The sequence below is a fragment of the Cucumis sativus genome, chromosome 1 (assembly GCF_000004075.3).
Source record: "Cucumis sativus cultivar 9930 chromosome 1, Cucumber_9930_V3, whole genome shotgun sequence".
In the NCBI taxonomy this organism is placed as follows: Eukaryota; Viridiplantae; Streptophyta; class Magnoliopsida; order Cucurbitales; family Cucurbitaceae; genus Cucumis; species Cucumis sativus.
This window is the reverse complement of record NC_026655.2, coordinates 20,154,440-20,282,315: the sequence shown is the minus strand read 5'-3', so window position 1 is coordinate 20,282,315 and position 127,876 is coordinate 20,154,440. Positions and strand designations below refer to the sequence as shown.

Sequence of the window (127,876 nt, the reverse complement as noted above, 5' to 3'; positions counted from 1 at the left end):
TGATAACTTATACCTAACCTGATGTCATGGCAGCCCAAAGCCACCCTACTTTTTTTCATGCTTCTTTTCCATTCAACGTCCTCTCTTGTCACAATTTCAACCTTTCACCTTCAAGACGAGTGATTGTGCGGTACTTATTTGATCCAGTTAACAAGTCAGTTGATCAAAATTCAAAAACTGTAGATAAACTCACGGTACGATTCAACCTCCTGTCATATTTTTGAAGAAAATGTTTTAGAAAACGTGAGAGAAATAAATTCATTGAAATCGTTGTTAAAACAAGCATTAAAGACGGTCAATTACAACAAAAAGATTAGATTGCAAAAAGTGTGACAAGGCTTGGGCGGAGATTCAACTACTATGCATCCCTTATAGTACATTTTGAATTTTTTCAGCTCTCGTAAGCTTGCATATGAAAAAGCTAAAACGTCACACGCTATATTTATTACATAAAAAACAAATCAATTAGCAAAACTAAATATAAGACATAAAGATAAGATAAATTGGAGTATTTGGACATACGATCCCCTGGACAGGTATGCCCGTCAGTTAGGAAGCCCAACCCAACCCAATGCTTTTTCCAAAGCCTTGTCCCCAATTTTAAAATAGAAGTGATGCAACCAATAAATTAAATTAAGATAGTTATTCAATTCAACTGCAACGGAAGCGTTTCACGCTCTTTTTATATATTTAACATCTTCTTACTTGGAAGGGAGGTCCATTCAATTTATTAGGGTGTAAGAATGATACGAAAAACTTGACAATCTCTATTACTCAGTTCAATATGGATTGGGTTGAGTTAGTTTTAAATGTGGGTTGAATCAAGTCGAAAATTTTGGCTTTTTTGAGTTAGGTACGTTGGAGGTTGAAAAATTCAATTCAACCCAATCCAAATTATATATATATTGTTTAATAAAAGTAAATTTAGTAGTTTTGGTATATTATGTATAAATAATCATATAAGAAGTAAATGATCTTGAAGCATGAAGGTAGAAAGCTAAACAATTGTGTACAAAGGTAAAAAATCATATAGAAAGAAACAATCGTGTACAAAGTTAAACAATCATATAGAAAGCTAAATGATCGTTTAGGGGGTAATAGGGTAAATGATTGTATGGAAGGTTGGCTGATTGTGTAAGAAGTAAACAACCGTTTGAAGGTAAAAAGTTAAATGATCAAGTAAGAGGGTAAATGGTTTTAAACGATCATGTAATAGGTTGAAAGATCATATAGAAAACTAAATGATCATGTAACTAGAAGGTTGTAGAGTAACCAATCATGATAGTATATAAAGCTAAAAGATTGTATGGTGCAAAAACTTGATAATATAACAACATCTTCGTTAGAAAAGAGTTAATTATAACTCGTTGTGATCAAACTTAGCATGACAAGAAGATGAATGTTTTTTTATTGTATGCTTTACATGGTATTTTTTTCTGTTCTTTTAATTATTGAACTTGTGGATGTTTACAGTACACTTTATACTGTATTTTTTCTTTTTCAAAATTAGTTTGAATTTATGGATTTTTGAAACTTTAAATGAACATTAAACCTAACAATTTTAAACTTTACAAACATTATGAATGAAAAAAATAATACAACCCGATAACTCAATCTAATACAGATTAGATTGGGTTAAAAAATTTGGATAATTCAGGTTGCCAACCCAACCAATCGAAAAATATGGATTGAACCAACCCATTTATACCCCTACAGTTTACAAATTGAATAGCTTAAATAGAGTGGGGAAATGGGTCTGCTAGTTTATTTGGGCTTGATTAAGGCCTAAAACTTGTTGGGCTTGATGAACAATAAGGCCTAAATAGTCCCGGCCCATTTCTCTCTAGATTTAGATGATAAAGGATTAACCACTTGAAGAGTAGTAGTAGAAATTCTCACCCCTAATTTACATTATAAATCAAATATGAAATAATAAAAGTAAAAAAGTAAAATGGAGACCAAATTTTTCTAGAGTTAAAACAACTAAACAAGTACAAATTTTAAGTTTTTAGTATTTAGAAACATTGAAAATGGGAAGAGTGTCTATTCAATTTCTACACGAATGGATGGATGAAACTGAATCCCATTAATCAATTCAAACCAGTTTTGGATGCTTTCTTACATTACAAAATAAACATAACACCAAGAAGAAGAAAACTCCTTTGCTATGGAGACAAGAGCAAAAGTTTTAGAATTGCACACATAAAGATGTTAAAGAATGATAAAAATGGAAGAAAAAGAAAACAAATAATTAAAAGAGAAATTTTGAGTTGGGTTTATTATTATTATTATCATTATTTTGGGTTTAATTGAATTGGAATTTTAATTTGGAAGTATATGGGGAGAAAGTGATTCTAATTAGGGATAGAAAGAAAATGGCAAAATAAAGAAGCCAAATAAGTCACGTGAGAGAGCAGGTGGAAAATTGACCACTTTTTTGAAAAGTTTGATAATTAGAAGAATAAGTTGTTTTGCCAACTTCCAAATCCATTGGAATTTGCCAGTGGGTCACCAAAACGAACCGTTTTTGTTGCCTTTGCATTAAAGTGGATAGAAATTTAGTAAATTAATTTGGTAATTTGTTTGGCTCCATGTGACCCTTCTAATGAAGTTGTTCAATATTAGATTATACCAAAATTGCTTTGTGTTTGGACCATATGGATCAAATCTTATTCTTTTTCTTTTTATCTTAATGTATTAGCTTGCCTTTGTGAGCTTCAATTCAATTCAAATTCAAATTCAACCCTATTTTCTTTGTATGATATCAAATATTTATTTACTAAACAGTGGTGTTTAAAATGTCTATAACATAGAGCAGAAGCTAACATTCAACTGCACGCTCTAAATCAATAACACTAGACACCAAAGGAAGGAGTTGTGCTTAAGAGAAGATTTGAAAAAAAAAATTATGCAACAATGACATGACACATATAGATCTATTACGTGATGTACGAGTTGAAAAGACAGCGTATATGTGTTGAAATACATTTTAGCTAATAGAGTGAACAATCATGCTAAAATTAACGCCAACTAATTGGTTAGAATTAACAGTGTTATGTTAGAGTGTAACAAGCACTCATTCATTAGCATTAGCATAAGTGTTTAATTGTATGTTACACAATAAAACAAGATGTTACATATGTTTCCGTTAATCGGTTGATATTCCACCTTTACAATAAAATCTAGATCTATATCTATAACACGATATCTTTGTTTCTTAGGTGACTCATAATTTAGTTAGCGGGATTGAGTGACGTTAATGATTACCATTATATATGCTAATTATTGTTGAATAGGTGATTGTGTTTTTTCAGTACAATTAGAAGTCATCTCTTTTAAATGTTAAGTGTGAGCTAAATTAAAGATAGGAAGGTACATCATTACACATATAATATTATTGTTAGTGGTGGGTGGATGCAAATCTTTTTAATAGCTGAACTATAATTACACGTACTTATGCTTCTTTTAATTTTTTTAATCAAGATTAAAATCGAAACTATATCAAGAGAAGGAGTGTAAGAAAAAGCAAAGTACGTCATGGAAATCTAATCAACAAGAGAATAAATGTATGATTATTTAACACAATTAAATATTCAAAGTTTCGGAAAGAATGTGAAGTGTCTATTTAGAGTCACCTTATTATATTATTAAATGCTGGAAATCAAGTGAGAGAGCCAAAGTAAGGATGAAATTAAAGAAAGAAAGAAACCAAAAGAAAGGAACACTGTGCTAAAGAGAATGAGAAACACATCAACAATATTCTTCCTTATAATACTATTTTATTATAAATTATCGTATCTTTAAATTCGACTAAAGTCCTACATCGATTAGATAAGAGGATGATCTTGAGTCGTATTTTAGTTATTGAAAACAAATAATGAAGTATATGAAAGGGAGAAAATGAGAAGATGTTGTTAGTAGGTGGAAGGAAAGGTTTAATTTTTATGTTGTTTGATTGTGAAAAGATTAAGTATAGATATGAATGTGAAAAGAATTGGTAATGATGGAGAATACGCGGAGTCCTTTTAGCCTCCACACATAACGTCCCTTCACCTCTCAATTATTATTATGCCTTTTTCTTTTGGTCTTTTTTTCTTTTATAAATTAAAATTATTTCCATGCAACATTCTTAATTTCTATTAATTTGGACCCACATGTCTATTAAGTATTAAATGCCATGACTTCGTCAACCTAAAATACCAAAATCAAATTATCACTTCAAACTTATTTCAACACGATATTTAATTAATGTTACTAGTCAAAAAGAAAAAAAAGTTAAATTACGAATTAGTCATAAAAAAGTCTCTACAACGAATGGTAGTATATTTCTTTAATTTTAGTGACGTTTATAATTTGGGAAGGAATCTGATATTTTTTTCTTTTTTTAAAAAAAGGCTTTTGAAAATAGTTTTCGTTATTTGAAATATACACGCAAACTTTAGTGGTAAAAGTATTTAGTCTTAAATGTTTGATCTATGGAATTTACAAAATTATAACTTTTACTACTGGACCAAATAGTTTTGTGTACTGTGATCAAATGTATGTATTGTGTTGTATTTGGTAAACTAATTTGGATTTGGATTTTAAATGATGGTAATTTCAACTTTTAAAAAAATTAAGCATGCCAAGTCAGACATAAATACCTTTACCCATTGGAAAACGTGGGAACATATTATTTTCTCAAAACAAAATCTATATAAGGTATCTAACATATGCCTTTTTAAAAAGGGTTTATTTTCATAAATATACAAAATATTTACTATCTACTGTTGTCGTAATAAAACAAAAAAGATGTAGTTTTTCTTTTATTTTTTTTAAACTATTATTTGATGATCATGTATCAAATATAAAATATTTAAATATAATTAAATAATCAAATCTAAATTATTAGTAAAATAGAAAAATCTAAACGGTTACTAAAGTAGCCCAATGTACACAAAAAAATCTTTAAAAATTCGTTTAATTTGGATAGTCAAATTTAAACAATCATTTACAATAAATCTTAAAAAAAAAAAAATAGTTTCGTCAAAATTTTCAAATCTAAACTATTATTTTTTTAAATATAACTAATTAATATATATTACAGTAAAAACCTACATTTTTAGTTTAATGTCTAGTCAGTTCATAGGTTATTATCAACACTAAATTATACATTTTAGACTTGAAACACACACATTAAAATCTAAAAATCTAAATGAATACTTGTAAAATTTAAATAGTTAAAAATAAAAATACATTCAAAATATTAGTATATATAACAATATTACAAGAAAATTTATTACTAATAGATTCTAATCAGGTTGATATTCTAAACATATAAATTTGAATACATACTTGGATAAATAAGTTAAAATAGAAAAGAATGGATTAAATTTGAATGAATGGAGTGATGAGTTTATTTGAGTAAACTGAAATGAAAAAAAAAAAAGTATGAAATATATAATTGGGGAAATGTAATGTAGAAGGTTAAAAAGTTTGGGTAACATAAGATGCAAGTAAGAGGTTTGTTGGTGGTAGTGATATTGTTTTTGGATTTATGTGGTTGAAATTATCCAATGCAATACAATGCAAATTTTCAAATTCTAAAAAAAAAAAAAGAAGAATTATACATATTGGAGAGTGGAATTTGGATGTAAATTAAAATGATGATGGCATCTCTGTCCCGTGCTCTGCGCAGCTGCCCCGATACTCACCATTACCTCTGACTTCCCTCTTTCACTCTTCTCCCCATCATTACCATTTCTCATTTTATATCTACATAAACTCTTTTTTAAATTTCACTCCATTCCAATTATAATTCTTTTTTTAAAACATATTTGCCTTACTTTTTTAATTTCTATGATCTTTTATAAAATCCGCACTCAAGTTTTTAATAAAAATGGTTCACATTACCAAATTTTTATTTTAATTGTTTGTATATCTCTTTTTTTTTTTTCAAAAAGAAACCGTTCTTTCTACCTTCTCCCACTAATCAAAAGTCTAATACAACTACTATTTCTAGATTAAACTATATTTTAGTTGTGTACTTTGCATTTTGAGTGCTAACCAAAACACTTCAAATTTATTAGTATTATTGTATAGGTAAAATACTAAATTATAGTAGGTTCATGAATTTTAAGTTTCCTACTATTTAATTCATTTTAGATTTTATACTTTGTTTTGAATATTGAATTTAGGTGTTTTGAATATTGAATTTAGTTTTATCATAAATATTTGACTTTTCTTTCGCTCTCTTATTTATATAATATAAGCTTTTTAAAATGTACATGAAAGCAGAGAGAAACTAGTTTTCACATGTGATGTGACTTATCTAAAGGGTTATTAATGAGAAGCGAGCTGGTTCCATATCCATTAAAGAAGAAACCCTAATTCTTAATACTGTACTAATTATTTTTTTATTTCTTATTTTTCAACAATATCAATTTTAAAAAACCCACCAATTCCAACACTAGACATTATGTTATATTCTATTATATATTTATACTATATACTTTATTTATTATCATATTGCTCTCCATTTACATATAAACAAATACTATATTTCTTCTTCCTACTTCCCTCCCACTCTAACTCTCACTTCACTTCCTTCCATAAAATGCAGCTTTCTACTTCTTCCTCTAATTTCTCCATCTCCACTCTGCATGTGAGAGCTTGAATAGAGAAAACTAAGAAGAAAAAAACATGGCCACTTTTTGTTTTTGCAGGATTCTGATTCTCATGGCGCTGCTCATCTCTTCTTCTTTTGTAGACTCTGCTTGCAACACTTCAGATACCCAATTCGTTTCCAGGGCTTTCCACTCTGTTTCCTCCTTCAATCTCTCATGGATTGTTCATAGTTCTGTTAATTCCACCAACTGTTCTGTTCAACACATTATTCTCCCCTCCAAGAATCTCACCGGAATTGTTTCTTGGAGATTCTTAAGAAATTTGACCCACTTACGCTCTATTGATCTCTCCAGAAACTCACTGGAAGGCTTTGTTCCCAATTGGTTGTGGGGAATCCCCACTTTGGTTCATCTTGATCTTTCGCATAATCGATTTGGAGGAACTGTTGGTTTTAAGTTATCTAATTCTAGTCGCGGGTTTCCTTCTTCTTCCATTCGGGTTCTTAATCTTTCCGACAATAGATTCTCTAATACTGTTCGACTTTCTGGTTTTTCGCGGTTGGAAATTTTGGATCTCTCGCGGAATAATCTGCGGAATCTTCCATTTGGGTTGGAGAACCTTTCTAATTTGACGCACTTGGATGTTTCGAGGTGTAATATTTCTGGGAATTTGAAGCCTATCTCTGTTCTTCATTCGCTTGAGTATTTAGATGTATCGGATAACTCCATGACTGGTAATTTTCCGTCGGATTTTCCTCGGCTTAATGGATTGAAGTTCTTGAATGTTTCATTAAACAAGTTTAAGGGAGTGATTAACTCCGAAAGCTACAAGAAATTTGGGAAATCAGCATTTGTTCAAACTGGGATTACTCTACTTCAAATAAAAACAAATTCCGGTAACAGAGGTATCCCAAATCCTCCACAATCATCAAAACGCCCTCATCACAACAATACCATTCAATCTCACATGCCCAATAAAGAACCGGCGAGAAAAGCCAAACCCAAATCGAAAACGAAGGCTCTGATTTTTGCCCTGTCGTTTGGGGTAGCAGGTTTGTTTTTAGTATCGGTTGTTTTAGCGATATGGAGACGAAAAAGAATGATGAAGCGGAAAACCAAATGGGCAATCTCCACGCCAATCCAAGTCCAATTCAAGATGGAGAAATCTGGACCGTTCGCCTTCGAGACTGAGTCAGGGTCCTCATGGATCGCAGACATTAGAGAACCATCTTCAGCTTCAGTGGTGATGTTCGAGAAGCCGTTGATTAACCTCACCTTCAAGGATCTGATTGCTGCCACGTCGCATTTCGGTAAAGAGTCCCTTCTTGCAGAGGGAAGGTGCGGGCCCGTTTACAGAGCTGTTCTTCCCGGAGATATCCACGTGGCGATCAAGGTCCTTGAATCCGCTAGAACCGTTGCTCGTGATGAAGCTGTAGCCATGTTCGAGGACCTTTCCGCACTGAAGCATTCCAATTTGTTACCGCTTTTTGGTTACTGTATTGCAGGTAAAAAATTTTGTTGTCTGTATCTCTTTTTGGATTGTTTGTTTGCCTATTTGACTTCTCTGTTCATCCAATTAATTCCGCTCTGTTCTCTTGAAAATTTAAATGTCTCTGTTTTTGAATGACTGATTTATTTCCACGTACAATGTAAAAACAAACTTCATTTCTGCATTTTCTTCCATTTCAGGTAAAGAAAAATTAGTATTGTACGAATTCATGTCCAACGGTGATCTCCACCGGTGGCTTCACGAGCTTCCGACCGGCCAACCCAACGTTGAGGATTGGAGCACCGACACGTGGGAAATCAACAACAATTACGTTAATGGGACCCATTTGTCGTTACCGGAGAAGTTAGGATGGGCAACGCGCCACCGCATCGCAGTGGGGATAGCGCGTGGATTGGCGTATCTTCACCACGCCGGATCGAAACCGATTGTTCATGGGCATTTGGTGACGTCAAACATTTTACTGGCGGATGATTTCGAGGCTCGAATCGGGGGATTTGGGTTACGACATGTGGAGGGGAAGAAGGGCGAAGATGGGGTGGAGAAAGATGTGTATTGTTTTGGGGTGGTGTTGATGGAGCTTCTGACGGGGATGCCCGGCAGTGCTAACACGGTGGTGGGAGTGAGAAAAATGGTTAGGGATGGAAAAGCTTTAGAGGCGATTGACCCGAGATTGCGAGTCGGGGGTGGGGAATCGGAGATGGTGGAGAGCCTCCGTGTGGCGTATCTATGTACGGCGGAGACGGCGGTGAAAAGACCGACAATGCAACAAGTCCTAGGGCTGCTCAAGGACATTCATCCCACACGCACCCAGACCGAACCCGTGTGAAGTGACTCTTTCACCCCTCGTGACCGTAAAGACGATAATGCCATTGACCAAAAGTACGTTTCGGAATTGGCGATCATATTCCTCACTTTTCTTTTTGGCAAATCCCAAAAACTATACCTCTAAACTTTTCATTGTAAAATTCAGCACTCCTAAGTTTAACAAATTAGACTTCCATCATCAAATTCAAACCAAAACTACTTAGCCCATCTTCCCCATCACCTTTCCCCCCTTCCTTCATCTTAAAATTTGTTGTTATTTTCTTTATCAAATATTTTAACTATTCATTTGATATATTAGTGATGAGGAGGAAATTAAAGCACATAGATAGATAGATAGATGAATGCATCCTAAAATTCACTACTCAATTTAAACCTTCAAATTTCCAGAACAAAATTGTATAACCACTCGCCTTTTCGCCTTTGAGTCGATGCATATCATTTTTTTATGTCATTAAGAAAAATGCTAATCTGTACTAATAAAAGAAAAAGTGGAAAGATGAGGTGGATGGGTATGGAAGTTTGTTATATAAATATATAATACATATGTTGTATTGGATTGGGTGGGGGAAGAAGAAAGACGAAGGGCAGAAGAATCCCACTTATTGATTGTCTCTTCTTTCACACTCTCCCATCATCCAGTTGCTTTTTTTTTTTTGTTATTTTAACCCTCTTCTTCATTTCTTTTAATTTTTTTTTTACTTTTTTGCTTTATTCTTTACTCAGAAAAGAGGAGAGATTTGCTTTATTCTTTTGCATGGGTTCCCTTACTTACGTTTATAATAATGATTAATGAATGCCCTCTTTTAATCATCCTTTGTAATTGATTGCTTAATAAATTAACGTTGGTTAATTGGATCATTAATAATGAATCATGGGCTGCTGCTATCTGCCTGTTTTTATATCAACAATAAAGTATGGTCCTTCTTTATTATAACAAATTAATGTGTGTTTACATTTGTTTAATTATGATTAATGAACTTTTTGAAACAAAACTACTACATCTCTCATCATCATTTTTTAATTGCATTTCAAAATATTTCTTTACTATAATTTCCATGACTGTTAGGTTTAATTCTTTTTGTTTAATGTTGAATAAGATTATTTAAATACATGTGAATTAAACATTACAATCTTCTTCACTTCTTTTTCTAGTGGTTGTGCATCTTCCTCTATAATAGAACTAATTTGCTTAAATGAATTATTATTTGAAAAACAACACACAAGTATGGGTTGTTGAAATGAATAATAACAACTCAACTATCCAGTAATTTAATCTTTTTTTCTTTGTCTACTATTTAGGTTTATTAAAAAACTTAATTTTACAAATGCATATTTACTAAATACAATGTATTAACTCTAGTCAAAGAGCCAAACGACCCTAAAATAGTATGGAGAAGTAGTAAAGAAAATTCAATTCAACTTCTGTTCCATTCAACCTTTCCATCTATTACTTTGTCTAATTCCTTTACCTATTGGCGCTATGTTTTGGAAAGTCAATACATCTATTAGCTCAGTTTGCCTATATTAAGTAATGATGTTGAACGTCAGTAACTCACTCAAATGAAATCCAGGTTAGGTTAAAGATGTGAAAACCTTTTTTTAAATAAATTGGAAATATATTGATTTGAACTGTTAATTACGTTCTTGTTGGATTAATATCGTGTGTGACTTATGATTTTATCTATTAGAGACCTATTAACTTTTACAAGTGAATCAATTTAGACTTTCAATTTTTATATTGAAAATTTGTGTATGCATTGATTCTAATTGCTATACCTTAACGTGACGTTTAAAAAAGTTCAAATAACGATTAAATGGAATTGATGGTTTTCAAATAAAATCTTATCAAGTAGTTTAAATTTATCCACTTATAACAATTTAGATGTTTAACTAAAACAATTATATGTTTTACATGGTATATTATAAAAAAGAATTGTCAAGTAGAGTTAGAGTTGTTGGAGATGTTTTCTTTAATATAATTTATAAAAAATGATGTGACATAATAAATCAATTTTAATTATTAAAGAATTAAATTGGTCAAAGTAAATTTAGTTTAGTGCATGACTTCGATTAAAGGTTAAAGATTCAATCACACGGCTCGTAATTTTGTTGTACCCAAAACTAATAAATAAGGTCCATTAGCATCATTTTTTTTTCATTTTGAAAATTAAATTTATACAACACTATTTCAATCTTCAATTTAACTTTCTTATTTTGTTATCTACATTTTTATCATTAGTTTAAAAAATCAAAATCAAAATTTTAAAACTAAAAAAGTGGCTTTGGAAAGTTAGCTTTTGTTTTTGTCCAAGTTCAACAATTGTATTTAAGACAAATGCAAATCATCCTAAACATGAAGAGAAAATAGACATAATTTTTAAAAGCAAAAATAAAAGAAAAAATAAATTTAATCTTTTTAATCTAAATAAATATTCAACAACAAAAAAGCATTAAATTATAATATTAAAAAAACTAAAAAAAACTATCTCCCTTCAATATGAAACATTTTTCTACTAGGTGGCTGATGATCATAAGTTATTGCATTAACATGTTTGCAATCCTTAGTTTCCTTGTTAGGACTACTTTGGGTATATACCCCCGTGACTTTACTTTTGGTATCATCTTAAAATGTCACATACCAATGTAGATAGTTGTCCTTACTTATATACCCAAGAACATCTCTTATTTAACCAATGTGCGACTTTGGTCAGACGATTCACAATCCTCCCATCGAACAAGTCCCACAATACAATCCTCCTCCTCTTGAACAAATTACCACCTTCCCTCAAATAGTCATCTCCATCTGCCAAGCTCTATTTGAGCTATTTCTTAGTTTTGGAGCACCATGCCCATCCGATCGCAAGCAACCACAGATCTCATCATGACCTACTTTTGAGGCTCTACTATATCTTTGTTTGACACTTGAGGATCATACTAGCATGGTTGGTTAAGTTAGAGGCCTGAATCTCATACCACTTGTTAGGACAACAACCCCTTCAAACATCTCCACAATGGTATGATATTATCCACTTTGCCTATTGACGATGCTCAATACCATAACATGAGTGCAATTTGCCAACTCTTCAAACATGTGAGGCTTTATTTCCTGCAAAATGTAGAAGTTTCGATGCATACATTTAGTGCACATCTCTATAGCAGACAGTTCGGTGAGTCGATTATTGCAGTCAAGACTTAGAGGTCTTTATTGGTTGATGTACTTGATGACTGACTTTCCTTTTTGTTGTTTTGTTTTTGTAATCTTCATCATGCTTACGCTACTTCAGGCATCAGGTCTTTGTACCACTCGAAAGTATTTCCTTTCAAGCTTTGAACGAACTGCCTAACTAGCTGGTCTTCTCTTGACCTTGCATTTTCACGTGTTTCGATAAAGTGGGGCATGTGCTCCTTCAGGTTGTCATTTCCATCAAACTGCTGAAATTTTGGAGGTTGGTACTTAAGCGACATTCTCAAGTTGTCGATTCTTTTTATGTATGGCTTAGAGTACATGAAAGAAGTCTGGGATGAGCCTCTATACTGAGCTCTAATAGAGTTTGTAATCATATCCTATAGCTGGTGAGCTGAGAAGGCGAAGCAACACAAAAGCTTAATGTTGTTGTAGTTGGTCTTCTTGCACCGCACATTTTTCCCTTTGCCAGCAGCCTTGGAGAACAAAAGTTTGACTCGACTCAAGGGTTACACGAGTCTGCATTTTCTATCTCAAAGATGTGATTTCATGGTCTTAACCCTCAACAACTTTCAGATTAATTTTCCTCTCCATCTTTACCATGGAAGTCTAGTCCCGTTACATCAACTATCATGATAGACATCACATTAGGGTATGTTTCCCTCTTTGACTTGCTAGAAGCAGAATCAGAGTTATCATACAAGGGATTTTTCTTGATGATGATCCTAGTGTTAGAAGACTTCATCAATTGTATGAGGATGCTCTGCACGATGACAAACCCTTGATCCTGTTTCTGGATAATCCACTTTGAACGATTGTGGGTTATAGGTCCCATGTAAGCGCTACTTGCAACAGAAGATTTGGATGCAACTTTCTTTGGTGCCATTGATTTGCTTGTAAATTTGGATGATGAGATAGAGATAAGAGGTAGAGAGGTCTTACTAGACGTGCCAATTTGTTTGCCCTAGATTTTCAAAGAAACGTGTTTCGTGGAGGTGAACTTATATCCATGTTGTGTTTGTGTTTATTTGATACGATGTGACAATATCTCTAGTACTTGATTCTTTGATTATCTCTTAGTTAAATGCATACCTGTGATGTATGAAAGTGAAGCACTTGATATTCTTAAAGTTTGAGTCTTTAAAGAATATTTGTATCTTCAAAGAACTTGATCAACTTTAAGGAGTGATTCAGTCTTTAAAAGCTACTGAGTCTTCTTGTTATGTTGTGATAAGTTTTTCTAGACTCTCTGAAGTAATAATTTCTACACATCCTACAAATGAAGAGAGCTCGTCTATTTATGGAGTCATCTAGTGGGTTTTATGAGCTTGAGTTTGGTTGGTTTATGAACTAGACTCATGAACTTAACCATATGGATTTGTGTGTTATTATTTAGGCTAAATTAAGAAATTTGAGTTTTAATGGCACTTGCACTACAAGAAACTTCATTTTTAGTGACGTACTAAAAATGTCGGTAAAAGTATTAATGATGCAAAGTCTTCTGTCGCTGAATCAACATAACTAAAAGTTTTAGCGACGCACCATTACGGACCACAAAAAATACACGTTTAGTGACGTTTTTGCATTACTAAAAACTTACTTTTAGTAACATATGTTATGTCACTATTTGTTTTTTTAGTAACGTATTATGCTTGCCACTAAAGGTGACATTTTAGTGACAAATAATATTGTTGCTAAAGGTTAATTTGGGACCATTACAAATATTTTTTGCGACGTATTGAAGTGTGCCAGTAAAAGTTCATGCACATATAGTTTAGTTCTCTCTCAATTCAAATCAACCAGATCAAACCGAGTTTCACGGAAAGAGTACGTGGTTTGATGACAATGACGGTGATAATAAATACAGAGATACGTAATGAGTTGATGTAATTGGGAAGTGAATTGTGTTTTGGTATTATTTAGTGAAAGAGAAAGTATGTGAAAGGGAATAAAATAAAGGAAGAAGATGAAATTTTGAAAATGCATGCATATGTGCATGTGTGGGTTTGGTTTAAAGTTACGTGCTTCGACCGCTTTTTTCAAAACCCTTACTTTTGGATTTTTCCTATTTTGACCATTTCTTTTCTTTTGGTTTCTATCGATTCTTTTCCTCGCACTTTCATTCCTACTTCCTTCTCTAAATTCTACATATTTCAAAAAATAAAAAATAAAAAATCTACCTTAAATTAAACTATTTATACTTTTGATTAATGTTACAGTATGGTGCAAGAATGATTCAATCTTAATCATGACTTATAGCTAGTCAACATTTTCGTATGTACAAGAATTAATAAATAATTTAAATTATTCAATATACTCTAAATCACACACACTAATAAATTATATATTCCAAAACACGGTAGATTTCATGTCTACTTGTATGGTCTAAATTAGAAGTATGAACTCTAAAAAATACAATTGTTATTTGGTGGAAAGCCTATTATTTAAGTCCAAACGCATATTCAATTTACCAAGAAAATGGGTTTCATATTGATAGATACTAATTCCCATGTTATGTAATTGTTTTTCCAACTAAAGAAACTGAGAAAAAATATCAAGTAACTCCAAATGAGTGGGTCAATGACAAAAATCATTTGACTACGTTCATGCAGCAACAATAATCAATATTTTATGTATAGATAAAGAAAACAGTTTACTTATTATTATTGTGTTTTTGTTCTTTTTTTTGTATGGGTACAAATGATTGACAATTAGAAGTGGTAGGGTGGCGAATTGAAGGTGATGGCAAGTGTGTCCACGATGGGTTTGGGAAGTTTCTTATGGATGTAGCACAATCATAGTGAATATATATCCATGAAACCTAATTATTATAAAGTTCTATTTATTATTCTTTATGAGTCAAATAGTGTAATTAAAGATGAAAGGTGACAGTTATTGAAGATTAGATTTCACGACAAAGCAAAAGTTGAAAAGTCGAAGTGGATTATTGTGATTGTGAGAGAGAGAGAGAGAGAGAGAAAGAGAGTCACTACACTACTCATTATTTGGTGAAAAAGAAACCAACGTGATCTCTTCCTATGTTCACCACTATATATCTTTTTCATCTTTAACTAATAATGTCCATTGCCCACTTATGATGGATCTTCGTTTTAACAAATCTTTCAATGTTAGTCTCAAATGTTTGTACTTTGTAAAACCATCTTTAAAATCACTTTTTGTCCGTTTCAAAATATGATTTATACTCATTCAAAACAACATCAATCTTTGATTATATTTCACATCATTCAATGTAATTTTTTTATAAATTAAATTGATTTTAAATTATTAAAACCATGCTCAAACTGTGATTTTGAAAATTATAAAAGTATACTTTTACCGTTCATAACCACCATCAAATATGTTATAGATCTTTTGTTTTTTATTATATATAATATCATTATTGGAACATTTTAAATATAGCATAATGAACCAAACTATTTATAAAAACAATAAAATTTTACAGTCTATCCAGTTAGATAACTTATAAAATCGGATAGAATATGAAATTATATGGTTACAAAAGATTTTTCACAACCAAAATTGAAATTACACAAAGAAGACAATTTGATTTTAATTTCGTTGCATTTATGGCAATCAATTGAATACTTTTATACACATAAAATCTCAATTTTGAGATAATAAACAATTGAAGAATGAAATTAATAATTCACACAATTCCAGTGCTATGTACTCGTGGTAACATCTCATAGGTTGATAGGTAACAAATTCTCAACAGACCCATTCTTTACAAATAATTCAATACTGTCTTATTACTCGGTGTTGTGGCTCCAACTTGTTTAATAATTGCTTACTGGTGTACTGTGTCAGTATAGTTTTCTCTAACATCCTCCCTCAAACGAGTGGGACGATAGATTTACCATCATGAGTTTGGATTGTAAGTTTTGAAACTGAAAATGTGAAAGAGATTTGGTGAGACAATCAATTAATTGATCTACCAACATTTAAAACTCTCTTGAGGACTTGATCCTGATGAGTAATCGGTCCAATTTCAACTGAGACTTTTTGTAAAAGCCCAACACGATATTTGGGCTTTCGGCCCGTTTACACCTAAACGAAACAGTTCAAACAGTTGAAAGCCTCATTTCAATATCATTGGACAGTGGAGCTTCATCGGGGCGGTTGAGTTTTCTTCAATCTTCGTCAATTTTCTTCTTTTTAATTCAATTGGAAACAGAGAACCCTTCTTCCCACTTCCCAGTATCGCCATTGATTCAAAATCCCAATCCTTCTGCATTCAATTGGCATCCAATTTTCGATATCTGAAGTATCGTTTCTTTCTTTCGGGTGCTGAGGATCCAAGCTCTCATGGCATCCAAGAAGAAACAATCTGAAGGAATAGCTTTACTCTCGATGTACAATGATGAGGATGATGAAATGGAAGACGTTGAAGACCTAGAAGAAGAAGAAGATGGTGAACTCCATCCGCAACAGATGGAAGAAGAGGGAGGAGAGGAAGATTATGCTGGAGTTAGGGTTGCAGAAGAAGAGTTGGTTGCAAACAGTGATAGAATGATTATCAGTGATTCTGCTAATGATTCGACGCCGCCGGTTGCTGGTGAAAATTTGACTCCGGATAAGCTCAAATTCGGGTCATCCACACCGCAGCCACCCCAGGTTGTGGTTTCATCGTCGCCAATGGTATTACAAATTGGGCAATTAGATAATTCTGGTAGGAGAAGGGGAACACTTGCGATAGTTGATTACGGTCATGATGAAGCCGCAATGTCTCCCGAGGCTGAGGTACTTACAACATCTTTACTTCGTTGGTGAGGAACGGATGACTCTACTTTTAATTTTAAAATTTTAGATTCCTCTTATTGTTGAACAAAGGTTGAAGCGTTTGATTGCTAAGGTTATAGTAGAGTGTGAAGTCTACATTTTAAACAACGGGGCATCAAATTAATTAATTAATTAAACCAAGTGTTGAACAAAGATTGACGGAACCACTTTGAGTTGTTGGGTAATATTTTTGTTAAGTTTAGCTAGGGAAATTAAGCCAGCCTATCTGAGAGAAAATTGTTTATTGAAATGTGTGTTGTAACCTTCATCTTATTCGTACTGACTGTTGAAAAGTTGTGTCTAATATTTCGTTCCTATTGTTTGCATTCAGGATGGAGAAATTGAGGAATCTGGTCGTGTCACATTTGGTGATGAGCTTTTAGGCACTAATGGTTTGTATGATTCTTTTAATTGCGGAGTGTTAGTTTGCTTCTTCTAATTTTTAAAATCTATAAATGCTGCAAGCTCACAGTTAATACACATCTGTTCTATAAAACTTTTTACTCCTATCATCCTTACTTGCTTAGCTACTAATAACGTTTTTAATAGCTAAATGGTTTGTTTTACGACATGTTAGTTGTTTTCTTGAAGCACTAGTGGCCAGGGCTGGGGTTTAGGTTTGGCAATTTGAGGATATGATAATATAACTCGTGATGTAGAAAGTAGAACTGGTTTTTATTATTTATTTATTTTATTTTATTGTAAAATCCCTATGCTGCAGGCTGAAAAATTACTATTTCTTGGAAAGACTAGCAAGGTGTAGGTTTTTATTTATCCTTTCATTGTTTCACATTATCATAATAATATATGTGCGGCAAACTTATTTATTGGCACTGGTGCTTTGTTGTGTTAAATCTTTTAGGATTCAAGATTGACTATCTCGTGATGATTTCCTTTTAGTTGTTGGATGAACTTGAAGGGTTAAATTTGAAATACTATCTTCAGCAGGAAATTTGTTGTGATGCTTATAGTCACTTTTCCTAATTCATCCTCTGTGTGATTAATTTCATTTATTTTTATGGTGCAGGTGATTTTGATAGATCATCTCCAGGAACTGTAATGATCTCAACATCAAACAATCTATCCACTCCTCAAATTTCTGAATCACCACATTCTGGTTCAATGAACAATGTGATGCCAGAATCTGAAACTGAAAAAGTTGAGGAAACTGTTGAAGAAGAGAAAAAAGATATTGATCCCTTGGACAAGTTTCTTCCTCCTCCACCAAAAGAAAAATGCTCAGAGGATCTACAGGTAAGTTTCCTTTCCGGTATAATGACTACTTATGTTCTGAGAAAATATTATGTGACTGTTAATCTAGATTTAGTTAAGACAATGAAACAGTTATATATGGACTATGGGATATGTTTATTTCTTTTTGGTTTCTCAAATGAGTAATCCTTCTCGTAAAAATTGAATAGCCTGAGTTGGTTACTAATGCGACTGAGCAGGATATGAGTTTGGGATACGTTTAAATGTTGGTGGGCCTGATGAATTATATGTGGGCGAGGAGTGTTAATTGGTTTCTGACCTTGATGGGGATTGGTTTTTATGGCCCTTTTTGATAGCCATAAATTTTAGAATGTGAATGCACAGGAGATTATGTAAGTTGAAGATTTTAGTTCGATGAAATTATTTCAGTTCAGCTGGATGTATTGGTTTCTTAATTCTTAGCAACTTGGGTGGGACTTACCTTATGGACCAGTTAAAAGGAGGCAAACCCCTGTGGATTGCTAAATAAGAAAACAGTACCTTTTAGTCATTGATAACTACATCCATTTTACCTTCAGAAACCAGATCCATTTAGTTTATCAAATAATCCAACGCTCAACTATTTTTATTCTCCTGACATTCTTGTTCCTTTCCTAATTTTATTTGCAGAGGAAAATCAATAAGTTTCTCGAGTATAAGAAAGCTGGAAAAAGCTTCAATGCAGAAGTACGGAATAGGAAGGATTACCGGAATCCAGATTTCTTGTTACATGCTGTGAGGTATCAAGATATTGACCAGATTGGGTCTTGCTTCAGTAAGGAAGTGTTTGACCCTCATGGATATGATAAAAGTGACTACTATACGGAAATAGGTCATTGACAATTCCTTTTGTAAATCTCTCGTGTTATTTCTCAACTCTCCTTATCATTAATAAAAAGTCACATGCTCTTGGTCCATGTACAACATTACGTTAAGTATTACCTTATATTAAATAAGTTTTGTTGGTGGTTTTTTTTTTAACGAATAAATTTCAGTCATTTGTCTTGACAATTTGAAAAGTTCACTCAAGATTTTATTATAGAAATACTGGCTGTCGTGTGGTGATGTTTTGCTGTTGTGAACGCACTGATTAGGATCTTTTGACTTCTAGAGGTTATCAAAGAACTAAAATTTGCACAAGTGACAGAATTTCTGTCTTTCTCCTCTCAAGGGTAAACGAGCATTTAGGTAGGTTGGTCTATGTTCTCTGCACATTTTACATTAACCCATTAGCTAGATGCAAATTTAGTATGTGGTGAAGAATGGATAACATGTTACAAAGTACAAATGATTGCATTATTTACATGCGCTTATTATTAATTTCAAACATTATTTTTGAAGTTTCATTTGTTGTAATAGAGGCTGACATGAAACGTGAGATGGAGAGGAAGGAGCTGGAAAGGAAGAAAAGTCCGAAGATGGAGTTTGTTACAGGAGGAACACAACCTGGTGGTACAGTTGTGACTGCTCCTAAAATAAATATACCCTTTTCAGGTTTGTACCAGATATGCTCTAGTCTCTTTCTGATTATGAAATTTTTCTTCTTATAGCGTTTTTCTTCCAATTCCTTTTACAGGTGTTTCAGCTATCACAACTAGTGGACTACATTCAGCAGCTCCTGCATCTGATGCCATTCCTAGGGATGGAAGACAAAACAAAAAATCAAAATGGGATAAGGTGATGATTTGCTAACGTGTAATGTACATATCAAGCGATCTCTACTGTTTGCTAAGTATTTGTTGAATGCATTTCAGGTAGATGGAGATAGAAGGAATCCAGTAATTTCTGGTGGGTCAGATGCAGCTAGTGCCCATGCAGCTTTACTATCTGCTGCTAATGTTGGCTCTGGATACATGGCTTTTGCGTAAGTTCATTTATCCTTCCCAAAAATGACATTGTTTTTTGTTTTTTAATTAGCATAAGTATCGTAATGCCTTGGAGACATCTTAGAAACAACAAGAGTGCTGAGCGCTATCTTTTAATGATATCTGAAAGTTTAATGTTGACTTGCCTCGTTCCTGTTGACAGGCAACAAAGACGGCGAGAGGCTGAAGAAAAAAGATCCGGTGAGAGGAAATTGGATAGAAGATCGTAAAAGCAAAAAAATCTGTTCCGTAGTTTTAAGTATTGAATGATTTTGAAAAGCAAGGGAAATGGCTTGTAGCTTCATAGCTTTGACTAACCATGTATACGGTCAGAACAAAAATGTAATACTTCAGTATTAGTTCCCTCTTGCAAATTTATTATTTATTTGCTAATTAACTCATTTTTTCCATTAAATTTCTTGACTTGTAAAGATGATCAGGGGGAAAAGTGGAAACGAAATTGCACCAGAGCGAAGGAGGAGGCTCCTTTTTCTGTAAGTTTCATTAGAGTAAGAAAACTGACTACACACCGTGTTAGTGGAAACTTTGCTTTCTCTACCGGATAGAAAATATTAATGAGATCTATAGTGATTTTCACTGTCAGAAACTTAGTCAGGTCAAGGTTTTAAATACCTATCAAGAATTTGCTTGCTACTTCCCTAGGCTTTGAAGGTTAAGGAATATTTGTTCACCATATTAAGCTTTGATCTATCTTTATTCTGTTATCTCTTTTGGCCTTGTAATTTGTCTTTACAGTATAGTGGATTCTCTCCTATGAGTAAAAAGGGTAAATCTGAACCTCTAAAGGAGATACGTAGATGTACAAAATCCATGTCTTATAACCATCAAGTCAGTGTAAAAATTGACAAATGATCCTCTCTATATAGGTTGGCCATATTGAGACAGTGACGTTTTTGCCTTACAGCTTCATGCCCTGTCCCTGTCCTTTTCCCCACGCCTCTGGATCTTCTTCAACCCTACAAACAGCCAAAACTCCAAGCAATTATGAACCCCACAATCAAATCAAGCTGCTTGATTTTAGGCTGTCTTCACTTCATCTTTGTTTTCTAGTTTTCCCTCACACACACATTACCAAACCAAACATCACCGAATGCTTTAAAGTCAATACCATCAAGGCCTTTAATTCTTCCCTCGATGCATGTTTTGCCGAAAGTTACTTCTTTCCCTAAATAATCGCAAAAGAGTAAAACAAGGGACCCCACACCTTGGCCTACCTCATTCATTATCTCATACCTTTGTTTGCCTTTTTGTTCTAAATTAATCCATTACATTTATGTTTCAACTTGGGATATAGGAAAACCTGAGTTCGATTTGAAGCAGAATTATGACGTAGATTTGGAAAAAGGAATCTTGTGTTTTACATCGAAACAAAGAGGATTCGAAGGCAGTAATAAGAAAGATGGGTTGGTTTACAATTATAATGTTGTTGAGTCCGATCAATCCCTCCTTTTCTTCTTGCAGGTGGTGGTTGCATATTTTCAACACAAGTACGTGTGGGTCAGCTTGAAAAGGTAAGCCATCGGCACCCGAGAAATGGTTTGAAGTTCCTTTTCTCTTTTCCCTCTAATCGAGAGAATATGCAATGGGATTCTTTGGAATTGGAAGGCCAAAGACTGTTTATTCTCCTCTCATTTTCTAACCAACAATACTTTGGTGTATCTAGTGATGAACTCATGTTCGGACATTCTACTTTAATAAAAGAAAAGAGGTATTTTATAAGAAAAGTAAGAAGAGTTGTCATGGGATAACTATGAATAATTGGTAGATACAAAAATATGAGTGCAACTTAGGATGCACTAAAAACTTAATTTTCCTGTGGGTAGACCAATATATGAGTAAATAAAAGAAGTTTGATATAGATTAATTTAATATTTTCAACCTAACAAATTATCATCTATTAATCTCAATATGAATATGAATATACAACATCAAGTAGGATGTTAAATCTTTGGATGCTCTACGATGTTTTTGTTTTGAGTGTGTAGTAAAAGACCAAAATATACACATTCTTTGTAGGTAGTGGAAATGGATTTATATGTTTTTGCACCCTTTAACTTGCTTTTCGGTTAGAACTGCTTTTGTGGGTAGTTGCTTTTGGAATAGAACACAAGTTTTCTTCTTTTGAGAGAAAGAAAGGAAGAGACGCATGTGAAGGGAAGGTAAAAGAGTTGTCCCATTGCCATGGTTACATTTGCATGGATAAATTAATGCACGCTTTCACCTTAGTTGAGACCAGGGAAAAGGGTGACGGAGTTTCCGGTGCTTCTTATTATTTCTATGCATCACCTTTCACCTTTGTGTAGTTATACATCATCTGTCATCCTTTAATATTGGCCACATAAAAATAGTCCCCTTAAAGTTTCATCTTTTATGGTCAGTATCCTTCTTTACAATTTGTTATAATAGTCTTTCTTGATCCTTCTCGATCGATTTTCATCGTGAGTATTGATTTAGTACAAACATATAATATTTGTTATAATACAAACATACAATATTTTTCCACATTCTCCTACAGTCCCTTTTCAAATGGATATACCTCAGGATGAAAATGGATATTTAGCAATGAGGTTAAAATTGTGATTTAGTAAAAGTATAAGTAAAGGAATCAAATTAGTATCCTAAACTTTTTGCTCCTGCTAAATGAGTGGCAAATGGACCTACAAATTTAGCCAAATATTGGTAATACAAAGCAGATGTAGCAAAACTTTTCATCTTTTGGTAGAACCTTAGGCTTAGGTTAGTACTTTCCTTTGCAACATTACAAGAAAACCATAGAAAAGAAATCCTTTGACATTTGGTAGTCAATGGGATAATTTACTTCACAATAATTAAACGAACTAAGTTTTGAAATCACAGGAACCTAATTGAAATTAAAACTAAAATAACAAAAGAATGATATAACTGAACAAGAAAAAAGTGAATGCTTTTTCGAAATAATTAACATTTAGAAAAATAATAGTGAAAATGATTTGTAATAATTAAAGAGAAGTGAAAAGAATCTTGATAAAGCTTGTAATGGCCATTAGTGAAGTAAACAACATCTTTATTAGTAGATTATTGAGATAAATACAAAGAAGATCACGAGAATCATTAAAAAAATCAGTTTTTCTAGAGAGAGAGAGAGAGAGAGAGAGAGAAAGCAGAGATTTCGAAGCAGCAGTAAGAGACGTTGGTGAATTAGCGATTGGTGAAAGGCGGTTTGGTTCCCTACAAACACACGTTGGAGTCTACTCATACTTCTGAATCCCACTGCTTTTTTTATTTTTTTTATTTCTTATTTCTTTATGAAAATAATACTACCAATAGTTATAAAAATTAATAAAATTTATATATATAATAAAAACCTTAAGGTTCATTTAGTTTTCACATATTTTTTTACTGTTAAATTAAATTTGTCATATTTGATGTGGTTTATCTAATAAAGTTGACAATGATACTATGAGACTTATGTGTGATCTTATAATTCTTAATAAGCTTTCACTAAAAGATATATAAAGGCAACCGAATGTTACAAAATCAAATTTGATTGCTTTTGTAGAGTTTTTGATAGGCACTTTAAATATATATATATTGTAAAGTCTTTTATAATTTGTTTTGTATGGCACAAAAAGATCAAAACTTAACTAACAAGTCTAGTTAGTGGACTAAAGAAAAACTAATTGAAGACATATAGTTCATAGTAGAGAGAGTTTGTAGTGTTGTTTTGCATATACTATAAATCCAATTTTCATCATTAAAGGTCTTCACTTTTGTCCCAATCATCCTAATCACACCCACAACAAAAGGAAAAAAGAAGCTAAGAGAGCTAAAGATGAAAACAACTAAAAAGATAGATGTTGACCACTTGATTTCCACTTCATCCCCAACTATGCGTCTATTTCTTACCCATAATTCATGTTATATTCTTACATATAGAATCTTTGTCACCATTTTTCTTTTTACAATAACTAGGAAATTTAAAGTGAAATAAACACGTTCGTGAAGTGTAACAATCAAAATCTTATTAAATAAGTAATTCGGGATAGAATATACAAATCCATATTTAAAAAATGAAAAAATTGTGTTCTATTTGTTACCTAATCTTTACAAGTGGTTTGTTTGTTATTTAATTTGTGTGAAAAAATGTCAAATAAATACTTAGGTTTGTGTAGGGTTATGTTAGACTTAGACATACAATTCAAATTTATATCTAACCGATCAATAAATCTTAATTGTTTTAATATCCATGACAATAATATATTAAATACAAAAATAAAAGTTTAGGGACAATATATTTAATTTACAAAGTGTAAGAGTATATTAAACATAAAATTGAAAGTTCAATTACCCATTAGATAACTTTAGAAAATTTAAAGTTCAATAGACATCAATCTCAAAGTTCATATATTAAATTTGTAATATGCCCTTGTTGAGGGTTGTTCCAAACAAGATTCAAAGTTCACACACAGATCTAAGCCAAAAGAAAAATAAAAAATCAACATAGAGAAAGACTCTTTCTAAAAGAAAAAAAAGTTAGAGCCTTGAGTTTTAGGCCAACAAACTAGACGGATGATTATATATCAATAAAAACTAACCAAGTCGCACTTAGTCTAACACATTGCAGCCTCGAGCATTGTAAACAACCCTAACATTGTCAAAGTTACACATAACTACACGAAACTGTTAGAGGAAGAACCTTTTCTTTAACAACTTTAAGAAAAACAAAAAGATAAGTAATCTCCAAATGAAGATCATGACTTTATTTTTGTTTTTAATTGAACTATACACTCTCTAATCTCTATACTAACTTAAAAATTAAAGTGCGATAGGTTTGACAATACAAATGTACAAGGATCTTTTATATGACTGCTAGAAAAGTAAGATCAAACCTAGGTAAAACGAACTAGAGGTGAAACCCACGAGGAATGGTGGAGAGTGAGAAATGGCAACAAGATTAGATATATCATCGAAAGTTATACCCACGTATAAAATATGATTATTAGTTCATTTACTTAAAAGTTGGGAAGATGATAGAAGTGGCTACAAGAAGAAGAAGAGAAGACCAAAATTGGTTTTTAGTTGTGCTTTAAGATTGACCAAATAATGATAAGAAAGTTGTGTTGGAAGGGAAATTAAAATATCCGACAAGGAATTAAATAAGAAATAGTGAAACATTTAATTAGTTGGGTGATGTTTTTGTTCCTTTTTCAGTACACTCTTTATAACAAAAACATTTATAAGGAAGGCGAAGAGGAAGAGACGAAGAGACGAAGAGACGAAGAGAGGAAAAGAGGAAAAGAGGAAGAGAGGCAACGGTAATATATCTGAGTTTGGCTGTTTTTGTGAGGGTGTTTTCGGTAATCTACAAAAAGTTTAACGGACCTTTTGGTAAGTCCCAAAAAATAAATAAATAAATAAATAAAAATGGTGAAGGCCAAAACTAAAGCTAAAAAGAAGCCGCTTAGTAATGGGCGGCAACTCCTCTCTCTGCATTCAACCCTCCTCTTCAACTTTGCTCATTCTCTCTCCCTCTCTCTAGTATCTTTGAACTTTTTAATTTCATTCAGACCCACTTTTGCTTTTTTCCATTTCTTCTTTTCTCATTGTAGTTGTAATCTCTTCTCTCTTCCATTTCCTTAGAGGGAGAGAGAGGCATAGAGATTGGGTTGCTTTGCTTTGTTTGTTTGTTTCTCTGTTCTTTCGACATTTTGGTTATTTTTACCGGATTCCCATTTGGGATTTTTACACATTGGAAGTTTGAGAACTGGGGTTTGTGAGTAATGGAAGCTCCAAAACCAGAGGAGATTACCCATCCACCAATGGATCAACTTCAGGGCTTGGAGTACTGTATTGATTCTAACCCGTCTTGGGGTAATGCTTTATTTTCTGTAATCCAGAGAGTTAAACTAGTTCATTGATGTTTTTCTCTTCTGAGTTCGTAAATTGTTGTTGTTTGTTGATGTTTCGAAAACAGGGGAAGCAATTGCTTTGGGTTTTCAGCACTACATTCTGGCTTTGGGTACTGCTGTGATGATTCCTTCTTTCCTTGTTCCTTTGATGGGAGGCGATGATGTGAGAAAAAATGTTCCTTACTCTCTTCCTATTTCTTCATTTTCAAGTTTGTTTTTGCTATTTTTATTTTTCCGTTCCTACGTGAAGACTTTGGAATATTCTGAGTTTTAATATCATCAGTGACAGATTCTCCGGCTGCTACATAGAGACAAAAGAAAATAAGCTCAAACCTTTTCATCTCAAGATGCTTTTCTGCTTGTTTTTTTAATGAGGTTTGAAACTATGATACAGGGTGATAAAGTGAGGGTTGTACAGACTCTACTTTTTGTTGAAGGGATCAATACGCTTCTACAAACTCTGTTTGGTACAAGATTGCCTACTGTTATCGGAGGTTCTTATGCTTTTATGGTTCCGATTATTTCAATCATTCACGACTCATCTTTATCAAGAATCGAGGACCCCCATTTGGTCAGTAACCCGATACAATGTTTATGTTTTTTCAACTTTTCCATTTGTCTCCAAAACGCGTGGCCAAATTAATTGTCTTTACTGATGCATAATGGAGTGTGAGATTTTGTCCATACATCCAACTCAATCAATGTCCAAAGAGTCAACATTGTTGTCTTTTTCCTTTCCTTTTTCCTCATGAATTAAACATAAGATCAGAGATTCAGGTATTTTCCTACATAAAGTAAAATTAACATGTTACTTCTATAGAGATTTCTGAACACAATGAGAGCAGTTCAAGGAGCTCTAATTGTATCATCAAGCATACAGATTATCCTGGGATACAGTCAGTTGTGGGCTATTTGTTCGAGGTAGAACTTCCTTAAGAATTATTACATGACAAAATCTGTTTCGCTCTGCATATATGATATATATTAATGAAGGAAAGTTCATCATTCATTTCAGGTTCTTCAGTCCTCTTGGAATGGTCCCTGTGATTGCACTAGTAGGCTTTGGTCTGTTTGACAGAGGCTTCCCAGTGGTATACTTCAATTTGCCATTTTAAGGGATCCCAGTTTGGTGTGTGTGTTTAAATTTTTTTGGTTTTTCATTTTAGCTCACCATTGGAATTTAACCAGGTTGGAAGATGTGTGGAAATTGGCGTTCCAATGCTTATACTGTTCATAGCCTTCTCACAGGTGATGTCTAATTATCTTTCTACTAAAAATCAATACCAATTAAAGAGTGAGAAGAGTGATGTAGGTCAGGCGCCCTTTTAAAAATCTATACAATTTGCTTCTCTTGCAGTATCTCAAAGGTTTTCATACCAGGCAACTGCCTATACTCGAACGGTTTGCTCTTCTTATAACAGTCACTGTGATATGGGCATATGCACACCTATTGACAGCCAGTGGTGCTTACAAACATAGACCGGAATTAACTCAAATGAATTGTCGAACTGACAGGGCCAACCTCATATCATCTGCTCCATGGTTCTTATCTAAACCCGATCTCACTTTTACTTTCTTTTGATATGGGAAGAAAAAAAAAATAACTTCACCCTTCTTCTCTAATGTTGCCTCCTCCATCATTCAGGATTAAGATTCCATACCCTCTTCAGTGGGGTGCTCCAACTTTCAATGCTGGTCACGCTTTTGGGATGATGGCTGCAGTTCTGGTATCTTTGGTTGAGGTACTATATTGGTCTACTCTAGCAATATATTATAATTCTGGATCTGTACTTGAAAGAGTAATATGGAAAACTCATAATTATTTAACAGTCAACCGGAGCGTTTAAGGCAGCTTCACGTTTAGCAAGTGCAACCCCTCCTCCAGCTCATGTTCTAAGCCGAGGCATTGGTTGGCAGGGGATTGGTATTCTTCTGAGTGGTCTATTTGGGACACTCTCTGGATCAACTGTGTCAATGTAAGATTTCTTTATTGGCTTCTCGTTGCATTGTGCACTGAGATCATATATAGCTATGCAATTTTCTGACTTAAAATGTAAATACAGAGAAAACGTAGGGCTGCTCGGTAGCACCCGTGTTGGTAGCCGCAGGGTTATCCAGATTTCAGCTGGATTTATGATATTCTTCTCAATTCTAGGTGAGCAGAGTTCAAGTAATTACTTTGTAACATTACATTTAATCTTGCTTAAGTGTTTATCATGTCGGGACTCTGCTGCTTCCTGCAGGGAAATTTGGAGCATTGTTTGCTTCAATACCCTTCACCATATTTGCAGCTGTATATTGTGTCTTATTTGGTCTTGTTGGTGAGTAGATTTTGCATATTGTTCATATTTTGTGTATTCTCTCTCTGTAAATGGAGTGTTAACTTTTCAAGCTCTTTTTTTCAGCCTCCGTAGGGTTGTCATTTTTGCAATTTACCAACATGAATTCAATGAGGAATCTCTTCATTACTGGGGTAGCATTGTACTTAGGTTTGTCTGTGCCTGATTATTTTAGGGAGTACACTGCAAAGGCTTTTCATGGTCCTGCTCACACAAACGCTGGATGGGTGAGTTTGTGTTTTCACCTAATTTTCTCTACGGACATGAGCTAACCAATGAGTTTGTGTTTTCACACGTTTTCTCGTTCTAATGTGCAGTTCAATGACTTCCTCAACACTATCTTCTTCTCGCCACCAACAGTAGCCCTCATTGTCGCTGTTTTCTTGGATAACACACTAGACTATAAAGACAGTGCTAGAGACAGGGGAATGCCATGGTGGGTTAAGTTCAGGACGTTTAAGGGAGACAGCAGGAATGAGGAGTTCTACACTCTTCCATTTAACCTAAATCGTTTCTTCCCTCCATCTTGAATTGAAGGATGAAACTGAAGAGAGAACAAAGTTCGCTTCCCACCAACAGAGAGATCGCAAACAATTTGTGGAAAGCATCATTTCCTGGTTGAGAAAAGATTCTTTGAATGTTGAGGAAGGGTGAAGTACTAAAAGGCGAGACTAGACTCCATCAATGGCAGGGCATCCCTTAGCCTCCCAGTTTTGAATGATAACCTTGCTCGGAATATATTCGAGTTGAAAAAAAATAAAGCCAACCTGTATTGTATTGAAAGGAGAGACCTCGTAGTCTATTTATTTTTTTTTTTCAATCAATGATAATTTTGTACCTCAAAGAAAATTCAATCAACTCCTTATGCGAGCAAGCATTGTGAATGTGATAAATTTAATAGAAGCTCCTCTCTTCAAAAGAACTACAATACAAGCAAAATGGGGCAATTGCGCATATAGACAGAATAAGAATGAAAAAATGAATTTGAATATTACCGGAGGCGAAGGTAAAAGATACATGTCAATTTCCATCCAAGGCAACTAAGAATTATTTATACTCTTTACACTACTGGGATCTTTTACACATGCATTCTGGGCACCTTGGTTGACGATAGATGCTTCGACCAAAGCCTCTGGTCTGGACTCGTTGACCTTCCTCAATCATCTTTCTAACTCTTTCTTCAAAAGTATTCCAGCCTATGGTCTTATTCTCGGACAAGATTGCTGCTAACCTTTTCTTGTTTGGTCTTAAAGTAGGAGCTTTGCCACCTCCAAAGTAAGTGCGAAATCCTGATACCAGAGACGATAGTTGGCTTCCAGAATCGGTCATGGCAAAGACATCAGCACTTGCGCAGGCAATAAAATCCAACGCTGCAAGCTAAACAAGCATTTTAGTCTAATAAGTCCCGAGTATAGCCATATTTGCCCAAATGCTTGGTTCCACAGTAAAGCTACTGCTGAAAGAAGCATCTAAAGTTGTAAAGAGAGAGACACTCATAGTAAATAGTCAATAAAAAATAAAATCGTTCGGAAAAAACAGATGACAGTAATCAATGAGGTAACACTGACTCTTTATCAAAAACGTAGCATAAAAATTACCATGATATAATCTTTCAAGAGATGAAAATAATTGTTTCGTTTTTCAATGTGTTATACCTGAGAAGAGAAGTTTTGAAATGGTTCAAGTTCACTGGGTGTAAGAAGTGTTTCCTTTGTGACTAAATTAGGATAGAGGTCGGTAAAGGTCCGCATTCGGGAATTTCCACCATATATTTGAGATCCAGCCAAATAAATATAAGTTCTATGTTTGAATCCGAGGCCGGCTAGAACAAGTCCTGCTTCTTCTGGTGTCAGCGGGCATCTCCCTGATATTCTCAACTCTGTGGAAGAAATTGCCCTGCAAACCAATTTGCAATTCCAAAATGATCAGAAGATACTAACATAAGTTGATATAATCTGAAAATTGGGATAAATTGTGACAAAAAATCCAGTGAGTGAAGTACTTTGACTTCTTCAAACGCTCAATCAGTAGAGGAAAATGGATCTCTCTGTATACTTGAAGCTCCTTCTTCTCATCTTCTCCACCTCCAAAGTCACAGAGGGAGTATGCAACCATATCCACTTCAAATCTCAAATGTAAAGCAAGATACTTCGTTGGACCCACAAAAACTTTGTCTTCTTTGGACGGCACATAGTCTATGAAGTTTCCAAGCAATTGTTTATCCAGCATACTTTTGGCAGCATCATATTTTCGTACTCTTTTGACCAATATAGAACCAACTTGTTGAATTTTATGTACAAACTTCAGAGCATGGAAGTTGCATTTACATCTTAATTTCTGCAATTGTAAAAAAAATTGAAGCAAATTATTAAGAGATACCTACACTACACACTCACTATGAGGTTCAGACAATCCTCTAGTCACTTGGGAAGATGGCAGAGAATAAGCTTTCATACAATGACAAAATTAATAAAACTTCTTTGAAAATATTGAATTTACTTCTTTTCCAAACAACTTAAAAACTGGCAAACACAGACAAACGGTTTGGTTTAACTAAGTGATGTTTTTCTTCCAAGCATATAGTTCACTCGTGACAATGCCACTGATATAGAAAGTCATGCTTGAGTACAGGAAGACTAGTCAACCAATCTTGGGATAAAGGCTTAAGGCTCTAAGTCTATGTTCATTTTCTGCTCTAAATTTCTAAATAGAAAAAAACTCAAAATCTTGACTACTGCTAATTTTTATTTATCTAGGTTGTTTTTTTTCACTCAGATAAATAAAGGTAAAAAAATGACTTGATCTCTCTAGAGAGTGAAAGAAAACATCTGAAATTTCTTTTCGAAGAGAAAATTGTAACATCTGAATGATCAGAAATGAAACATTAGATGCAAAAATTCATTTGCGATAGTGAGCTAAATACACTAGCAATAATGTATTTCCTGTTATATTTGATTTAAAACCTGAAGGTTAAAAGGTATGGGATCAAAGCCAAGTCGATTTCCAAAGCCAAGGAAGTGAACAACTCCATTCTGCAAAAGGAGAGGGAGAACGGTTCTAATATAATCAGTGGGCTTTGCCTCTTTTGCAATGTCTTCATCAGTGATCTGAAAAAATACCAGGAGTTACTGAGTTGTTTCCAAGAGTGAAAATTGTTATATGAAGTATTTGAATTTATTTATAACATACTTGACTACCAATTGCCTCTAGATCAACAGACTTTAAGTAAGAAGGGAGTTCCTTGACAATATGTACATCATCTTTAAGAGTATTTATGAAGTAGTCTTCTTGGTATATGTCACCAAACTGGCTGCATTCTCATTAAAGAAGCACAGTATGAGACTCTGCCAGTCACTGAGCATAGAATGTAAACAATTGGACGGCCACTAAACCAACAATTGCAAATGCTAGTCATGGGCAAAAGTTGTAGATTAATTTCAAAATGTATATTAGAAACACTATTCAATTTTGAAAATTCTTTTATCAGCTACAGTTTGATGTGAATGGTATTTAATATGGTTGAATGACTATAAATTCCATCTGTTTGAAACTTTGACATGCAATTTTCTCGACTACCAATGCACAAATGAAAGCAAAGGTTAATCATTCTTACATAACTACATCAGCAATTAAATGGTTTAAGTGACAGAGTTAGACTAGTAAAATTTTTTTAATAGAAACATATGGATTCAGAAAGATCTCATACCTTGGATCCTTCCATACATTGCTGTAAAGAAATCTTGGAATTACTAGACTTGCATTAAGAAGAGAGGTCAGTGCAACAGCATTGCAGATCTGCAAGTGTTAAGCCCACGTGAAGACCAAGCGAAGTAGAGAAGTCAAAAGATGGTACATTTGCAAAGAAGAATGAAGCAAGATCTATCGAAGAAAATATCATCAAATATGCTTGCGAGTTGTAGTTAAGAATATTGCAAGTAAACGTTATGACCCTTATACGGAATACATATTTTCTCTAAACATAGCCAATATGAAGATAAGCTAGAAAATTATATGAACAACCTATTTCATTAACGTTCCTTTCAATTGTCTATTTTCCCTAAATAATGAACCCCAGTTATAAAACGATCAAAATAGCATGTAAAATGACGTTCTCTTAGCTATTTTCATATTCTCATTAGCAGTTATGATAGCAAAAATTTCATCATGTATAAGCGTTTGAACATGTCAATGTGCTGGCAGAACATAAATAAGGATAATAGTGGCATGGAAGATACAAACACTTACAGCAACTCGTTGTTGATTTAGACCACCATTTGCACTGACTACTATGTAGCCGTTAGTCTTACCAAACTTCCCTGCTCCAAGGTTACAACTCAGTCAGTCACGTGATAAAGTTTTCGTGCACTAAATTGTCTATGGACACACATTGTGTGTGCAGCAGCAACTAACAATTATCCGAGCAAAAATTAAAAGGGATATATGAACATCAAATAGTTTAAGGTTTGATCGGGCACCTAAATCTGATCCAACCTTTCCATCTGCACAGGGTACCCATGCAGAGGCCTGAAGATATGGCTCCTTCCACAAGCTTGATTTCTCTGGTTTAAACTCAATCTGAATGCAGATGAACAGTCTCATATTTTAAGATTTCATCAGAAAAATGACGGATAAAGCTGATTCAAACATTTATCGTATGAGAAGAGTTAAGTAGCAAACCTCCGCAAGATAATTAGAGGCCAAATGCACAAGGCGATCATACATCTGGATTGGTGATTTTTCTTTGTGAACATTGGGACCAATATCAACCTTGAGTCACCAAAAATGAATATATCATTACTAGAGCATTGGTGTTAGAACTTAGAACATTGTAATAGCAACTGACAATCTCTATCCATAGCATTTGGGAATCCTACAAAGTCAGTACTAATGGATCTTAACAAGATTGTTGCTCAAATAAAGGAAAGAGAGTATGAAGGACCCAAGCATATAAGGATATCTATCAGCACCATACCTAAGAAGCTATTACCAGCCCATTAAACTTCCAAATACTAATTAAATCTAGAAACATTCCTCCATTATATTAAGAATACTTATGTGCAGAGAGCACAAAACATATCTGTCTAAACAATTAGCAAATTTTACCTTGATACTACTTGATTTTCTGGGAGGTGGACTGTTCCCGCGAATAATCAAATTGACTAGAGATACTGTTAAAGAATCAACCAAAAAAACAAAAGCAATCACCCCAATCATAAACAAAATCGATCTCACATGCTTTTGAAGCCAAAAATTCCGTTTGCCCCCATAGGATCCCTTAGAAGCACTCAATTTGGAAAAATCATGTTTCAATCCATGAAATGATACATTTTTCAAACTTGAGTTCACATCTTCTCCTGAAAGCCTCCTACCAATAGAAGGATTATTCCCACAAAAGTTTTCTGAACATCTAATCTGATAATCTTTCGTTCCTAATGGCATCCCCTCATTCTGTGACTCGGGGCGCTGATTCCTGGAGGTCCCTTGCTTTCCCATTGTTATCTCTCAAACAGCCTCAACCATCTATCATTTCTTACACTATCAAGAAACTTAAGTGTTTTAAGGAACCGAGTAACAGAAAAACATGTAACCATAAACTATGAAACCCTGCATTCACAATTTCCTCTTTCTCACAGACTCTCTCTATCTGTCTTTCTCAGAAAACAACCCACCAACACAAAGACAGAAGTAATCTAACAAAAATTCAAGTTTGGTAACAAAAAAAAAAATTGTTAAAGAAGAAGATATGCATACACGTCAAGCATAAAAGGGAAAGGAGAAAGCTGCCAAGGCCGTTGAGAATAGATGAGTGAAATAAAAGCAAAAATTTAAAGACCAAGTAACACTTTCAGACTAACCTTGAACAACAAGAAATAGTTGGGAACAATTACAGGTTACCAACCAGGGCAAAACGTCCGTTTCAGAGCTACTCTCTTTCTGGGTTCCCACGTTATTGAACAATAGAGCCTGAACTGAAGTTTGAAGGAAGAAGAAGAAGAGGATGAATGGTTTGAATAGACGGGTCCAGTGAATCTTATGAGCCAACAATTTGACAGAACTGTTGGAACAAACTAACTTTGACATTTTTGGAAGATTTGTCCTCCTCTTTGTGACCGTTTCGCGGATCATACTTAAAGACTAAAATGGGGTGTGATAAAATTTCCCAAAATGAATAAGAGATCCACGCTTGTGGCGGGTGTAGATTGTAGAACAGGGGAAAGCAAATTCATGAACTTGTCATTTTGAATTAGTAAATAAACATTCCATAGCTTTTAGAAAATGTAACGTGTTTGATGTTTTATTATTTATATTGTTTACATTAGTAATCTTCAATATTTCTTCGATAAATTCATAGAATTATTGATTTATTTTTCATGTGGATATCAATCAAATCGAAGAAAAATAAAAATATAGATGAAAACGTCATATATTGATGACACTTTAATACTGTGATTTTTTTTACAAATCTACACAATTCAATTTTGTTTTAATTGATTGCACATTTTACCAAAAAAAAAAAAAAAGAAAAGAAATGTAAGCAATTTTTTATATCCATTCCCATCTCAACTAACCTTCCTTTCCAGATAATTTACTAACTCTACAACATTTAAATATCAATAAAATTTGTATAAGATTTAGTAAAAATTTACTTGTTAAAGGATGAAATTTGACCCAGCACAAGTTAAAAGAATAGGCTCTACAAATAAAATTTAACCACTCTTTCTGAACAAACCTTTCAAAACCCTTTTTCTGGTGTCACCTAACTTTTTTATAGATTTTTTTTTTTCTTTTATAGCTCATGTTTGTTTGGATTCTCTCTTCCTCCCTCCCTCCGCATTTAATTTGTTCTACATTTGAAAACAACTTATTTGTTATGGTCGAAAGTGAAAATGTGAGTTCTATAAAAATCATAGGAGGAGGAAGGAAGTTTGGGAGAAAAGAAACAAGGTAAGGGATGAGAGAGAGGTAGAAAAAGAAATATTAAAAAAAGGTTACCAACCTTATTTTAAAATATCAAATCAAATAACATTTTAGTTCAATTTTGAAAGGCAATTTATCATATCACTATCTTAATTCACAGACAAACTTTTCAATTCACTAGTTAGACGGAATGTTGGACATAACACAACAACCAATTATAAAGCAAAAGACTCGAAGTGGAAGCACTCCCAACTACACCCACAACTTAAAAGTCATAGAGAAGCCACTTTTAGGAGCTATAAGCCAAAGTGGTCACCATGGTCAGTGTTGGCCTAGTCGTGGGTGAGATAACTTTGTTGGCACTTCGATGAAAGTATATCATTGATAAACTCCAACTCAAGGGTTAACGTACTTTAGTGGTTAAAATAATTTAGATGAAAATTACTATTTAACAAAGAAACAACTAAACAACTAGTTTTTTTTTTAGGAAAAAAAAACCCATCTCATTCACTTCAAAGTAGGACTTCCTACCTAACTTAATTTATTTAATTATGTTTTATTCATGAAAAATAGTTTGAACTTCTTTTTAAAAATCAAATAAATAGAGCAAAATCCAAACATGTGACTAAAGCACTTTATAAACAAAAACAATCCAAATCCAAACTATCCCTTATTCCCATAGGTTGAAGATTATTGAAAATAGGGATCAATATCCAACCCTAGGATCTTTCATATTTCATAAAAGCTGTCTTGATGTTGTTGAGTGAGTCAAGAACATGTTTGGCACTTGGTCTCTTCTCTGGCGATTCCACTGTGCAAGACAAGGCCAATGATATAATAGATGTCAGACATTCAATTTCAGTCCTATGCTTCAAAGTTTCATCATTCTTTGTAAGCAAAGCAGAATCTTCAAAAACATCAGTTATTGAGTGAGGATATGATTTGGCCACCCATTCTCTTAAGCTCATTTCTCCCCCACAAAACATTTGGTCTGTAGGCTTCTTTCTTGTGAATGTTTCCATAAGCAAAACACCATAGCTATAGATATCACCTCTTCTTGAGACAATCCCATCCAATCCTAACTCTGCTTGCAATAGCCAATGCAAAAAACAGAACCGTTGCTTTAAATTTGTTATGACATAGACAAAATCGAATGCAAAGAGCAAAGGACAAGAAAAAAGCGATACAAAGATTTGCATGATTTACTAACAGTGTGTTTGTTATGTTCACAGATAGATAGAATAACTTTCAAAATTACAAATATAGCAAATTTAAATATGTCCTATCAATTATAAGAGTCTATCATTGGTAGATTTTTCTATTGGTAGTAATAAATGATATACTTTTATCAATATTTATATCAAGTATTAAAGGTTTTATCGTTGATAACTCCATCATGAGTAAACTTTGCCAGTGAAATGAGATGCCACCGATAGACACTATCAATGATTAGAGCTTATATTATTTGAAATTTATCATCGATACAAAAAAAAAAAAAAAACTCATCCAAAGTGCCAAATATATAACAAATTCAAAAAAATTCCAACAAAACTAAACTAATCATGTTATACATTTGCAAATATAATTTGATCGAATTCAAGTTTAGTAAAGAGGTAGTTACAAATATAACAATTAGATTAAAAATATTAGCATATACAACAACATTTTTTAAAAATTGCAAATATAACAAAATACGTCAAAGTCTATCACCGATAGACCATGTTACAAATATTAGTCTATCATTAATAGACTTGGCTATATTTACAATTTTTTGAAATGTTGTTATAGGCTTAATTATTTATTTTTAAAACTGCTGTTATAACTATGTTTTAGTAAAAGAGAACTAATATCCTTTAGTGAAAGAGAACAGACTCACCTGGGGCCATGTATCCCACAGTTGCAAGGGTCATAGTTTGGGTTATAGAGTCTCCTCCACCCAAGAGTTTCGAAATCCCAAAATCTGTCACGTATGCAACCATATCTTCATCCAACAGTATATTGCTAGGCTTCAGATCACAATGAACTATAGGTTCTCCAAATCCATAATGAAGATACTCAAGAGCTAAAGCTACATCTATCATGACATTCAATCTCTCAACCGTATTCAAGTTGCAATGATACTCATAATGATTTAACCATATCTCAAGACTACCCTTTGGCATGAATTCTAATACCAATGCTTTGAAATCCATATTGCTGCAGCTTGTTATAACTTTTACAAGGTTTCTATGACGAACATTGCACAATATCTCACACTCTATTTCAAAGCTCTTATGTGCATTTTCACTCAGCAAATTGAATACCTTCACAGCAGCAATTGTTCCATCTGAGAGTGTTGCCTTGTAAACTGACCCAAAGTTCCCTTGACCTATTAGGTTCTTTTCACTAAATCCTTCTGTTGCTTGTGAAAGTTCTTGGTATGTGATTCTTCGCAAAGTGGGTTGATGAGGTAATGGGACATCCTTCAGTACTTGTTCTTTCTTTCTCTTCCCTCTGAATGCCAAGAAAAGTAGTACAAGTACAATTAAGAATGTGCCTAACAAGGTAGGTACAAGGATAATTACCAGTTTATTTGATTTCTTCTTTGAGTCTTGAGATAAGTTTCTTGTGCAAGGTTGAACTTGAAATTTAGAAGAATCAGCACAAAGTCCAGGATTTGACATGAATGACTGAGCTGAGAGGTTAGAAAAAGGACCCCCATCTGGAATTTCTCCTACTAATTGATTAAATGAGACATTAAAATGCTCAAGAAGAGAAAGCTTCTCCAAAGACTTTGGAATTACTCCTGTTAAGTTATTGTTGGACAAGTCCAAAACTCTCAAACTAACCAAATTCCCAAATGAATTAGGAATAGATCCTTCGAGCTCATTCCTTGATAATGAGAGACCAATCAAATTTGTAAGGTCTCCAATGCTACTTGGGATTTGACCAGAAAGTTGATTCTTTGAGACATCCAAATCTAACATAAGCTTTACATTCCCAATATCAATTGGGAGAGATCCAGTAAGAAGATTTGATGAAAGGTTCAAGCTCAAGATATTAGAAAGTTTGAACAAAGAAGAAGGCACTGTAGAATTGAAGTTATTAAAGCCTAAAGATAAAGTTTTTAAATATGAGAGATTCTCAAAGCAAGCAGGTAATGCTCCAGAAAGGCTATTATTATCCAAAAACAACTCAAACAAATTATCTAGCTGACATAACTCAATGGGAATGTTTCCTTCTAAGTAATTGTTACGAAGATATAAACCCTGAAGTTGTTTTAGTTTTCCGATGGAAGGTGGAACAGTTCCATTAATTCCATTGTCATCTAATATAAGAACTGTCAGTGTTCTTAAGTTACCAATATCTGCAGGAATATGACCCATGATTCCAACATCTGCCATTGAAAGATATTCTACAGAAGCAGAGAAGTTCCCAATGGAATTTGGGAAGAAGATTTCTAGAGGATTATATGACAACTCTAGCCTTACCAATGTGGTTAAATTGGCTAGAAAGTTGAAGATGCTTGTTCTAGAAGAAGATTCTTCAGTGGAAAAGTTGTTGTTCATCAAATTGAGCCATTGGAGGCTTGGACAGTTGCCAAGAGCAGGGGAAATGGGTCCAGAAAAGAGGTTTTGTGAAAGATCAAATTTTGAAAGCATGGAAGCATTGGAGATGGATTCAGGAATGGATCCTGTGAGTTCGTTTTCACCAAGAAAGAGCATGACAAGATTTGGAAGGTTAGTGCCAAGATTTGGTGGGAGAGTTCCAGAAAGTTGGTTTCGAAATAGTGACATAATTCTTAGTTTTGTAAGGTTGAAGATTGTTGATGGTATTGTGCCATTCAAAAGATTCTCTTGCAGCACCAATGTCTCTAGGTTTGGAAGATTACCAAACTCCTTAGGAATTTCACCTGTTGCATGCATTCAAACAAATATTATTTGCTTGTTTCATTACACTATTATATTGTAGCATTTGTTACATAAAAACATATGTCAATTATAGAGACAACCTTGAATCTTGTACGTTAGAATAAATACATATCAATTATTCTTTATCTTTTTGCTACTATATTATATTTATAATCTTAGAATGACTTGTTCTAGTCATAGTTTGAAATAAAAAAGTTATGTCTCAAATGTGAACTTCAAATTCTTATAACCTCATACACAATGGAATCAAACCAAACGTCTTATTATTATTAATTAACCTGTTTAGGTTTAAATACTTTATATACATCTACATGTTCACTTTGGTATTTGTAGGCTGATTTTAGTTCATTTCTACAGATTACTATACTTAACAAAAGAATTTGTTTTAAAGACACTTGGCATGACTTTTGCTTCCAGAAAATCTCATAAGGTGTCAGTTGATCCAAATTAGTAGATAATGATCTGTATATATTTTTCTTAAACTAAATTAGACCCTTTAGCATTATTTTATAAGCTTGAGGGACTGGAATGTCTCATTTGAAATTTTAGAAACTAGATATATATAAATTTCAAAGTTTAAATACCAAAAGCACGTTTTCTCTAAGAAGCTAACTAAATTTTTTAACTAAGACTAATATATGTAATGATTAAATTAAAATTACTTGCGAAAACAAGTAATTGACATGATCTTTTATCTTAGAACTGGAAAGTTCGATCCTCATCTCCACGAATGTTATACTAAAAAAATACTTAAAAATTAATTTTGTTATTATTGAGATAAATTCACTTTAGCTTTTGGTTACTATTTTATACTTGTCACAAATACTCCAAAAGTAATTTTTTTTCTTTTGCAATAATTTACTTATTTTTTTATATTTAAAAGAAGTTATGATATTATTTTAAATTAGTAAAAAATTTAAGTTGAATTGATTTGAGTTATTTAGATAAACTCAGGAACAAACTCTCAAACCATCAAATAGGTGGATAACCAAATCCTTGTTTTTGGGTGATCAATTATTTTTTGAACGCCCCTTCCTTCCTTAATCATAATTTGTGTTGTGGTGGTGGGGGTTTGAAATGAGGGTAATAACAAATGTGAAATAACATTTTTGAAAAATTTAGCCAAAAGTCTAGCGATAGACTATCATAGGCTCTTAGATGGTCCATCACATGCAAAATTGAGGTATTTGCAATTTTAAAAATATTTAGTACATGAAATATTGTTATATATGCGTTGAATGTAATCCATATACTTGCAAGCTTTGATTGGAATGGTACCTGACAAATAGTTACCCCAGAGTACGATCTGCTTCGCCCAAGTCAAGTTCCCAAAATTTGTGGGTATACTTCCTGTAAACTCATTGTCTGCCATTCCTACATCCACAATGTTTTCACACCGCCACAGCGTCGACGGAAGTCTGCCGGAGAGGTGGTTAACGGACAAATACAAGCCTTTCAACGCCGGAAGATTTTCACAAATGTCGTCCGGTAACCCCCCGGTGAAGTTATTTCTTGTTAGATCCAATGCGATGAGAGACGAAAGGTTGAAGATCCCCCCTGGAACTGGGCCTGAGATTAAATTACTCTCCAAGTTCAATCTCTTCAATCTTCCAAGTTTTCCGATCTCCGATGGGATTTCTGACGATCCAAAAATCCAAATTAACTATTCATTTAGATTATTTAATAATGCGTGATTAATTAATTGTTTTCCACATGAGTTGATCCTCTCCTAAACTAATCTAAGATAATACCTGTGAGCTGATTCCCATCAAGAAATAAATCTTCAAGTATAGTCATGTTTCCAACTTCTCTTGGTATTCCTCCTGTTAAATAAAAATGTTAATCATTTTGAACTCTTCTAACACGTTATACGTAGGGTTGTTTAAATATACTAAAGATTTAACATAGTTGTTTGCAAGAAAATTGTCCAAAATTACCATTTTTTGTTTTCAACTTTTGAAAATAACACACTTTTTAGAGAACTCGTGGAACCGAGAAGAACTTGGGAACTTACCCGAAAGCTGATTATTTTGAAGGCTAAGGGTGAGTAGAGAAGTCAAGTTGAAAATGGATACAGGAATGGAATCATAGAAACGATTACCATAAAGCAACAATCTTTCTATTCTAGGCAGTTTCCCCAACCACGCCGGAATTTCTCCACTAAACTCATTATTTCCAATATCAAACACTTTCAAGCGAGGCAAATTGAGTATCTCAATAGGCAATGGACCATGAAAGCTATTGTTTTTTATGGTAATGTAAGTGAGGAAAGACAGAGCTCCCAGTTCAGGAGGAAATGAAGCAGTAAGACCCATAAAAGAAAAATTCAAAATTGTCACTCTATTGTGTTTTCTACCACATTCTATGCCAACCCAATTGCAAACTGAGGTTGTTGTTGACCAATTGTTTGTTGTAATGCCAAATGGGTCATTTGTGATGTGGGATTTTAGAGCAACAAGGGCTGATTGGTCTGTATTGATGTTTGGATAATTAGCATAAGCTTTGGATGTAATTATTACTAGGCAGCTGCCTATTGCAAAGATTTGGATCAATGATATTGGGAATGAAAATGATGAAGGAGAAATGAATTTGGCTTTGATCTCCATATGATTTAGTTTGTTTGATTTGATGAGTTATCGTAGATTTAGAGTTTGAATGGGAGGTATATAACTTAAAGTGGTTTAGCCTCAAATTAATAAGTAAATAATTTGAAGTGGTTGTATAAGATATATGAAGGGCCATGTTTTGAAATTTGATATTATGTTCATATTACTATTTCTAAGTTTTTCATTTTTTTAAAAGAAAAAGTCAAAAACATGAGATGTCATGTGATTAATATTTTATTGGAAAAAAGAGAGGCAGAGATAAAAATAGTGCATTCCTTTTCCGAGCTCTCCATTATTTTTACTTTTTAAAAAATAATTGAAAAAAATCCAAAAATAAGTTAATTAACACACCACAAGAAAGTGGACGTATTTCGACTGTCGAAAAAATATAAATTCATCGGAGGTTTAGGAAAAACATTTGAGGAGTATATATTTTTTATAAAGAATAATAAAAACCTTATTTGATCGAAGGTGTTAGAAAAAATTCCCAATAACATATACCTTTTATCGAAAGATAAAAATAATCTTGGAAAGAAATATACATTTATGAGAGGTTTATGAACATTAACAAAATTTGAAAAAGAAAAAAATAACTTCGTTAATAATATTTGAATGTGTAAATTTTAGGAAAATTTTCGTTTCTGAACAAATTTTTTTTTTTTTGAAATTGATCTTTGGCTTTGCTATATTTTTTAAAAGACCTATAATTTTTGTCATGAAGGTTTTAAAAAAATCTTCAATATTTTTTAAAAAAAGTTTAATAAAACATTAAAAAAAAAATCATGCATTTTCCAAACGTTAAATAAAACTCTAAACAAAGATCTAACCTTTTTATCAAACGTAAAATAAAACTCTAGAAACAAATCTTTTTTCAAATGATAAAATAAAGCCGTTGAAAACAATTTTAAATTTTCAAAAGTTAAAATAAAACTCTGAAAAAGAATCTTACTTAGTTTAAAATAAAACCTACCAAAATATTCTAAAAAATAAGGTTAAATATGTACTTTTTCTCTTTTTTAAAAAAATCTATTTCCTCCTTTCTTTTTTTTCCCCCAAATTATCTTTTTCTCTCCATACCCACGATACCCCCTCTTCTTCTCCTTCCCCAATCTATTTCCTTTCTTCTTCATAATTTATGAATAAAATTCAGTCATTATGATTTTAATAAAACACTTATAATTAAAGATTATTATAAAACAAAATTCAAACTTTTGAAATTAAATAAACTAAATTTAAGGGGTTTTATTAGAATAGAAATGTTGAAGTCAAAGACAATCAATTATAGGAACTGACCATCCAACTTTTGATAATTTAATGAACAAAAAGTTCCAAAATGTGTGTAATGTTGACCATGCCCAATTATTATTATATGCACACGAAACTCCTATAATATCAGTTTCTTCTCCAAATTAAACTACAACTATAATGGATTGATTTATCTTATTGGAATTTCTTTTTAAAAAATTGAAAGGGATTATTTAATGATTTGGCCTAAAATATTAGCAAAATGTTATTTGATTTGTTCTTTTCACATAAGCTAAGGTTTTATAACATTTTTTAAACTTTTTATTTAACATTTTATTTTCTTTCTCTCTCTCAACTCCTTGTAGAAAAAAATGCAAGGATGAACGTTTATATATTTCGTAGGAGAGATTTAAATAAGCTATGAAAATTTTTGGGTTTTTGAAAACCTTTTTAATTTAGTTAAATATAAAATCACCAAAGTTATTATAAATTAAAAAGAAACGTCATTATTAACCATTAAATATATAAAGGAACTAATTTGTATAATTTTAGTTTTTATTATTCATACAATAAATATGTACTTTTTTTTTTTAATATTTGAATTAATTTTACGTTAATTATTTTTAAAGTTTGATTGAATTAAAATCAATTCGAACCCAATAGCAAAAACATTAAATAATAATAAATTTAAAAATATTATTAAAAAAGTTTAACGCACCAAAGGCGTCGGGAATGGGCGCCTATACCGATGCCCCATCGGGCCAATCTCCTCTGGCTCCTCGTTGAGTGTGGCCTATTGTCGATATCAGCAATACCCTATTGCTGACGCATTTACCGAATGTCGGACATGACTTTTTTTCGACTTATTATATCAATCGACGAAGCCTGCGTCAAACAAAAGGTATTGTCGACGTCATCCTGTTTGTGTGTCGATTTTTGCCTCTTTCAACACAGTATTGCCATCACTCTCCCCAACGTGGCTTTCTACATCGGGATAGACATTTTCGACACGTTTTGTGATTTTAGCAGACACATGTATGAGTCAAGATAATACTTTTTGTAGTTGGATAATAAATTTGTTTTCATGTAATCAGAGTTCACAAATACTCTGTAATTAGAATGCACAATTCTTAAAAGTTACTAATTATAACAAACATTGTCAATCATATAGTACTATACCATTTTCATCGGGTTTTCTTCTTTTTTCTTCACCTCATCATATATAACTTTTTCGTCTATTGACCTTATCCAGTATGTTGATTTCTTTTTCAACATCCATTATGCCTTATTATAATTCCTTAAATGACCTTTTTGCCCTCTCCATTCATTAAACATTATATGCTGTAAGTTAATCACTGACCATAACTCAATTTTAACAAATCACCAATCTTAAAAAGATATAAATTGAAAATTGTTAAAATATAAAAGATTTAATTAAATTAAAAATTGTTAAAATATAAAAGATTTAATTAAAAGTACTTCTTAAACATTAGAGACTAACACTTTTTTAAGCATTTTTCTTTTACAATTAACTTATTATGGATGATTAAATATTGAAGAATGACTATGAATATATTTAGAAATATAGTAAATTTCCATGAGTTAGATTCCAATACCCTAACCATGCATTTTACTATAAGTAATCGAAACGAAGTATGAGTATTATAGGAACTTATGCATTTTGAAAACAACGTGATTAGAAAGTTTCAAATCATCGATCTCCTAGTTACTAATATACATTCATATATTAATTAAGTTTTTTTTTTTTTGTCGAAAACTCACACTTTACTAATGTATTGACTAAATTTACATTTTATCACATATAAGTTAAAAAGTAATTTTAACAATCGAAAAAAATCATAACTATCAACCTTGAGGCTCGAAAAACTTTCAATAGTATCTCAAAGATTCCAAAACTTTGGATTTTATATTTTAGCCGCTCTCTCAATTTTTAGTTTAATTTTTAATAAATTGTTTATAAATTTAATGTTTTTGAAAAAAATTCATTGATCTATTGATAATTTTACATTAAAATAATAGAAATTGAAACCCTAAACTTCAATCCAAAAATTTTAAAAGTTGGGAAACTAACTGTATGAATCTGTAACAAAAATTTGAAATTAAAGTTTATATTTGTGTGGAATCTTTTAGTGAGGTTTTGGTGGCACAAAATTGATAAGAGATTACATGTAGTTCATTGGTAGTGATCTAAATGACAAATTGAGTCGACAAACTTTAGTGATTGGAACAATATTTCTTCTTCCCCCTTCTCTTTTTTCACTCTTGGCAAAATTTCAGAGATCCTCTTAATGCTTTGATAAGCATGAACGATTTTCAGCTAATATTGTTGTACATGCCACCAATGACAAGTATAATGGGGTAGAGAATGAATTTTCGTAAGAATCAAAGCTCAAAAAGAATAGTAACTACGAAAACAAACATTTGCGTCAACGAACAAGCTCATCTGAATTTGAAATTGTTTAATTTGAAGAAAAGATAGCCAGCAAAGAAGAAAATCACTTGATTTGCGCTAAATGAATGAAGACTCAATCGTTTTTGCAATTGATGGAAGAATTTGAAGGTTTGAAGGGGACGAAGGGTTTCAAGAGTATTAATCGATGGAATCTACGGAGGCATAAGATAGGAAAGCTGGAAATATTTTCGCCTTTAAAGAGTTTCAAGGGTTTCAAGAAAGTATTGTTCGGTGACCCTCTTTCCCTCAATGTTTAAATGCCTTAAGTGTTTGAAAGGTTTGAAAGATGTGAAGAGATTGACAACGTTTGAATGCCTGAACGCGCATGATTTGAAGAAGATATGAAACAACTGTAGAAATTTTGTGAAGCTTTTATAGCGATAAGTTTTAAGTTTCAAGTTTCGGGGAAAAATTAGAATTTTGATAGGTGTTAATTGTGTGTTGGGAGTTTTATTTTAATTATAAGGTATTTGTGATTTATTGAATAATTGTATTTAGGATTCAATTTTTTCACTTAGGTATGATATTTAAATATTGTTTCACCAACTTTTTTTCATATTTTTTTATTTTGCTATTTTATCGATTTAAATAAAAATTTGTCATCATCCAAATTAAACCTTTAGTCTTAAATCAATAGATCAATTTGTTAAGTAATATTTAAAAATATATATCTTACTCCTTCAAAAATGTTGGTAGAGCTACCTTGATTCCTGAAGTCTACAATTAATTTGGTGTGTTAGAAATTCTATGTTTGAAATACTAAATTATAAAAATAGAAGTCTTTCTCAATAAATTGGAAAACTTTAATCGTGAATATTACTAAAATGATTGGAATTGAGTTATTTAATTAACGTCGAATAATGAAGCTAGCGAGTCACACACTCTCTTCACCAAACTCTTGAGAATGTATAGATGAAACGTCTCTAAATTAGAAACCCTTTTGGGATGAGAACCCCTACATCTCAATCAATATGATTTCAACCCTAAGGATTGAGTTAGATACGAATTGTCTTAAGATCAAATATATTAGAGAAGAACAAATTTCTTACCCAAGATTTACACACCAATAAGATAGGATAATCAATCCGACTTGAATGTTCTTGGCATGGAGTTCAATACATGGATGGCAAAACTCAAGAAGCTCTCTTGGCTAAACTTGAAGAAGCGTAAATGCTACATTTGATTCATAATGATCTAATTAAAACAATAATGGGGTAATTTTTAAAAAATGGGAAATGGGGTGAGTTTTAAAATATTTAGGTAAATGAGATTTTTTTTTTTTGTCATATTTTAACTCACCCCATTCTCCCAATTCTTTTTTAAACTTATCCCATTATTCAAAACACCCTAATAACAAGACTTAAATAATCTCCCAAACAAACTTTAATGCATCATAAAAAGACTAAATTAACTCTACTTATGTTATAATTAAAAATGATAAAATTGAAAGATCTTGTAATTACATCAAAATTATTAAACAAAATCTAACTAATATTTTGATGTTTGGTTGGTTTATATATCATCCTCTCCTTTTTGAAGGATTCGTCATCAAATTCAAATCATAGCCTTGCAAAGCACTCTTCTCTTGAAGTCATGGAAAGAAAATTGTGTCAATTTCTTAACTCATATTGGATGGTCTCCATTGTAAAGCAACTTTATAGTTGTAACGCCTTGAGTTTAAGAGGGATATTAATGAATCGATATCATATCTGAATAAGAATGACTTGAAAGCAAAGTTAAAAAAGATTTGAAAAGAATTTAAAATTAATACATATACCAATAAGGTGCACCTTTCTTTTCGGTAGCTCAATCATAGTAACTTCAAAATTAAGCTTGCTTAGCTCGGAATAATTCTATGTCTTTTAGGAATGAGGACAAGACATGTTGAAAAGACTCGTATTGATTTGTAGGGACAACTTCCACTTTAATAAGCTTTTAAAAAAAGTAAGAATAATGTTGCTAGATCGTAGAGAGAATGTCGGAAATCCAAATTTCAAATTTTGGTTGGTCCGTGATGTTACAGTAGTCATGAGATCTCAAAGCTAGCTTCACAATTCCTTGAATTTCTTTGGAAAAAATAGTAACTCGTCCAACTCTCATTCCAATTGTGACCATAAAAGAAGTAGACGCAATCATTGAGCTTCACTTAATAATTAAAGTTTTAACGTCCTTTAAAATCTTAAAAAAAAAAACTAGGCAAACTTGGTGGAAGTTCACCTGTATGAAAACAAACTCCTTTGTCATTCTCACGAATCTACCAACTCACATTTTTTTCTCTCATCAATGTCTGCACACTTTTCTTTCTTCTTCGTTTATTTCTATTGCTTTCATCTCAGTCTCATGCCTTTTGTACTCTTCCAACTAGCACACAACAAGTTTTTCTTCTCTTTAAAGTAATGATACAAATGTAAAATCAAATCAAATGTTACTTTGAACTCTAATGAACTAGAAATGTCAATACAAAGTATGTCAGTTTCAAGTCACTACCATCTACTTTCTCTACTCCACTACCATTACCACATGCTTCTCTAGTAATAAGTGGTTCAAGTATAGTGTCAAAATTACAGACATAAGAGTCCTTTCAATCTAATGATTTACTAAATAAAACATTATAATCATGCATTGACACAACATTATTATGTTTCTCCTTACTAGTGGTGGCATTAAAATTGAGCTTAGATTTAGTGTACCATGAAAATTTCCATTAGAGTAGCCTCTCTACATTGATGGTAACGTGCACCATTTTTTCCAAGACCTCACAAGGTCAAATTTCTTCTTAGTCAGGAAGCATATCAACAATTTGCTCATTAAGTCCATTGTAGAATCTGTTAATGGTAGCTTCCTCTCCCTCACATATGCTAACCTCCCCAAGTAGTAACAACACCTAGTCAGTTTCTACACTTTTGCTCCCTTCCCTTGAAGCTTGAAATTTGTGAAAACACTTGCGAACAAAACATCTTCTCACTAGCACCTTTATTTCATTCCATGAGTGCTGCAAGATTTTCACTTCTCCATTTCGACAATAAATGTCTCAACCATGTGCTAATGCAGATTTTTCAAATGTAGAACCAACAAGTTTTACCTTTTCCTTTTTACTATAATGAAGAGATTTTCAAATATGATATCAATTTTTCCTCCCAGAAAACATACGCTTGAAATACTTCTAAAGAAAATTGGAAGTTGTGATTTGATCAACATAGTAAATATTTCTCAAACTTCATCACCTACAAAAAATAAATTTCAATGACAACCACCTCTAAGAATTAATACCAACGACATCCACCTTAGACAATCAAGAAAAACAAAGACCACCTCCAACGATCAACTGCAACAATAGTCACATCTGGCGGCCAATCAGTAAAAATGAAGATACGCTTTCTTCCCCAATCCTCCAAATTTCAAAAAATTGAATGCAAGCAAAAACAAAAGATGGAGTTCCTTAAGAAAAATAAGGATTTAAAAGTTTTTGTCTGTTTTTTTACATTTTATTTGAGTTCTTGCAAAAATAGTGTTCATCTTTAATTCAAATAAAAATCGGTAGAATTATTGAATAATCTTTTTTTAAAACAAAACAATGGTAAAAGAAAATAGATTATTTAGAATTCAAAAAGTTGCACCAAATACTCCTGACATATGAACTCCACAAACATATAAACTTCAAACATTTATCTCAACTTAGCATCCCAAATAGCTCCTTAAACTTTCAAAACAAAGTGCGTTGGCCATATATCATTGAAGTCTTTTCTTTTTAGTTATTCTTCATAGCTCTCCTTATCAAAACTACATAAATAATCTTCTTATTAAAACTCCCTATGATTTGACAAAACCCTTGTAAACATTTCAAGAATTTTATCCTAATTGTTTGGTAAAACATCATTTGTCCTTAAAATTTATTACAACTCATAAATACGGTGCTTTTTATCAAACCTTTACGTCGTGTGCTAACTTTTAAATCATAATAACTGAATTCTAACTTTCTTCGAACCATAAGAACCAAATTTGTATCCCAACCATTTTTAAATCATAGTAAATAAATTTTAACTTCCTTCAAACCACGTGAACCAAAATTTGTATCCCAACCAAAATGTTACACCTCTTGAGCAGGCTCAAGACTAAACGTACTCTTGAAAAGAAGAAGAATTGTTGAATCAGTTAACATTGCTTCAAAACTTTGGGTTGTCTAACTTGTGTAGAAAATACAATGCATAGTACTGATAACAAAGCAGAAACAAAAGTAATAGCGCTAACAACTCCAGCATCAGATCGTTTACCTGCTGGTATCGACCATGTAAGATCTGCCTCTTCATCATCAGTTTCCAACCTAAAAAAACAGGTCCTATTGTGTGGTTTTTCCTGTATACTACACTGCAAAAACAAGTCTGGAGCCTTCAGTCTAACTTCCACGTAACCACTTTCATCCAATCGCTGCAAAACAGCAGGAAAATTTAATTACTAACCAATTTTAAGTGAATAAAATGAACGGTTTGTGGTGAAACAATCTTAAAACATCAACACATTATGAAAAAAAAATTCAACGTCAATAACCGCTATGCATTATGTCTTTGCACTCCAAACATTTGCTCAGAAAATATTCAAAGCGTTGACATCTGTTTATTGTACTTGTCAAGAATTTGATATGAATTCAAAGAATGCGCACTCAATCCTGGAAAAATCTAACGCGCTTCATGAGTGTTGGAGCATGAGACATGAATACTTTATCCAATGTTAATATAAGCTAAGTTTACAGTAAGAAGTTTTCAAATTCCATTACATCCATGATCCCAGATTATTCATAATAAACTTGATAAAAACCAAAATCACCTAGGTCAGTATTCTAAAAGATATTTCAGGCTTACTGGATATCGTGAATGTAAAGGCAGATCAACGGTGAAATCAATCAGATTCTTGTTGTGTGACAAGATATTGAGACCAATGTCCTTGTGAACCTCGACAACAGAAATGTTGGAGAGGACTGAAGGCAATTCCAAATTTGTATCTCCAAAAACAGCTACATCACTAAATACTGACAAAAGAAGAAAACAGTACAAGAAAAGGGTTGAACTTATCATAAAGACAATGCCATTTGCTTAGGCTAGAAAACGGAAAAAAATCATGGAAAGAAACAAGAGAAATTTAAATCTGATTTACCAGCTCGATGAAGAAGATGTTCCAATTCAAATGGGTCAACAAAAACTCCCGATGGTAGTCGTTCAATGATTATAAACTTACAGTGGTGTGTGGGAACATGAAACAGGGATTTTTCAATTTTGAACTTGATGGTCGATGAAAGTTGACGGTGAGAACCGTCACCCTTGATTCTTGACCAAATTGAGAGACTTAGCAATGTATTTAGATCGCTTGGTAAAACTTCGCATATGTTGACGGGAAGATCTCGTGTCAGGAAATCATCAAAAAGTGAATCAATAAAACTTTCGTGTTTTTCATAATAGGATTCCATAATATGTCTTCCAACCTGAAAATTAAGTACAAGAGTAAGAATAGAAGAAAGAAGATAAGCTTGACAAGATGAACAATCTTTAAAACAGTTATAGTGCCTTTTGCACCAACAAAGACACATCAGATAATAGTAAACACGATGAATTATTAAAGAGGATAAAAGGCAAATCAGTCTTTTTTTCCTTTTTTTCCTTTTACAAGAGACAACAAAATTATTTTGCTTGGTTATCGTGGGTTTCCTTATAGTTGAGCTGTGGATTTCTTATAGTTGAACTCTTACTGTATGTAGGGTATATATGTGTATGTACGATATATATGTGTATGTATGTGTCAGGGTTCTAACCAACAATATCAAATAAAACACCTAACAATGGCTAAACAAAGACAGTACTTTGTGATTCTTTATTTATATATAAGCCAAAAGGTTACAGCCACAATATGAAATATAAGAGAGAAAAGAAATAACAAAGGAAACATACCAGCACCCTTTACAAGAAGGATACCCTCTCTACGGCTACAGCCACCCTCTTTAACATAAAGATGACAAAAAAATACCTACCTCCCTATTTCCCATCAATCACTATTTATAGCCTTCCTCAATTTCCTCCCCAGTGGCATTTGTGAGTCCAAAAGGCATGACAAGGAATTCATAGTGGCCCGCGTGTGTTCTGAACACAATCTTTTCGATGTCTTCCTCCCTCATCCTAATTTGGTGGTAACTTGATTTCAAATCCAATTTCGTGAAAATCGTGGCTCCATGTAATTCATCCAGCAATTCTTCTATCACACGGATAGGAAATTTATCAGATATGGTGACTTGATTGAGCTTCCGGTAGTCCACACAAAAGCACCACCCTCCATCTTTCTTTTTAACCAATAAAACAGGGCTGGAGTAAGGACTGTGACTGGGTCTGATTACTCCTGCTTGTAGCATTTCCACAACCAACTTCTCAATTTCTTCCTTTTGTACATGGCCATATTGTAAGTTCTGATATTGATGGGTTTTTGATTTGGTAGAATCAAGATGCAGTGATCTATTTCTCTCTTAGGGGGCAACCTTTTAGAATCTTCAAAGATGTCTGCATATTGTTGCAACAAAAACTTGATCATTGGAACATCTTCTTCATCCCCTTTTATTTCCTACTGTACTCCATATTAGCTTCTACTTCATAATTCTGGAGTTCCAACAAAAAACCCTGGTCCTATTAAACCACCAATTCATCCAAAAGCTTAAGCTCGTGGTTGAAGGCGAATTTAATTATATATCACCAACACTCCTCCTCACTTGTGGGCTTGAAATATCTGAAAGGCCCAACAAGTGGAAATTGATTTTAACTGGGGAGGAAACGACAATGCAGGGGCTTGAACACAGGACCTCCCTGGACCACCTGCTCTGATACCATATTAAACCACCAATTCATCCAAAAGCTTAAGCTCGTGGTTGAAGGCGAATTTAATTATATATCACCAACATTCCTCTTCCCAAGTTTTCTCAATTGTTTTCAAGGAGCATTCTGCTTGGATGAGGGATGGGTCTCCTTTCAGGACAATCTTCTTCTTTACCGACAAAAAGGTCATGGTTAGGGACGGCCAATGTATTTTCATTGTGCCTGTTGTGTCCAGCCACTGCATCCCTAAGATTACATCAACATTTCCCAACTCAATTGCCAAAAAATCAACCACCATAGTAATTCCTTGTAGTTCCAATTTTACTCTCTTGCATATGCCCTTGCCCGTACATTAGGTGTCGTCTCCAATTAAAACCGCAAATGGAGTACCTTCTTCCAAGATTATATTCTTTTCCTCTACTGTCCTTTCATGTATGAAGTTGTGGGTGGCTCCACTATCAACCAATACCACAACTTCCTTGCCCCTTATAACTCCCTTCAGCTTCATGGTTCCCTTCAATGCCATACAATGGATGGTTTTCAATTCAATTTCCTCTCCTTCTGTAATATCTAGATGGTTTAATTCCACCACCTCTCCTGGTGTCTCTTATGTCTTACCTTCATCTTCTTTACTCTCTTCTTCATTCATGATGAATAATAACAATTCCCTTTTTTCCTTCACTCTACATCTATGCCCCGGTGTATATATCTCATTGCATTTGAAACATAGGCCCTTGTCCAGTCTGGACCTGAACTCTACGTCTGACAAGCGTCTGATAGGTGGTTCACTCTTTTGGTAATTACCCTTAATGGGTATAGTTACCTGTTTCATAGGAAAATCCGTCTTCCTCGCGAAACCTTTGTCTATTCCCTCTTGGAGCTTGCCCGCGTACTCTTCTCTTTTCTTTGGTTCCATCATCCTCCCATCGGCCTTAGTCAATCTCATTGCTAAAATACGATCATTGACTAGTTGAGCCTCTCTCATACAATCCTCCAACGTTTGGGGATATCGACTAATAACTTCTGCTTGAAGGTTGGGTTCTAGACCGGTTAGAAAAGTATCTCGTAACACACTCTCTGCCATGTGAGGTAGAGGAGCTGAATATATGAAAATTTTCTTCACATAATCACTGTAGGAGCCGTCTTGTTGAATTCTAATCAAACGTGCCACTAAACTCGTTTGTCATGAGTCCTTGAAAAAGTCAAACATCCTTCCTTTCAAGATTCTTTCCACAGACTTTTTCATCTCCAATAACATTTCCTTCATACTCAATATCTCCTTCTCAGTTCCTTCCACTCTTTCCTCCATCTGCCGTTGTGCCATGAGTCACGTAACAACCTCCAGTTTTCGGGCTCTGATACCAAATGTCAGGGTTCTAACCAACAATATCAAATAAAACACCTAACAATGGCTAGACAAAGACACTACTTTGTGATTCTTTATTTATATATAAGCCAAAAGGTTATAGCCACAGTATGAAATATAACAGAGAAAAGAAATAACAAAGGAAACATACCAGCATCCTTTACAAGGATACCCTCTCTACAGCTACAGTCGCCCTCTTTAACCTAAAGATGACAAAAAATACCTACCTCCCTATTTCCCATCAATCACTATTTATAGCCTTCCTCAATTTTCTCCCCAGCGGGGCCCACCTGCACGATCTCTTTCTCCCACTCATTCTCCCTCATTAATTGTTGGTGAACTCCCCTTTTTGCCCTTTCTAACATATGTGTGTATAATTGGGGGTCTCACAGTATGATATATATGTGTATATATATAGTTAGAAATAGTGAACTTGAGTCATGTTGAAAGCCCAAAGGTGGTGATTCATTGTTCTAATTTTTTATTCTTTTAATAAGGCTCGTGTTGCATATAAATATTTCCTCCCTTGCACCTTTATTATCATAAGAAAATAATAAGAAATATCGACATCGTGATTTTTTTTCCTGTACCATGTAAATCTGTGTTTGTTCTACATCTCTACTTTCAATATGATATCAGAGAAGGCAATCGAAGAAACCCTAGTCAATCAAAACTTGATGGAACCCAAGCAAAGGGGACAACCGTCGACATCAATGCCGCAGTTGATGCTAGGATCAGCGCCGCCTTGGATGAGCAGTTCCGATGTCTTCGGAACCCATTGGCCGCCTTCCTACCCAATTGCAATCTTTCGAAAACCAGAACCCTTGAGCCGCACAAATTCTGCACGCGCCGCCATCCCTTCTCCAGCCAAGCCCTCACGCGTTGTTGCTTGCAACTACACCTTCATTGTATGCTCCGTCTTTCGCTTTCACCCAATCGATTCATGCACTGCCACACTCGTGCCATCAAGACTTACCCAGCCACTGACTTTTGTTCAGTTTCTTGCTGCTGGTTTGGATGTGCCGCCTCCTGCTGAGTTAGCCACAAATCCTAGTGGCTGCTCCAAGGTTGGAAATCCCCAAGCCCACTTGACTTTATAGGTGAGTGAGTCCTCAGCATAGCCAAGAGCAAGGTTTGAATCCTGGTATCGCTCAACATCAGCTGGACATGATCCGACAGCAAATTGCAACGATTAAGGCAACGCTAGGGGCACCATCTAACACTCGTTTGACCTCACTGACGTATTATGAGATTCCAATAACCTCGCTCCCTACTTTGTCCTCTTCTTATGTGTCTAATCCAGTGGAACAATCTACAGGATATTTTCCAAGGGAGAAATTAAATGGTCAAAACTATTTTTTATAGTCCCAATCTATTAACATAATCCTTGAAGGGGGCCACAAGTTTGGTTTTTTGACAAGGGAGATATCTCATTCTACACCGGGAGACCCTCACGAACGATACTGGAACGGGGAGGATTCTCTTATCCAGTTCACATTGATCAATAGTATGAAAACACATATCGACAAGCCCTTACTGTATGCTGCAACTGTTAAGGATATTTGAGACACAACTCAGAATTATATTCCAAGCATCAAAATGCCTCTCGTTTATACACTCTGCAAAAACAAGTTCACAAATGCAATACTTTAGATTCCCCAAATCTTTAATTTCAAATTCATCACTCATCTTCTTCTTCAGTAGGATGATCTCAGCGATGTCATCCCTAGATAAAAAAAATATCAACATGGCGATCTTCATAGCCTTGGAGACTTTCATAAACAAAGTGTGATCAAAGTGCTCCTGACTATATATCCTTGAAACTTGACAAAGGTAGTAAAGCTATCAAACCATGCTTTTGGTGACTATTTTAGTCCATACAAGAATTTATGGAGTTTGCAAACCCGATTATTAAACAAGGCTTCAAACCATGGAGGGGGCTCATATAAACTTCCTCTTTCAAGTCTCCGTTCAAGAACGTGTTCTTAACATCTAGCTGGTATAAGGGCCAGTCTTTATTCACAGCAACAGATAACAGAACTCTAACAGTATTTAGTTTTGCAACAAGAGAAAATGTTTCAAAGTAATCAACACCATAGGTCTAAGTAAACCCTTTTGCAACTAACTTGGCCTTGTGCCTGTCAAGAGTTTCATTTGCCTTGTATTTAAGTATGAACACCCATTTACATCCCACAATTTTAGGTCTCTTAAGGAGAGTACAGATCTACCAAGTCTTTTTCTTTTCAAGAGCTCTCATCTCTTCCATAACTGCAGTTTTCCAGCCAGGACACTCTAAAACACTGTGGATATTTTTAGGTATCATATTAGAGTCTAGGTTGGCTGTGAAGGTTCCAAACTATGGAGATAAACTCTCATAGGAAACAAAGTTACAAATGGGGTGTTTCATGTAGGACCTAGTACCTTTCCTTAGCGCAGTAGGAATGTTAAGAGAAGGATCATACTCATCAAGATAACCCGAATGATCCTGTTCAGTCTCATTACCACTCGTTTCTGCTCTGACCTCAGTCTCCCCAATAGTGTCCTTTTCTCCTATATCTTCAGAAACAGAAATATTGAATATGCCATTCTTACTCATTTTACTGTCAACCTATGAGTCAATAGGATTAGCCATACCTTGATCTCGTGGAGGTTCAGAGTCATGGACTGGAGTCGGTTGATCAGCCTAATCCTTTCTGGATGAGGATCGAGGTCGGGTAAGGTAACAGAGGTAGGCCTAGTAAACTCTAAGGAACAGTTAGACTCTTCACTCACATTCTCCCCCTGAAGAAAGCTAACGGGAAAGAAAGGTCGATCCTCACGAAAGATGACATCCATAATGATAAAGTATTTACAGGAAAGAGGGAGGAAACATTTATAGCCCCGTTGATGAAGGGGATACCCAACACATGCCGGAGCTCGATGGGTGAATTTGATTTGCTTAGGGCCAAAGCTATGAACATAGGCAGTACACCCAAACACACTAAGTGGAACCTCATAAGTGAGGCAGGTAGCGGGATGCAACTCCTTGAGACAATCTAAGGGAGTTTGGAGATGCAGGGCACGAGAGGGCATCCTATTGATGAGATAAGCTGCAATAAGAACATCATCTCCCTACAGAGAAGAAGGAAGGGAACTAGACGAAACAGGTTACTTCCAAAAGGTGACAATTTTTCCACTCAGCAACACTATTTTGTTGAGGGGTGTAAGCACACAAGTTGAAGGCCCAGATCCAGAATGGAGTTCTGTTGAAGAAGAGCCTTGATGAATGGATTATTTTGGCTAAGTTCAATTTTGAGACATTTTGCGGAGAAGGTTGCGTTTCAAAGGAAGGCAAAATGGGAAGAAGTGTTTGCGTTTAAGAGTTGTTGCAATGAAGCAGACGTTTTGATTGAAGAAGTTAGGCATTCTGCATAGCAGCGAGGAATGAAGTCTGGCAAGAAGGAGTGAGCATTCACTGTCTATCACAAGGAGAAGACGAGTGAGAAAGAGTTGAGCATATCAAGAAGATAGGTTTAGCGTCTCAAGGGAGATATCTAATCCTGAGTTAAGCATTCCAAGAAGATAAGTTTAAAGTTCCAAAGGAAGTAATTAATCCTGATTCACAAATACAATCTGTAATCCAACAAATCTACATGCCCCCAAGGCTTTCTTTAGCAACACCTCATACATTAAATTCCAACAATTATATCATTCTATTCTAAATCTAATTAAAATATTTGGTTGATTTCGAATATAGCAAAATAAACCAAAATATAACAAAATTTCAAAATTTATGAATGATAAATTCTATCAATGTCTATAAATGGCATTGATAGACACTAATAGAAGTTTATCATTGTCTACTAGTATTATTACCATTTGAAATAATTTCTCAAAAATATTCATCCTTAGTTACATAATCTTCTACTACTCCCTTAGCAATAAACACCAGATGTCCAGGGTTTCCTTTCTTTATTAAAGCATTTTTTTATCAACAAAATGGTAAAAAGTTATACATACTCTAGCCTTTTTTCTTAAAATAAATTAGGGAGGAAGAAGACTTTAGTCTTTCAACTAGCACCATAGCAACATTCTTGTACAGATTTGTAACCAATCTAATTGATCTCAAATCTATGAATCTCTGATCAAAAGAAATTTCTTCCGTTTCTTAATCAAGCAAAAGGAGAATATATGTTATCTTTGTTTCTTATGAAAAAATAATAATAAAAATAATCATAAATCAAGCAAATGAAGTTCTTCTTTAGCTCGTATTCTAAGTTTATTTTCAAATTAAATGCTTTCAGAACATACAATTGAAAAGATAAGAAACGTGAAACATGAAACATGAAAAAACGGAAATGAGAAATAAATTATCAGGACTGACCTTACTAGAGTGTGAAATGCCATCAAGGAAAGAGCCAACTGCAGGGTAGAATATCAATGAAATTCCAAACAATAAACAAATACAAACAGAATTATGCAGCTCCACCTTCATCATAACTGAAAGAAAATAAGAATACAATGTTATGGTCTGAATGCTTATCTATAAGGCCATCTGTACCATTGTACTTGAAATTCTCAACACTAAGAGGTTCGTCGAGGAAATGAAAGTAGTAAATCCCAATCCAAAAACGAAGATAGAAAAACAAAAGAATCGCATCTATCAACTCAATAGATTTACAACAAAGCCTTTGATGTAATGATTCAATTTTGATATATAATCAACCCTATTTGTTTTTGTTCATTATTAAAATAAATCTGCAAGTTGAATTCTAAAAGATTGTAAACTTTCCATTTTCACATTTTCACATTAAGAGAATTTTGAGAAACCAACCAACAAAATCATTCGGACAGCATAAAACCATACATTTTATTGACGAGGATAATTCCAATTGTCTCTAACCAACTCGTAGCGGATGAACAAAAACAGGGGTCAAAATATTCCATATTTGTACAATTCATATAAGTCTCAAGATAAGTAGGCAGGTTAGGAATCTTCTCAAGTTGGGAAAAGACAAAAGGTAACTTTAACTTTTAAGAAACAACTTCGACCAAGCCACCATCCTACCATGAATGAATGTGGCCAATTTAGGGCACCAAGCACTATTATAGCACCATTCACACAACGGATATGGAACTAGCCATTTGAATCTAACCCATGCTTAGTTTGATTGACTTTCTGTCTTCTCAAAGAAACTTCCATAACCAATTTTACAGTAAGACTTCATTTATTTTCTAGTGTTATGGGTTAATCCTCTCTGCCCTAGAGTAATAAGGTTAATTTCCGCTAACCAAATGACTTCCCACATCCAATTCAGCTCCTCCCAAAAAGGATGGACTAGAAAAACAGCTTTTGTCAGGTCAATCTCTCACATGGAACTTTCTCACTACCTAAATCTGTAAGCGAAGGTATCAACACTTCTATGATTACTTCCTAATGGGAGAGAAATATTTGAGAGACCACTCACCCCATTTGAAATTGGACATTAAAACTTCAAGAATCTCACCGATCCGAGGAGGACAAAGCAACGAATGGTGGAAGGACAACGGATGCAAGCTGAGATTCAAGCATTAAAAGTACCTTTCAACACTTACCAACATTCAATTCTTATACGAAACTAAATGGTATGAATTTTCCTTATCAAAACAATTCAAGCATTAAAAGTACGAAGGCCATGAGTATAACTAAAAGAAGAATGGAACATGAGCTTACACCGGACGAGATGAGTTTCAACTAAAAACGGTTTGCCGACAAGATGTCGGAGCTGGGCGACTGGCCAAGGCGATGCAGCAAGGAAGACGGCGGAGACGGCAATCGGACGTGCGGTGGTGGCTGTTGTGCGGTTGATACAACAAGAATGACAGAGCTGAGTTTATTTTCCCCTTTTGCTTCCTCGTGCGTGTGACGGACGTTTAAAAGAGTGAAATTGTCTTAAATAACTTGTTATGAAATAAAAGCAAAGAAAGTATATGAGTAAAGGGTGTGAAAAACTAATAATAGAACTCTATTTCGGTGCTCTTACAAAATACATCGTAACTACACAAAATAAGATGGCTCAAATGGCTCAAACCAGCCTCACTCACCTCATTAGAAAAGTTTGTAAATTTAATGTTTTGAGCTCAGCGTTGATCTAAATCTTAAACTTAAACTTCTATCTATTCTTCATTAAGGTTGAGTTTTTGATAGTTATCGTAGATTTTGGAAGAGATTGTCCTTTTGATATAGTATTTAGGCAAAACATATATATGGAGAGAGACTGGTCTCACTCTTGGAAAAGCCTAAACATATGTATTGAAAGAATCTCATACAAAGGCTTGAATAAGTATTATTATGGAAATAATTAAATGGAGCTCAAACTTAGAGAGAGCCTAAATTAAAACTAAAGAGAAAGCTATACGTGAACCATTAAAATTTAGGATACTAAACAATTTATCAGATAAGTATCTTGATTGAAATTACTAAACTTCTTATTATAAACATAAATTTATCAGATAAATTTAAAATCATTCTCCCAAAATTTAAGTGTGTTCTATGTTAGGAGGTATTTTCAATGGTTACTAATGATTTAAAATTTAAGTTTCTTGTGCATATAGATTAAATTGGGCATAGTCAACATTACACACATTTTGGAACTTTTTGTTCATTAAATTATCAAAAGTTGGATGGTCAGTTCCAATCTGTACTATATGATTGATTTTCTTTGACTTCAACATTCCTATTCTAATAAAAAAAACTCCTTAAATTTAGTTTGTTTAACTTGAAAAGTTTGAATTTAGTTTTATAATAATCTTTCATTATAAGTGTTTTATTAAAATCATAATGATTAAATTATATATATAAATTATGAAGATTAAATTATATTTTTTTTAAGGAGCACTCACCGATATCGAAAATTTATTATAAAAAATTAGGTTCATACCACACGATTTGTACTTTTGCAAATATAACAAAATGCAAGCTCAACCTACCTTTTAAACATATGAAATTACAAAGTTACCATTCATCTTCCCTCACGCATTTCTTTTCCCTCTTTGTTTCATCTTTATTTTTTTAATACACGAAATGGTAAGATATTTCATATAGACTTCTATCGTAACACCTCAGAATTTTAGACCTATTGTTATTAATCAAATTTGTCTTATTTATTAAACAATTTAAATTTTGGGTGTTAATATACTTTAGCTTTGGATGGAAAGGAAAAGAGGTAAAAATTTAAATAAAAAATGTAATAATAATAATAATAATTAAAATTATTTTCTTATTATTATTATTAAACTTCTCGATTTGTGTGCATCTCTTCCTCACTATTCTCTTTCTTTCTCACGTCCTAGCCGCACTTTCATCCTAGCCTCACCACCGGCCGCATTTCATTCGCCTTCAACAGCCGCATCTCGAGCCGTTGTGTCACGTGCAGTTCGTGTCCGATCAAAGTCCAGTTGAAGTCGCCGACCATTCTCTTTTGACCGCGGTTGGTCTTCGATCGTGAAGCGCAGCCACCGACGACTCGTTTCTGACCGCATCCATTTTTCCGTTTGTGAAGCCGTCGTCGCGCACGTCTCTTTACAGTCAACAACTACCCAAACACAACGCGTCCCATGCCGTTCGTCATTTCGTTGGAGCTGAAGTTGGAGCGTCGTTCGTCTGCGTTTGTCTTCGTGCATGAACCGCAGCTGCGCGCATCCCGTGTCTTCCAATCGCATGTGTAACTTGGCTTCACCTCTCTAACCAAGTCAAGTCACATCCAAATCTGCCTTCCGCGCGCCGATTTCACTTGTACTAAGTTGATTTCTGCCTTGCCACAAGTATTGGGTTTTAGTGTAAGTTTGTAATAGTTAGTGTAAGTTTGTAATAGTTAATTTGATGGTTTCCGCGTGATAGATTCGTTGAAGTATAGTGTCAAATTAAACGGTTGGTTAATAATGTTATTTGAAAGTGTCAATTCAGGACGGTGTTTGACTTCTTGGATTCACGACAAATTCGTTTGGAGTTAAATTCTCTATTTAACTTAGGATTGGTGTGTTGGACTTTGTATGATCAAGAAACTTAAGTAACCTACTACTGGACTCTATATTATATTTGAAATGTATTGATTGTACAATTTCTTGACACTCTTCAAAAGATGTTCTACACAAACACAATATTGTACCGATGGAAACACATCTAAAACACCTTTCGAAATACTTATATTTCTATCATAAATAATAACCAATCGCTCTCGATCTCCAAAAGAAAGTTTTAATTGTTCAAAAAACCATTTCCAAGAAGCTATCATTCTCTGAATCCACTATCTTAAATGCAAGAGGAAAAATTTTACTATTATCATCCATAGTTGAGGTCGTTAACAATGTTCCATCATACTTACACTTTTAAAATGTCCCATCAACTGCTATATTTGGTCTACAATATCTCCAACCTTCAATTGATGATGTAATAGTCATGAAACAATATTTGAAATGACAATTTGCATATATTTCATATGCAGTAAATGAACCTACGAAAAAGAAACAAAATAGAACAATCAACTTAATAAAAGCACTAAATAGTAAGTGTGTTCATCATACAAACTGATATACAACATAGCTAGTATACCAACTATACAAGTAAAATAGTGAATGAAAACATATAATCAGTATTGTGTACATCATACAATAAGTATACTTCATAATAGGTGTATCGATAAACTAATATAAAAAAATGAAATAAATTGGACAAGATACTAAATTAAGTGGAAGAAAACAAACATAAATTTATTTCTGTTAGTTTTGAAAAGAACTTTGGAATCAAAGTATAAGAATCATCGACATCTCCTTTTAACAACTTCATAAAAGATTCATTTGCTTCCAAGCCTTATAATAACTAAAAAACTCCATAATTCATACACGTATGGTGAATGATATCTTTTGGTGTTGAATGAGAATAATTATACCTCAAATAATCAATTATACATTGAATACCAAATTCTGAAGATGCTTGCTTATGAGAAGAATGAACAATCATTGAGCAACTATGATCACTAACGTATTTTCGAATCATCCATAATTCACTTCTTTTATAACGCGATGCTCTAACAAACCAAAGACAACCATCTTCATTACATCCCAACTCAATAGATCTTTAATTAGATCTTAATGTCTTAAACTCAAAATTAGTTTTGACAGGTCTAAAGGGGAATGACTTCGACAAAATTTCTTTACTACAAAACAAATCTTTCTCCTTAAAAGCCAACTCATCGTTAGTATTAGTAATATCAACATTCTTAAAAATGCTAATTCACATCCTAAATCAGCCTCAACTATGGAAGAAGAAGAACCAATTGACACATCCAAAACCGTGTCTATAGAATGAGCACCTAAAGGATATCAGATAGATTGATCCTTAACCAATGTCAAGAACCAAGTCACATCTTTATTTTCAACAATATTAAGAACATGTAAACACCATTACTACCTATAGGCAACAAAACTGAAAGTTCAATACATGACTCAATCTGAATTTCAGTACATAAGTTCACAAAAGTATCAAATGATTATATCACTCCATCAACCAAAACACAATTTGTTTTGTAATCCACATAGCATTGTTGCTCATCCCATTGACCACTATGAAATACAATGACTGCAAGCTTAACCATAACTACAATGAACTACATTCATTTTGAGAGAATAAAAAACACGTAGTAAGTGTATTAGTCAACTAATACATATAATATAAGTACATCAAATCACTGACATAAAAAACTGATACAAATTTAAAAACAAAAAAACAAAACTCTGCAAAGTCTCATTCGGTAAAAGAGATGAAAAACAAATAAAAGAGATGAGGAAGAACAAATTGTAGCCTTAAGTTCTGATAGATGATGATCGATTCACATAAAAAGAAAAAAAAGATGATGATCAAAGTCCCTTAGCAATTTGAGACACCAAAATATAGAAAAGAATATAAGGGCTTTAAAAAAAATATAGGAAGAAATACATACCTGAACAAGAATAGTGGATAAGAGGAAGGAAAATATGAGGAAAAGAGACATAGGAGAAACCAAGAACGGTGGAGATTGAAAGACAGAAAAGACCACAAAGAGAAAGAACGAAAAAATGACCGAAAGAGGAAAAGGAAGAGAAAATAGTGGAGATTTAAAGAATGACATTTTTGGAATAGCGAAAAAAATTAAAGTAGAAAATAACAACAAAAAAAATTAGAAAGTTGCTATATTTGCAAAATTGAAAAACTCGGCGCTAATATTGCTAAATGATATTTGTGTTGTGCCACCGAGTACAATTTTCTTTAATTAAATTATATGTTTATATAATAGTATTTTTTTGGATAACTTCTTGGAAAGAAAAATACTTTTAAAAATTAGCAATAGCTTATAGCTCGATTGACATATGTGTTCGAGATTAAAAGGTCCGTCATTCAAAATTTTTACTCCTGATTAGGACAAAAAAATATCAGAACAAAACTGTTTTCTCTTAATTTTCTTTTGAAAATTTTAGTAATTCAAAGTAGGTTTATCAAATGGTTTGAAATTAATTATCAAAGTATTTTATTTTATTTAAGAATATTTGGATTAAAATAAAACAAGTCCCAAAGGTAAGAACCTGTTTTAACTATTATTATATACTTTAACTAATTTTGATTAGAAATACAATACAACATATTTATAAACAAATAAAATGGTATTTTCTTTATTTTTTTTATTAAAAATCTTAAACTTTACTTTAATCTCTCCAAGAATTTGATACTCATAATGAAAATTGTAATTCAAATTTTGTGAAGTGAACTAAGTTAATAATAATATATGTGAATATTTCAATATAATAATGAGATTATTACTAGAAAGTCATGAACCTTATCTCTATAAGAATTTGAAAGAAAGTGCTGCTTGCACCAAAAGCCATTTCTTTGAAAAAGACTTCAAAATTACTCATCCTTCAAAATCAATTTTATTACTGTAAATGATGTGTGATGAGATATATGTTTTGAAATGATTTCAAGTAAGATAACTTTTTTAAAAAATATTGATCAAGTTTGATTGCGGAGTGTCTCAATTTAGAACAAGATTTCCAAATCATGCTTCTAGATATTTGATCTAAGAGGTAATCTAATCATAACTTTCTCTTTGTTGATTTAAATTAGTATAAGTATGTGTTAGTTTCTTATTTCAAAGGTTTTTGCTACGTTAGTAACTTAGATCTTTGGATTGAGGATTATGATTATCTTATCAATAAGAATTGTGAAAAAGACTATAATTTATATGACAATTTTATCAAATCCATAAGGATTATGTATGAGATTTTGTCATGTAAGTGATATCTGTAGACTTAACTTTTTAAAAAGATTAAACGGTAGAGTAAATGGAACATAAGTTTAATTAGTTTAATAACGATTTGGTTTTTGTTTTTAGTTTTTGAAAAATAGACTTGTAAACTTTACTATCATTTTTTTTACTACATACGAACACCAAAGATATAGCCACTATATGTAATTAGTTACTCTATTGCTTTCATTTATTATTTAATGGTAAATTGGATTGGTTGCAATTTTTAGGAAGCATTAGTGAGGCAACCTGGATAATGTTGGTAAATTATATTTATATACATGAAATCACACATCTTGAAACATGTTGATGTCCTAAAAACTTTCTTAGCATTAACATTGTTTGCTCTATATATGTCTTAGGCTTACTTAACTTCTACTACTTTTTTAACTACTTAAAAAAGTATTTATAGATATGCACGAAAAGTCTTTGTAAGTATACTTAAAAAGTGATCAATCCAAACCGGTCGTAGATTTACAACATCATTGCTCTGAATATGTCAAAATCATTGCCTTGATCTTGTTGAGTGAGTTGAGAACATCTTTGCTACTTGCTCTCTTCTCTGGTGATTCTGCTGTGCAAGTCAAGGCCAATAGCATGATGGATGAAAGACATTCACTTGCATAGTTAAAGCTTTTATCATCATTTAGCAGATCTGGATCTACAACATTGTTTATTGAGTGAGGATATGCTTTTGCTACCCATTCTCTTAAGCTCATTTCTCCTGCAGAAAACATTTCATCTGTTGGCTTCTTTCTTGTGAATGTTTCCATCAGCAGAATGCCATAGCTGTAAACATCACACTTTCTAGAAACAATTCCATCCAATCCCAATTCTGCATTCAGCACAACAAAGAAGCATGTTATACGGTATGCAAACAAAAAACTTGGACATTTAAGATCTATTGTTACCTGGAGCCATATATCCCACAGTTGCTAAAGTTATAGTTTGTGTTATAGAATCTCCTCCCCCCAAGAGTTTTGAAATCCCAAAATCTGTCAAGTGTGCAACCATATCTCCATCTAACAGTATATTGTTAGGTTTTAGATCACAGTGAACTATAGGTTTCCCATAACCATTGTGAAGATAATCCAGGGCTAAAGCAACATCAATCACGATATCCAATCTCTCTAACATATTCAAGCCACAATCATGATTATACAACCACATATCAAGATTTCCATTTGGCATATATTCTAGTATCAATGCTTTGAAATCCACGCTGCTGCAGCTTGTAATGATTTTGACAAGGTTTCTATGGCGTATGTTGCACAAAATCTCACACTCTAATTCAAAACTCTTGTTTGCATCTTGAGTTAGCAAATCGAATATCTTAACTGCAGCAATTGTTCCATCTGACAGTGTTGCTTTATAGACTGATCCAAAGCTCCCTCGACCTATCAAGTTGCTTTCACTGAATCCGTCTGTTGCTTGTGAAAGTTCTTGGTATGTGGTTCTTCTCCACGCAGGTTGATAAGGTAACGGGGTATCTTCTCGTACTTGTTCTTTCTTCCGATGCCGATATGTCATAAAAAGTAGTAAGAGTATCAGAGAAAGCATGGCTAACAAGATAGATGGAAGAATATATACCAGTTTATTTGTTTTCCTCCCTGAGCCCTGAGATGTCTTTGTCGTGCAAGGTGCAACTTGGAATCTAGAAGAAGCTGAACAAAGTCCAATATTTGATATGAATGACTGGGCTGAGAAGTTGGAAAAAGGCCCTCCATTTGGAATTTCTCCTTCTAATTGGTTAAAGGAGACATTAAATTGCTCAAGATGAGAGAGTTTCTCCAAAGACCTTGGGATGACTCCTGTTAAGTTATTACTGGACAAGTCCAAGATTTCCAAGTTAACCAAGTTGCCAAATGAGTCTGGAATAGAGCCTTCAAGTTCATTATGTAATAACGAGAGATTAACCAAGTTTATGAGTCCTCCAATGCTACTTGGGATTTCACCAGAGAGTTGATTCTTGGAGACATCTATATCCAATACAACTTCAAGATTTCCAATCTCTACTGGGAGAGATCCACGTAAAGAATTTGATGATAGATTTAGATGCAAGATGTAAGAAAGACTCCACAAAGAAGATGGCATTGTAGAATTTAAGTTGTTGGAGCCTAATGACAGAGTTCTTAAAGCTGAAAGATTATCAAAACATTCAGGTATTGCTCCAGAGAGCTTGTTATTAGCCAGATATAACTCATCCAAGTTCTCTAGTTGACAAATTTCTGCAGGGATATTTCCTTCTAAGCTATTGTTACTAAGATGCAAACCTTGAAGTTGTTTTAGTTTTCCTATTGAAGTAGGAATGGTTCCAGTTATTTGGTTGTCATCCATTACTAGGACTATCAAGGATCTTAAGAAGTTACCAATATCTTTGGGAATCATACCCTTAATTCCAGTGTTTACCATTGAAAGATATTGAAATGAACTAGAGAAGTTTACAAAGGAACTGGGAAGGAAGATATTCAGAGGATTGTGTGATAACTCCAATCGAACCAAGCTTGTTAAATTGGTCAAAAAACTGAAAATGCCCCTTTCTGATGGGGGAGATTCAGTCGTGAAGTTGTTGAGCTCCAAATTTATCCACCGGAGGTTTTCAAATCGACCAAAAACGTTGGGAATCAATCCAGAAAACGAGTTATCTCCAACATCAAAAAGAGTGAGCATAGAAGAATTGGTGATAGATTCAGGAATGGTTCCAGTGAGTTCGTTTCTTCCTAACATGAGTTGGACAAGATTAGGAAGTCCAACACCGAGGTCTGCTGGGAGAGTTCCAGAAAGTTGATTCTTAACTAGAGCAATGGTATTCAATTTTGAAAGGTTGAAGATTGTTGGTGGTATTGTGCCATTGAAGAAGTTCTCTTGCATTGCCAAATATTCAAGGTTTTGAAGATAACCCAATTCATAAGGTATCTCACCTGTTGCATAAATAAAACATGAAATCCACGTGTGTATACTAAAACTTCACATATGAAAGATTCAAATAATATATGCCTCACACACTAATTATTGTAGGATAAACAAATATTTATTTGTGAACCGTATTTGTAACTTTTTTCTGTGAACAATAAAAGTTAATTTACATCATAAAAGATGAACTTTATGAATGTTAGAGGTTATCTAGGCAACGTCCAAGCTAATGGTGGACTTGGGCCCAAAGAAACCCTGGGAGTCCACATGTCCCAAAAGAGGAAGATGTGGCCTTATACTTTGGGTTGGTCCAACTGAACTTGCTCGATTTCATTAAAAGGGACCAAAAACCCTACAACCTCAGCGCCCACACCTCTATTGATACAGCCAACATTCTGCATGTCCTTAGCTGAGATTAGACTATAGACTCTATGACATTAGACTCCATAACTACACATCTATTGACATGACATTAGTCTATGACATTAAACTATAGATTATAGACTCGGCAACCACACCTCTATTGACATTAGACTCTATGACATTAGCTTATGACATTAGACTATAGACTATAAACTCGACAACCACACTTTCTATTGACATTAGACTCTATAACATTAGACTATAGATTATAGACTCGGCAATCACACCTCTATTGACATTAGACATAGACTATAGATTTTATGTTTATGGTCCAATGTTAGACTCTATGAATACTCCATTTTGTTATCTCAAGGGTAAGCAATCTTAGCATCCATAATGAAATTAAACGCTTTTGTACTTAAGCAGAGCAACATCAATGTGAGTTTTCTAGGTCAATTTGGACCAAGTGCAAAGCACCCACCAATAATGAACTTTTGCTATGTAATATGGGATATTAACAACTTATAATCTATGAAATAAACAAGCATCCAACATAACTTCATCTTCATAACTTGACATACTCATAATTCAAAGCTAAATTAGTTTTGGAAGTATATGAGCAAATACAAAGTTGAAAAAGTGGGGTTAGAAGAGTACCTGACAAATAGTTGACCCCAAGGAAGATTTGTTTTACCCTGGTAAGGTTTCCCACATTTCTAGGTATACTTCCTGTGAATTGATTATATGCTAATGCTACATCTTCAAGATTTTCACATTTCCATAACGTAGAAGGAAGTTGGCCAGATAACTGATTATAAGACAAATACAATCCTCCAAGTGATGGAAGATCTTCACAAATGTCATCAGGAAGTCCACCAATGAAGTTATTTCCTGATAGACCTAATATTACTAGAGAAGAAAGGTTGAAAATGAACAGAGGAATTGGCCCTGAAAATAAATTAAATTCAATGTCTAATGTCCGCAGGCTTTGAAGAGTTCCAATCTCTGTTGGGATTTCTACAAAACAGAAATCAACTTGGTTACAATACAAGATTTACAATAGTCAAGCTGCACAGTCTACTCTTTGACCAAAAATCAGTTTATAAATGATGAACAAGTCATTTGGATAATTATATCATAGTCTACAAGTAGTTTGTTTTTTTTTTTTACGGATAATTTTTACTGTCATAGTGTCAATTGTCCCAAAGTTCAAACCATCATTAATGATGCACAAAGGACAATATTGATAATTAACACACTATTAATGCACTGTAATAATAGAGCGAAAGATGCTTTGTCATTTTAGAAAACTGAGGCAAACAACATCAACCATCCAAAATTTAAGTCATCCCTAAAAAGTCCAATGACGAGGTCAAAACTCAATTTGTCTTACCTGTGAGCTGATTGCTATTAAGATACAAATCTTGAAGCAACGTCAGATTTCCAATTTCTCTTGGAATGCTCCCTATAAAACAAGAATAAACTTTTAACCACAAGCCCAACAAAGCAAAGTTGGAACATATTTGGAATCTTCCTGGCTGCCCTTCTGTCTGAGCCAGGGAGTTGTGCAGAACCTTACCTGAAAGCTGGTTTTCTTGCAGATTAAGCATTATAAGTGAAGTTAAGTTGAAAAGGGAGGTAGGAATAAGGCCAGAGAATTGATTGCCGTAGAGATACAGCTCCTCCATTCGTGGCAATCGCCCTATCCACGTAGGAATCTCTCCACTAAAGTTATTGTTCCCAAGACTCATCATTTTCAACCTAGGCAAATTGGTGAGCTCAATAGGTAAAGGATCATGAAAGCTGTTGTTCTTGATAGTAACATAAGTGAGAAAAGAAAGAGTGCCCACTTCAGGAGGAAAGGTTCCTGTGAGACCCATGAAAGAAAAGTTTAAGCTTGTTACTCGTTTATGCTTTACACCACAAATTATGCCAACCCAGTTGCAAACTGATGTAGTTGCAGACCAGTTGTTTGTGGTAATGCCAAAGGGGTCGCTTGTGATGTGGGCTCTGAGAGCAAGAAGAGCTGCTTGGTCTGTGGTGATGTTTTGAGCGAAGGCCATGGAAATAGTGGCAATTACAATGTATGAAAAGAATGCTAGAGAAGAAAAGAAGCAATTCTTCTCCATGGTTTTGGAAGAGTTGTTGATATTCAAGTGTTTGTATGTGACATTGATATATAAGAGCCACTTAATTGTGCTATGTTATGAAAATTGTTGGTTGAGGAATGATTGTCAAAACTCAGACTGCATTTTCATTCTTCCATGTGATCAGTGGAATCTTTTCATATAAATTATAGTCATCAAGTGATGCCATCTGTGTCTGAATGCATTGACTTGAGGATTTATATACAATTTGGCACCCATTACTTTTGAATGATTTTTGGCTTTTTCCTTCTTGGCCAGATAGAGGATAAGTTTGGCCATTGGTGCATTCTTTTTAAAAGTCAAACTTCTTTTATACACTTCTTCGATTATGTGATTAAAATTTATGGTTTCATCCCTATTATTTTAATTATTTCATCATCATCATTATTATGGTCAAGCAATGATCATACCAATCATCTTCTGCAGTAGAAGAAACAATGTGAAAAGGTCAAATATATATTAATATAATCATGGAAAATCACAGGATTGAGTTGGCCCAAGATATGGATATGGCAAATTTCCAGCCATTGCTCACTTTGCCCCTATTTCAAGGTCCTAAATATTGCTGATTTACAACAATTTTTCTTTTCATTTTTTTGATTCATTATCTTGAAAATCTCATATACTTACTGTCCATCACTTAAAAAAAAAAAAAAAAAAAACTTTTTTATTGATTAACAGAAGCTCTAAGAACAACATTAACTATAGCTCAATGAGTTGGAGTTCATCCGTATAATTTATGTTTGTATTGATAAGATTGTTATTAAAGTTTTGTTATTTTAGTGATGATGTTTTCACACTATATCAAAAATCTTGACTTGATCCTCCTTTTAATTGATTTAGATATCAATATCTTCGTGTTCGTCAACTTTAATATGTGATACACTATTAAAGATTTCATAAATATCCTCAAGGTTAAATTAAGTCAAACGAATACTTTCATGGATAGAAAACTTGCATCAATTTTCTCATCAACAAAAAATTTAAGTTAAAACCACCGCTTTAATTTTATTTTACTATTGACAGAGAATGATAAATCATGAACATGACTAATCTCAATATATAGCTATTGTTGTAATTAACATACCATGATAGTCTAATAAATCTATAATGTCATATTGTTTTATTTGACTAGTTATTGTTTTCATACGTTGTAAGGAGAAATTTTTATTTTAAAAATTTGTGAGGTTATGTGGAATGTTATGTTTTAATTCATGTTTAAAATATGGATGTTGGAATATGTTGAAGTCTTAATTTTATTGAAATTTCGATGTTGATAGATATTTTGAGAAAAAAATTTAGAAACAAAAAATTCAAAAAAGTAAATTTAAGTAAGACAATAAATATTTTATTATTTTCAAATAAGTAATTAAGTAATGTTTATTATTCATATTATATTTATATTAGTGTCATTTTGATGTTTGTTTTTATGTGAACTGTGAGTTTTTCATTGAATTCATGGAAATGCAAAAATATTGACAGAAATATCAACATATTGATGTAAATGACTTAAAATTTTTGTTTTTATTTTGAATGCTAAAGAAATTTTGTGTAAAAATTGGATTAATGAAATTTTATTTTCTTTTATTTTTTTTGAATTTAAGGATGTTTATGATACTTTTGTTCAATTATTTTTTAAACAAAGCTTTTAAACGTTTCCAACCAAAACTAACATCTTTAACCATTTTCAAGAGTAAAAACATTTTTTAAACTTAAAGTTTAGGAATATTTTTGACACACCACTAAATTAATAGTTGATGGATATGTTTTATAATTTAGCCATCATATTACCAAAATAAACTATTGAATGAAAAATTATTTACACCATAACACTACTCCTTAGTATGATGTGCGAAAAGAACTGTGTTAAGAGTTCTATCTCCTAAGTGATAGAGTTATGGAATTTTGTAAATTATGTGATAATGAAGATGACTACGCAATAATACCAGTTATGCGAGATATCTTTGTGAGATGATAGAATATCTCATTGCAATTGTAGACATCCTAGGCGAGATGAGATATAATAAATGACATGATATTTATCTCATAATTAAAGAACCAAACATTTTATTATTGTTTTGTATTTAATATTCAACATAATCTCTATGTAACTACAAACGTTTACAAAATTAATTTTCCAAATTAATTCCAACCGTTCTATTTGCTTCCTTACATTATATAAATTCTTCAACTCCCTTCATTTGGGCGTGAGAATTTTACAAACAAATTACTCTCCTTGAAACAATATTTATGTGAGTTTTTCAAGCAAAAATGTTTATTTAAGGGTTGAGATTTTGATTAATTTTAGTGCAAACTTAACTGAAAAACATGATTGTTTTATCCTGTAAACGACAAGACATTTAAAATTAAACATCTTTGACGTATTGATAAGAGGCCTTTTGATGAGAAGATGATATAACATAAGGCAAACTAATTAGTACCTGAAGTTTCCGTAAGCTAATTCTTAGATGTTCTGATCATAACAGAAGGTGAGACATTAAGCCTACGACGAAGCAAAATACAAGTTTCACCGGATGAAATTCAAGGCAAAGAAGCATGCTTATTGTCTAGGATTCAGTCTGGGCGTTGAAACTCCTCAACACATCTCTCCTTCTAGGCGAAGTGCAGTAACAGAAACTGACGTAGAAAAACTCATCTTTCTCTTCTGAAAAGTTACAACTTGGGTGAAAATTTTGAACTTCTTGCACTCGAAAACATAGAGTTCATATTGACAAAAAAACTCGTGTCACTCCTGCTCTCGGTGATAACCCATTTGCAAATACCTCTCAATCTCTCTTGTACTCAGCCCCGGTTTTACTCTCAACGACGATCCATTTGCAAATACTATGGAACACAGTATCTTCTCTTTTTCCAATGTCTCTCGGCCTCGATTTCGCTGAAGAATGGAACAGAAGAGGATCATCGATTTCGAACAGATTTCACTGACGAATGGAATGTATGACGATCGCTGGAACCATGAAACGGATGCCTTGATTGGTCGTCGGGTGAATGGGTGGAAGTACGCCGGAGAAGATGAAGGACATTGCTTCCAAGTTGTAGAAGAAAAAAAAATCATATCGAAGAAGAAGGGGTAAATTTGTAACTTCACCTAACGAGTGAAGTCAGAATTCATTTGACATTTTTTTTAATGACATTTTGGATTATTAGTTTTTTTGGTTATCCGCAATAAGCGTAAGTTGAGTGACATCGGAGACAAACCCTAAAACCCTGCCTCCTCCACTTCGTCTGCTGTGACCGTCCCTCCCTCTGCCTCGGCTACCTCATCCGACAATGGTACCGTTTCTACTATCTCTTCATATTTACTTCATCTCTTATGATTGCTGTGTCATATTTGTAGAGGACTAGCTCATTGATTCATGTTTCTGACGGTAAACTGACGCAAATTTCAGGCTTCAGAGAAGAAGCTCTCGAACCCCATGCGAGATATTAAAGTCCAGAAGCTGGTTCTTAACATCTCCGTCGGTGAAAGCGGCGATCGTCTCACCAGAGCCGCCAAGGTTTCAACCCTTCTCCTTTAACGCACTGGTTTTTCCCCTTTATAGCTTCACCCTATTTGCATCCCGATTGATTTCTTGTATCGGTTATTTATTTGCAGGTGCTCGAACAACTCAGTGGCCAATCCCCCGTCTTCTCCAAAGGTGGGTATTTGATTTCGATTTTGTGCTGTTTTTTTTTTTTTTTAAAAAAAAAAAGACTGTTTTTACTCTTAGATCTGTTTTATTGTTTGTTTTCTAATTTTCGTTACTGGGAATGAAACAGCCCGTTACACCGTTCGGTCTTTTGGGATCAGGCGTAACGAGAAGATCGCCTGCTACGTCACTGTGAGGGGCGAAAAGGCAATGCAACTTCTTGAAAGTGGTTTGAAGGTTAAGGAATACGAACTCTTGCGCAGGAACTTCAGTGATACAGGCTGCTTTGGTTTTGGTATTCAGGAGCATATTGATCTTGGAATCAAGTTAGTTTTCAATACTCTTATTTCTTTCTTAATACTAGTGTTTTTTTTTTAGCTAAGGGTCTTTGTCCTCGCTTATGTCTTACTGGTTCATTTGGAAACTTATGGCCTACATTAAAACAATTTGAGAACACCCATTCTTTAATTATAGGAACTCAGCTGCCCTGATTAGAAATCTATCATTTGCCATAATCTGACGTAGCAGTGTGACATTTGTGGTTTAAGCGTAGCAAAATGTTTTAGAAAAACTTGTCTTAGAAGTTAGAATAGAAGCTGGAAACGTTTGAATTCACATTGTAATTTGTTTGTTGTGACATAGAAACATAGTTTACACATGAATGGACTACACCTATGGAATTGAGACTCGAAAAGTTTAAACATCTGATTATATTTGGTCAGAAGTTTTCCAATCGGTAAATGCTGTTTTGGCTGAAATTTATAAGCAAAGTAAAATCCTGATGGGTCTAGTTCTCCTGGCTGGTAAAGGTTACGTATATGCATTATTGAGCTTCATGGAGGCTGGTGTTTGACAAGTAATTGCTTTCTTTTCTCCATCTTTAGGTATGACCCTTCAACTGGTATATATGGTATGGACTTCTATGTTGTTCTAGAACGTCCAGGCTATCGTGTTGGTCGACGACGTCGATGCAAGTCAAGTGTTGGAATTCAACATAGGGTCACCAAAGAGGATGCAATGAAGTGGTTTCAAGTTAAGTATGAAGGTGTCATCCTTAATAAGTCTCAGAACATTACAGGCTAGATTAATCCCTCAATTTTGGTGGCTTCTACAGGTTTTTGTAGTTTTCCCATTTTTGTATCAGAATTTTATTTTCAAGGTTTGAAGACATTTATTGATTTTCCTGTATTTTATCTTCAAATGGAAGAAAAAGGATTTCCTCCTAATGAGAAAATTTGTTATTTTGTGACTTGAGTGGAAGTTCCCGTTTGTAATAGATGTACTATAAGGTTGCCTATCGATCCTGGCATCTAAATTTGAAATGCAAGCAGTGGTAACTGTCAGTCGAGCAAGATTACTAGTAAGCTGTTATGGTTTTTGTGGTTCTTATATCCCTAACATAAGATTATACTCGTGCAGTTGTTGATTGATACCAATTGGAATCTCGTTTCTGTGTCCATGTGCGCACTTGTATCTGTAGTTGTCAGGATTAGGGTGCTTCTATGGATGCAGTCTGCTTCACCGCAGCCGTTTTTGAACCTTAGAGAATACTGAATAATTTTTGGGAATTAAATTCTACTAGGTCGTTTTTGATTTAATGTATGACCAAAGGTTTTTGAATGCTATGATCCACTAGAAGACCAGCTTGCAATTTTGTTATAAAAAACATGTGAAACAAGTAGAAAGAGGATCGCCAAAGGAAAAAGGAAAAAAAAATGAAAATAGAGGAGAGCGATGGTTTCTCCTCAAAATGCCCTGACATGATTTAGGATCTCAGAATTTCCATGAGCTCATTTTTCTTCAATTTGGAGTAACCCTTAATTCCTCTAGATTTTGCTAGTGCTTTCAGCTCGGTAAGTTTCATATTCTCTGTACTTGGGAACTTCAACTCTCTGCTTTCAGCTATGGCCTGAGATGCATCAACTTTAAGAGGGATTGGTGATCTCTTCACAAATTTAGAGGGTGGTCGAACCAACTTGAAATCTGCAGCTGGTGGCGGTGAAGGATCATGCATTTCCTTCTCTTCAGACTTGCCTTTACTTCTCAACACTTTAGCTCCTGCCTTCTTTGAAGTTTTACCTGTCCATAGCTTTATTATTTAGTAAACATAATAGATAGAATTTTTTTAATCATACCTAGTGACAATGTATATTCACATGGAAGTGTCGACATGTTTCACAAGGTAACAACAATGATACTGCTAAATGTGCTTGATGTCTATGTGGTATGTGGTTGGGAATGGTGGTCACTTGTTTCTTGTGAGATGTTTGTAAACTGTAAATTTTAGTTCTTGTGAGATGCATTCATGGATTTAAAGGTGGACCAAATTTCCCACTAAAGCATTAGATGTGACAATAAAGAAATTAAATTACCTTTCAACTGCTTTCTTGATTCACGAAGGGTCTCTAGAATAGATGCATTTTCATCCTTGCGGGATTCTTCATCAATGGAGCTTGCCGATTCCTTAGCAATGGAAGTCTGAATCTTCCTGAACAGAGCAATTACTTCCTCCTGGTCATTGGTTTCTGATTTTTTTACGCTTTCCTCATCCTTAGGGGTTTCTGTTTTCCTCGAAGAAGATTCGCTCTTCCTTGCTTTTCCTGGCAGAGAGTTTCTACGAGGAGGTCGATTCCCGGCATTCCCATCTGGCCTACTTTTCGAAACAGATGGTTGAATGTTCTTACTGGGGTAAACATCTGCAACGTCTGCCAAATTTAACAAGCTGCATCAAAAATTAATCCCTCAGCTTGTGAGAAGCACACAAGATCTACAAATTCTGCAATAAAAAGTGTTGACAAAACTCAAATAAAATTTTCATTTTAAACATTTGGCTAAGCAAACAATGGATTTGCTAAGTTCAAGACTGGTTTTTGGGAGTTTCAAGTTTGTGATACCTTTCGAAGCGAACGTGGGTCTTCTTCTCAAAGAGATTAAATTGGGAAAACGGATTAGAATTCGAGGCAGGAAAACTACTGCTTCCATCTGATTTTCTCCAGAAAAATGAAATTCTATGAATATCCAAATTGCATCATATCCACAAGCTGTGTATGTTATATAGGTCGGTTTTCTTTAATGCCAATTCACTGATGGGCCATATAGCTTCTGAATATCGGGTTCCCACGTGGACATCTCACTATCCATTCTTTCTTTTTTTCATTTGTCTCTATTATTGCTTTCTCTTTCTATAATAGCAAAATTTCGTTATTCTTTATGTTGTTTCTTACCGAGGCTCCTCGGCGAAAGGCATGATGTTACTGGCAGCAAAAGCCCCTATAACCTTTTGGCTATCTCCGGCCGGGAACGATCATCGTGGCTCCGTGAACTTGAAATTCCGGCAATCTTTTCTTTTTGTCATACCCAGTTCGAAACTTTCCTTTTCAAGTTTGGCTTATGCCCCAGCATTGGAAACGAAAAGCTATATGGATGTTGAACTGGATAGTTCCCGCAAAATTGTCGAGTTTTGTGAAGTGGGGGATCTCAAAAACGCCATGGAGCTTCTTTGCAGTTCCCAAAATTCCAACTTTGACTTGGGTGCTTATTGCTCCATCTTGCAGCTATGTGCTGAACGAAAATCTATACGAGATGGAAGAAGGGTTCGTTCAATAATAGAATCTAGTGGGGTTATGATAGATGGAATCTTGGGGGTGAAACTAGTTTTTATGTATGTTAAATGTGGGGATCTAAAAGAAGGGAGGATGGTTTTTGATAAACTTTCTGAAAGTAAGATTTTTCTCTGGAACCTTATGATCAGTGAGTATTCAGGAAGTGGTAACTATGGAGAGAGTATAAATTTGTTCAAGCAAATGCTGGAGTTGGGAATAAAACCTAATTCATATACATTTTCTAGTATTTTGAAGTGTTTCGCAGCAGTTGCACGTGTAGAAGAGGGTAGGCAGGTTCATGGGTTGATCTGTAAATTGGGTTTTAATTCTTATAACACAGTCGTTAATTCATTAATTTCTTTCTACTTTGTTGGTAGAAAGGTTAGATGTGCACAGAAGCTGTTCGATGAATTGACTGACCGAGATGTCATTTCATGGAACTCTATGATCAGTGGCTATGTTAAGAATGGTTTAGATGACAGAGGAATTGAGATTTTCATAAAGATGTTGGTTTTCGGTGTTGATATTGATTTGGCTACAATGGTTAATGTGTTTGTAGCTTGTGCAAATATAGGCACTCTTTTGTTGGGTAAGGTACTTCATTCTTATTCAATAAAGGCTGCTACTCTTGACAGAGAAGTTAGGTTCAATAATACTTTATTGGACATGTACTCAAAATGTGGGGATTTGAACAGTGCCATCCGGGTTTTTGAGAGAATGGATGAGAAAACTGTTGTATCTTGGACTTCAATGATCACCGGCTATGTTCGTGAAGGTCTGTCCGATGGTGCAATCAAGTTGTTTGATGAAATGAAAAGTAGAGGCGTTGTCCCAGATGTCTATGCTGTTACAAGCATTCTCAATGCTTGTGCTATTAACGGGAACCTGAAAAGTGGGAAGATTGTACACGATTACATCAGAGAAAACAACTTGGAAACTAACTCGTTTGTAAGTAATGCTCTTACGGACATGTATGCCAAGTGCGGCAGCATGAAGGATGCACATGATGTGTTTTCTCACATGAAAAAGAAGGATGTTATATCATGGAATACTATGATCGGAGGTTACACGAAGAACAGTCTTCCAAATGAAGCTCTTACCTTGTTTGCAGAGATGCAAAGAGAATCAAAGCCTGACGGCACAACAGTGGCGTGCATCCTTCCTGCCTGTGCGAGCCTTGCAGCTTTGGACAAAGGTAGAGAAATCCATGGATATGCATTAAGAAATGGATATTCTGAAGATAAATATGTCACTAATGCAGTTGTCGATATGTACGTGAAGTGCGGGCTATTAGTTCTTGCCCGATCACTCTTTGATATGATTCCCAATAAGGACCTAGTCTCATGGACAGTGATGATAGCTGGATATGGGATGCATGGCTATGGTAGCGAAGCCATCAATACCTTTAATCAGATGAGAATGACTGGGATTGAACCCGATGAAGTTTCCTTCATTTCAATCCTTTATGCCTGCAGCCATTCTGGATTGCTTGATGAAGGATGGAAAATTTTCAATATTATGAAGAAAGAATGTCAGATTGAACCCAACCTAGAGCACTATGCATGTATGGTGGATCTTCTTGCTCGAACCGGGAATCTGGTGAAGGCACATAAATTTATCAAAGCGATGCCAATCAAACCAGATGCCACCATCTGGGGTGCATTGTTGTGTGGATGCAGAATACACCATGATGTCAAACTAGCAGAGAAAGTTGCTGAACGAATCTTCGAGCTAGAACCAGAAAACACTGGCTATTATGTACTCTTGGCAAACATTTATGCGGAGGCAGAGAAATGGGAAGAAGTTCAAAAATTAAGGAAGAAAATCGGACAACGCGGTTTGAAGAAGAATCCAGGCTGCAGTTGGATTGAGATCAAAGGCAAGATCAACATCTTTGTTGCTGGAGATTGCTCCAAACCCCAAGCTAAGAAGATAGAGCTACTCTTGAAAAGACTAAGAAGCAAGATGAAAGAAGAAGGTTACTCTCCAAAAACAGCGTATGCTCTGCTAAATGCAGATGAAAGGGAAAAGGAAGTAGCGCTTTGTGGACACAGTGAAAAGTTAGCCATGGCTTTTGGTATGCTGAATCTCCCGCCGGGTAAGACTATACGGGTGACAAAAAATCTCCGAGTTTGCGGTGACTGTCATGAGATGGCAAAGTTCATGTCAAAGTCTGCTTCGAGAGAAATCATTTTGAGAGATTCCAGTCGTTTTCATCATTTCAAAGATGGAAGTTGTTCGTGTAGAGGTTACTGGTGAATATAAATTGTTAATGGATTCATTACCTGTCACACCTAATTGGTACTTTTAATGATAAATGGAAGGAAAAACCCAGATTAAGACAAGACGGAGAGCTAGAAAGTTGAAACACTGAACATAATAGATTTTATTGAGACAATACAGCAAATCAAGTCATAATAGGAAAAACCAAAAGCGAAAGAAATGATGTCGATAACACCTAAAATGAATGCATCAAAACATGCCGCACTGAAAATCCTCTTCCCTCCAAATAATTGACATAACCAATCCACTAAAATAAAGAACAAACGCCAACCAAATTGTCCTACCCCTACATTTACAACGCTTATATGCCTCGCATGAATTCTTTACTATTACTTCTAACCAAAAAAATCCTACTCTAAAAGTAAAACCAATTGATTTTCACTCTCAACGACAACACTTGGACATACAAACCAGGAAAATAATGAGAAAAATTATGGAAGAAAGGCCAATTGCGACTCCAAGCACAACTTTATTTGGTCCATTATGAGACTCCTTATGGTGGGTGCTGGAATCATCTCCATCACTGTCATCGTAGTCGCTATTTTCATCAGCTGACGAATCATCCTTAGCTGGCGGTGGCGATAATGGAAGCCCGTGTCTATCGCAAGGAGCTATCCCAAGCTTCAGTTTGGATGATAGAATTGAATGGTTGTAGCAAAGATTGCTATTCCCCTTTATCCTAAACATTTCCAACCTTTTCAAGAATGACCCATTGAAGGGCATTACCCCATGAAATTGGTTATTCTCAAGATTCAGATACTTTAAGCTCTTCATCTCTGAAAGGAAGCTCGGAATTGTTCCATTGAACTGATTTGAGCTCAGATCGAGGTGAACCAATCCAGGAATTGCCGAAATTGATTCTGGGATCGATCCCGAAAACGAATTCGATGCCAACGACAAGTTCTGAAGCGATATCAAGTCCCCAACTGAAGTGGGTATCTCGCCAGTGAAAGAATTAGAAGCTAGATTCAGAGATTCAAGATTCTCCAGCAGAGTAATCGAAGTGGGTAGCTTTCCCTTGAGCGTATTACCCGAAAAATCAATGTGGGTAAGGTTGTGATTTAAATGTCTAGGAAAGAAACCCGTGAGATTCGCATTGGAAACGGTCACAGACTTAATGATATTCATTTTACCAAGTATGACGAAAGGACCGGAGGCATTAACAGGGACATTGGAAACAGAGAGATCGGTGAGGTTCTCAAGACGACTAAGCCAAACGCCGGTGAGCCTACGGAGGCTATTAGTGCAAGTGAAGGATCGGAGAGAGGCAACCAGATCGGCAGGAAAGCGAATGGGGGAAATGGGACAATCAACAAATTCGAGAGATCTGAGAGTGGAGAGGGATTTAAGAGCTGTGAATGACAAAGCAACATCTTCGGAGCAATTAGCCAAGCGTAGGAATACAAGGTGACGAAACGGCTCGGAGGAATCGCAAACGGTGGCGTTATGAAGTGAAGGTTGCTTGCAGGGGTCCTTGAAGGTGGGGATATTGAGTGACTGCAGAGCTCTAAGTTGCTTCGGGTCAAGAGAGTTTGAAGATGATGATGATGATGGTGGTGGTGGAGGTGGTGAAGAAGAAGAAGAAGGCGAAGGCGATGTCGGTGGGAGTAATGGCCGAGCTTGAGATGGAGCAGAGGTAGGAGATGGAGTTGGAGGAACTTCAATGGGGGCCGCCGGAATAATAGTCGGCTTGGTAGGTACGGAGGCGGCGGCGTTGACGGTGGAGAGTAAGAGCAGAATGGAGAGAATGAAGAGCGGTGGAAGTGGCGGTTTCATCGTTGTTTATAGAGACGTTGGGAGAGTGAGGTGAAGAAGATGCCAATTGAAGCTCAGAATGTGAACTTTTTAATAAGGCAAAGGGAAGGGGGGAGGGAAGTAGGAATGAATGGAATGGTTGAGATGATTACCAAAACACCCTTTCTTTTAGTCATTTTCACATAAATGCCCAACTAATTATTTTGGCTGAAAAAATAGAAATTAACCGATGAGAAATTAAAGCTTATTTCCAAATTCATCATTAAAGCTTTCATGTTGAGTTCAGATTTTGATGATTAAAATCTACAAGTACTTTCCAATCATAGTTTTAAAATAAATTAATCTTTCCAATAATGTATTGTTTATAAATTTGGTGTTTGTTCGTAATTGGGATGCTGATGAAAGAGAACATTAAACTTGCCAAAACAACAAACAAAAATAACTCAATCAATTATCAACTCTAATACATGTTTTTCTATATAATTTCTCAATTTTGATTTTATAGCTATCCCAATACCTCTCTTACTAATCGATATAGGTTTCCTAACATATATACCAATTATCATGTTATTAATTTTATTCACATATCAATATTTTCATACTTGCATAAGATTGGTGAATTGATCCATATTTTTATTAGATTGATGAGTTACAAACATCCAAATGTTTACAACATAAATACTAAATACTAACCCGGTAAACTTGCTTCAAATCATAAGTTTTTTCAATCTTCTCCATTATAGCAAATTGAGTTAACTTATTTATAAATATAGTAAAACTTTAATTTCAATTGTGATAAACTCAAATAGATATTTATCACTTTAGTGATAGATATTGATAGACGTTTATCTTATTTCATCACTAAAAAAAGAAAAAATCTTGTTATATTTGTAAATATTTGTTAACAATTTTCTCCTTTAAAATAATTATACTAACATTTATATTTTCTTTTTAATTTAAACTCCAAAGTTCAAGTTTATATTGATATAATTATTAATTTAAAGTTTAAATTGATACCATCCTTAAAAACCATTTGGAGAAGGAAAGAAATAAAGGGATAAAGGAGTATGAAAAAGGTGGTTATAAAAGGAAAATGATTATTATAATCATTATTTGGGGGGAAAATAAGTATGAGAAATATTAGAGAATTATGATAATTTTTGTTTGGAGGAAAGATCATGAGAATCCCCATTTGGAAAAAGGAATAAGTGGTAAGTATTATGACAATTTTTTTTTTTGTTATTATTATTATTTAATTTGTACTCTGGTAGTTTTCTTAAAAAAATTCTTATCGTAAATATAGGACACAAATATTCTTATTTTTAATTACCAAAATTTGAACTTTTTATCGAAAAACATGTTCCATTAGTTTTCATATTTTGTAGCAATCTTTTCGTGCCAATGAATTAATTGATTTCTTACATGCGGAATAAATTATATCTATTTTTTTTAATTGATGTTGTAAGTGTAATATCCAAAAAAAAATATTGTTTATTATTTATTTTTAAATTCGTACTCTTGTATTTTTTTTTAAAAAAAATTGTATGGTAGACTCCATACACAAATATTCATATTTTTAATTTACCGAAATTTGAAATTTTTATCGAAAAGTATATTCCATTAGTTTTCATAAATACGATGTCAATTTTGAACGTTTTGTACAAAAGCTTTCCAGCCAATAAATTTAGTGATGTGTTATGTGCGAAAGAAATTATTATTATTTTTTTAAAAAAAATTGATGTTGTAAATGCAATATCGAAAAATTTTATTATTTTAAATTTGCACTCTTGTATTTTTTTTAACAATCTTATTCTAGATCCAATACACAAATATTCGTATTTTTAACTTATTGAAATTTGAATTTTTTATTATCGAAAAACATGTTCCATTAGTTTTCGTAAATACGATGTCGACTTTGAACGTTTTGTACGCAAGCTTTTCGTGCTAATAAAATTATTTAAGTGCAAAAGAAATTATATCTATTTTTAAAAAATTAATGTTGTTAAGGCAATATTGGAAAATTTTATTTTTTATTTTTTTATTTTTTTAATTCCTACTCTTGTATTTTTCTTTTTAAATTTGTTTTCGTAGATTCAATACACAAATATTCGTATTTTTAATTTATCAAAATTTGAATTTTTTATCGAAAAACATGTTTCATTAGTTTTCGTAAATATGATGTCAACTTTAAATGTTTTGTATGCAAGCTTTTCGAGTCAATAAATTTATTGATGCATTATGTGCAAAAGAAATTATATTTATTTTTTAAAATTGATGTTGTAAGTGCAATATCGAAAAATTGTGCATCGTTAACAATTGATTTAAAAAACGACGACAAACATAATAACATGGAAACAAAATGAAATATGAAAAAAAAATTATTTAAACGGTGAACATCAATTACACCATACAACCGAATAATGCAAAAAAAAAAAAAAAAAACAACAATCAAAACCAAAACAAAAGTGGGTCATCCGATTCAAGTTGACAATCTTAAGTGAAATTAAATTAATTAAATATTTAATTAATTATTAGATTTGAATTTTTAATTGGGTTGAATTTGAATTTAATTAAATATTTTTTGTGTTTATTTAATTAGATTGAAGAGGTGAATTTGGTTAAAAATTTGATAATTACATGTGTACGTGGATATACATATAAAATTGTTGTGAAAAAAATAAAAGGAAAATTATATTTGTTAAAATATAATTATTAAAGAAAATATATTTATATTTTGAAAAAAAAAAAAAAAAACGTTTGATGTTATTGGAAAATTATTTATTGAAGAAAGAAAAACTGAGAGGAGGAAAGAGAAGGATTAAAAAGGAATTAAGGGAAAATAAATTTATTTTTTTCGCACTCCATAATCCTGGCCCCAAAAGTGAAAAGGACTCTTTCTTTTTTTCTTTCCCCCAGATAGCTCCTAAAGTTCAGTCTATAAATTGAAAATTTTCTTGATTTTTTAGTTAGAAATATCCATCGATATCTAATTTGATTGATACTTCCATCTAATCTTACCTATGATCACTTTCTTAATGAATGCTTGTTTGCACCTAATAGAAGGTTTCTTTTAGATTTCTATTCAATTCAAATTGGTATTTCTCACACCAATGACTTACATTTACAAACTGAATCTCAGATGTTTAACCAAAACATTAATACATATTTAGATGAATCTTTATGTTTTCATCTCAAACTATGACATTAGGAAACTGGTAATCAATCCTACAAACAATCACAGCAGTCTTTGAAAAGCAGTGGAAGGGTTGTGATAAATTTCTTCAATATTACTCAACAATCTATTGCAATGCAGCTCTGTGCAACGGTTGTACTGTCAACTTGGTTCACAAATGGGTTTATCTTCACCCAAACAAGTGAGAAAACTGATGCCAACAGTACTGACCATAAAACAACAATGGTAGGCGTCCTGTTTTGGCGACCCATGAGACCTTTGAGGAATGGATAGAGATGAAAAATCACCCAGAAGGCAAAGAAGACCTTGCCAAAAAGAGGTCCCCAAGCTTCATATCCACCATTTAATGCATCAGAAAATCCAGCAACGACACCGACCATGTTAACGACAATAAGAGTTGTAGGAGGGATCAAAAGTGTTGTCCATTTCACCATGTAAAGCTCTCCGAACTCAGCATCGTCAGCTGCCTTTGCAGTAACTGTGAAGTTGGTGTCAATGCCGGCTAACATCTTTAGGAACCCTTGGAAGACAGCAAAGAGATGGGCTGAGACGCCTCCTATGACCCAAAACTGTTCGTTACGCCATATATCTTCAATGCTAACACCACTCCAACGCAGCTCAAGAACACTTGTGAGAATGATGGACAGGAAGAGACCGAGAAAAAGGGTACTCGCTAGGTTCGAGAGCTGCATAATGTTGAAGAGATGACTTATTTAAAGAACCAAAACTAATTAGGAAAAATGTGAGAAGGAAACATACAGAAGGGTTTATCTAATAATAGGGATATTCAGTCCCACAAATGCAAGAGCCACATGATTCTATTAGAGTATTTCCAAGTATTATGAACAGACATGGAAAGGAAATACTGCTTAAAGTATACATTTTGAGTTTGTTAGGACAACAATAATGCAAAGGGTGAAATATTTACCGTTGGTATGATGAATTTCCCCGTCAACAGGCAGATTGCAGGCAACGAGCAGTAGGCAACGAGAGGGAGGGAAGTGAACGGATAGACAATGGTGTTTATGTATGCCATTCTTTGGAGCCATTTGAGTCGTCCGCCTGCGAATCCATACCATAATGGACAATGTCTACTGAGAAAAATCTCAACAGATCCGAGTGCCCATCGAAGAACTTGGTGCAGACGATCGGAAAGGTTAATCGGGGCTGATCCTTTGAATGCTGGCCTCATGGGCATGCAGTAGATGGACCTCCATCCTCGGCAATGCATCTTGAAACCCGTTAAGATATCCTCAGTGACCGAACCGTATATCCAACCAATCTAAAAAAGCAGAACCATAAGCCCAAAAATGGTTGACAAGTGTTTAGAAAATATTGACTGAAGCACATATATATGTAAAAGAGAGACAATAGTTCTAATAATGTGCTAATATCAACTAAAACTAATACCTCTTTTCCCCAGGCAGTCTTCTCTTCATAACCACAGCCAATGACATGAATTGCTTCTTTGATCAAAGTCGATGGATTTGCAGATTCTGCAACTCCTCCATTTTCCATTAGTGTAGACTCAATAAATACAGAAGATAAGCCAAAAGTTTTCTCAAAGCTCAATTGAGAAATTAGCATTGACCTCTCGTACTCATCATAATCTGTGGAACAAAGTCAAAACTAGATTCAAGAAAGAACCCAGAAAACTACCGCCTAAAATTTCTAAAACCAAATTCCTCCAAGATTAAACTTACTATCTATTTCCCCGAGGTTAAAGATTGCAGCATCAAGCTCTTCTCTTTTTGCATCTCTCTGAATCTCAGTCGGATCTTTTGAAATCTTCTTGGAAGGACAGCAGCACGAGCAGCAGCCACACCAGGAGCAGGATGATGATGATGATTTCTTCGATAAGCTAGGCAGTGTAGGAGGTCCGTAGCCATAAAGAGCCTGTCTATTGAAAACACAACCTGTACCCACGTATACTGGTCCCTGGATCCCATCCAATCCTTTCATGTTCACCTGAAACAAAAATGAAGATCCTCACTGCTGATGAACTCAGATGCTCTTGTGAAACATGGAAAGTTTCTATCAATTATTCTTCTGCAGGGAACTGATAGAGTAATCATATGTACTTTTAAAAAATAAAACTAATTTAAACTCACATCAAAGAAAACAGTGTTGCGATTGGCATATCGATCACTTCGATCAATGCCATCAAACCTCTGAGGAAATTGAACATAGCATACATCTCTGCCTACTTGTGGGTCCATCAAGAAACACATTGCCTCACGTATAGCTTGGCTATTGTTAACATAATGATCACAATCAAGGTTGAGAATGAAGGGGGCGTTTGTGAGAACTGCAGATACTCTCACCTGTTTAAGGACAAATATTTGAGCATACAACTTTGATGGGCTAGCAACAAATAAAATATCGTAGATAATTGAGTACCAGAGCATTTTCAGCACCAGCTTTTTTGTGATGTTGGTAACCAGGCCTCTTCTCTCTAGAGACATAGACTAGTCGAGGAAGTTCATTACCCTCTATGTCATGGGCGCCGGTATTTCCAAGAAAAACCTGAAACAATCCATCCTCCGTCATTGAACATTTTGATTCAATTTTTTAAGTGAAAGACAAAGAAAATGCGTTGATAAACTATTGAACATAATGGACACAGAAAAATAGAAGGGATTATACAAATTTTCTAAGATATTAAAACTCGAATGGACAAGCAGTAAGGTCTTGAACCATTTTGAAACAAAGATTTTTAGGAGCATTTGATGCTTCTTAAACTAAAGTAAAATCATTACTGAAGAACTTCAAAAGTCTCCAATCATTGCAGAAGATATAAACAAAAACGTACTCTAATAGTTGTTAATTCTACGCCAGTCAAATTTGGTCCAGGTTCGATACAATTTGAACTGAACTTTTCTATTAAGGTAGGGCATTCAGAGAGTCGAACATTTCATGATACACAAGATAAACTTGAAACTGACGTAGAAAAGCAGGTGAGCATTCTTCTCTATTAGTAGAATAACGCAAATGGAATCAAATGAATAGTGTTTAACCTGAATCATTCCAGGGTGGTCACGTGGGTTATTTCCTGGCCAAGCTGTTCCATCTTGCATGGACCAGCCTTCATCTGGCGTTTTCTGAGCCTTTGCTACCAAAGCATTGACTCGTACTTTAAACTCTTCATAAGCTCTCTGCCACAAATCAGCAGACTGATTGTTAAATATTTGTTTCCAACCATTGACATAATGATATACTAAACACAAATCAACCAAGTCACTTAATCATGGCAATGACCAACAAGGAGCAGACTGTGAAGAAGAAGCTTGAAGTTCTTACTTTCATTGCTCTGCGTTCCTTGACAAAAGAAGGTTGCACTTTATCTTTCAAATAGTCTATTTTCTGGGAGAAGTAAAACTCAGGAGCTCGAGGTTCAATGGAGAATTTCTTGCAGAATGGAACCCACATTCTTGCAAAGTCGGCTGTTTCAACTAGAGATTCAAATGTAAGCATAGCTGCACCATCGTCAGACACATAGCAGGAAACTTTATCGACAGGATAGTCCACAGCAAGGATCGAAAGCACGGTATTGGCAGTGATTAGTGGAGGTTCTTTCAATGGATCAACAGTACTCACAAAAAAATCCACAGCAGCAAGCTGAGAAGGTTCTCCCTCTCTTTCAAACCTGACGTCAAAAACAAATAAACACACACAATCAGGAGCACTAGACTGAAGCACCCTAACCTACCACCTTTTTTGTTTCTAATTAGTTAGTTCCATATTTTATCTGACATTTTATCATTCTACCTGGCCTACATGGTATCCAGATTACACTGTTTTAGGAAATGAATTTGGGCATTGACTGAAAGCGACATAACTATAACAATATGATTCTAGAGTACTCCGTAACTAAAAAAACTTATTTTGCCAAATCTGAGTATAACTAAATTGGTTAAGCATATGGTCTCATCTAAGAGGCTAGAGGTGGAAATCTGTCATTTTTTGTTGTTGAACTCAAGTTGAGAAAACTTATTTTAGCAGTCCAGTTGATTATTTAAAAACAAACTATTACAACTGAGGGCAGAAAATGGAGTCACCAAAGCTTTTTTGATACATTACAACACCCAAAACATGAATTATAAAAACAACGCTCCCAAAAGTTGTTTGATAACCATTCTGTTTTTTATTTTTAGTTTTTGAAAAATAAATTTATAAAGAAAGCATTTTCTAAAATAGCAAAATAAATTAAATATTTAGAAGCTATAGCAAAATTTTAGATTCTATCAATGATAAGAAACTAATAGACATTTATCACTATCTATCAATACTAATGATAGAAGCATATCAGTGTCTTTAATATCAATTATTGATAAAATCTGAAAGTTTTGCTATATGTTGTAATCTGAAAGTTTTGCTATATGTTGTAAGCACTTTATCAAATTTGTTATTTTTGAAAATTTCCTGTTTATAAACATGAAAAATTGCATTAGATGACAAAAAAATTTAGAAAAAACGGCTCATAATATATATATTTTTTCATATTGCAAATTTGGTAAATATAACGGTAGTCAACGATAATTTGCTTTTAAACTTGCTATTTTTGCAATTTTGAAATGTAAGTGACATAGACTCTATTTTCATAAATTTTTTTTGTTATTTTTGCAAACTCGCCTATATACATCATCTCCACCAATTAGTTCCTTTATTTAGTTATTCATTTTCTACCAATATTTTCCAAAAGCAAGTGAAGTTGTAAAAACATAAAAATAAAATAAACTCAAAAACTTGTTTTTTCATTTTTTAGACTTTGACTAAAAATTGAAGGGTTGCAAATAAACATGAAAACCATAATAGAAAAATTGGAAGAATATAAGCATAAGTTTTATAAGTAGAAAATAAAAAGGGAAACCGTTGTCAAATGGGGCCACATCAATAAGTTCTAAGCTCCTACCTGGCCGATAATCTGTCAATGAATGTGTCTCTGCAGACGGGAAACCATTTAGGGAACTGATCCAACACCCAGGAGAAGGCAAACCAGATTTCGCATATGATAGAAGTGAGCCATAGACCAAAAGCACTATCAACAGGATTTGTTATTCGATACTGAAAGAAAAGAGCTAGAATGATCAATCGCATGATTATCACGATTCTGTATGGTGTTAATCTGCTGGAAGGAATTGGATAAACTGAAGAAAATGAGTGTGTAACCGCAGCCTCCTCTGAAATCCTGGAAGAACAAAAATCACATTTTTCATAAGTTGTTGTGACTACATATCATATAATCAGAACAATGTTATTCCAGCCTTTCTCCTGACTAAAATTCATGACAGTAGTTTACATTCTCCTCGTAAATATGATGTCAAAAATCTAAGTCATCAAAAAGTGTGCGGTACGAAGTCAGTTTATAGAAAAGCACATCAGCAAACAGAAACCACCTTTTTGCTCCAATCATGCAAGGGCACGACCAATATGATCATTAAATTGTTAGAAATCAGATTAAAAAAAGAAAAAACCAAGACCTCCTTAGACTTACTGTTTCTCCTCCATTTGTTGATGGACGGGAATTTGAGCTTCCTGTTCAGTTTTCACGGCAGGCCGTTTCTTTTTATTCTTCTTATCCTTCCAACTCTCTACTCTGTTCTTCCAAATAGGGTTCCCAGATTCATCATTCAATTCTTCACAAAATCAGGAAGAGATTATTAAAAATGGAACAATATTAAAAGCTTCCAACATGATTCATAAAATGAACATTCTTTACCACTATCCACTGTCGACACACTACTGACATGTCTAGCATGAACACCAACGTCCTAAGCAAAGAAACAAAAACAACAAAATTGAGATATAACCTCGAGTGTCTAATATAAGGAAATTCAATAGTAAACACCTTTAACTCGGTCACAAGTAAACAAAACTGACAATAAATTTTACCTGAGAATGACTGAGATGAGATGCCATAGTGTTTCGATCTCCTGATCTCTTTGTATCAGCATCCATCAGCAAGTTCTCTGAAAATTCGGAACCACTAATATATTGTGATCAACGAGAAACATAGGACGGAATAACTTTCTAAATACGTAAAGACACTTTTAAATCATTCCAATCAGGCCTTGATTCTCATAGACACTCTATACTTCCTAACCAATTCCTTTAAGTATTAGCGAATCCATAGTTAACATAACTCCCTACATGGAAGTATCTAAGACTATTAAACTCTCAAACAACATATGGTCAATCACAAGTGAACTCAAATAGTAATAGAAATTTCACTCAATTAAATTCAAGCGCATGAACAGCAAAAGCACAAGACTACAAATGAAAGAAACTAGATTAGTTCAACCGATCAGAGGATACCATCAAATGGAGAGCCACACCGCAAGCAAACATTTCGGCCTTCCTTAATATCATACTGAACACAGACTTTACAAATAGGAAAATGGCACTCATGGCAAGCAACGAAAAGCTGGCCATTGCCATCAACCCCGACTGGCTCACCACAAGTGTGGCAAATGGGAACATCAGAAACCATCATCTTGTTTCTCACTTCTCCTTTCTTCGGAGAACCCTGATTCTGGAACCTCAAATCAAAGAATCAGCCCCCGAAGCCCCGCAATCCAGGCTTTGCGAGTGATTTTAAATGGAAAACACAAACCCAGATGGGTGGAATCGATCTGTGCGAAAAGGGGGGTGAAAGCATTTTAGAAATGGAGGAAAATGGAGGGTAGTAGTTGGAAAGATGAGAGAGGTTGGGAAGTTGGTTTCAGCCATCTGCAGAGGAGAGGAAGAAGAGATGAGAAGCAAAGTGTGTGTAGAAACAGATTTGAATTTTTGCGGGAAGTGTAAGCAAAGATTTGGTTAGGGAGAGTACGTCTTTGATTTGAACTACTAACAGACGATTGTGCACCAACCCAAACCGCTACAGAAGAAACTGGAAAAGCAACCCCACAAACACAAGCAACCCAGAGTCTGTGAATCTTCCAATTGAAGTGCAATTCTTAGTGAAGTGTGAATCTTCTTCATTCGAACTAGACCCATGAAAAGAAAACTAGTGGCGCTAAAACAAATCAAAACTTAGGCTACCGTTGATTCATGCAAAATTTCATAAAGTAACCAAATAGTAAAAACTTTTCTATCACCTGTTCTTTTCCACTTATCTTTCCTTTCTCTCTCCAACCAATGTGCACCAAAATTTTACATATATTATCATAAGTATTTGATCACGTAGTATTTTTTTAAATGATTGCTTAATAGTAAGTGGTCAATAGTTTGGACTCAACCACATGATCACACACTGAAAATTTCTTTTTTACTCTTGTGATATAAATTAAAGTTGAATCACAATCGTCTCTTACCTCGTCCGCTTAACTTTACTTCTTGTTCGCTTTCTCTCTTTGCTTATGCTTCTCTCAACGCTCATCTCACTACTCTCAATGGTTAGGAGGTCGATGAAAATACATTTGAAGTTCAAAGAGAATACGAAATGTGCGTTGAGAGAAGCATAAGCGAAAAGAAAAAGCAAATGAAAAAAAAAAGTTAAGTGAATGGAGTAAGAGATGATTGAGATTCAACCTTATTTTATATCACAAGGGTAAAAATGATATTTCACATGTTATTTAGGTGTTCATCTGATCACGTACTTCAGTCTAAACGTTATTTCACTTACTATTAAGCGATTGTTGAATAAATACTAAGTGATCACGCACTTGTAATAATATGTAAAATCTGTAAATTTTGGTGTATTGAAGAAGTTGCTTGGAGAGAAAGGAAAAGTAAAGATAAGAATGTAAGTTCACATAGCCAAAAGGTTAGTTGGAATAAAGTTTTTAGAAATGAGTAACTAATAGAAAAGTTTTTACTATTTGAGTTACTTTAACAAAAAAATTATGTTGATTCGTGTGTTCATGGATTGGTTAATTGTTGAGTTCATGATATTTGTTACAAAGAATAACTATGAAATTTGAAAATGTTGTTTTTTCTTAAAAATAGAACTTGTTTTAAAGAACTAAAATGAGCATCATCTTGACCAAACCTACATAATCAATTTTCAAACATTAGCTGTTATGTAAATGATGATATTGTAAGTGATGCCGTGTAGACTTTTCAACTCTTACACATTAACTACTTTTAAGGAGAACTTTTACCCATTAGCAAAGAAAGAAAATCTTTCCAAAGCTTCTTTAACAAAATATAATCAAAGTTCAAAAATCAACCCCAAAGTTCATAAACAATTGGAATAATTTAAAAAATTAACAAACGACACTAAATCCAATATATTTGAGTTGAACCGTCTCACTTTGGTTATGTGAGTGTCCCAACCTACTAGGTTTGTTTCAATATTTCAACAAAGATATAATAAATTATGTAACTCCTGAGTTTAGAGGGAACTTGATTACATTTTAATAAGATGGATATTAAATACGTAAAAGTATGGTTAAAAAAAACTTAAAAAGTTAAGACTTACTCTTTACACCAACAAATTATAAATACAAATGTTTAGTTTAGTGCTTAGTTTGAAACAATTATAGGGTGTTTCCTTTAAAAAAAAATTTAAGATGTATGTAAGTGATAACAAAGCATGCTAAAATGATTTGTATTGATCAACCTTAGAAGTCTTCAAGACAAGTAAAAATGATGTTATCAAGTTACAAGGATGTAGAGAAATGTCAAGACCATCCACCGCCAAATCCAAATTCTAAATATTAGACTTGAAGTGTTACAAAGTATCACTAGGGTGACGTAACAATTGGTGCAAAGTTTATTTCATTTTAAAAATGCCGAGAATTGTATTATCAAAAACAAGTTTGTTCATCCTTTTCTTCCATGAATTTCCAAATTTTCGACAAAATTTGATGTCTGTCAATGATAAAAGTCAAAAATTTTGTAATATTTTTAACAATTTTATTATTTATAATAATTTCCGCAGAATTTAAAAAACTACAAAAAAAACAATACTTGAGATTTGAGATTACAAAAATCCTAAAAAAATAAATAAAAATAGTTCATCTCTCTAAAAGAATTAAAACAAGAATAAGAATATTAAGGGTCTTTCCATTAGTCTTAAAACAAAACTAGAAAACACTATTCCTTCTTCCTTGAGAATTCTTGACATCATCAATTGAGTGATTTAGCCAAACTCTAAACTATATATAAATATATATAGTCATAACGTTTTTTTTCTCACAAAGAAACATTAAAAAGTGTATACAACTCCATGGAAAGGAAAACTACAAAACAAGTTAGACAACTAAATCTCCTGCCAGGCTTGTGTAATTTTGCATTAAATAGAACATCATGACTAATTACTTCAAATTATCTGTTTTTCTGTTTAATTCTCTACTTCAGAGATGAAAACCATGGTAAAGAATGGTGAGACAACAAACACAAATTTCAAAAACTAAAAAACTGAAAATCAAATGATTATTAGGAGGGTGCCGCACCTTGTAGGGCAGGCAAGATTTGGAAGCAATTTTTAGTAAATACTAAATCTTGGTGTCAAAATTGTTACTCTTTAAGGATCTATAATCAGATGCTTCAAATATAAGAACAGCAGCATAGTTCAGAATTCCTCAGATATCTTCCTAAGCTCTGATTATGAGGAATTTATGCAACATTATATACCTTCACTACTTTGCTAGTATCACAAACGATAAGGTTTTCTGTTTCAGAGGGAGTAGTACAAAGCCAATTCACCTGCAGAAGATTGAATTTCCAACTTAGAAACTAATTGATGAAGCACGAGTTAATGAGTAATGATATGGGTAGTGACATGCAACTAGAAATAAATACAACCTTTTTGCTCAGATTGATGTTCAAATGAAGAACCTCGTTGTTGCTGCTGCTAGTTTTCCCAGCATCAGGAACTTCACACCAATTCCAAAGCTTTATGCACTTATCATTCCCACCAGAAACTATAAACTTCCCTTTCTCTCCAAATTGAGAAAATGCCCTGAAAATTTCCACTTGGTAAGGGAGATTCGGTGCGTTGCGGAAGGGGAGAAAGAAATTACTTACACACAGGACACGGCAGCAGAATGTCCACCAACAGTGTAATCCAAATATAACTTCTTTCTTCCAGTTTGCTCTTGGTTATTCATATCACAAGCAGCTGTAACTCCCTTAGATCTTGATTGTACTTTTTTACCAGTTTTTGAGGAAGTCTTTGATTTCTCTGATTCAATATCAATCACATGAACAATACCGTCACCCCTTGCAACGACACATATCTGGCCCAATCTGTCCAGCATATTAACTTCAGGAACTGCTATTGCATGAATAAATGCAGGATTAAAACATTGTTCCGTGCTGCTGGATGGGTGGTTGTCAGGGATATCTGTTGAAACAAAACAATAAAAATATCAATAAAAGTGACATCTTATATGCGTGTGTATTTGACATTATCTGAACTGATGTTGGCATAATCGTTACTGTTGATATTCTTCATACATGATCGTTGACATTGACATAAAAAATTTTACAACTTAAATTATATGTATATTGCCAACAAGAAAGTACAATGGAGAGAGATGAGTTTCTGAGTCTAGTATTTTTCTTCAAAAGTGCGTATTACCATCATCAGTATCACCATTGCTGACATCATTGGCAATTTCATAAACCCAAGGGGCTCTATGCCAAACTTTTGCTTCTCACGGATGAAATAAAACTTGTACAGGCAAGATACAATACAAATATCTTTCAAGATTAAAACTACAACTAGTATATTGTATTCATCTATAAACCAATTCCACACGAGAAATATGTTCAGGCTAGAATTCTGAAGGGAAAATAGATTCAAACACTTGCATGACTCACTCTACAGGCAAATAAATCAAGTTTTGAATAATATAATTTTTTATACCAGAATTTAGCACCAATGGAAAATAAAAAATTTGTAAGTAAAAGGAAAAACTGAACAATTACCCCGAAAAATAGAGAAATCATACACCAATGTGGTGCTATAATTGGATGAACAAGCCGAAAAAGAAAAAAGAGTAAACTAGTGCAAACAAAAAGAAATGCATCATGCATGGAACAAGAATAACACATAAACAGATGGGCTGCATATGTACGAACCAAAATCAAGTACTTGGATGGGGCGACCTCTAGAAAAGTCCCACATGATGAGCTTTGAGTCAAGTCCTCCTGTAATAACTGCATAATGCCGGAATTGTGGAACAGAAGTCAGATAGAAAAGGTGAGGCTTCCAATTATCTAAACATGGGACAACTTTTATTTCTTTTTTTCTTCTTTTTTTTAAAAAAAGGAAACATGGAACAACTGGGACAACTTGAAAACATAAATGGTGCATATATAGCATCAAGAACAACAATTAGCAAGGAAACGAAAGTTGTGGGTGACCCCCAATTAGCAAAGAAACTAAAGATTATTTATACTCTTTTATGAACAAAGCAGACTACTATACACTTTGAAGTATCTTAAGATTCTTAACCTGAAAAGCAGAAAAACCCCAACAAGACAAAACAGAGGCAGCACTCTGCTATAATATATTGATGATAATACTCAGAATATAACACAAAACAGAGATATAATCCAAAAAAACAGTAGCAAAAAACAAGATCAACACCCAGCTCCTTAGAGAAGGCTGGAAACTTCTCCTAATGAAGGGTATGGAAGCTTTCACCTAAAAAACAACATAAAAACCTAAAACGGAAATCCCCAAAAACATTCCCCAAATCCCACAACCACCATGGGTTGGCCTAGTGGTAAAAAGGTCAAAAGCTAACTAAGAGATCATGTGTTCGATCCACAGTGGCCACCTATCTAGAAATTAATTTGCTACAGGTTTCCTTGACACCCAAATGTTGTAGGGTCAGACTGGTTTTCCCGTGAAATTAGTTGAGGTGTGTGTAAGCTAGCCCGGACACTCACGACACTCACGATATATATATATATATATAAACCAAATCCCACAGTGGGCCCTGGTGATGCTTTCTCTCTCGTTGCTCCCTGAATTGCCAAAAGTCATGTCAATTCCTGGCTCTGCCCCTTCTCTTGTATGTGTGTAATATTGGGGGTCTAAGAAGTACATCCTGACTTGTGACACGTTAACCACCAACAGTCCTAACTTTTCATTGTCCTGAATGTCTAAGAGTGACAGTCAGCATAAGAATAATATCCATAAATCCACAATAAATAGAACTTTTTTATTCTCTCAAATTAGTACCCTCTTCAATGTCTAGAGGTCATCCAAGTAAATATGCATGCGAAACAACACTTACAATAAATCCTGACTTTCTAGCCTAGGGTAACTTGTAACTTTAGAATTGGTTCTTTCTGTTAAGTATTTGTCTATAATATCCCAGAAAATTTTGAAACATATTCAGGACGTAGGATCCTAAAGCCATATTCAAATTGATGGACAAACTGTGAAAGAATAAGAAGTCTTCTCTGGACCGAATCATGGATCACACCAAAATCCAAATCCAGATTAAATACTGTAGGAAGCTGCTTTTTACAATAATCAATTAAATATGCCAACAAGCAGGATATATCGCAGTCAAGATTGAGACTCAAGCATTTGTATTATACAGACAGAAACCTTGAAACTTTAATATTTCCAACTTTCATGTTTCTTTTACTGCAATGAGATAAAGCCTCGTCATACTGAGAATCCAAACTAAATCTTAAGGTAATAATAACTCGTAATTCAATGTGTTTAGCCACTTATAAACAGTTCGCTGCCATATACTGATTAATAAAATAAGTGATATTGTTCCTGTAAAAATCAGAAACGATATATATTCCAAGATAAGTTATCATATCTAAACGATCAGAGTGCAGGCTGGACCACTGATGATCTGAAGTGAATGATCACGGGAGAATAAGTGGAGGTGAAAGTTACAATGTTTTGAGTTTACCTTCCCAGGGTCTCCAAGGAAGGAACTGAACACTGCTACAGATCTAAATATATGGTTCAGGATGCAAAGATGGGATCCATGTAACAAAACTAAAGAACCAAGCACGTGGGAAAACGAATGAAATACAGAAACCTGATTTATTAAAAAAAAAGGCTTCAAGTTATAGAAAAGGATACACTTGTATGGCCAGATCTTAATGTTTTATATAGGCAATTATTGTGAACATCAATGATCTGCCATAAAGAATATAATCAGCATCAAAATTGTCAATTTGGGAATAGTAAAAAAAACTATTTCTTGTGCATGTTTATTACTAAAAGGAGTGGAAATTCGTGGATTCTTGAACACAAAGAATAAGATTGGACAATACAATTTTTAAATTTCTATATATGTTATGTCAGTAAATAAAAAGTAACAGTAAAAAGTTTACAATATAGGTAATATCAACACTCAATATCATGCAATGAAAGTTAAAATGCTTATAGATAAAATACACAAAAGAAAAGCTTCAGTGAACTGCCTCCAAATAAGCTGACCAGGTTTTAGGAAAAAATGATGCTATCAAAACTTATGGGTTCACTGTCACTCAAACAGACATAGGAAAGCAACATCTGCTTAAAAATGTTATAAATAATTGAAGCTAGAATTTTTTAGTCCTTATGAGAAACCGAACTCAAATAAATATAGTTTCAACATCAACTTAAAAAATGCATGCTCACTTGAATTCAAATCCCAATAAAAGAAATCTCAGTAAGCTGAAGATGCTGACCTTAACATCACCACCATCATCAGCGGCGGCCAGAAAAGAAGCTTTTGGGCTACACGAAACCTGCATGGGAAAAATTTTAGACTAATTGTTACAGATCCAATAACAATTCTTTTTTCTAATTTAGAAAAAAGTATCTTGGATTTTGAAACAAGTCTCCAACCTTAAATAAAAAACTTGATAAAGGAATAACTTATTTCCATCGTTTCAACTGACAACCACCAAGGATCCCACCACCCCAAATATGTTAGTAATGATCCAACTAGAGCAAGATGCCTGATTAACTTTACCTGATTTATCTCCTCTTTGTTGTAGCTATAACTCCCCAACGGTTTCGATGCTGTGGCCTCCAAAAGTAAAAAGGAAAATGTAAGTCAATAGCAAAGTAACCATTGATGAACTAAAAGTTTGAAAGACATCCTCAAAGTGATATACACTTTCATGTATGAAAGACAAAAACATTACCAAAGTAGACAGACATATTTTGTAATATATATGCTAATTTGGGAGAAGTGTAGTTCAAAATGTTCTATTCTTTAAAATACAGATATATTTTGCAATATGTTTTTAACATTATGAAACTTACTTACCTGATGAACATCAAATGACTTAATTTCCTTCCCAGAGGAGATATAAATGACATCTTCATTCCCTGATAAGTAGAGAGGGAAAAATAAAAGGCAGAATGGATCAGCAAAAATTATAATGACAGAAATGAAATATTTCAAAATTATGCTATATAGGAGGTTTTCATTTCAATCTTGAAAAATTGCTAAACTTTTTTAGCCCGGGGCTTGGGTCGGCAGATCATTAAGTCTTCTAAAAGTTAGCACTAGGATGGATATGATTCAAGAATTTTTTTTTCCCATCGACGAATGGCTTACAAATAAGATTGAATAAATTATTTCTCCCAATGATATTGTTAAATAACCACTCGACACAAAAGCTTTGCTAATGAGTTATGGTAACTTTAATATTATATCAATACTCTAAGACTCCCCCTCATTTGTAGACTAGAAATTTTGGCAAAGGATCAACAAATGAGTCAATATCAACTGAAGAAGAAATGACTTTACAAGGGTTCGAACCCAAGACCTCGAATCTCTTGTTCTAATACTAGTAGGAGAGGGAAAAGAGAAGTAGCACGTGTCAATAAGTAACACGTGGGAATAATATGAGGGCTAGATAGTAATATAAATAAGAAAGAGGAGTTAGGCGGGAAAGTTAGTTAGGTTTTCATTTGGGTTGTGAGTCTTTCTCTGTCATTCCTTGAGAGATAGGAAGACAGTGGTTTCATTATCGCAATTGTATCCAAGGGATTCATCCTTATTCTACTACTAATAAAGTTGAAGTTTACATACACTGCGGATTCCATCAAATTGGTATAAGAGCGGTGAGATCCCCGGTTAAGAAAGAAAAAAATGGTACAGACTCAGATCGAAGAGAAGATGGAGATGTTCAAACAAGAAATACATGGCATTAAGAAGGAAATTAGCAAATTACCTGCGAAGGAAAGGACGTTGAATGAGTTAGCTAAGAATATGGAGAGACGGAATCAAATGATACTGCGAATCATGGAATCGGCTGCTCAAGATCGATCGACGATGAGCGAAAAATTAACCGAGTTATCCAGGCGGAATTCTCCGATGAAAGGTGTAGAAGACAGCGAAGGATCTTCAAGTTGAGAGATTGATATAAAGAAGGAAGAGAAGAAGGCGGACGACAAAGGCAGCAATGATCGAAACAAGTTTAAAAAAGTGGAGATGCCGATATTCAATGGAGATGATCCCGATTCTTGGCTCTTTCGTGCCGAAAGGTATTTCCAAATCCATAAACTTACTGAATCTGAGAAAATGATTGTTTCTACAATTAGTTTTGAAGGGCCGGCACTTAATTGGTATCGTTCCCAAGAGGAACGGGAGAAATTTGTTGATTGGGCTAACATGAAGGAAAGGTTGTTGATCTGATTTTGATCTGTGAGAGAGGGATCGTTGTATTTCGATCTGTGAGAGAGGGATTTTTGTATGGGAGATTTCTACGGATTCAACAGATGATAACGGTGGAGGAATATAGAAATTTGTTTGATAAGTGGGTAGCACCTTTATCAGACTTATCAGAGAAGGTTGTGGAAGAAACGTTTATGCCCGGATTAAAGCCATGGATCCAGGCCGAAATGGATTTTTGTGAACCGAAAGGACTAGCGCAGATGATGAGAATAGCGCAGAAGGTGGAAAACAAAGAAGATATTTGAAGAGAAACCAATCTATCCGGGTATTTCGGAGGAAAAGTAACTAACTCGTATAACAATTTTAAGGCTAATGCAAATGCAAAAACAAGAGAAAATAAGGGGAGTGTGAATTGGCCAATTAGGACGATCACTCTTAGGGGAACGACGATGGAAGAAGTGCGAAAGGAGGGGCCATCGAAGAGATTATCTGATGTCGAATTTCAATCTACGAAGGAGAAGGGATTGTGCTTCCGTTGTAATGAGAAATATTCTCATGACCATAAGTGCAAGACTAAGGAGAAAAGAGAGTTGCGTATGTTTGTAGTGGAAGGAGAAGGTGAGGAGTTCAAAATTCTTGAAGATGATGGCAGAGATCAGAAGGAATTGAACATCATTGAGATCACAGAGGCAAATCAAGCGGTGGTAGAGTTGTCCATTAATTCAGTCGTAGGTGAAAGGATTGATACAAGAAAAGGAAGTTATTGTGTTGATAGATTGCGGAGCAACACATAATTTCATTTCAAAAAAGTTGGTGAAGGAATTACAGTTGAACACAAAAGACACATCGAAATATGGTGTCATCCTGGGATCAGGTACGACGATAAAAGGGAAAGGTATATGTGAAGCTGTTGAGCTTCTGTAAGGAAGCTGAAAGGTGATCGATGAGTTTTTACCTTTGGAGTTGGGAGGGGTGGATGCTATATTAGGAATGCAATGGCTATATTCCTTGGAGACCACAGAAGTAGACTGGAAGACTTTGGTTCTAACATTCACACATCATGGGAAGAAAATCACTCATACAAGGTGATCCAAGTTTGACCAAGACCAGAGTGAGTTTGAAAATTTTAATGAAGAGTTGGGGAGAGGAAGACTAAGGCTTTCTAGTAGAATGCAGAGCCTTAGAAAGAAAGGAGACATCTGAGGAAGAAGACGCATTTGATGAAGAATTGACTGTGGAGGAATCGGTGGCAGTAGTGCTAAAGAGTTTTGAGGATGTGTTCGAGTGGCCTGAGACATTACCACCACGAAGAATGATAGAGCACCATATTCACTTAAAGACAGGAGTAGATCCAGTGAATGTGAGACCCTATCGTTATGCATATAAGCAGAAAACCGAAATGGAAAAGCTGGTTGAAGAATGTTAACATTTGGAGTAATAATACGGAGCACGAGCCCCTACTCAAGTCTAGTATTGCTGGTAAGAAAAAAAAAATGGAAGCTGGAGGTTTTGTGTGGATTATCGAGCCCTGAATAATGTAACTGTACCAGACAAATTTCCAATACCGGTAATTGAGGTACTCTTTGACGAACTGAATGGAGCTGTTATGTTTTCCAAGATTGATTTGAAGGCAGGTTATCACCAGATCAGAATGTGTGTGGAAGACGTGGAGAAGACTGCATTTAGAACTCATGAGGGCCATTACGAGTTCATGGTAATGCCCTTTGGGTTGACAAATGCACCCTCTACATTCCAATCATTAATGAATGCTGTGTTTAGGCCTTACTTGAGGAAGTTTGTGTCAGTATTCTTTGATGATATATTGATCTATATTAGGGATCTAAAAACTCATTTATATTCGGATTTTCACCTTGAGGACAAGGTAAATTTGGAGAAGGAGTGTAATGATAGACCCCCTATCATTCATCAATATAGTAGGAGAGGGAAAAGAGAAGTAACACGTGGGAATAAGTAACACATGGGAATAATATGAGGGCTAGATAGTAATATAAATAAGAAAGAGGAGTTAGGTGGGAAAGTTAGTTAGGTTTTCATTTGGGTTGTGAGTCTTTCTCTGTCATTCCTTGAGAGATAGGAAGACGGTGGTTTCGTTATCGCAATTATATCCAAGGGATTCATTCTTATTCTACTATCAATAAAGTTGAAGTTTACATACACTGCGGATTCCATCATATTCTAACAACAATATGTTTTGTGAACCAAGATACACCAAACAAACTTGAGAAACCTACAACGTAAAATGTCATCTAACTCAGTAAGGAAACACAGTCTCCCATTCCCATATTCTAGATTCCCCCAAGTTTTTTAATAGAGGCACTTCAATTCAATGTTTTCTTATCAACGATAATTTTTCTTTCTTTTTTTTTTCCAGAAAAACACGATCTTTACCAGCAATAAACTACAGTAAAATAAAAGAAAAAATTTAGCCTGGTGGACTGGCACACACCGGATTTTAGTTAATGCAAGCTTCATTAATGTTCTTTAATATGGATATACTTGAGATTGAAGAATTCAATGCGATATGGCGATTACTGATTTCATCCACCATTGAGAATTAAACAAAGAAATAAGTAGAAGAAAAATGGACCTGGCTTGAAACATATGGATGAAATAGGCTCTTTTCCTACTTCCATAATGGATACAACATCTTTGCATCTCATGTCAAACCAGCAAACACAACCATCCTACACACACACTCCAGAAAATGTAGAAGGGGAGTAAATTATGAAGTATTGACGTCATTAAAGAAGAGCTAAGTACAATTATCTTATGTAGTCCAAGCAGTTATAACTAACATAATCACAGTCATATAAAAGCCAAAATCATACAACAAATCTATGTCCTCGATTGTTTCTAACGTCAATTGTAGAACACCAATTTTTCAGGTTTAACAGCCTTCCCTGGTAAAATTTGAAGCTCAAATCAAGCACGGAAACTGTACAGACAGAAGTTATATTGAGATGTAATTACAGACTCAGGGAAGCTTGTGAAAACTTCAAAAACTCCGCTTAAACGCCAACACAAAGAAAAGGTTATAAAAAAAATTGGGAGGTGATCTTTAGCTACCGATACTTATTTTGAAATAGGCCATAAGTAGAGCCTTAATCTACCTCGCCTGAAGTGGCGACGAGGCCAGGACGGTCATTCGAGGCGACGCAGCACGTGGCAGTGCCTTTGTGACCTCTTAGTCGTCTCGGCGGGGCGTCCGACATCTCTGCCTCTATGCGCCTCGGTGAATTGGTCTGCCGACGGCCAACGAGTCGCCGATGATCGTGAAATTGGGTGTTCTTTGGACCAGCAGCCTAATCAGCTCAAACTCAACTCTGGGCCGCTTCAGTTTCAGCCCAAAGCTTAAAGCTCAATCATTTGCTTTCCAAAACACCTTTTTCTTCTTCTTCTTCTTCTTCTTTTTTAAAAGTTATTTCTATTTTGACAAAATTTTCTAAATTTCTAAAACAATAACAATGTTTTATTCATTGTTAGTAGTGAATTCATAGTAGGGAATTTATTAGTCTTGGGTACGTATCATTGAACCAATATTTGTTTGTTAATAAATAAAACAAATATTATATATTAGTTGAGTTATGCTCACTTTATCTATTTTTTTTTACTTTAGCTTTTAAAATAGAGGCATTTTTAAAAATAGAAAAATAAATTAAAATATTTACAAGCTATAGCAAAATTTTGGATTTTATCAGAGATAGTCTTCTATTAATATAGCGTATCAATAACTATCCGTAATAGAATTTGTTATAGATCGTAATATTTTGTAAAATCTACTGTTTTTAAAAAAATTACTTTAAAATATTGCAATATTATTAAAAATATAATAACAATAACCTAATATTTTAGAAGTTTTAATTTAACTATTAAGTTGTTAATTTTTTACCCTTTGTATTTTTGTTGCCAAGGTATTGAATGGCTTAAAACAATGAGACTTCAAAGTCTAAGGTCAAACCATAAACAAAAACATTACAAATCAAGAGAATGAATATGATAAAAACCAACCAAATAAACAAATAAAGAGCATACACAACTCAAGGAAACATGTCACAAAGAGAGAGACTTTTGAATGCACACAAGAGAAGTTCCAAATCACTTAGAACAACAAATAAGAACCTTTCACCAAACAATTAGATTAATCACTTGGAGAAGATGCAAAGTATATATGCATGTCAAATATGGTAAATAACAACAAACCAAGCAACTTGTGCTATAGTAACAAATCTAATTAGTTTTGTATTTCAATATGGACTTCTATCAGAAAACCTTCCTCATAAACATGTACCCCAAACCACTTTAATAAAGACATTAAAAATTAAATAATCTCTATACTCAACATCACGTATACGCATAACATAATAAGTTGGTACATCAAAGCACCACTTATAATATACGATCTCGCATATGTAATTTGACTCTATCAAGCCGTGAAATGAACAAATGTCTAGAAATATTACCTGGAAAGAAGTAAGTTCAAGGGAGTAGGCATCAAATGATGCCTAAGACATGAGGTCACTTAGGTACTAGAAATCGAAAACACACCAAATCGTCAAGAAAATCAGACCACACAATCCTCTCGATTAACCTCAATCACTATCAAGTGTGTACTTTGAGGAGATATCAAGCCGTGAAATGAACAATTCTCTTGTGGTCTGGAGCTTAACAATATAATTGCAAAATGATAAAAAAGTATATTTTATCAATTCAAACGAAAACTGCCATGTACCATATGACTCTATATTTAAACTTGTTGAAGTGTATACACTCTCATTTACAAAATAGGAAAGATACAAAATTTTCAATACACAAACAACCAAATTGATACCACCGAAAAACAATCAAACACAAAGTGAAAAAAATTCAGAAAATGAAGGTTAACAGAGATTACTTTACACTTTTAGAAAAATTAAGAACAAAATTCGTAAATTAGAAGGAACGTAAACTAAAAATGGAGAAACTTATTCATCAAAATACAGATCTGATTACAAAATTTGAATAGAAAAAACATCATAAAACAAAACAATGGTTAAAATTAGTGTGATCATCTAACAGTACAAGCCACTGCATAAGCCCAAGATCTGATATGCTCTTTCATGGCCATACTATCTTCAAATGATGGCATCTTCTTCGTCTTCTCCCCACCTCCAATTCTCATCTCTTCAAAAGACCAACATTCACAAATCTCCTTCACAGCATAACTCAGATCTATCTCTCCAACAATAAATTTTTTCCTCTGTTCCAAACCCCAACTCCTCCCTCCTCTGTTTTTTCTCCTCTTCTCTTCCCTCTCCTCGGTTTCCATCTCCTTCGCTTCACAAACATTATTTTCCTCATTTCGAGTGATGGGTGTCGCAATTTCTTCTCCGAGAGAACCAACGAAGTCGTTTTGAATGGGTTTTCCAACGACCGGTGGCGTTCTGTTGGAGAATACGGTGGCGAAGAACCAGAGAGAATCGAAATTCTCCAGAACCTGCTGGCCTTCCATCGTTGTATTGTATTGGACGCCCAAGAACTCAACGGAGCTTCAAATGAGTATTAATGCCCAAGTTTTAGATGGATGAATGTAAAATGACTAAAAAATGCGAGTCAGGACTTATTGTTCAGAGGGTAATATGGTAATAAGTTGCCGTGAAGCCACGGACTTTTTGACCCACTGTTCGTTTTGTAACTCCGTCAACATAAACGGAAAGTCGTTCCAACGGTCGGAAAGAAAACGTGCAAAACGACAATAATTACATGCTTCGTTGGAAGGTGGACCCTAGTTTCTTAGGAACGCAAACGAGAGCGTGTGGCTTCGCCTTAGTCTTACGCTCCATGGTGAGTCGCCCTCTAGAGGCTTCTTAACCCTTGGCTTGCTCGGTCGCACCGCCCGCTCTATCCTTTCTTATCTTGCTCTCTCTATTACATGTCAGTATCATTATTCTTAACCACCGAGATTTACCTCTGTTTCTCACCCAAACAGCATGATTTTGTTTTTCAAACTCATGTATCTAATTTAGTTTTAATTTTCAAATTAATCTACTTAAAATTTCTCGCATTCTATGTGGTGTTCAACCTACCACACTTCAATGTCTAAGTTAGTACGATAAATATATATTTCAATTAAGTATACAAAAGTAAAATTTAAGTTTTTCTTTGTAAATTAGTTACTTTTCTTGTAACAGTCCCATTCTTCTAACAATGACTTAATTACTTCCTTTGACAAATATTTATCGATTTAATTGATAAACTCAAAATAAAGATTCTAACTTTTCTATTTTATAATACTTGTTTTTTCTCGTGTCATCTTCCAAATTTCTTTTTACATTATTGGTAGCTTTCTTTAAACCAATCCTAAATACTATATATTATAAGTTACAAATTATTCTAAACTTAAAAATAGAGCCCAACAAAGGCTCCTCAACTAAAAGAAGATCAATATAATGTTATATTAACATCTTACAATGTAATGGCGTGTGTTCAATTTCATAACTCAATTGGAACTTTTTTCATTAGTGGGTGGTGCTTATTTCTTAAAATATAGATTAGGTTATGGTTTGTAAGTGTGGAGTATTCAAATATAAATGGAGAGAAACAAACAAAATCAATAGAAGAATTATTTAAAAGCTGGCTACTTTAGATTTCATGTGAAAGGAGAGAGGTTTAAAGGGTGTGAGAAAAAAGAAAAGGAAAAAAAAAGTTTAACAAAAGTTCATTACCATCTCAACGAGTTGATTACATGTAGTTTGACCACACAATTGTTAATTTTGCGGCCAATAATTCAACATTTGCAATTTCATATTCTATAATTTTATTTCTTACAAAAACAGTATTTCTTTTTTCAAATTTAAAATTATAATTGTTTTAAACCAAAATCCCAAACTATAGCTTATAAAAAAAAACACTCAAGAATCATCCATCATATCCCTCTACTATCCCAAAACATCGTCACTTTTTAAATTCCTATCCCTTTACTGTCGCAAAACATGATAACCTTTTTTAAATGAACATTTTTAAAAATAGCAAAATAAATTAAAATATTTACACGTTATAGTAAAATTTTGGACTCTATCAATGATAGTTTTCTATCACTATAAGCATGTTAATAACTATCAATGATAGAATTTGCTGTAGGTTGTAAATATTTCGTTAAATTTGCTATTTTAAAATTTTTCTTTTCTACTTTAACAAAGTGATTTTAAACGCAATAGAGTGAAAGTTATTTAATTTTAAAATTACAAACTATTCTTAAATAATGACAACTTTTTCATTTTTCAAACTTCTTAACAACTTCAATCAGTTAAGATATATATTAATTAATTAATTAAAATGTAAAAGGTTAATATCTTCCTTCCACATGCATATGATTTTGAAAAACATATCCTATCCAATTAACCACCGTATATGACCTCCATTTTAGCATATTAGGGTCCTTACCAAACCAATATTAACCATATAATAATTTCATCATTTTTTTTTAAATACACAATAAAAAAAGGATTTAGTTAATGTCCAAATTAAAAGAGAATGGTCTCTAAGTTCAATATTAAAATTATATCTAAAAATAATACAAGTTGGATATTTAATATACAAACAAAGGGCAATTCATTTCCCCCTCTCATGAAGGAGATGTTTTTTAAAAAAAAAAAATCAAGCAAATTTTACGTAATATTCTTAAGAATAAAATAAAAATAAATTGATGTCACTCCCTTTTGCTATATTTCTAGTCTTTATAAAAGTAATTTCATTTGAGTTTAAAAATATGAGGAAGTCTTGGTTTATATCAAGCTATTGAAAAGAGTACTTATGAAACTAGCTCTCTTATGTGGCAAACTTATCCCCATTTCTTTTACTTCTTCAAATTATTTTATCAAATTATTCCCCTTTTTATTAAAAAAAAATCACGTTTTCAAATACAACACAATCAATTAAAATATTCACAAAATATAAGAAAATTTAACTTCTTGTCTATCTATATCACTTTCAGTCTATCAATTATAAAATATAAAATTTTACTATATTTTGTAATACTTTTATTTAATAGTTTTGTCATTCACAATAATCTCTCTTAAAAATAATTCATTTATTTATGTCAATATCTTAAACTACTATAATTTAATAGATAAGATATGAATTATCTGTGTGAGAGGTTAATAGTTCTATTTTCTCTCAAACAATTTATTGAATTAAAATAAAACGATGGATTATTAAAATAGAAATAGTAGGAGAATAACTGTGTGTATAATACAAAGTCAACTATATGGCTCAAATGAAGACATTAACAGTAACATTTAAGAAATATTTTAGAAAATGAAAGTTACATACGTGACCAACGTTATTATTTTAGTCATTAATTTTAAAAAAAAAACATGTTATATATAAAAAACGTATAATAAAATATTAATAATACTTTTTCTTTTTTAAAAGCTTGGGTTCTCTTTTCTACCCATATACAATATTTTATATGCATGTTGAAGTAATAGTATATGTGTGTGTATATATACATATATATATTCTACTTTATCTTTGTATATTTCTAAAAGAATTATTTAATTTTAAAAAACATGTTGCACTCTATTAATGAAATAATTTGTTTTTACCCTTGTGTTTCAGCTTTTTTTTTTTTTTTTTTTTTTTTTGTATAATAGAAATGTTGATCCATCCTTGTTTTTTATACAAATTCATGGACAGAAAAAATATAGATGAAAATTTAGTATCTTTGATACATTAATGATTGATTGGCTCACAAAAATTAAGGTAACTTGCTAGATTGTTCTTGTTTTAATATCAAATGATTACAAGAAAACTAAGATGAAATTGCAACTTCTAAAAGAAAAGAAGTGTAATTGGAAAAAGAAACACCAATTTATGATATAACCAAAATGTTGATTCTCAATCTATATATTTGGAAAAGAAGCAAGAATAATTCCCAAGAAATTTCTGGATATATATTTACACATTAGCTTTGAATATCTCAAACATTGATCTCAAATCAAAATTATTAAGAAACTCCAAAAATTTACAATTACAAAAAGAAAAAGAATGCATTAGAGTAATGTCATCTGACAGTAGAAGCAACAGCATGAGCCCACCATTTTAGATTATCTTTCATATCAATCTGATTAGAAGGAAACCTCCATTTCATCATCAATGGCCTCTTCAACAATTCCTCTTTCTCTTCTTCTTCCGCAATAGCTTCCCAAGCTTCTGAAAGATAAGGCCTCGAAATTTCACCACCCAATTTTCTTTCTTCTTCTTTTTCTTCTTCTTCTTCTTCTCCTTCTTTATTTCCTTTCTCTTCCCTTTTCCCTAGCCTGTTCAATCCCGGAACTATCGACGCCAAGCTCGAACCTTTATCCTCTTCCGAGAAAACAAATCCCAAATCCATAAACCCTTTTAACTCCTCGAATTCCAGCTCTGAAAGACTCCGACTTTCCGACCGTCTCGTCCTTCTTCCTCTAAGCCTCCTCCTGTACTCTGTTTTTGGCCTCCGCTCAATTTCCACCTTATGGCTTGTCTCCGGCGACTCCGCTCCGGCGATGTCCTTGCTGGAAAAGATCGTTTGAAGCTTTGGAGAAAGGAGAACTGAATCGGGGGAATTAGAATTGGACATGAAGCTTAATTTAGAGCTTAAATCTTCGCTTATGGATCTCGTTCGAAGGCGAGGAATGAGGAATGATTCCTTGGGTAATGGATCGGGATCTTGAATTTGAGGTTGTAGGATTTGTGGGTTTGATGGAAAAGGATGATTGTTGAGGACTTGACGCTGGAACCAGAATGAGTCGAAGAGATTGAGAAGATGGTCGAAGTCCATCAATGGCGGCTGAAAACAGAGAGCTGTGTGTATGATTTGTTATTTGGTTAATTTGGTTATTGAGAAACTAATGGAAATGTGGTTTTTATATAAGTAGGGTTTAAAAACGTGTGTTGTTACGAAAAAGCCCTTGAAATGGTCAAAGATTTTAGGAATTAAAATTAAAATTAGGTTTTTCTTTTAAGAGTTACATTACATAGCTTTTTCCAGGAAATTATGGGGAAAATGGGTGCCTTACACCTCTGGATTTTACTACTTTAGATGTACACGGGAATGAAAATATTACCCACGTGTGGGTTTTCTTATATTTTGAAAGTTTAGGCAATAGGATGGTCTAAGTATGAAAACGTAGTCTCTCAAAAAAATGTGCTAAAAAACTATGAGAAAAAGAATGTCTTTTAGTATATACTATATACAATATTTTAATCTAAACATATATTTAGTTTTTATTAATTAGTAGAAAAATCAAATCTCTAACCTAAAACTTACTCTCCTATCTACTAAGAATTGAAACTCTTTGTTTAAAATATGGATCGTTAAAAGAAATAAAATATAAGTATGTAATATTCAAAACTTACAATTTTATATCTTGTATATATATATAGTTACGTTTAGAAATTTTAAATCTCAGGATATCTTGCAAAAAAAAAAATCACTTGAAAATTAAATGTTTTTTTTATGATTTATTAGTCCAATTTTTATTATTATTGTAAGTTTAAGAGATTCAATTGTCACGATTGAAAGTTTAAAAGTGTAATTGCAATTATTACGATACTTCAACGGATACATTTTGCAATTGACCCTAAAAATCAATATTTAAAATTAAATTAATAATTTTGAAAGTTTAATCACCCAACATAAAACTCAAAGTTTTTAGGCTAAATTTTTGTTGTTATATTTTTTAGTCTTTTTCAAATGAAGTTTATTCAATAACAGAAGTAATGCTAGAGGAATTTATTATTGATGAAACCCATTTATGGGTATTTATACATGTCCTCCAGTGAAACAAAACTAATAAGTAACTGTATAACTAATCTTTGAAGAAAAACTAATTTCCTTTTTTCTATTTTACATCTAATACCCCCCTCCCCCTTCAAGTTGGATTGTACAGATTTATCAATCCCAACTTGGATTGTATGTTGTAATAAGGAGAATGTGCCAAAGGTTTTGTAAAAGTATCAGCAAACTGTGAATTTGAACGAACTGGTAGGAGCTTTAAAATACCATCAGCAAGTTTTTCACGTATGAAATGACAGTCAAGCTCAATATGGTTGCTTCTTTTGTGAAACATTAGATTTTTGGCAAGGTGAATGGCAACTCAATTATCACAATACATAATGAAAGGTTGGGCAGTAGGTATGTGGAGATCACGAAGTAACGAATGTAACCAGACAATCTCACAAACAGTGGAGTCCATTGCACTATATTCAGCTTCAGCTGATGACTTAGAGACAACTGTTTGCTTCTTGGATTTTCATGAAATGAGACTTTCTCCAAGGAAAATACAAAATCTAGATGTGGACCTTCTGGTGTCTAAGCAAGATGCCCAATCAGAGTCAGCAAAGGACTTAATCTAAAAGGTCTTGGTTGGAGAAATAAGGATGTCTTGGTCCGGTGAAGACTTTAAGTACCTTATCAGATTATGAGTTGCTAATGAATGAGATTTACAGGGCTTAACAACAAATTGACTTAGCTTATTTACAGCAAAGACAATATCAAGCTTTGAAATAGTTAGGTATAACAACCTTCCAATTAATCTTCTGTATGCTGAAGGGTCATCAAGCATATCATCATCAGATTTCTTCAACTTGATGTGAGGATCCATTGGAACATGGAGTGGACATGGAGTGGTTTTACTGCTAATAGGCTCGTGTCTTGTAAAATATGCAAAGTATATTTGAGAAATGGAGATCCCTCTTTTAGTTTTTGTTTATACTTAGAAGTTCAAATTTTTTCAATAAATTAAGACACCAAATTTAATCATTACTGCTCATTTTTATTGTTAATTTTTCAAAATTTTATATTATTTATTAGACTGTTTTACTATAAATTTGGTAAGTTGCATAAATATCATTTAGACAAAAAATAATAAAATATATATCACAGCCATAAAATAATATCATATATACACAAAAAATGGTAAAAGATTAGAGGCTCATGCCTAGCTACCATTTGAAAGGTTTCTTCTCGATTTCTCAAAATTGAAAGCTATCAGTAGTAGGCAACCATTGTTAATATATAGTGGTCATCAAATTGATAGCTTTCAATTTGAGAAATTTGGTATCAGTTGCTATCATCGAAAGTCACTATCAGTGATATCTCCTATCAACGATAGTCAATAAAAGGCAAACTTGAAATTTTAATTTTTTTTATTATTTATCACTAGGTGTATGTTAAATTCTATCTTAAATTATGCTGTTTTCTATAATTTTTCTATAAAATTTCAAAACTTATTTCCATATATACAACCAATTTCAATAAAATTAGTATACAACCACCAAAATTGTATATTTGAAAATATAAGAACTAAAATTGACCAAATTTCAAGCATTTTAAAGTATATAAACTAAAATTCAAACTCGAAGCTTGATTAGCACCATCAATATCTAAATCATCCGAGAATACATAAGGGTGTGAGACAATTCTCTCTAAGGAACGACTCAACAAAATAGCATTCTACTGACTTCGGGAGAAAGGGATATCTCCTCACACAAGGTGTAGCAATGATCAAGTCTGAGCTATTGTTTACAAAAGCACAGGTGTACTCTGCAGTATATGTTGTAGGAGATCATATTTCTTAATCTCAAAATTAATAATTAATACCAGTTCATATCAGTTGAATTATGAGCTACATTGGTTGATTTTATCGTTGAAAATTTGAAATTAGTTGTCAACTGATTGATTAACTTTACCCAAACTTAAAACAAGTGAAAATCTAAACTTATTTTATTTGGCTTACATTTTTAGATTGATTTTCTAAACTCGGATAGTACAATGACTCTATTTATTATTTGCGTTATTGAATGATAAACTATATCGTAACTTTTTAACTTTAACTTAGTTCTTATAAATAAAAAAACAAATACTTGGAAGATATGGTTTTATTGCTTCAAAATTACTCCAAAATAACCAAAACCCAACACCCACCATCAAAATCAATGATTGTGTTTGTGTGGTGGGTATAAAACAACAATGCATTCTTTGTAATAATCATGAATCATTCAACCATTGATTGGATGCAGTAACTAAATTTGTCCTTAATACATAAATCCTTTCTTTTTACTCTACTTTATAATAATCTAACAACAAAACAAATCATGATGTTTGGAATTGAAAAACAAATTATGACTTCCCCTCCTCCTATCATATTGGAGTAATTAAGACCTCAAACCTAAAGCTAAAGTGAACTTATATACCTTTTGTAACTCTTTCCCAATTTCAACCTCTCTTACATAAATATGTTTCTTTCTCAACTTCTTTCCTTTTATTCTTTTAATTTTAGTTATACGGGTTTTTCACAAAGTTAAAATTTAATATTTATAGTTTGATTAATTAGTCAGAATTAATTTAATCCATATAATTTAATAAAATCTCATAAATAGTCCATAAAATTTAATGAAGACGTCTATAAGGTTTGATTAAGGCCTTAAAAAATAATATTTTTAAGGGATAATTTTGGACTAGTAAAAAGAATAAGATAAAAAAACATAATCAAGAGAGTTGCCTTATCTTAATTAAATGGCCCCATGATTGAAAGGGACGATGGGTAAGGTAAGTTCCATGGAAAACTAGAAAAAACAATTGGGCTAAAAGGCTAATGGGTTCCCCACTCCCTCAAAGGTCGAGATCGAGGTCAATCCTAATCCAATATGTGAAATTTATCTGTCGTAGGCCCCAAGTTGCAGAAGCGTTTTGCTTCCAAAAGAGGAAAGGAAATAGAATCTTAGTCCTATTAGGAGGAGAATGACCACTGATAGGTCTCCATTATGAATACAAAAATGGGTTTCCAACGTAAGATAATTTCATTTCCTACTCTAATACCATTCTTTGACCTTGCTATTATTTGGTTGTTGGTCATGACAAAAGATCATCTAGAAAAATATAATTTTTAATGCAATAAAGTTTAATATTACTTAACTTGACGTGCATATATTTATTGACGTAAAAAGATGTAAATTTCGTTAAAATGATAGATTTTCAAATTTTTGATTCATTGATGGTAAAAAACTGTCAAGAAAAAGGATGGATGATTCATGGATGGTTTTCTTGATGGATGATTGCTATTATAAATAAAAAAAAGAAGTGTTACTTGATAGACACAAACCATCAACGAATCCACTCGTGTTAAACTAATATTTAATTTGTGCATAATAGAAATTTTTGGTGCACTAATGTGAGTTTTCTTGACAGACAATGCCCATGAAGAAAACATATTTTGTTGACTGACTTTGACCCTAAAAATCATATTAAAACAATGTTTGTTTTGTTTGAGTCAATTTTAAAATATATATTTTACACACAATTGACTTAAAACATATATTTTTTAATAAAAAATTTAAGCTTATAAAACTCTAAAACAATAATTTATTCTAAAAAATTCAATATAATAATTATTTTTAGAAAAAAATATTTATAAATATAAAAAGAAAAAATTGAAACTATCTACTTAATAAGATAGACAAAATCTATAAAATTGTGTGTAATGGATTAAATTTCTTTTCGTTATATTTTATAAATAGTTTCAATTTTTTCATATAAGAATTTCTTTTTCTTAAAAAAATATTATTTATGGTTCGACTTTCTTGATGTCGGCATACTTAATTTTTTTATGTCATCAAATGAGATATTATTTGTTTGACGTGTTGTGTCCATAATTTTATTTTAGAAAAAAATGTAGTATTAAGATCTAACTTAAGCATCAAAGTGTTTATGACAAATACACTAGACTATACTTTTATGGCTAATCTTTTTTCAAAATTACAAATTTACAATTGACAACAATCATGACAGTTAGATGAATTCACTTAACTAACTAAATTATGAATATAAATGATGGAAATTAAATTAAGTATATAACAAAAAATTTATTAAAGATACAAATAAGTTACTGAAGATGGCAACATAGTTTCTCAAGCTTATTTAATATATTTGAATGCAAATAAATGAAATAGAGGATAAAAGAGAAAAATCCATTGAAGTGATGTAGTAAAATTATATTTATAGATTGTAAAGCCATATTCGCCTAATTCTATTATATTCCTTAGTATTATTATAATTATGATGATGATAATTAAATTGTATAATTGTATAATTAAGACAGAAAACGTGCATGAAAAATATGTAATTAAATAGAAAGAAAAAAAGAAAAAAACCCCAATGGCTAATCGTTGAAGTTTAATAATAATAATAGTATTTGTGTTTGGTTGAATAATATTAAATAATTGTAAAGTGAATTGATGTATTTGATTTGACCTAATGAGGTCAGCCACTCAAAGGTAAAAATAATAGGACCAGGGGGCATTATAGTAAAATACACATTCTTTTTAAAGAGAATATTCGGATACTCATTTTAGAATAAATTCGGAGATTCCAAGAAATCAACACACGTGGCCCAATTGAAGCATTCCATAATTGAATACATCAAATAAATTTATACCATCTCAACAAATGGTTGCTACATATTCATTAGTGTATAAATTTAGGCAAAAGAGGAACAATATGCATACAATTGATTTAAATATGCTCATATATAATGTATATATATATAACCCATAAAGGCACTTTCATTCGTCTCCTATAAAACCAGTAATTAATAATATAAAATCATATAATAAACAAAACAAACAAACATATCAAGAAGGGCATCATCTGTGATCGACTTACTATATATTAAAAAGAAACGAGAAACCAAAATGTTGCTGTCGTCCCCTTCTTCCCCTTCTTCGATCCTTAGTTGCACTTGGGAGCATTACCGGGCAAATCTCCTTTGGCAGTAGCGATTTTGTTATTGCCTTAATTTTGGCAATATGATTTTGTGATCACATAATATATAATATATATATGTGTGTGTGTGGGTTTTAAAAGGAAGGTGGCAACTGCCAATGGAGTAATTGCCCAGAAATCCAACCAATGCAATACCTTAGCTTTAGCTTCTTCATATGCATATACATATCTTTGTTTATCATCAAATCAATGCACTTTCTTTCGTTTCCCTTGCTACCTCTATATATACATACATAAAAGGTTGTGATGCTGCCATGAATTATTGAACAAACTTTTTTCCATTGTCAATATTATTATCTGGAAATCAAACCCAGCATATTCCAAGTACAATGCTCTCCCCCCTATGAAAGGAATGCAAGTATAATTCCTTTTGTTGCTTGGGAATGAGATTCCCCCTTAACTATATCTCCCTAAATCCTTATTAAACCTCTCCCTCTCTGGTACTAGGTTTAAACAATAATAATTCCCATGGATCTGATCCCAAATCAAAGAGATGTGGGTTTTTCTTTCTTTACTAAGATAGAGACTTTGAATAATTATAATGCCTGTTTTGTAAACTATTTGATTTCTTGTTTTTTATTTTTGGAAATTTAACTCAAATATCACTTTACTTTCTTTGTACTTTCATGTGGTGTTTCAAAATTCAAACCCAATTTTAGAAATAAAAAAGTAACTCTTAAAAACTCCATTTTTTACTTAGGAAAAAAAAGAAACTTGTGAGCAAGATTATATTCTATGTATTTCAACAACTATGATGCATATAAGGTCTCTTAAGGATACTATAAATAATGTTTGGGAGTGACTTGCAGTGCTTTTTCTATATAATATAAATTAAGTACAATTTGACCTAATTAAAATGAATGGTAGAGAGAATAAGCACTTAAAAGTGCTTTCACTTAAACATAAACTAATTATGTATATTTTAAAAGCACTCCAAAGTGTGTTGTTTACAACTTTTAATAGACATGCATAAAGAAATTACAATTAATCCAAAATAAAAAGAAAATAATTTTTGGGGTTATATATATATATATATATGTGTGTGTGTGTGTGTTTGGTTTTGGAAGGAAAAATGGAGATGGTATTGTGGTGTGCCACTTGTGCTTGAGAGCTTTATTCAAAATTCAAAACCAAATAAAAGCATCTCAAAATATACCATGCAGTTTATCCTTTTTAGGTTATTGATCTTTCACCATACACCAACTCTTTTCTTTTCTTTTCTTTTTTTCTTTACAGGAATTCCAAAATCCTTTTTCTCTTATTATTTAAAGCCAAAGAAATAAAAAATTATATTCCATAGGAAATAATAATCCTTTTGGTTGCAATTAATTCATAACCATATTAATTGTATTAAAACTCAAAACATTTTCCTTTATGGCTTATGGCTTAACTAACTTTCTTGATGAGTAATTATTCTTATCCTTATTATTTTGGCCTTTGGCTTCTGCTTGCCCCTTGGCTATCCTTTTTTATTTTTGCCCTTTGCCTACCGTTTTTCTCCTTTTTTTGTTGCCCTTTTTCCCCACCTACCGCTGTCCAACTCAACCTTATGAAAGAGGCATAGAATTGTTTGATGACAGAAAAAAAAACCTCACTTCTATCACAAGGATAAGAAAAAAAGACAAACACATGTACATAACAAGAACTAATGTGAAGAGCTTTTCGAAAAATGTAGCAAAATTAAATGAAAAACTATTACCTATCACATCAAATTTCTTGTATGAATTTCGATTACGAAAAATTACTCAATTTTATAATCATTAATTTATAAGTTGAAATTAGGTTTATAATTATATTTAATTTGAATGGTAGGTTTAATGTTTAGAGTTCATTACTTCTTCGTAAGTTATTCCTTTGGAGATACGAGTCAGTACTCCTTTTTATATTCTTTCAAAATTCTACCATAGAAAAAATGTTCCTTAAGAATATTGTGCTTCTTAATTACTTTTTGTTTAGAAAGGGAATTGTCCTACACTTCCTAAAAAAGTTATGTATTTCAAACCAAACTAGGAAATTTGTTTACACAAGGATTAGGCTTCTAATTTAATGATATATTATTGGTATGATAGAAGAAAATTTGGTACTTATTTTCTCTAATAATTGAAACACCATGGTAAGGCTTGGCTCAAACATTATTCATTTCCAAGTTTCTAGAAAGAAGAAATTAAAGGATACAGCATCATGTCTATTTTATAATTTTCACGTACAATAATCACATCAGCATTGAATTCCAAAAAAAACTAAACAAAACATTGATAAAATAATACAATCTCACATAAGAATACTATAACCAATATCAATTACAATTAGTGCACAATTTTAAAGTTTTTGTACTGCTTCAAATTTAACTAGAATATTGTTTTTTACCATTTAACAATTTAAAACCAAAGTCCTATGCTTCATATAATGTTTTTTTTAGCACATCATTTTCTTAAACATTTTGAATGTGAGACAACTACTCTTTTAATATTTTCTCAAAATTCCACGTAAAAAGTAAGTACATATTTGTGTATATATGTATATAATAAACTTTTCTAACTTCCAATTAATTTAGTTAATTTTTTAAGAAAATATATTTATATTTATTTAATTTTCTTAATTATTTAATTTGATTGTATTTACAAGTGAGAAAGGATCCGTCATTTACTTTCTTTTTTAAGGAGATTTTAGTGGTACGTGTTGGAGTGGTTAAAGAGTTTCAATCGTTTTCTCCCTTCTGCTTTTATCATCTTCTTCCTACGATCGAACGATTTCTATATAGCTTTTACAAAATTTTGAGGACAACTATTTAGAACCAAGTTCGTTACATCGCTTAGCTTCATACAAGTGTTCTTGAAGGGTGTTGGTATCCTGAGAGTGCCAAATTACTCAGTTACTAGTGAGGCCACATCTTGTCTAAGGATAGCGTCAACACGTTTTAATCCAGAATTCACAGGCTTACTCAAACCTTTATTTTCCTAATGAAACATTTTGATTCCTTGTTGTTTGGCTTTGGAATCCCTGACATTTTCGTTCGTTGGGTGCTTTATATATATATATATATATATTCTAACACAGCACTTATAATATATATACTTTAATTAATTACCTCTTAAATAATGCATTGTTCGTTATATATCATGTTTCATTGTCACAAAGATTTGTAAGAAAGAAAGGAAAAAATATTCGACACTAGAAAGAAAAAAGAAGATGGGATGAAAAGTAAAGGACAGGAAGAAGAAAAAGGAATGAAAAGGGAATATGAGAGTTGGATATGCTGCCCTTAAAATAGCATATCCAAGTTGAAGGTGCCGATCATCATATAATCCTTTACCATTTATAAACCCCATTCTTTAGTCTAACCATTTATGTATTATCGTAGCAAAAGGGTTGAGAAATGACAGTGCAATTCTCCTCTGGCAACAACATGAATGAAACAACAGTTACTTTTTTTTGAAAAAAAAAATGCATTTGTAAATGTGTTGTTTATGTTTCTTTGCCAAAGGAGAATTGCCCTGCCATTTACTCTTCGCGCAGTATATAAATTTTCACAAGGCAAGAAAGAATAAGGGTACACCGAGATATCTCAACTAGGTTTATAACTCTCTAACACGTCCCCCGTCACTTCTTAATATTAAAATGTTCTCCCACAGTATATAATACTCTTTCTTTTAGCCCTTTTCTTTTATATTCTATTGTACCCTTCATTTTTACTTTGTATGTCTAACTGAGCTTTTTGGTGATTTTCTCAACTCATGATTGCTATTGGAGTTCTCAATTTTTGTTTTTGGGCAAGTGTAAACATGTAAAAATCAAATCACTTTTTAAAAACTTCATTTGGTTTTTTAAAACATGGTTGAAAAGTGGATATTAAAAAAAAAAAAACTAGGTTTCAGAGCTTACTTTTTTTCTTCTTGTTTTCTCTCGAAAAAGCCTACGTTAATTTAGTGATCTTTCAATTTTGTATCTATTTAATTCAAAACTTTTAAATCTATCTATTCTTGAATGATATCTAATAAATCCTTGACAAATTAGACGTTGTTGATTTTAAAATTCATATACTTTAAATCATGATTAACTTTAGAACGCTTTCTCGTTCTTTCTCTCTTTTTCTTCCTAAAGTTTCTTTTCCTTCAACTTAATGTAAACTTTTATTATATTTCAATTCAAGATAGAAACTTTGGGTAAGTGTTAACAAAAATCCAACTAGAAGAAAATAAGTGTTTGATGTCGGTAAAAGTAAGAAGGGAAAAGAAAGATCACTAAAATGTGGATTCAAAACTGACAAAATAGCTAAACCTAATTTCTTGCCTTCTCTTTCATAAAGCAAAGAGAAAAAGGAAAAAGATAGAGATCTTACAATTGCAATGGACAAACCTCCTAATCTACATTTTGTTCTTCTTTCTTCTCTAACAAAACTTATCCAATCTCAAAAGGAAAGTGTTTTGGACAAGAATTTCAAGTTAAAATTATTAATCCATTGCATGAACGGAACATTGATTGTGTATTCATGATTTCGGTATATTGAATACAATCTCTAATATATTTGGTCATTTTGATATTCTTTTCTTTGAAAAGTAAACTTTGATCCCTAGTGTCGCTGATCATCTTAAATAAAATCTGCCTTTGTGTTTAATGATATTCTTGAAGGATCAATCTTCAGATTTGTTGAACTTCTTGATCGTTTTAGATCAAGCTTAGCCTTGTTGATCGATTTGGATTAACCATTGGTTTATTGATCAACTTGGATTGACATTTGAGTTGTTGAGCAGGTAAGATCGAACTTTAGAATTTTCTACTTCAATAAGTTTTAGAGAGTCTTAATCTTATATTGAGAGATGTGTTCTGGTCTCTAGCTATCTCTTCTAATCTTCCAAGCTTAAAAATGAAAGGGAAAAGGGTCTATTTAAAGAGGTTTTGGTCATGACTCTACATGGGCTTAGGCCCAGTTGATTTATGGCCATGGATTGAGGTTGGACCATATATCTTCCTTACTCCACTCCGGCTGCTGGTCAAATTAATCAATAAATACAACCATTTATTTTTTTTCTCTAATTTAACTTTTGTTTGATGAGGTGACAATTTATGATTAGCCAAATTTCTCTCAATTAGATCTAATTTAATAATAAATAGAAATTGAAAGATAATAAATTTTTTCATAAAAAACTAAAGTCATGATAAACGTTTTAAAGCATGTGCATAGCACATGAGAACCAAAGAGAGGCAATGGATTTCCTCAAATCATAAATGAGAAACTTCCTCACCAACCAATCATATTATAGTGTGTGTGTGTATATATATTAATATTCAGAAGAAAAAAAAAACCTATTTATTAAGTATTTCTTTCAAAAAAAATAATTCTTTTTATAAATGGTATCTTTTTTGAAAACTTGTACTGCACCAAATTAGCTGATATTGATGTGCTTTGGACTCATCCCTTTACTTCTTTTTTCACTTTAAAACTACAACATGAAAAATAGAAAAGAATGAAATGAGAAAGAGGGGATTAAATAGAACACAATGATTATAGTTGGCATTAATTATTCAGTGTATTTTGGTTTAGGGTTTGTCAATTCCCACAGATTATCTCACCAATCATTTCTATCTAATCTGATTTTTCTTTTTCAAAAGTCAATTTTTAAGTATTAAAGAAAAGAAAATGACAGATCCCATGCATGCCAACCCACCTTTCTCCTCCTCCACCGGCGCCGACGCCGATGGTCTCTTAACCGATCATACCTTCATTAATTCCCATTCTGTCAAAAGGACAGATCTGCCTCTTAATTACAAAACTCATATTTATATTCCTTTTCTAACCTCACCCAACCTGCAATCCGAAAATTAATATATTAAATTTGATTTCATCCCCTCTTTAGATCAATTTATTATTTAAGATGGTAGCAAAGTTGTTTTGTGTTCAAGTTTTTTAATATAACCTTTCTTTGAAACACGAATACAAATGCTTTTTTTTTCTCCATTCCCACCTTTGGGTGGAAGAATGTATGATTGATTTTGTTAAGATGGAAATTTATAGAGAATGAATATATGCTAGAAGATTTCAATATTTTGAATGATCTACTAGAGAATTTTTATATATCCTCCTTCCCTTTGTATGGACTTATTCAATGAACCAGGCTTGCTAATTGCTCTCTCCATGTAAATATATGATGTCAAAATTTTAACCATTATGTTTCTTTAATGGTAAACTTGATTAATTAAATGAAGGAGAAGTGACTTGTAATTGGTAAAAGAGGATGGATAGAATCCTACACGTTGGATTTTAGAGGATTCAACTTTGCCTTGAGTCTCGTATCTTCTACATGTCTCTCTTAAAATAGTGTTTTAGATTCACATTCTTAGACATTGAGTTTTATCTCAAAACAATGAAAAAATTCACTCATCAATATCTTTTAAAGATTGTGAGATCTCTTGATTTTTCTTAACGTGTGATCCTCAAATATTGATGATAAAATATGGATGAAATGATTATAGATCTAGTTTTAATTAGAAAGAAGAAAGATATCTTCGAAAACAAGGGAAAATAAAATGAAGATTGTTGTGATGTCTAGTAATATAAGGACGAACTATGCATGATAGTTAAGTTAGACGTATTTGACAGAAGACTCAAATTAGATGGTGGAAGAACAATTTACCTTTTCTGACCTAGGGGGGTAGGGTTAAGATTGTGGGAGTTTTCCCTGGATGCCCTCTGAATATTGTATACAAAGCCTTCCCCCTTGGCCTTCAACTCCATTTGATCTCTCCCTATACATATATATATAAAAGAAGACCATAATGAATAGAGTTGCCCATCCAAATTTTGGTAACAGCTTAAGCATAGTTATTATCAAAAGAAAGTAAAAAAGAATAATTTAAATCTAAAAGTATGTCTATATATTTCAAACTCTTTTCTATTTTAATTATTATTGTATTTTAACAAATCTTAAATTTACTTAATTAAGGATAAATTTTATCAAAATTAGTTAAATAATAATAATAATTATTATAATTTTAAATGGGAGAAAATAGACGATAATTAGTGATAAAGCTGATGTTGAGAAAATAAATGAATGTTGTAGCAAAGTACATGGATCCGACTAAAAATAAGCATTCAAAAACCTTTGCAATTTTCTAAAAACTGTACGTTGTTTTTTTGTTTCCAAAATTTAACAAATACTTTTAAAAAATTAGGCAGAAATAGAGAAACTATAAATATACTTTCTTCCCATTTTATTTGATTATATTTTCACTATCTTATAATTTCTACTTCAAGAGCCATACATAATTTCATTTTTGGCCTTTTTTGGATTCAATTTTCAACTTTCATCATTTATTTCTTTATATATATTTCTTAATTTGTTTTTTTTATTAATTTTTTATACTTTATATGTTTAATATTTCTTAATTTATTTTCTTCCTTTCTTTATTAATCTTTCATATATATACGTTTAATATTTTTAAATTTTCTTTTTATTTTTTCTTCTCCCAATTTTTCCCAGTTATATGTTAATTTAATTTTCAATTTTCAATTTTCATTATATTTAGATTAACGTATTTTTTAAAAAAATCAAATTTTAGATACGATTTTAAAATTGTTTTCTGTTTAGCTGTGTTTATTTTATATTTTATATTGATTAAGTTTTTTTAATATTTACCATTCATATAACAATTTAAGAAAAGTTGATAGAGTCAATTATTTTTTCATAAATTTCATATTTGTCCTTGCACAACGATTTTTGAATTATTCTTTGCACGACATTTTTGAGTTATTCTTCTCCTCCTCTATAATTTACTATTTTCTTCTATCTATTATTAATTTCTTCATATTATTACTTTTTTTCCTCATATTTCCATTTGCAATTTCTTAATTTTCTCTTTCGAAAATTTCATCCATCTTTTTCATCTCTCATATTCTTTTTTACTTCTTGGTATAAGATCTAAACAATGTTGGTACAAGATCTAAACGATCATGTACTAATATCTAAATGATTAATTATCTATCCCAAATAAACAGAGATAAATCACTCTCATTAATAGATTGTTTAGCTTTGGTACAAAGATTGTTTAGATTCGACACAAGATCGTTTAGAATTTGGTACAAGATCATCGTTTAAGTTGTTTACAATGGTACAAGATCGTTTATATTTGATACATGATTGTTTAGATTGGGTACAACTTATAAGATCATTTAGATTAGGTACAAAGTACAAAATTATTTTTCATGCGTGTGACTGATTAATCATGGGGTATTTTTGTTATTTCAGGTTGTGGACTTGTGGACTTTTTTCTTTTTTTTAAAATTCTTCTATAGCGTGTGAAAATTTTCCTCCTTCGTTCTATTTTTGGAAAAACCCTTTTTATATTTATATGTATAATTTAATTTTGAACTTTAAATTGTTCAATATTTAAATTTATATATTATTTTGATCTTTTAAATTTAAACGGTGAATATATTTATTTAAATATTTTCTAAATTTTAAATCTCAAATTTCAAATGTTGCAGTAGGCATGTACATATGTTATTTTAAATTTGAATTTATTATTTTTATTATCATTTAAATTAGTTCGAATTTTACATTATATAATTTTTTTTCTAAAATATTTAGGTTATCTTTAATATTTTACAACTATATTGAGCCAGATTTAAATCAATATCACTTAAGAAAAATGAACTAAACAAAAAATAATACTTCAAATCAAATTTTAACCGTACATGATTAAATAAAAATTATTTTATTTTAGTTATTAATTTTGCAACGAGATTTATGTGTATTTGATAACATTCAAGTTTTATAATTATATTTTTAGAGTTTTTTCAAAAATAGAAAAAAAAAGTTGACAAACTATATTTATTATACTTATATTTTTTTTGTGAAGGGTAAATATTTTGTGAAATGTTCTAATCATAATTTCCTTTTTTTTCTCATATTTTAATGAATTCTATAAATTTATATTTTTTTACATAATTAAATTATATTTAAACTAAGAAAAGCAAAAGTATTAAAAAAATAACACAAGAAACAAGGAACAATAAATGATTATCAAACAAATGTATGTTTGTTTGTTTTTTCAAAATACAGAAAACAGAAATAGTTATCAAATATGGTCATATTTCGTGTTCTAAAAAAAAAGTTAGAAACAAAGAACGAGAATTAGAGAACACGAAACAAACTATCCGTTTTTAAGAAATAAGGTCGAAATATTTTCAAATTTGTTTAAATTGGTTCAGTATCAGTTAGAATACTCTTGAAATATTTACAAGTTCCAATAAAATATTAATTAGACATTCATTACCAACAAACTGTAAACATTTTGAGACATTTTTAAAAGAGTTAGTTTTCAAATATAACATAATAAACTAAAATATTTATAAATATAATAAAATTTTAGAATCTATAAAAAAAAATACCTATAGATATTTATCATAATTATCATTCATAAATTCTAAAAAAATATTTGAAATAATTTTTCTTCTTAAATAAATACATATATATATATATATATATTAAATTCACAAATTAAAAGGAAGTTTAATCTATAAATTTTTAAACTTTAACATGTTTTTAATATACTTTTAAATTTTATACGTAACACATCATTAAAATCTCGTTCGATAACATTTTTCTTTAACGTTTTTTCTCTCCATTGTCATACTATATATGTTTTTTTATACTTTTTTCCGTTGACAAAGTTTTAAATTATTAGTCAAATTCTAAAAAACGAAAATAAAATTTTGAATACTACAATTGTTGTTTGATAAATACTTGTTTTCTCTTCATTTCATACTATAATTTTTAAGTTGATTGAATAATCACTTGTCACTTCTTATTCTAAATCAAAACTACATCTTGTTTGGTAATTTTGATAATGGTTTTTTTTATAAAAAAATTAAATACATTTTGATCTCAATTTCTTACCACATTAGTTGTCATCTTTCTTAAGTAAAATTACTTAAAATGTATATTAATTTATTTTTTTATTTTTATACAAATATTTACCATTTTCAACAAATTTATAAATTATAGAGCTACACATATTAGACATAAAATTAAAAATTCATTATATATACTTTTACTTTTATACTTAAAAAACTTGTTTTATGAAATTTCATAAATATATTAGTTTACCCTCTCCATTTATGTTTCATTTGACATAAATACCAAATAACTTATAATTTTACTAGTAAAATTCTTAAACGAGTTAATTTAGATTTTGAATTAAAATTTCTTTTGAAAAGTGTATTTATATTTATCTAATAATCCTTCATAGTGTTGATTTTATGTTTCACGACACATCTAAAAATTAACTGAATTAGTGAATTAGTGACTTTAAAACGATTTGAATTGATTAACTTATAACTATAGTTTAGAAATTTAATGGTTATCATTATTATATATAAATCTAAAAGAAATGAATAAATTGATATCTAGAACTTGATAAATTGAAACTTTTATATAAAAAATATAAAATTTAAATTGAAATAGATACAGAGATCCGATAAAGTGAAATGTATCCTAAACTTAAAAGTTAAGTTTAAAGTTTTTTTTGTGTGTGTGTATGTGTGGGTGTTGAAAGAGAATGATATTAAAATGTAAATAAGGACAAAAGAAGGAAATAAGTTAGCAATTAAAGATGGCGTAGAAGAAAAGTTGATGATTGAAGTAATTCCATTGTTGTGCATTTCCCAAGATGGATCCAATATTACAAAGTCATCAAAATAAACTCAACAATAAGTCTTCCAATTTTTTATTTTTTTACTTTGGAATTGGAATTAATCCAAACTTTGAAAATAGACTTAGTCAAATTAATTGTATAATTAATTAATTAAATATGATTAGCTTTTATTGCTTCCTCCACGCATCCATTAATTTTCATTATTTTTTTGGCTGTTTCTCTCACTTTCCTGTGACACACACACACACACCCATCACCAATCTCTCTCTCTCTCATCAATAATATAAAATCAATAAAATATTGATCCCAAAACCCTAATTTTGAATTTCAAACTTTCCATAGTTTTTCTTACTTTATTCATTCATTTTTTATCATGATCTACATGCTATATATTTTCTATTGTTTCAATTATCATTTAACTTCTTTCAGAGAAATAGTATTTGATTCTTTCCAATGCAATAATTAATATTACGATTATATAATCATTTAATAATAATTGTGTATAATACACATCCATATTCATACATATATATATATATATACTCATTTGCGATATTGTTTGGTTTGAACCCGTCGTAGACAATATACCAAAAACAGAGTAAAAAAAAAGACACTCAAATGATGTGAGAAAAAAAAATTATGATTGATCATTGAAAAAAAAATCTCTGATTTTAGATGATTTTCAATTTGATCATCAATACTTTTCAACCATGTCAATTTTAATGTTAATTAATTGTCAAATTCTTTCTAAAAAGAAAACCTGTTATCTTTATTCCTAACAAAAAAAAGAATTAATGTCTCTTTGAGTACTTATTGCTTTACTAATATATATTTGGATATATATGAGCATATAACAATTTAAATGTGATAAATTAAACCTGATATTAAATTTTTATTGATATTTTCACAACTTCTTGACTTCGACAACAATATGAGCAATAAATTGACGTTTACATTATATTGTAAATGAAATTTGATGGAACATAAAAAAAAATAGGTAGCG

The 127,876-nt window shown here is 32.9% G+C and overlaps 14 protein-coding genes and 1 long non-coding RNA gene across 22 annotated transcripts; 5 read left to right on the top strand and 10 right to left on the bottom strand.

Annotated features, from left to right (window-relative positions):
- Nucleotides 1-6,471: 6,471 nt before the first annotated feature.
- LOC101208022 (calmodulin-binding receptor kinase CaMRLK) lies at nt 6,472-9,685 on the top strand. The gene is made up of 2 exons (XM_004150174.3): nt 6,472-8,110; nt 8,295-9,685. The coding sequence occupies exons 1-2, from the start codon at nt 6,682-6,684 to the stop codon at nt 8,939-8,941; spliced, it is 2,076 nt and encodes a 691-aa protein (XP_004150222.2). The 5' UTR covers nt 6,472-6,681; the 3' UTR covers nt 8,942-9,685.
- Nucleotides 9,686-16,242: 6,557 nt separating this feature from the next.
- LOC101206323 lies at nt 16,243-21,789 on the top strand. Of its 3 annotated transcripts, XR_969838.2 has the most exons (10): nt 16,243-16,885; nt 17,256-17,316; nt 17,952-18,178; nt 18,806-19,007; nt 19,535-19,669; nt 19,752-19,852; nt 19,930-20,039; nt 20,204-20,382; nt 20,473-20,534; nt 21,523-21,789. XR_969838.2 is itself a non-coding variant. In XM_004150167.3 (8 exons), the coding sequence occupies exons 1-8, from the start codon at nt 16,451-16,453 to the stop codon at nt 20,268-20,270; spliced, it is 1,338 nt and encodes a 445-aa protein (XP_004150215.1). In that variant the 5' UTR covers nt 16,243-16,450; the 3' UTR covers nt 20,271-20,538. The 3 variants fall into 3 exon arrangements, 1 of the variants encoding a protein (XP_004150215.1); XR_004214016.1 differs by having other exon boundaries at nt 20,204-20,534; nt 21,523-21,780; XM_004150167.3 differs by lacking the exon at nt 21,523-21,789 and having other exon boundaries at nt 20,204-20,538.
- Nucleotides 21,790-25,362: 3,573 nt separating this feature from the next.
- LOC101206560 (nucleobase-ascorbate transporter 2) lies at nt 25,363-29,191 on the top strand. 2 transcript variants are annotated; one of them, XM_004150168.3, is made up of 13 exons: nt 25,366-25,911; nt 26,015-26,112; nt 26,344-26,520; nt 26,770-26,870; nt 26,965-27,040; nt 27,138-27,197; nt 27,307-27,491; nt 27,595-27,691; nt 27,780-27,925; nt 28,013-28,104; nt 28,193-28,270; nt 28,355-28,515; nt 28,606-29,191. In XM_004150168.3, exons 1-13 carry the CDS (start codon nt 25,821-25,823, stop codon nt 28,816-28,818), a joined length of 1,575 nt encoding a protein of 524 aa, XP_004150216.1. In that variant the 5' UTR covers nt 25,366-25,820; the 3' UTR covers nt 28,819-29,191. The 2 variants fall into 2 exon arrangements, with proteins under 2 accessions (XP_031744295.1, XP_004150216.1); XM_031888435.1 differs by lacking the exon at nt 28,193-28,270 and having other exon boundaries at nt 25,363-25,911.
- A 62-nt stretch (nt 29,192-29,253) lies between these two features.
- LOC101208265 (O-fucosyltransferase 8) lies at nt 29,254-34,516 on the bottom strand. 4 transcript variants are annotated; one of them, XM_031888426.1, is made up of 10 exons: nt 34,144-34,516; nt 32,966-33,055; nt 32,764-32,863; nt 32,534-32,604; nt 31,995-32,083; nt 31,478-31,598; nt 31,252-31,395; nt 30,291-30,625; nt 29,944-30,184; nt 29,254-29,665 (listed from the first exon to the last, which is right to left on the bottom strand). In XM_031888426.1, the coding sequence occupies exons 2-10, from the start codon at nt 33,008-33,010 to the stop codon at nt 29,354-29,356; spliced, it is 1,458 nt and encodes a 485-aa protein (XP_031744286.1). In that variant the 5' UTR covers nt 33,011-33,055; nt 34,144-34,516; the 3' UTR covers nt 29,254-29,353. The 4 variants fall into 4 exon arrangements, with proteins under 4 accessions (XP_031744286.1, XP_031744283.1, XP_004150223.1 ...); XM_031888423.1 differs by lacking the exon at nt 34,144-34,516 and adding an exon at nt 33,392-34,083 and having other exon boundaries at nt 29,254-29,658; XM_004150175.3 differs by lacking the exon at nt 34,144-34,516 and adding an exon at nt 33,392-34,071.
- Nucleotides 34,517-35,712: 1,196 nt separating this feature from the next.
- Nucleotides 35,713-41,762, bottom strand: LOC101208505 (probable LRR receptor-like serine/threonine-protein kinase At3g47570). Its single transcript, XM_004150176.3, has 5 exons — nt 41,132-41,762; nt 40,869-40,940; nt 40,396-40,755; nt 37,083-39,098; nt 35,713-36,290 (listed from the first exon to the last, which is right to left on the bottom strand). The coding sequence occupies exons 1-5, from the start codon at nt 41,721-41,723 to the stop codon at nt 35,926-35,928; spliced, it is 3,405 nt and encodes a 1,134-aa protein (XP_004150224.2). The 5' UTR covers nt 41,724-41,762; the 3' UTR covers nt 35,713-35,925.
- A 7,681-nt stretch (nt 41,763-49,443) lies between these two features.
- Nucleotides 49,444-59,584, bottom strand: LOC105434416 (phosphatidylinositol-glycan biosynthesis class X protein). Of its 2 annotated transcripts, XM_011659324.2 has the most exons (6): nt 59,345-59,584; nt 59,100-59,188; nt 58,016-58,131; nt 50,590-50,914; nt 50,298-50,464; nt 49,444-49,866 (listed from the first exon to the last, which is right to left on the bottom strand). In XM_011659324.2, the coding sequence occupies exons 2-6, from the start codon at nt 59,116-59,118 to the stop codon at nt 49,594-49,596; spliced, it is 900 nt and encodes a 299-aa protein (XP_011657626.2). In that variant the 5' UTR covers nt 59,119-59,188; nt 59,345-59,584; the 3' UTR covers nt 49,444-49,593. The 2 variants fall into 2 exon arrangements, with proteins under 2 accessions (XP_011657626.2, XP_031736304.1); XM_031880444.1 differs by lacking the exon at nt 59,100-59,188 and having other exon boundaries at nt 59,345-59,580.
- A 5,602-nt stretch (nt 59,585-65,186) lies between these two features.
- Nucleotides 65,187-70,461, bottom strand: LOC101208746 (receptor kinase-like protein Xa21). Its single transcript, XM_004150177.3, has 5 exons — nt 69,802-70,461; nt 69,616-69,687; nt 68,880-69,239; nt 65,858-67,867; nt 65,187-65,781 (listed from the first exon to the last, which is right to left on the bottom strand). The coding sequence occupies exons 1-5, from the start codon at nt 70,349-70,351 to the stop codon at nt 65,429-65,431; spliced, it is 3,345 nt and encodes a 1,114-aa protein (XP_004150225.2). The 5' UTR covers nt 70,352-70,461; the 3' UTR covers nt 65,187-65,428.
- A 3,045-nt stretch (nt 70,462-73,506) lies between these two features.
- On the top strand, nt 73,507-75,383 carry LOC101207040 (60S ribosomal protein L11-1). The gene is made up of 5 exons (XM_011659316.2): nt 73,507-73,663; nt 73,780-73,887; nt 73,986-74,028; nt 74,150-74,345; nt 74,904-75,383. The coding sequence occupies exons 1-5, from the start codon at nt 73,661-73,663 to the stop codon at nt 75,100-75,102; spliced, it is 549 nt and encodes a 182-aa protein (XP_011657618.1). The 5' UTR covers nt 73,507-73,660; the 3' UTR covers nt 75,103-75,383.
- A 194-nt stretch (nt 75,384-75,577) lies between these two features.
- Nucleotides 75,578-77,047, bottom strand: LOC105434499 (the record flags this gene model as incomplete). The annotated part of the gene is made up of 3 exons (XM_011650203.1): nt 75,578-76,098; nt 76,392-76,741; nt 76,914-77,047. Coding segments are annotated over 3 exons (798 nt in total), but the record flags the coding sequence as incomplete, so codon positions are not given.
- Nucleotides 77,002-79,912, top strand: LOC105435876 (pentatricopeptide repeat-containing protein DOT4, chloroplastic). The gene has a single exon (XM_011659306.2). The coding sequence runs from the start codon at nt 77,265-77,267 to the stop codon at nt 79,878-79,880; it is 2,616 nt and encodes an 871-aa protein (XP_011657608.1). The 5' UTR covers nt 77,002-77,264; the 3' UTR covers nt 79,881-79,912.
- Nucleotides 79,913-79,987: 75 nt separating this feature from the next.
- LOC101207281 (receptor-like protein 51) lies at nt 79,988-81,843 on the bottom strand. Its single transcript, XM_011659311.2, has one exon. It carries the CDS (start codon nt 81,678-81,680, stop codon nt 80,289-80,291), a length of 1,392 nt encoding a protein of 463 aa, XP_011657613.1. The 5' UTR covers nt 81,681-81,843; the 3' UTR covers nt 79,988-80,288.
- A 2,862-nt stretch (nt 81,844-84,705) lies between these two features.
- LOC101208988 (cellulose synthase A catalytic subunit 8 [UDP-forming]) lies at nt 84,706-103,791 on the bottom strand. The gene is made up of 24 exons (XM_031886562.1): nt 103,532-103,791; nt 103,009-103,105; nt 99,045-99,106; nt 98,745-98,801; nt 98,458-98,517; nt 97,865-97,921; nt 97,689-97,731; nt 95,884-95,961; nt 94,825-95,143; nt 94,603-94,759; nt 94,432-94,503; nt 91,168-91,405; nt 90,745-90,821; nt 90,572-90,623; nt 90,347-90,488; nt 89,765-90,040; nt 88,153-88,498; nt 87,870-88,007; nt 87,253-87,378; nt 86,964-87,176; nt 86,556-86,820; nt 86,263-86,462; nt 85,781-86,134; nt 84,706-85,538 (listed from the first exon to the last, which is right to left on the bottom strand). Exons 1-24 carry the CDS (start codon nt 103,631-103,633, stop codon nt 84,951-84,953), a joined length of 4,119 nt encoding a protein of 1,372 aa, XP_031742422.1. The 5' UTR covers nt 103,634-103,791; the 3' UTR covers nt 84,706-84,950.
- Nucleotides 103,792-105,147: 1,356 nt separating this feature from the next.
- Nucleotides 105,148-105,957, bottom strand: LOC101209234. Its single transcript, XM_011659299.2, has one exon. It carries the CDS (start codon nt 105,907-105,909, stop codon nt 105,466-105,468), a length of 444 nt encoding a protein of 147 aa, XP_011657601.1. The 5' UTR covers nt 105,910-105,957; the 3' UTR covers nt 105,148-105,465.
- A 3,315-nt stretch (nt 105,958-109,272) lies between these two features.
- Nucleotides 109,273-110,374, bottom strand: LOC105434498. The gene has a single exon (XM_031881392.1). It carries the CDS (start codon nt 110,215-110,217, stop codon nt 109,462-109,464), a length of 756 nt encoding a protein of 251 aa, XP_031737252.1. The 5' UTR covers nt 110,218-110,374; the 3' UTR covers nt 109,273-109,461.
- Nucleotides 110,375-121,705: 11,331 nt separating this feature from the next.
- Nucleotides 121,706-122,982, bottom strand: LOC116403271. Its single transcript, XR_004215962.1, has 2 exons — nt 122,853-122,982; nt 121,706-122,026 (listed from the first exon to the last, which is right to left on the bottom strand). It is a non-coding gene; the product is annotated as an uncharacterized LOC116403271 (long non-coding RNA).
- Nucleotides 122,983-127,876: the final 4,894 nt, after the last annotated feature.

What these genes read in the sequence shown, in the direction of transcription:
- LOC101208022 (XM_004150174.3), top strand. Translation starts at nt 6,682, where the DNA reads ATGGCCACTTTTTGTTTTTGCAGGATTCTGATTCTCATGGCGCTGCTC. An exon ending in TTTTGGTTACTGTATTGCAG is followed by an intron (nt 8,111 to 8,294) that starts GTAAAAAATTTT and finishes CTTCCATTTCAG; the next exon opens with GTAAAGAAAAATTAGTATTG.
- LOC101206323 (XM_004150167.3), top strand. Translation starts at nt 16,451, where the DNA reads ATGGCATCCAAGAAGAAACAATCTGAAGGAATAGCTTTACTCTCGATG. An exon ending in AATGCTCAGAGGATCTACAG is followed by an intron (nt 18,179 to 18,805) that starts GTAAGTTTCCTT and finishes TTTTATTTGCAG; the next exon opens with AGGAAAATCAATAAGTTTCT. An exon ending in TGACTACTATACGGAAATAG is followed by an intron (nt 19,008 to 19,534) that starts GTCATTGACAAT and finishes TTGTTGTAATAG; the next exon opens with AGGCTGACATGAAACGTGAG.
- LOC101206560 (XM_004150168.3), top strand. Translation starts at nt 25,821, where the DNA reads ATGGAAGCTCCAAAACCAGAGGAGATTACCCATCCACCAATGGATCAA. An exon ending in TTGTGGGCTATTTGTTCGAG is followed by an intron (nt 26,871 to 26,964) that starts GTAGAACTTCCT and finishes CATTCATTTCAG; the next exon opens with GTTCTTCAGTCCTCTTGGAA. An exon ending in TTGACAGAGGCTTCCCAGTG is followed by an intron (nt 27,041 to 27,137) that starts GTATACTTCAAT and finishes GAATTTAACCAG; the next exon opens with GTTGGAAGATGTGTGGAAAT.
- LOC101208265 (XM_004150175.3), bottom strand. Translation starts at nt 33,781, where the DNA reads ATGGGAAAGCAAGGGACCTCCAGGAATCAGCGCCCCGAGTCACAGAAT. An exon ending in TAAATCAACAACGAGTTGCT is followed by an intron (nt 32,084 to 32,533) that starts GTAAGTGTTTGT and finishes TAACACTTGCAG; the next exon opens with ATCTGCAATGCTGTTGCACT. An exon ending in GAGCGTTTGAAGAAGTCAAA is followed by an intron (nt 30,185 to 30,290) that starts GTACTTCACTCA and finishes ATTGGTTTGCAG; the next exon opens with GGCAATTTCTTCCACAGAGT.
- LOC101208505 (XM_004150176.3), bottom strand. Translation starts at nt 41,723, where the DNA reads ATGGAGATCAAAGCCAAATTCATTTCTCCTTCATCATTTTCATTCCCA. An exon ending in TCAAAATAATCAGCTTTCGG is followed by an intron (nt 40,941 to 41,131) that starts GTAAGTTCCCAA and finishes TTTATTTAACAG; the next exon opens with GAGGAATACCAAGAGAAGTT. An exon ending in TGTGGGATACATGGCCCCAG is followed by an intron (nt 36,291 to 37,082) that starts GTGAGTCTGTTC and finishes TATTGCAAGCAG; the next exon opens with AGTTAGGATTGGATGGGATT.
- LOC105434416 (XM_011659324.2), bottom strand. An exon ending in ACATCTTCTTCATCGAGCTG is followed by an intron (nt 50,465 to 50,589) that starts GTAAATCAGATT and finishes TTCTTTTGTCAG; the next exon opens with TATTTAGTGATGTAGCTGTT. An exon ending in CTTTACATTCACGATATCCA is followed by an intron (nt 49,867 to 50,297) that starts GTAAGCCTGAAA and finishes GCTGTTTTGCAG; the next exon opens with CGATTGGATGAAAGTGGTTA.
- LOC101208746 (XM_004150177.3), bottom strand. Translation starts at nt 70,351, where the DNA reads ATGGAGAAGAATTGCTTCTTTTCTTCTCTAGCATTCTTTTCATACATT. An exon ending in TAATAGCAATCAGCTCACAG is followed by an intron (nt 69,240 to 69,615) that starts GTAAGACAAATT and finishes TCTGTTTTGTAG; the next exon opens with AAATCCCAACAGAGATTGGA. An exon ending in TGGGGTCAACTATTTGTCAG is followed by an intron (nt 67,868 to 68,879) that starts GTACTCTTCTAA and finishes TTTATGCAACAG; the next exon opens with GTGAGATACCTTATGAATTG.
- LOC101207040 (XM_011659316.2), top strand. An exon ending in GTCTCACCAGAGCCGCCAAG is followed by an intron (nt 73,888 to 73,985) that starts GTTTCAACCCTT and finishes ATTTATTTGCAG; the next exon opens with GTGCTCGAACAACTCAGTGG. An exon ending in CATATTGATCTTGGAATCAA is followed by an intron (nt 74,346 to 74,903) that starts GTTAGTTTTCAA and finishes CTCCATCTTTAG; the next exon opens with GTATGACCCTTCAACTGGTA.
- LOC105435876 (XM_011659306.2), top strand. Translation starts at nt 77,265, where the DNA reads ATGATGTTACTGGCAGCAAAAGCCCCTATAACCTTTTGGCTATCTCCG.
- LOC101207281 (XM_011659311.2), bottom strand. Translation starts at nt 81,680, where the DNA reads ATGAAACCGCCACTTCCACCGCTCTTCATTCTCTCCATTCTGCTCTTA.
- LOC101208988 (XM_031886562.1), bottom strand. Translation starts at nt 103,633, where the DNA reads ATGTCGGACGCCCCGCCGAGACGACTAAGAGGTCACAAAGGCACTGCC. An exon ending in TCCTTGGAGACCCTGGGAAG is followed by an intron (nt 95,962 to 97,688) that starts GTAAACTCAAAA and finishes GGCATTATGCAG; the next exon opens with TTATTACAGGAGGACTTGAC. An exon ending in ACCACCCTGGAATGATTCAG is followed by an intron (nt 87,379 to 87,869) that starts GTTAAACACTAT and finishes GGATTGTTTCAG; the next exon opens with GTTTTTCTTGGAAATACCGG.
- LOC101209234 (XM_011659299.2), bottom strand. Translation starts at nt 105,909, where the DNA reads ATGGAAGGCCAGCAGGTTCTGGAGAATTTCGATTCTCTCTGGTTCTTC.
- LOC105434498 (XM_031881392.1), bottom strand. Translation starts at nt 110,217, where the DNA reads ATGGACTTCGACCATCTTCTCAATCTCTTCGACTCATTCTGGTTCCAG.